We start from the raw sequence: 144,179 nt of genomic DNA, 5'->3' as shown, positions 1-144,179 counted from the left end.
TGCATTTCTGTGTAGGTGTATGTTATCATAAAGGCAGTCTCGGTGCAGGGTCGGGTGGTGGGCCAAGAACACGTTGGGTTTGAGAGCACAGTCCCTGGAGAGTCTGATATTCACTCTGTGAATAGTGTGGGGGTGGAAGTCTCTCCTGTGCAGCAGCGTGGATATGACTATCTTGCTGGTAGGGAAATTGGTGGAGGCTTGCTCATTGACTCTCCTCAGAGAGTCTGCCAGTCCAGACCTTCAGTCGTTGGTGCCTGTATGGATGATGATGTGGCTAAGCAAGCCCAGCTCAGGCACTGTTAACAGCTCCAGGGCTCTCCTGGTGTTGGGGCACCAGATCTTCTCCGTTCTGTGCCTTGGGAATAAGGTCTTTTCATCCAGGAACTTTCCATTAGAGTCCATGAGGAGGATAATGTCAGCCCTTCTGCCTGTGTGTGTTTGTTCAGACTCAGCTGTCGGGTCTGGATGTGGAGCTGTGGTGGTAGTTTCAGGTCTGGAGCTCCGACCTGGAGGCTGGACAGGTGCAGGGGTGTGACTGGCGTCTTGGCTTGGGATGTTTGTATGGAGGCAGCTGGTTGGTACGGCGGGGGGGGATTAGAGTCTGCACCAGGCTGGGTATGAGGGGGGAGTCCTCGAGGAAAGGGCTGTGTTGTCCTTCAGCAGGTGTAGTGAGAGTTTGGTTGGATGTGCCCGCCTCTCAGACCCAGACTACATCCAACCAAACTCTCACTATACCTGCTGTGGAGTTCAGTCTGGTTTGTAGACTGAGCCTGTCCCTGTCCTGTAGCTCTCTCTCAGAGTAGCCAACTCAGTTCTGCAGTTATCTCTGTCCTTCCCATGTTCCTTCACCTCCTCACTGAGATGATCCAGCTCTCTTCTCTGACGAGTTAGTTCTTGTTGAAACTCTCTCAGCTGTGAGTTGACACTGTCCTGTTCTTTCTTGGCATGGAAGTCACTGACAGTAGGAGAGGTAGGCTGCTGTTGGTCCAGCTGCTCTCTGATCTGTACCAGTTTTCATCTGGGAGAAGTGTTCTCTCATGATGTCCAGGGCCTCAGAGTGCAGCATCAGCAGGCTGTCTGTCTGGAGCAGTGACAGAACAGAACGGTTTGATTCCCACGGTAGGAGCGATGCTTGCGAGGACCTCCTTCTCCTTGTCAGCTCTCAGTCTCATAGCAGGAAAGTCAAGCTCGAACTGTCTCAGGTCGCCTTGTATCATGGCAGTTCCATATTCTGCTGGCGTCAGAGTCATTTTCTTCCAGTACACTTATTTTCCATCCATTACAAATGCCTGCTCTCTTTATTGCTGGGTAATGAGAGCTGAACACATTCAGCCAGGCACATGGTTCATCCGTCCAGAAGATTAAATTGCAGGATCTTCCATCTTTGTAGTGGTCCAGGAACAGGATTTCTGGTCTTTCTCAAAGTAATGTTTGTTTATATTTTCCCCTTGCAGTTTTGCTTTTGATAGCGGTAGTCAATGGTTTCAGAGTGTGTAGACATCATGAAACAGTTGTTGATCTTAAAGCTTCTGTGTTCTGTGTTTAAAACAGCACTACTGCTGTTTGATGCCGTTGCTAGGTAACCACAGTCCAGTGTTAGCTTGTTAGCTATTAGCTTGAGTGTTTCAGTTGGGACTTGTTTTATGATAATAAATGCAAAAACTTGCTGTAACTTGCTTGAGTCCCTCTATCCTCTTCTTTGTTTGTTTTTGTTCTCTCCTTGTGTTTATCTTCAGTTTGATGCTCTGTTTTCTGAGCTCCTTATTCAAACGGTATCTCTTTTCCTTCTTTCTCTTTCTTTCTCCTTCTTTTTCCTCTTTTTCTCTCCTCTGGCGTATTGTGGTCACTTCTTTTGCATTTTCCTCATAAAAAGTCGGTGTTTATCCAATTTTTGGACCGAAAACAAGCAACGGAATTCGGAACCTCTCTCTCTCTCGCTCGCCTGCCATTCAGTCTTATGCAGTTTTGCATGCATGCCATGCTGCCCACAACTGCACGCACGTCACGGTTCCTTGCGGGTCTATTTTAAGTAGCCGGCTATTTAAAAACGATATAATATTCTTTGTGTGGTTCATCAACGGTGATAAAATATCCAAAAGTATTGCGAGGTGCGGACAACACCAGTGAAGCTGGGGCTCGGTTTCTTTAAGTGTTCCTCCACTGCCATGACACGTAGGACTACACCTACATATGCGCACTGACGACCCAGGGTTAGGGTTAATATTTCGGATTTATTCACGCACTTTAAAAACATTTACTGAAAGTTTTTTTTTCTTTTTACATGTTTATTTATAGCATTAAACGTTGAACGTTAATGTATTGTGACGACTTCCCCCAGTCTTCCTGCCTGTGTGTGTCATGTGTGTTTTGCAGATGCTGGGTGTGACTTGTAGGTGGAGCTGGGAGGGTCCAATGCATGTACCTGCCCCTCTGTGTTGGGCTTCCTAGAGGGCATAAAAGGGCTGCCTTTCTGGGGATCAGTCTCTCTGCTGGCCTATTGCTTCAACCACCGCCTTTGTTCCTTTGTTTAATTTGCCGCACCCTCCAACATGCATTACACTTCATTCTCACTCATCCACACACTTCTGACATGACTGATGTTTCTCATATCTACCCACTCCATCGACTTATTTAAGTTGTTTGTTGGTTTGAGTTAAATAAACCACTTTTGTTCCTATTATCTGTGTGAGGCCTCCCTTTTTGTTGCCAGCCTTGAGCCAGGCGGTAACAGTATATTTAATAGGCTGTATATTAACTTATTGGGGGAAGACTGGTAGTTCTATGTAAAATCAGATCTTGAGCACCCCCGTATCGCCAAAATGGCATGATCCTTGTTTCACTGCGAAGCTTCGACTGTGAGATTGACAGTTGAATTAGGCTCCGCCCATCAAAGCATCAAATCTTCGATTATTCAGGGTCAGCCCTACCCTGTACACAACCTGTTTCAACTTCTCCCCTCTGGTAGGCGCTACAGAGCACTGTACGCCAAAACAGAATCAGGAACAGTTTCTTCCCACAAGCCATGACTCTGATGAACAGCTGACTCTGACTCACAGTGGCAGGAACAATTCCTGTGCAATAACCCAATAACTCTGCCTCTATTCAGCCACCTGTTTACTGGCTACCACTCATCATTTATTTATTCATCATTCTCTATTTCAAAGCTGTTCATACTGTTCATAGTGTCATACTGTATATACTGTATACCAAATCCACCTACCTCATGTGCATAACACCGCACATAATATTTATTTATTCCAGCATTCTTTGCACTCATCACACTGCTTGCATGTATGCTTATATGTGTATGTGCACCTTTATATCACATCCACCTCCGACATGTACATAATAATACAATAATGAAAATTATTTACTCCTGCATCTTTTGCACTCTGGTCATTGCACTATTGCACTATTGTCTCAATCTGTCTGTTTTGTTTATAGTGTGTATATATGTGTTCTCTACACTGTAGCCTGTGTTTGATTTTATTCCGGTATCATTGTGTTATTGTATAAGTAAGCACATCGTGAGCATTGTACAATCCAGAGTCAAATTCCTTATATGTATACACATACCTGGTTTCACATTCTGCCTGTCGGCTTTGCTTAGTTTAGCACTTTGTGAGTTTTTTGTTATTTGATCAGTTCAGTATCTGTTTTATAGTGCTTTGGGTTTCAGTCCTGTCTGTTGTCCTGTGTACAGTCTGCTAGTGTTAATTGTGAGCTCTGCCTGATTTGTTGTCCGTTTGGTTATCATTCTATGTTAATCTGTTTTGTTCAGTTATCTTAGTCTGTTGTTGAGTTTGTCTGTGTTGTTCTTTTATCTTGTCTCCCTTAGCCACTCTGTGTTATTAGTTCGGCCCCTGTCTGTTTTGTTGCTAACGCCTTTCGACTCCCTGATGCTGTTCTGTCTGTTTAGGCTTAGTTTATAGTTTGCTGGCTACCTTAGTGTGTTTCATCTACGTGATGTTATTGTTTATCTGGCTATTGTTGAGAATATTTCTTAAGGGGCTTTGTTACATCAACAGTCAGTTGTGATCTGTCAGGTGGTGTTCAGTAGTGTTTGGTATTTTCCTTGTTTCTGATCTGTTCCATGTTTAGTGTTGTCTTGTTTTCTTGTTGATCCTGTCCCTGTGTAACAGTTGGTCCATGTTTTCTGTTTCCTTGTCTGGGTTCTCTGTTTAGCCAATTCCATTGTTCATTTGGAATTTCTGTTTATTTGCAGTTTCTGTTAAATCCTAGCTTCAGTCTGTTTTTGTAGTTTATTTGTGATCTGTCTGCTTGTGTCTGGATAAGTTTATTTATAGTTTTCTGATCTGTTACATCTTATTTTGATATGGCCTGTGTGTTATGTCTGTTCCCCCAGTAATCCCTCTGCTTGCCCGTCTCTCTGTTTCCCCTGCTGTCTCTCTGCCTGCCTGTCTCGTTAGTCCTGATCCCTCTCACCTGTGTTGCTCCCACCTGCTCGTTATTCCCTGGTGTATATATGTTGGGTTTTTCTGTTCAGTCCCCGTCCGGTTATTGTAGTGTGTGTATGCGCAGTCGTGTCATATGATGAGTGTTCTGCCTGTTGCTGCGCTACCAGTTCTGCACTTCGGATTTTGCCTGTTTCCACTGCCCATTTTGTTCATGCCTGGTGTCCATCCATCCATTGTCAACTGCTTATCCTGCGTACACGGTGGCGGGGGGCTGGAGCCCTGGACAGGTCGCTCACAAACAACCACTCACCTGACTCTACGCTTCCCCTCAGCTCTACAGAGCTTTAAATATCTTTCAGCTCATTGTTTTGGTTTTATGGCCCACAGTTTTCTGGTTCAGATAACTTTCACTGCTCTAACTACAGTTTCCAGCAGCAACAGGCAGCGAAAATAAGCTCCAAGTAGCTCGGAGGTGACATGAGGACTTTGGTTTGCTGTAACTCGTGCAATTTAGATAAGTTGCACTGCAGTATTGTCTTTTTAATGTCTTGTTTCATTTTTGTTATCATAGCATTAACCTCACATATGTTCTTTCATTTACAGTATTACAAGCTTTCCAAATAAATGACCAAATTTGACAGTATGTCCAATGTGGCCTATGCCCTATAGTTGTCATTTGAATAAAATGTGAGATCAAGATGATATACCATCCTGGCCTCCAGAAGCAATAAAGATGCTGGAGATGGGATCCAGAAGCCAGTGGGATGATGGTATCTTGGGCTAAGTACACCTGGGATACACATTTGTTGTTAGTGTGTTTCCTTTGTGTGTAGGTTTGTTGGGTTTCCAAACAGGGAGCAAGGTGCAGAAAAAGAGTGTATTAAAACCATTACTTAACCTATGCTATTCATACAGGAGTAATGATTTACTTAAATGAGCTTCTAATTAGCTTAATGGTTGGTTACTTTGTATGACATGCTACTATAGGGAGCTTAGATTTATTTGATTAATATAGCTTCATTTGCTTTAATGGCCTATGCATTAATAAGTTTGCTATGGGTCAGTAGCTGTTCTTTACAGAGCAGCATTCTGTTTATGACCTATAAAGGACAACTCCACTGATTTTACACAAAAAAAGTCTGTTTACATGTCTTGTGGAGTACTACTGCATGTGAATAAAGTTCACATATGCCCCAGAGGGAGCTGCACAAAGTCTGATAAATTGCCCAAAGACCTTGTGGTTCTATTAGCCACTATTAGCATCACACATCCAAATCTCCACTACTCTCTACTGTACTACTGGAGTTTGAGTTGCATCATGGGTAATAGGCTATAGGAGGCAGGTTTTTTCAAGGTAGAAAAACAGGTGCAATAAAACGGACAATTTCTCTGCTTTATCCTTTTTTAACTGTCCATCATTAGACTAACAATGTAATAGAAGTGCAATGCTAAATAAGGGGAGTACTATTTTAAACATTAAAACAAATTGTTAACGAAACTGTTTACATTACAAATACAGATCAAACTTCAGCTTTGCATGAGTTATGTGATTGCGAGTGATACTAGGTATTCTAAAATCTTTTGAGATTCCTATAGTAGTTTTGATATTCCGATAGTGTCTGTGATAGGGCTACATTCAATAATGGCTTTCTGACAACAATATAATTTTATAAGCCTGTACAGTACTCATCTACCAGTGAGCTATAGATAAGTTATTAGTTTTTAAAAAGAACTGCTTTTTTAGGTTGAGTTGGTTGATATTTTGATGTTTATCCTCTTTGCCTTTACAGTTCTTAAGTTTCAACGTCTCTAAGTTTATGATGACATGTTTGACACTGTGCATCTGCACTTAAATGTATTTATTAACAAATACAACTGCAGGCTTGAGGGCTTATTAGAAAGTGAAAAAACCCTGAGGATTTATTGCTGCATGACAACATATTTATAATTGTGGTATTACCAAATAGAAAGGCTAAACACCATCATCATAACCCAAACATTATTCTTATTAATAGCTAAAAATGGGTATATGACACTTTAATAAACTGTTTTGTTTCTCTATCATATAGTCTATTTTGCTTTACCCCTCCAGCACACCACGACCAGCGTGTCTACTGCTCCCTTGGGGTAATCTCTGGCTGGCTGCTATTTATAGGGCTCTGATATAATTGACAAGGTCAACAGCAAAGTCTTTTATCACTTGTAGTATCTTTCCTCAGTGAACTCTCTACGAATGGTGCACCTAAAAGGACTGCGACCGGGATTTTGCTTTGCTGTTTTCTGTTACCAGCCAAAATGGAATCCACAAATGGCTTTGAATGACATTTACAGTTTCTTTATAAGCTACAGTATATATATATTTTTTAAATAATGGGATTTTAAATTGAAAGTCTTTTGGTATTCCTGTAATAAAATGACCTTGAAAAGTCAATTAATACTTATTCAATGACCCTGAGTAAGTATCATTTGTGTAGGAGGAATGAAATGCTTTTCGGTGATAAATGAAATTACTACTGGAGATGTGCATGCCCTTTCAGAGGGGACATGTAATAGATAAATCACATCTTACAACAGTACATTGTACAGTATGCATCTTAAACTTACACCTTCAGTGCCACCATGTGGGAAAAACATGGAAGATACTATTATATGTAGACTAATACGCTTTTCAGATAGATAGATAGATAGATAGATAGATACTTTATTTATCCGGAGGGAAAATCAAAAAAGTACAGTTAAAACATAGTAAAATGATAGATAAAATTTTCATAGAGGATTTTAGATCATTAATCATCATGTATGTGCTAAATTCGGATGTCTGATTTTTTACACCAGGTGGAGACATTGCTCAACTGTTGTACTTTGTACAGGGCAGAGTGGTGTTCAGTTGCCACAAATGGCTTCAGGAAAACTGCTTTTATGCGGAAATTCACTATAAAGTAAGACAATAAGATATCTGAATTGTGTTCCTTTTAAACTCTAAAATATAATTTCTACATGTGTTACCTAATAAATCCCTGTGATTCCTCTTCTTGTTTGTAGTCAGTTTTAGATTGACTTGACATTGAAAATCATCCAAACAAAACAGAATATTAACTTTTAACCAGGAATTGAACTTCATGTACCTACATTTCAATCAGGACAACTTTATCAAATACTTTATTTGCTTGCGGTAGTTATGTGTTATGTTTGGCGGTGTGGCTCTGTTCTGGGACCCCCCTGCCTCTCCATTTAAGTAAGTAAGTAAGTAAGTAAAATTTATTTATATAGCACTTTTCACAGATAAAATCACAAGGTGCTTCACAATATAACAACAAAATACAGTTCTAGCTAGACACCAGAAACACATTGACATATGATAGACAACTTCAAAACCAGGCTTAATGTTTAGTAAACGCCTGTTTGAATAACAGAGTCTTCAGCTGCTTTTTAAAAGAAACAACACAGTTTAAGGTGCGTGACGAAGTGGGGAGTGCATTCCACAACCTGGGTGCAGCGAGTTGGAAAGACCAGTCTCCTCGTCTTAAAGTGGGTACGGGGAACTACCCACAGCCTCTGATCTAATGACCTTAGGTTACGGGGGGGGGGGAGTATGTTGCTGTAACAGGTCGGAGATGTAAGACGGAGTTTGACCATGTAACGCTCTAAAAGTAAGGACCAAGATTTTAAAATGGATTCTAAAATGAACTGGCAGCCAGTGAAGGGATGATAGGACTGGAGTAATGTGCGCTCTTCTGCTTGTATGTGTTAAGAGTCTAGCAGATTTCCATGTATGCAATGCAAATGCAAATAATTCATGGGTCTCAAGGAAGGTAGTCATTTGGACTGCTACTATTTTTTCAAGAATTTTTGACACAAACGAGAGTTTTGAAATGGGCCTATAGTTCTTCCAGGTCCAGGTTAGACTTTTTAAGTACTGGTTCAATGATTGCATGCTTAAAGGAGATAGGGACAATGCCAGTTTGAAGCCAATTGAATCAAAAGCTTGTATAAAGAGCACAGAATACACAAAATACAGCAGCTTCAGGAATAGATGGGGAAACAATAGCGTGAATGGTGTCAAACAATATTTTGGGGGTTTTCTTATTTGTCGCTATTAGGTCGGAGAAGTACTGGGTTCTTGTGTTCTTCAGCAACTCATTTAGTGAAGCGAATTTTTTCCATAGACGCTCCACCTTGCGACAGTTTCTCTTCATAGATTGTATGGCTTTGTTCATCCAGGGGCAATGCTTTTTGTGAACAGTCTTAGTAGGATTGACAGGTGCCACTTTATCTAAAATTTCTGTGTGTCTACGCGAAGAGCTGTGAGGCGGGGAGAGCACATTTCCTGCCCTTCCACATGTCTGCAGGGAAAGCATATCTCCCTTCCCCGGGCTTTCCATGTATGCATGTGGAAGGGCAGAGAGAACAGCAGTAAAGACCCTCCCAGGTTACACAACAGAAAAGCTTCAATACATAAAGAAATATATTGATTGATCAGGAATAGCCTTAAAGGAGGAGCTGGGGTGGCGGTGAGTTTGACTTGACATGGGCTGCCATTAGCTAATGCACTGGGATTGTGAGCTGAGCCTGACTTGTTGCCTGCCTGAACTAACGCTATGCTTGACTTTTTGATGACAAATCAATATTTTTATATTAACAATGGATCAAAAGACTATGTGTAATGTGTAAGTGGTCGCTCATAGTGATGAACCCACCCAACAATTTTCCCTCAAGTGTGCAGTTCCCCACAGCATCTTTCAGCTCATCATTTTGGTTCACTCTCACCGCTGAAACCCCCTGTAAGCTACCTCAGTTTAGCACCAAATGACAGACATACCAAGTTATGACTAGCTAGTGAAATGAGCATTTAGATATTTCCCTCAGGTGTTGGTGGAGACTAAAACAGAGTTGAAAGAAGAGTGAATACTAGACTTCAATATTTTAGGACACAACAGTTTGCCAACAAGTTCCCCACATCTACTTTTAAAAGTAATAATATGACAAATGCTTACAGCTGGTATCTGTTACCCCAGGTGGCCAAAAAATATGTTACTGCGGGTTTAAAGTACAGTTCTGGCACATGTGTTGTAGATTTTTTTTGTTCTTACTCCACTCATCTGTTTTGTTCTTGCACAAAGGGATTAGAGGCATTGAAAAGAATGATTTATTACAGTTAACATAAAAATTGGAAATAAAACCCCAGCTACCCATTCTAAATGAAACCTAGAACACTTTCTCTCTGCCTCACTTTCTCACAAGACAGTTCAGTCCCTACACAGGGATGGGACATATTATTTACAAACTATTTATTGAACATTTGGGACCATATATTAGTTAAATACATAACTTCCAATCCATCCCCTAACAGCAGGGAATGGCTCCACTTCATTACACTCTGAGAGGAGGGAATGTTTCACATTTCATGTTGCACACACTGTGCAGGGAGTCATTTGGCTTTATTTCTTCTGATGTTAGAGAGAAACAAAATCTGGGTCTGCCTCTCAAATGTTCAGCTCTGCTTCCTCTCCTCAGTTACTTTACCTTTAGCTACTCTCACATCAGACCTGCATTTTTGCACCAGTTGTGGTTGTGGACTAAAAAGTCCTAATTTAAAAATCAAATGGCACTCGAACTGGAATCTAGAATCTCTACTGAACCCCAATCCTAAAATCACCTCTTCTTCTAATTTACATATATGGGTTAGCTGCTTCCATCATTGGGAGGATGGGATGTGTTGTGGTCTCTGAGGGCTAGGCCAGGCTTTTGAAGATCTGCAGTATGAGGTTGGTTTGGTGGATGAGCAAGGGCCTGTGTGTAAAAGCTGTTTTGATTTGTGTTTCCAAAAGTGCTGAATCTTTTAGAAGTGTAACGATACCAGTGAAATCAACATGGATTCTATAGCATTCAATCCCAAAAAAGTCTATTAGTTCTTCGTAGCCATTGTTAATGAAAAATAATGTCAGCATGTTCAGGCATAGAAAATTTATTACCAAAACTAGTGTTGTTTTGTCCAAGGTTGTATTATCAAATCACCAAATACACTTATGGGCCCGAAAAGTCACAGGTTCACCCAGTCAGTCAGTCAGTCCATCCACCACTTTGGTCCACTGGACATGTTGCCATGCAATTTGGTATGTCCATTCGTAGTTTCCAGAGGATGAATACTAAAACTTTGGTGACCTGACTTTTTCTCAAACACCACCATGAGGTTGACATTTGTGGTTTGTCTCAACAACTATTAGATGGGGCCCGAAATAACTATAATAACTTTGGGGTTCCACTGACTTTCATTTAGTTCTTGCACCATCAACAGGTCAAATTGTTTATTTGTCCAATACTTTGGTCTAAGGCCAAATGCCATTCCCATCAGACTCCGCTGTAATTTGTGTTTTGTGTGTTGCATTACATCTGCTAAACTTTGGCTTGTTAGTATTATCATTTTGAGACATTTTAGCATGCTGATTGTAGCATTCGTCTCATGGCAAAGTACAGTCTCTCAAAACTGCTAGCATGTCTGTCAACTCTTTTTTGTGAAAATTTCATGAATTGCGAATTGAAGTCAGCCAGCATTATCTTAATAATGTTGCCCTGTCTTGTAGCAGCACCATGTTTCAAAATCTAAGACCTTAAGGTGCGGTGTCTGTCAAATTCATACTTTGCTCAGATAACCATGCAGCTAACTTACCTCCCCTATTAATCTGGAATGGGCACCAGAACCGGAGGTGGGCGAGCAGGTAACAGAACAGGCCTCTGAGAACGACAGAGGCCAGTTTGACGACAGGGGATACAGCGCAGGTGATTGATAGCAGCTCTGACCAGAACTTGGACTCTGTGGCTGACGATGACTACAAGGCGGGTTCAGGTGGGGACAGGAGAGGAGGGAAAGGGAGGTCGGGTATCAGAGAGACAGCAACAGCGCGTAGAGCCAGAATATTTTCACACCAAACCGGAGTTGGTGATAGTTGGAACAATTGAAAGACTACAGTTTTGCAGATTTGGTGAGTTTTGTTTCTCTCAAGTTTGAGTTAACAAAGCACTTAGGTCCTTGAAAATCCATCCATCCATTGTCAACCGCTTATCCTGCGTACAGGGTCTGACATCGGGCGAAAGGCGGGGTACACCCTGGACAGGTCGCCATTCCATCGCAGGGGTCCATGAAAATGACAAACTTAAATTCAGAAAGTGTACTGATGCTAACTTCAGTTGATATCTCTGCAACACAATACGTAGATGTCTTTGACATAACTGCTGAACTGTTACTTCTTAACATTCTGTTGATAGTGTTAGACCATAAATCTCTTAAATTCTTATACATTGCACCTTTAATATTTATAATTCATATTGTGTGCACAGTGGACACGTTCATAAATAAAATTGTGTTTAATCAAAATACCAAAACCTAAGACAAAGAAAACTGGGGGCCAGGAAGTATTCCAGCACAGGAGTACTGGACAAATAATGAAGCTCAATTTATAGTCTGTTGTGTACTAGATGGGAACTTGGAGCTCCTCAATAGCTTAATCGAGCCGTGATTTTTTTATCTTTAATATCGAAGATGTTTTTAAGTGCCATCTGTTACAATGAGAGCACAACAAATATATCGCTGCCAGGTCCAGACTGACTCAGCAACAGAGAATCATGGTTATTTTTGCTCTTTGCTGACATCTGTTGGTGGAAAACAATATTTACTCTTAAAAAATAAGTTTGACTTGTATGATGACTGCTGCTGCTGCTGCTGCTACTGAACTATCAGAAAACTACTATTACTGCTATTACCACAACCACCAATACTGACTGTCGCCTCCTACATAAGATGGATCACACAGAAAAGAGAAAGTTGTTTAAATAAATCTACTGCTCATATTAGCCTACTGTAATATGTTAGAAAAAAACTTTTTATTTTAGTAATGCATAAATCATAACTTAGTAATAGTTTACAGTATAATAAGGCTAGGTTTGAAATTAGAGCTGGTGCAACAGGCTGCAAGAGAGTACTGAGTACAGAGAGCTGCTGAAGCTCAGCAGGAACAGTTGTCGGCCGGGCCGCCGACAGGTCCAGACTGACTCAGCAACAGAGAATCATGGTTATTTTTGCTCTTTGCTGACATCTGTTGGTGGAAAACAATATTTACTCTTAAAAAATAAGTTGACCTTGTTTGACTTGTATGATGACTGCTGCTGCTGCTGCTACTGAACTATCAGAAAACGTCTCGGGTTACGTATGTAACCCTGGTTCCCCGAGAAGGGGAACGAGACACTGCGTCAGTTACGACACTATGGGAACGCCTCTAGGCGTAGCAGGTCTGAACGTGAATGAAATCACTCCAATCCTATTGGTTTGTTGCTAGAACGGTAAGGTGTGACGGAGTAACCGGAGTAGTATAAAGCACACCTGTACACACTCATCATTAGCTTAAACTTCAGGCGGGGAGAGAGGTGCCGACGCAATGTCTCGTTCCCCTTTGAGGGGAACCAGGGTTACATACGTAACCCGAGACGTTCCCCTTCGAGGGAACTCGAACTGCGTCGGTTACGACCTATGGGAACGAGATACCCACTAAACCGTGCCGAAAACCCCGTCTGCCCCAGTGTGCAATAAAGTGGCACGACTAAGAGGAGAGCGCACGAGTGCCAGGTGCCGAAGGAAGGTCAAGACTGTAAAACTGAATGAATGTGTGCGGAGTGGCCCAGCCACAAACATCCTGCAAAGAGGCCCCGGAAAGGAGGGCTCGAGAGGCCTCTGGTAGAATGAGCCCTCACAGCCACAGGTGAAGGCAAACCGCGCACCTGATAGGCCAGGGAAATAGTCTGAACAATCCAGTTGCTAATAGTATGTTTGGATGCAGGGAGCCCAGCCCTGGGGGACCCAAAACACACTAGCAGCTGGTCCTCAGAGTGTAAATACTCAGTGCTCTGACAGGGCAGAGCAGATGAAGTCTCCCGTCCTCCACCGTCACATGAGGTGGAGGATGAAATGCCTGCAGCACTGTGGACCCTGCCACACAAGAAGGCACTTTAGGGATGTATCCTGGACGAGGGTGCAGGATAGCCCTAATATTCCCCGGGGCAAACTCCAGGCTTTGCGGGGAAACCGAAAGCGCTTGGAGATCCCCCACCCTCCTCAGAGAGGTGATAGCAAGGAGAAAGGCCATCTTGAGGGTCAAGTGCTTAGCCTTAGCTGACTCCAGGGGTTCGAAGGGGGCCTCAGCCAATGCCCCAAGAACCACCGCCAGATCCCAAGTGGGAACCTTGGACCGAGTCGCAGGTCTCATCCTCCGGGCACCACGGAGGAAACGTACAACCAAGGGAAGTTTCCCCAAAGACCCCTCCGTCAGAGGGGCGTGGAAAGATGAAATAGCTGCCACGTACACCTTGAGGGTCGAAGGGGAAAGACCAGCAGAGAACCGGTCCTGGAGGAACTCAAGTACCTGAACCACCGGGCAGGTAACAGGGTCCACCAACCGCTCCCTACACCAAGTGGAGAAAACACTCCACTTCAGGCCGTACATCCTCCGTGTGGACGGGGCCCTAGAGCTGAGGAGGGTCTCGACTGCTCCGGCTGTTAGACCCGCCTCTAGGTACTGTGCCCCCTCAGGGGCCAGACCCATGGTCGCCATATGGCGGGGCAAGGGTGAAGAACCCGGCCCTGCGCCTGGGACAGCAGGTTTCTCCTCAGAGAGACCTGCCACGGCGGGCCGTCCAGGAGCGACATGATGTCCGAGAACCACACCCGGGTGGGCCAGAACGGGGCTACGAGCAGTAGGCCGACATTGTCCTGGCGGACCCGCTCCAGAACCCCCGGGAGCAGAGTGACTGGGGGAAAAGCGTACAGACGTAGCCCATGGCGTCCAAACCCAAAGGGGCTGGAGGAACGAGAGAAAACCATAGCGGGCAGTGCGTAGTCTCTTGAGACGCAAACAGATCCACGTCTATGAGGCCGAACTCTCCGCACAAGAGCTCCACCACTTCGGGGTGAAGTCTCCATTCCCCGGGCCTCAGCCCCTGCCTCGACAGCAGGTCTGCTCCCTGATTCTGCGTCCCCGGGAGATACATCGCCCTGAGCAATAGTAAACTCTGCTGGGACCACAGGAGGATCTGACGCGCCAATCTGTACAGAGGGCGCGAGCGCAGACCGCCCTGGTGATTCAGATAGGCCACCACCGCTGTGTTGTCAGAACGAACCAGGACATGGTGGCCTTGGAGATCGGGCAGGAAACTCCTTAGAGCCTGGAACACCAACATCTTGAGACAGTTGATATGCCACTCGGACTGATGCACCTGCCAGGATCCCCTTGCAAAGCGGCCGCCCATGACCGCACCCCAGCCCGTGAGGGAGGCGTCTGTCGAAATGACCAGCCGGCGACAAGACCCTCCCAGCATGGGCCCCTGGGACAGGAACCAAGTTTCCTTCCAAACTGATAGGGAACGAAGACACTTGTGCGTAACCCAAATCAGACGGAAAGGATTTCCCCTCGGGGAAAAACCCTTGGTCCTTAGCCACCACTGCAGGGGTCTCATGTGCAGCAGTCCAGATGGTATTACGCTGCACGCAGCTGCCAGGAGACCCAACACTCGTGGCCTAACTTCACCCCTTTCACGGCAGCCAATATGGTGTTGACACGTGCCGGAGACAATTGTGCCCGCATCGTTGTCGAATCCCATACTACCCCATGGAACGTAGTCCGTTGGGTGGGCGCCAGCACACTCTTCTTTACGTTGAGCCTCAGCCCTAAATGCAGCAGATGAGCCAGAACGACATCTCGATGCCGAACCGCCAACTCTCGAGACTGGGCTAGGATGAGCCAGTCGTCGATGTAGTTGAAAATCCGGATGCCCTGGAGCCTCAGCGGGGCCAGTGCTGCATCCATACACTTGGTGAATGTGCGAGGGGAAAGTGCCAGGCCGAATGGAAGAACCCGATACTGGTAAGCCACACCCCCGAAGGCGAACCACAGGAACTTCCTGTGAGAAGGACGGATGGAGACGTGGAAATATGCGTCCTTTAGATCTATCGTAACGAACCAATCCTCGGATTGGATGTGCGTCACAATGGCGGGGAAGGATGAGCATCTTGAACCTGAATCTCCTCAGAGACCGGTTTAGAACCCGCAGATCCAAAATAGGGCGCAGCCCTCCGTCCTTCTTGGGGACTATGAAGTACCGGCTGTAGAACCCGGCGTCTCTGTCTGGGTGGAAGACACGTTCCACAGCCCCTTTCCTCAGCAGAGTAAGAACTTCCTGTCCCAACACTGGACCTTCCTCCGGGCGGACCACAGTCCAAACCACCCCGTTGAATTTTGGAGGGCGGGTTTTGAACTGTAGTCGATACCCATCTATGGCAGCGCGCAGGACCCACGGAGGTTCGTCAGGCTCCGCCAAGCCTCTGCAAAGTCTGCCATCGGAACCAGCCCCTCGGGGCTGGTGGTCGGTGTCTCGTGTGATCTTCTGGTGGACCCCTGAAGCCCCAGAACGGCAGGGGAGAGCTGCCGAAGATCCACGGTGAGTGAGTCTGGACGCCACCTGACTGCACACCCTCGGGGCAGGCAGTACGGCGTGGACTCGATGGTGGCAGGTGCGTCCCGAACGTGTAAACGGCGGGATAACATCACCCGTTGCCACGGCGGAGGGGACCTCGGTCGGCCTCCGGGGGGGTGCGGGAGGGGAGAAAAGACTCCCCTACCCCGGTCTTCAGGACCTCTTCCCTGAGCTCCGTCGGGACTGGATGACGGTCCTCAGATCGCGTCTCTCAGAAGGCTGAGGTTGAGAGCGCCACCTCGCTGCCCCAGCTCCTCGGGGTGGCCCCTGAGAAGCGACACTCTGCTTCCTCTCCTCTCGGTAGGAGCTTGTAGAGGGAAGGGACCTACGCCTGGCAGCCTCAGCTGCCTTGGGTCCAGACCGGCGAGGGAGGTACTGGCGGAACGCTTCGCCCTGCGTCTTAACGTGCTGGAACCGATGCACCACCGAGTCCACCGCGTCACCAAAGAGGCCCGCCGTGCTCACCGGTGCATCAAGGAGGAAGCTCTTATCCTTCTCAGATATGCCCGCGAGGTTGAGCCATAGGTGACGCTCTGTGGCCACCAGAACCGACATGGACCGGCCAATGGAGCGGGCTGTTTCTTTGGTGGCCCGGAGAGACAGGTCCGTGGTTCTGCGAAGTTCCGCCAGATCTTCCTTAGAGGGACCCCCCCCTCTGAACCATCTCCTCTAGCAGGTCGGCTTGGTAGGGTTGAAGCACCGCCATGGTGTGCATGCTCGCACCTGCCTGGCCCGCTGCCATGTACGCCTTCCCCACAAGCGTAGATGTGGTGCAACATGGCTTGGAGGGTAACGCCGCCTGATGACGCCGCCCCGACACCCGGAAGTCATCGTCCACTATGCTGAGCACGTCCACCTCCTCGGAGTCGGATTGCTGCAGTGGGGAGAACACATCCGGCCATCCTCGGATAAAGAGAGCCATGCGGGACCTCAGTACCCGTACGGAAAGGGCTTCGCAACGTCCGCAGGCAGCCCCCTCGAGAGCTGCCCGGGCGTGCTCCATCCCCAAACATGAGACACACATCTCATGAGAATCTCCATCCGTGATGTACCGAGGGCAAGGAAAAACACACCTTCTGTACTTCTGGTTGCCGGACATGCTGGTAGACTTCTTCTTCAGGTAAGACACACTGCTTGTAGGACTGGAGCTTTCTTCAAACAACATACAGAGCGCCTGCTGAATAGAAAAAAGCTAATGATGAGTGTGTACAGGTGTGCTTTATACTCCAACGGTTATTCCGTCACACCGTACCGTTCTAGCAACAAACCAATAGGATTGGAGTGATTTCATTCACGTTCAGACCTGCTACGCCTAGAGGCGTTCCCATAGTGTCGTAACCGACGCAGTTCGAGTTCCCTCGAAGGGGAACTACTATTACTGCTATTACCACAACCACCAATACTGACTGTCGCCTCCTACATAAGATGGATCACACAGAAAAGAGAAAGTTGTTTAAATAAATCTACTGCTCATATTAGCCTACTGTAATATGTTAGAAAAAAACTTTATTTTAGTAATGCATAAATCATAACTTAGTAATAGTTTACAGTATAATAAGCCTAGGTTTGAAATTACAGCTGGTGAAACAGGCTGCAAGAGAGTACTGCAGTTTAGTACAGTGAGCTGCTGAATCTCAGCAGGAACAGTTGTGGGCCGGGCTGCCGACGGGGAGCTTCGACACATTTCTAAAGGAGAATCTGTCTTTCACTAAAATCTATTACTGAATAACCAGATTGTTTGGGATATGAACTGAGGAGCTTTAATTAAGAACTGATTATATATATATATATATATATATATATACACACACACACACACATATATACACTCACCTAAAGGATTATTAGGAACACCATACTAATACTGTGTTTGACCCCCTTTCGCTTTCAGAACTGCCTTAATTCTACGTGGCATTGATTCAACAAGGTGCTGAAAGCATTCTTTAGAAATGTTGGCCCATATTGATAGGATAGCATCTTGCAGTTGATGGAGATTTGTGGGATGCACATCCAGGGCACGAAGCTCCCATTCCACCACATCCCAAAGATGCTCTAATGGGTTGAGATCTGGTGACTGTGGGGGCCATTTTAGTACAGTGAACTCATTGTCATGTTCAAGAAACCAATATGAAATGATTTGAGCTTTGTGACATGGTGCATTATCCTGCTGGAAGTAGCCATCAGAGGATGGGTACATGGTGGCCATAAAGGGATGGACATGGTCAGAAACAATGCTCAGGTAGGCCGTGGCATTTAATAGATGCCCAATTGGCACTAAGGGGCCTAAAGTGGGCCAAGAAAACATCCCCCACACCATTACACCAACACCACCAGCCTGCACAGTGGTAACAAGGCATGATGGATCCATGTTCTCATTCTGTTTACGCCAAATTCTGACTCTACCATCTGAATGTCTCAACAGAAATCGAGACTCATCAGACCAGGCAACATTTCTCCAGTCTTCAACTGTCCAATTTTGGTGAGCTCTTGCAAATTGTAGCCTCTTTTTCCTATTTGTAGTGGAGATGAGTGGTACCCAGTGGGGTCATCTGCTGTTGTAGCCCATCCGCCTCAAGGTTGTGCGTGTTGTGGCTTCACAAATGCTTTGCTGCATGCCTCAGTTGTAATGAGTGGTTTTTTCAGTCAAAGTTGCTCTTCTATCATCTTGAATCAGTCGGCCCATTCTCCTCTGACCTCTAGCATCAACAAGGCATTTTCGCCCACAGTACTGCCGCATACTGGATATTTTTCCCTTTTCACACCATTCTTTGTAAACCCTAGAAATGGTTGCGCGTGAAAATCCCAGTAACTGAGCAGATTGTGAAATACTCAGACCGGCCCGTCTGGCACCAACAACCATGCCACGCTCAAAATTGCTTAAATCTCCTTTCTTTCCCATTCTGACATTCAGTCATGTGATTGGTTGATTAGATAATTGCATTAATGAGAAACTGAGCAGGTGTTCCTAATAATCCTTTAGGTGAGTGTATAGGCCTTCTTTCTATGTGGGAGCTCAACCAGCAGAGGTCACTCTGCCCCCTTCTGTGGCGCCAACAGGCAATGAGGGTTTGACTTTTTGACTTGTGTTTATATCAAAGAGAAAGCTGGCACTGCTACCAAAGGAAGTTAATCACTGAGTTTGAAGGGTGTGCAGAACTTCACCTGCCTTCCAGCTTCTCTTTCTGTGGTGCTATAGCTGCTAAAAACTCCACCATCTACTGTTATGTGTCAAAACAAAACTCTTCCAAAACAAATCTGTGGAGTTGTAACCTTTTTATTTTCCTTTGCATTTTTCTCCAGTGTAAAATACTTATGTTAGTTAAATATTTTTAATGCAGCCTGTAGTTCTCATAAGTTATGTAGGCCTACTAATGTGTGAAACCTGGTGAGCATTAATGAGAAAATGTGTGTCAAAAATGATCTCTAGCTCTCAGGCTTTCAGATCTTTTAATGCTTTAATTCTGTTTGATGAACCACCAGGGAAAGGCCGTGCTCTGTACGGTTTGTACTTGTGTAAAGTAGAATAAAAGTGAAGTTGAGTCATTTAGTTTTTCTCCCTGGTACTCATCTCAGGACTTCCCAGATTTCCCCCCCCCAATACCTGGAGGATGGGAGTCTGTGCAGGTTTAAGGACTGATGATAGGATCAAGGCTGGTCCCATCACCTACCGTCACTCTGTTTAAATAAATGCTGGACTGGCAGGACAAAGCAGAACACCACTCCTTCCTCCAGCACCACAAAAGGGCCTTTTGTCACTTTCAGATATTTACATCATGATTTATGGTAACCACACCTTCTAATTGTGGCACTGTCTTGTGTCTTAATACACGTGTCATATACAGCAGGCTTTTATGTACAACAGTACAGTGAAGCAGGGCTCTGCAGTGCAACTCTTTCACTCACATATGCCCTTAAAAGATTTACAAGCACAGTGGGTTAGTGAAGACTAAAACCTACTGTGAATATTGTTATAATGTTGTGGTTATATTATACCAATAGTCATTTATACTAGTTCCTCCTCCAGGCTGTGGTCAGAGCCTCTGCAGTGGACAGATGGAGATTTAGTTAAAAGGCCCATGTCGAACGTTCAGATCAAACAAACAGTCTTCACATCATAACGGTCATTGCACATGAGGAGAAGGAGCTCAGGCAGATTATAGTCATGTATATAATAAATGAGTTCTGTGCTACTTCAACATTTTTGGAGTACTGTCCTCCTTAGCAGAAAGGTTAGCATAGCGCTACAAACAAATAAGCAAGCTTGGGAACAGATCCATGATATAATCTCATTTCAACCCATGGGATTTATTTATACAGAGCATCTCTTTACCAGAGAGACATGCTTTTTGACTGGAAAGATGATTTATGAAACATCAAGATTTAAAGATCAGGTTTTGGGCAGTTTTATTAACACAAGCTCAAACAACAAACCAACAAGATGTTAAGGCCAATGCTGCAGAGATGCTAAAAAGCAAACAGTTACAAAAGCACAACTGCCACCAGGATGCCCCGACACCACCACCCACAGGTGTGCACCACCACCTAAAGACAGCAAGTCACATACATAAAACACCACACAACAAAGCTCAGTTAAAGGTCCGCACACAGCTGTCACACACACACACACACACACACACACACACTGAAGGGAAGAGGGGCTCCCACAGTCCACCCTGTCAGAACACTCGAAAAAGAGGGAGAAGGGCTGAGGGAAGTCACACAGCCCAAACACAAGCAAACTGCCCCACCCTTAGCAGAACCTAGCAGTTGGCAAACACATTCATAAGGCTCATCCACCTGTAACAGAGTCTCATAAAAAGAATCCCCATTTAAAATCAGGACACAGAAATCAGCAGTGGCTATACAACCCTCAACTAATACAGTAAATCATCCACCCAGCTCTGACTCCACCTCATTCAAGGAGCAGATGTTTAAGGCAACTCAGGGTATCAACCTCCACGGCCATCTCTGTGGTGAAGTCTAGCAGAACAGGCCATGCAGTCTACAGGGTCTTAAAAGGGCTGTAATTAAAAAAAATTAAAAAGTGTTCACAAAAGTTGGATGGCATACCATCCAAAATCCTAACCTGCTCCCTGATCACACTTCAATACAATGCATCAAGAGAGCTCCTGAGTGCTCCCTGAACATCCACTCTTAATGAGGTAATTGTCTCCAGGTGTGTGCCGCTACTGGAGAGGCAGGGTGGAGCTTACCTGAGAGGGTGAAACTAGACGGTGGCATTACCAGGCCATCACATCATCATCACAACAAGAAAATGAATAACCACACAGGCTAACTAATTCACTGATATACAAGCTTACATTTAAACAGCTAGCCTCGTTATCAAACTGGAACCATCGTTAATATTTAGTTTTATCAGTGTTATTAAGCAGCTAGCTATCAATATACAAACACTTTTTACTAAAGGGGACCGGAGCCACATTCCCCTAAACACATGAGAAAGTCTGAGCACATTGTTCAGTCTTCTTCAGAGCAGCCTTTACTGCCAGTTAACAATCTGAGGAGTCATCAGTCAGATGGACACCAAGCTTTATTTGGACATTAAGCCTTTCATTCAGAAGAAGAACCTTCTGATATTCCCTCACATCACAGAATACCAACAGCAACTTCTAACGACATTTTCTCACATCTGATACAAACAGGACTGAGTTCTCTTCCTCTTAACATATCAAACATGTCCCACAAATCAATGTGTCCACACATGTCCCTCACACTGTCGCAACATGTCTGCAGGGATAAAGATAGAGCCACACTGACAGTGCTGTACATACTTTTGAAAACAAACACATAACCCACCAAATGATCAGGAACATTAACCCGATCCAGTTACCATCACACATTTTTTTGTGCAACACAAAATGAGACTTTAGACTTTGCTTTAGAAGCAATTCTTTTCTTTTAACGTTGAAAGCCTCAAGTACTAGGCTACACATGTGAGATGTTGTCTGTAAAGAGGGTGCAGGTGATTGGTACTAAAGGTGGGTGACCCGGGTAGGGTGGACATGTTGGAGCTGTGTCTAGTACAGGTCACCATGTATTTCAAATTCCTTATGCACAAAAGCAGAGCCACATTTACAAGCTGTGGTTACTATAAATCATGATGTAAATATCTGAAAGTGACAACAGGGCCCTTTTCTGGTGCTGGAGGCAGGAGTGGTGTTCTGCTTTGTCCTGCCAGCCCAGCATTTATTTAAACAGAGAGTGATGGTAGGTGATGGGACCAGCCTTGATACTATCATCAGTCCTCAAACACTGCACAGGCTCACATCACCAGTCTTAGGACTCAGTTTCACTTTTTTTTTACTTTACACGGGTTCAAACAGTGCATATCTTTCCCTGGTGGCTCATCAAACAGAATTAAACCCAAGAAAGGCAGTAAAAGACTTGAAAGCTCCAGAGCCAGAAGAGATACTTTCTGACTCTCAGTAATGCTCACCAGGTTTCACACATAACTGAGAACTACAGGCTGCATTAAAATATTTAATCTACTTAACTAACATAATAAGTATATTACACTGGAGAAAAATGCAAAGGAAAATAAAAATTATTCAACTCCACAGATTTGTTTTGGATGAGTTTTGTTTTAACACATAACAGTAGATGGTGGAAGCTGAGAGTTTTTAGCAGACATAGCACCACAGAAAGGGAAGCTGGAAGGCAGGTGAAGTTCTGCACACCCTTCAAACTCAGTGATGAGCTTCCTCTGGTAGCAGTGCAGCCTTCTCTTTGATATAAACACAAGTCAAAAGGTCAAAACCTTGTTGCCTGTTGGCACCACAGAAGGGGGCAGAGTGACCTCTGCTGGTTGAGCTCCCACATAGCAAGAAGGCCTATAAAATATGTTAGGAAACTAAAATATGAATTAAATAATATAAACTTAAATAAATAGGCTAATTGCTGTCCTAAAGCCAGTTAAAAACGGCCTGTTTTCGTTTTTGAACAAAGAATGAAGAGAGTCTGTGAACGGGTCCATGTACGTTTTGATAGTTTGTTTTTTTTGTTTGAACCAATAAACGAACAAACGAGAAAACCACCTTTTTTTTCGTTTGTTGTTTAAAACCGGAAATGGAAAAAAGAACCGTTCTCCCGTTTTTGGTTTCTAAATCCAAAAACGAAAAACGACTAAACCACATTCAAATAATGGTCCGATTTTGGTTTTATGAAATTCCTATTTTCATTTTCCGTTTGAAGATAGATGTTAAGAAAAGAAAGACAGGTGGGCCAGGTGACCTGGAAGTAATGGTAAACCTATTAAAATAAAAGCCAAGCTTGTAGAACGGCCAGATCTGTAACATTATGCAGCACTAACGTTATACCAGGGTAATGTACAGTTGTACAACTGTACTGTACTGCACCAAACAATGTATTTAAAAAAAAAAAATGACTCTTGCTGTTTACATGAATAAATGCACAGTATTATAGTGCACGTAATCATACTGTTGCTAACGTATTTCTCATGGTCCAGGTTTATTTATTTTCATCTAACATCACCCTGGCGAAGCGGCCATCCATGACCGCGCCCCATCCCGTGAGTGAGGCGTCTGTTGAAATAATTATTCGGCGACAGATCGCTCCAACACGGGACCTTGGGACAGGAACCAAGATTTCCTCCATACAGACAGGGAACGAAGTCACCCGCTTGTAACCCGTATCAGACAGAGCGGATTTCCCCTCGGGGAGAATCCCTTGGATTTTAGCCACCACTGCAGGGCTCTCTTGTGCAGTAGTCTGGAAGGTATTACACTGGACGCTGCTGCCAGGAGACCCAACACCCTCTGAAAGGGGACCAGCCTCGGGGCTGGTGGCCGGTGTCCCGCGGGAGTCCCCGGTGGCGCCCTGAAGCGGAGGACTGCCAGGGAAAACTCGCCGGTGAACCACGGTTTGTGAGCCCAGTCGTGTTCCCGCGTGTCCCGAGCGCTGAAGCGGTGGGAGAAACAACGCCTGTTGCTGGAGCCACCACAAGAGAGGGGACCTCTCTTGACCGAGACTGAATGACGGTCCTCAGATCCGTCTTCTCGGGGGGCTGTGGTGCGAGAGTGCCGTCTTGCGTCCCAGATTGGTTGAGGGGGATCCCGTGAAGTGACGCTCTGCTTCTGGCTGCGGCGGTATGTGCTGGACGAAGGCTGCGTCCGCCTTTCCTGAGCCGTCACGGTCCTGGAGCCTGACCGGCGGGGGAGATATCGCTCAAACGCCTCTCCCTGAGTTTTGGCGTGCTGGAACCTGTTGACGACAGCATCCACTGCTTCGCCAAACAGGCCAGTAGGCGAGAGGGGCGCATCCAGGAGAAAAGCCTTCTCCTTCCCCTGGATGCCCGAGAAATTGAGCCATAGATGGCACTCCGTAGCCACCAAAGCCGCCATGGATCAGCTAAGTCCGTCACTCTACGGAGCTCAGTCAGGTCCTCCTCAGAGGGACCTCCCCCTAAGTCACAGTCCCGAAGGAGATCGGCCTGGTATGCCTGCAAGACAGCCATCGTGTGCAGGCTAGCACCAGCTCGACCCGCTGCCATGTAGGCCTTGCCCACCAAATCGGACGTCATTCGACACGGCTTGGTGAGGAGCGCCGGCGTCCGGAGGGATGAGGCGAGGTTGGTCTGTCACGTTGCCCTAGTCCAGCCGGGGGGACGTAGACAGCCGTGCAGAGAAGGGTTTGTTCCGGAAAAAATGGTAAGGGCCGACGCGGGGGTGGCGCTCGGTGTTGCAGAAACTGCTCGTCTAGTTTGCTGCCAGCCGGAGGCTGCTGGCCAATCAATATGCAGCTTGGCCACAGCCCGCGTCACCACTTCCAAAAACTCCTCGTATCCTGGCGAGGGCTGATGACGTTCCGTCTCCCCGAAGTCATTCTCCATGCTAAGCACATCTAGCTCCTCAGAGCCAGATCGTGCAAGCCTCTCCGGATACCTCGAGTGGGAGATGCCGAGAAACGGGCTCCTGATCGGGGACGAGGGGAGGAGGATTCCGCGGACGAGGACTGGAAAAAGGCCTCAGCCGTCCCGGCACCCTCTGCGATCTCGCGTTGTGATTACCAGGATCGGAGCCGCCACGATGCCTCAGCGACCGCGGGGCCTGAGCCACGGGGGGAGCGCATCCGACCATTCTCTAGGAAGAGAGCCGCTCGAGACCTCAGCACCCTCAGGGGCAGGGCCTCGCAATGGTCGCAGGCAGCCCCCTCTAGAGCTGCCTGGGCGTGCGACATCCCCAGGCATGAGAAGCATCATTCCATGGGTATCACCTTCCGTGATGAAGCGTTAACAGGGAAAGACACACTGTCGGAATTGCTTCAACATGATCTGCTGCTTCGTCTCGACTTCAGGTAAGATGATGGAGCTTCCAAACATAGCCAGAGTGCCTGCTGAATAGAAAGAAGCTAATGTGTCCTATGTGCCGGCGTGCTTATATACCCCTCCGGTTACGCTGTCACACACTACCGTTCTAGCAACACCAATAGGATTGGAGTAGTTTCATTCATAGTTCAGCCCTGCCACGCCCAGAGGCGTTCCCATAGTGTCATCACCGACGCAGTGTCTCTTTCCCCTTCTCGGAGAACAAGGGTTACATACGTAACCCGAGACGTTTTTCGTTTTTCGATTTAGAAACCAAAAGCGGGAGAAAATAAATAAATAACCTGGACCAAGAGAAATACGTTAGCAACAGCAGTTGATTGCATGCACTAGGCTATAATATTGTGCTTTTATTCATGTAAACAGCAAGAGTCACGTTTTTTTAAGCGCATTGTTTGGTGCAGTACAGTTGGTAGGCTAATATAGGTTAACCTAAGAAATTAGTTGTTACTGTCAGCGCTATATTTTTAATATTAAATAAATATTTTATGTGGTTTCCACCGTAATGAACCAAGCTGTTTCCCCTTTCTACCAGCAGGTGGCAGTATTTAACTAAACTACTACTTTGTCTTTATTAAATGTTTTGAATCCAGTTTACTGATATAGATGGATTTATTGTTGTTCATTTCATTTGGTTTGTAATATTTATGTTTTATTTGCAGCCTAGTTATCATCTTCATCATTCACCCTCAGCCCAGAGTTAAACCTGCATGCCCTTCTGTTATAACCTGGTTCCAACACTGCTGTCAGCTTCTGAGCAGCTCTGACAACAAACTCACATCAGAAATGTCCTAATGTGGGCAATCTGGCCAAAAGAAGGATTTACCAGTGTTCTATATACTGTGTGAATCTTTCTTCTCCATACACATTCCAGTGTGTAACATACAACACTCACATTGTGTCATGCAAGTGAAGAGAATCCATACAAGTCTTTCCATACAACATTTATCCAACATATATAGTACATACATGCATTCAAAGGCATTGAATGTACAATCTCACCTTCACCATGGATGCACTAATGGGTAAGGAGGGACATCTTGCACTTAATACTGAGTGAGACAGGAAGCCAGTAAATTCAGAAAATTCAAAAAGGTTCAGAAACTTTGAGCACCACTGTATAGCATACATCCATGGCAATAATTAACGTCATGTAATATTATGTAATAATATAAATATACGAGCTATGGCTGCAGAACTGATTGTGAAGCCATAAGGTAACACTTATGGGGTTCTCAAGAACAGCAGGCCCGTAGAAAGTCCAAAAACATAAGGCTGCCAATGCTGAGAATGTCTTCTCAGGACGTCAGTCAGGTATGTGAGGCCATATTTAAAATGTTGTGGCTGATATTGTACAACAGTATGCTTAAATCTTTTCATTTCAAGCAAAAAACTATTAAAAAGCAACAAAAACTACCTTGGCATGTGGCCTTCTTAATTTCTAATAGTGTCCCTCAAAGTGTTGACCTCAGACTCCACACCTGTTATTGAAAGAAATGCTGACCACCCAGTGTTCACCTGATCAACAATCAGGGCCACAGTGCTGACTTTATAGGTGTGGGCATCCTGTACTTGCTGAGGCCCAGCAGGTCTTCTGGCTGGCAGCTTTTCTGCACATAAAACATAGGAGGGAAGAACTGCTTGGTCAGGTCAAAGTTCAAATAAATAGCCAAAGTAGTCTTTTTCTTGATTTTTTTTTTGTATTTGTTAGCATACAGTTGTACAATATCAGCCAGAACATTTTAAATATGACCTCAGAGGCCTGACTGACGTCCTGAGAAGACATTATCAGCGTTGACAGCCTGTTTTAATAATGTAATAAAATTTTTGGACTTTCTTTTGAGGACCTCGTAAAATGTTCTTACCTCATGGCTTCACAGTCAATGTTCTGCAGCCATAGATTGTACATTCAATGCCTTTGAACGCATGTATGTGCTATATATGTTGGATAAATGTTGTATGGAAAGACTGCATAATGCTACAGATCCGACCGTTCTAAAAGCTTGGCTTTTATTTTAATATCTATACTCTTACTTCCGGGTCACCTGGCCCACCGGTCTTTCTTTTCTCGTTTATTCGTTTATTGGTTCAAACGAAAAAACAAACTATCAAAACGTACATGAACCCTGGTGACATCTGCTGGTGGAAAACAAGGTTTACTCTTAAAAGTGTTGACTCCCAAAGAGATTACTTTTCCTTAATGTCACTACTACTTGAACTACAGAAACGAATCCTCATCCTCAACATAAATCAAGTTTATATTGTACTTACAGAGTTGTAAAAAAAAATTGCAATCCATTTTTTTTTTAAAAATCTAATTAAAACGTAAACATACCACAAAGTTAAAATCCTCACACATAAAGCTTTGAAAGTGTTGAGTGAATGAGGCAACTTATCCCTAATCTTTATTTAAACAGTGCCTAGGTTTTCTTGTGTCTTGAAGGTGGTGCTAGAGCTTTTTGCTCAAAGGGCGAAGACTACAGTATCATTTAAATTTGCAATGGAGCCTGGAGTGATACTTGTGTAGCTTAGTAACTTGAGATCAAGAAGGATGAAACTTGTCAAACTGAGTTCATTTTCTCAAGTTTTCACCACACAGCAGTTTGGTTCAGAAAGGGAGAATGGACTGCTTGTGAAAAACAGCATATGGGTTAAATAATTTGTACATAGTAACTCTCCCAAGCGAAATGGAGTGTCTGTAATACAGAGCAAAGGCCAAAAAGGTAGGCTAATTTAAGAGGGATTTTCAAATGTATGTGGAGCATTTTACTGTTACTGTTTTATTGTTAGTATTCCTACATTAATGCTTTATCTTTTAGTCTATATTTTAAACGGTTATTTTCATCTTTCAGTAACAATGTGAGTAGGCCTATGCCAAGAAATCAATTGTACTGTAGCCTATTTTAAGCTAACCTTCTGTGGCTCATGTAGTCCTATGCAAGGGTGTCACTTTGTGCTGAAAAGTGGTGGGGACAGAAAGGCTCAGATTAGGGCCACGATGATACAAATGTGTCATGAGAGGTGATGGTGGTCAAAAACAAGATAAGAAGATTTTTAACACTATTTTGAAGAAAATGAAATGCTGAAATATATGAGTAGGGGACCTGGTGTTCCTCCCTCAGAAGAAGAACACTTAATTCCCTGCGTTCTAGAGACATTTCTGCTCCAGTTTATAAGTTCATAGATATCACAGTTCATAAATATGAAATAAAAATAGAATATAATGCAGTCATCAGTTGCTTATTTGTTTTTTTTAGCTTTAGTTACTTTTTTGGACAATGTACATTTGTTTCGCCTATATTTAAATTGCATTTAATATTTGTGCAAATAAAACCTTTCTCAAAGCATTGTCATTTGTTAGTTAACATTTCTTGGTGAAGCTATTTTTCAGAACATTTTTACAAATGCTTTCAAACAGTGATGGGGACAAAATCAGCCATTTCAAAATGTAGTGGGGAAATGTCCCCAGCATCCCCAGTGTAAATGACACCTATGGGCCTATGGCATGTTTTGACATGAACTAATGTACTGTATGGAAAGTTCTCTGAATATAACCTATTTAAACGGATTCACCTCCTTGTTGCTGTTAAGTAAACTACAAATGTGTGTAGCCATTGCGGGTTGACTGTTGGCCAAGCACAGAGCACCATGCAGTGAAGGCGATCACGTCATAGCCTATTTCATATGATATGACCTCTTCTGATAGCTTAAAATAACCTACTCTAAATCACGCTTTGCTTAGTGTGACATGCAGTTTTAATCTTGATTAATAAGGCCATTTGCTAAGAAGGGCTATTTATGTGTGTCAGTGGTACAAAACCCACCACCTATCCTACGTGATGACACGCCCACATCCAAACGTGAATAAACCTTTAAACATCGTGGGTGACTGAGGAATACCGGAAGGGAGGGTGTGACACCAAAATCTGTGACCTATCAGATTCTGTGACTATAGCCTACCCAAGTAGCCTACTTTTAGTGCCTAAAATTTACCAAGTAGGCTACGTTTTGTGCCTAAACCTAACCAAGTACTTTTGGTGCCTAAACCTAACCAAACTGCAAAGGCTTCACAGCGTCAACTCTGGCGCTTAACTTCCCATTTGGGGCACAGAATCTGATAGATCACAGATTTTGGTGTCACAGGTGTTAACAGCAAAATGTGTGACCTATCAGATTCTGTGACTAAACCCAAACGATAGGGTGACCAGCCGTCCCCCAAAAATCCGGGATATTCCCGACGAGCAGTTGTCCCGACCCCTTTCATGACATGAGTTTTGATTAGGCCTAGGCCTATAGTCTATTAAATAGTAGGCCTACTGATCGTTGTAGTGCTCTTGCTCCAGCAGGGGTTGCAGCTTATCTATAGGCTACATTGTGTCAACAGCGTTGTTATAGCCACAAAGTAACACTCGTCGTGCTCTTTTCCCCTTTTTGTTTTCTTGTGGTTAGTGGAAGTTACAGTCGCGAGGACAGGGAACGTGTCTCTTCAGGCAGCCACGGCACAGCGGAGAGATCTGTCACGCGTGTTGCGCTGACAGATGTGACACTGCACTGATGACATGAATAAAAATATAAATAGCCTATAAGAATTAGGTAAAAGATCATGACTAACCTAAAAACCAACAGTTGTGTTTTTACTAATAACAGACAAGTGACTTCTTGAACAAAAATAATTAATTTTAGCGTTGTGTTTTGATTTTCACGTGGGTTAATGTTCATTGACACTCACTGTACCGGTAGCTACGCCCCCCCGTCCCGAATTTCACCCATTCTCATCTGGTCACCCTACGACGATGTTTTCCTAACCATAACCGATTACTTTTGGTGCCTAAATCTAACCAAGTGCTTTTGGTACCTACACCTAACCAAACTGCAACCGCTTCACAGCGTGAACAAAGCCTCTGGCGCTCAACTTCACAGAATATGATAGGTCACACATTAATCTCGCAGAAGTGACACCTGCCGAAACAAGGACACGGGAACGGGCTGGGGTCTTCACTCGGCAGCTGCGCGACAACAGGACTTAGTCTACACCACTTTCTGAGTGAGTTACTGTCTGTTAAATATCAGTAGTGGCCTAATGTTAAATATAATTGGCCTCCATCGCGTGTTTCTCCAATGAGCTTTAGAGACGTGTAGCCATGAAATAGCTATTACGTATTACCTAATATATTCATTCAATATTCCATCTCGCGTAGGAGACACTCAATAATAACGTCATAACATTAGTAGTGTTTATGCAGTCCTAAAATATCATTAGGAAAACATACACGTAGTGCATTTTTGCCACCATCACTTGCTGTGTATTTAAACGACTTTTAAGTTTCATTTTGTGATTGCTGCTATGTCCCAACCGCATTCATAGTGAGTTTATATTAATGTTAGAAGCTTTTGTGTTTGAGTTACTCGCACATATAGGCTTCTCTTTAAATGCTATTGTGGGAAATGACCGGTGTATCAGTTGAAAGTGGACTCCTGTTTGTATCATTTTTGAGCATTAAAATTTGTATCATTAAAAATGCATCTAATATACTGCTGTACTACTAAGCCTACTATGGCTGATAAAACAGTTCCAATGACAGTATATTTGCTGAAAGATACATAATAACTTCTTTTAGACACATGCAAGACTGTAAATCTGTTGGCATCTGTTAACTTCATTTGCCAGAACTGTATGAAGCTAAGAAGATGTTAGTCTGGTCACAGTCTATTTGAATACTGAAACCAGTGTAACGCCAGATCATTTCATTTCTCATAATGCTACGCTTCTAACTTGTGTGACTTGTGTGACTTGTGTGACAAGTCTGGTGAGGTTCTCTCATTAAAAGAGAAAGTATGAGCAATGGGCAAGATGATCAGCATTGTGATTGTACCTTTGATTGCTGATTTGTGTCACCGGGCATCTGTGTATATAGAGATGGTCACATAATAAAGTGAACGAGAGAGAGACAGGTCTGTTTGGAAATGATTACACATTTACTTTTGGTGACACATACAGTAGCGTGCTGTGCAAGAGTTTAAGGCAGGTGTGGGAAAAATGCTGTAAAATAAGAATACTTTAAAAATTGGCCACGTTAGTAGATTATATTCATCAATTATCAAAATGCAAAGTGAGTGAACTGAGAGAATATTTTGTGTGGACACCTTTTAGAACAGCATAACTTCTTCTAGGTACACTTGCACATAGATTTTGAAGGAACTCGGCAAGTAGGTTGACCCAAACATCTTGGGGAACTATCCACAGATGTCCTGTGGATTTATGCAGCCTCAATTGCTTCTCTCTCTTCATGTAATCCCACACATACTCGATGCTGAGATCAGGGCTCTTTGGTGGCCACACCATTCAAGGACTACTTGTTCTTCTTTACGCTGAAGATGGTTCTTAATGAATTTCACTGTATGTTTGGGGTCATTCCCTGCAGACACTCATTTTTGTATCGCTCTCAAGCCCTTCAGGGAACAGACTGCCTTCTGCCCTTGACTTTAACCTTCGTTGGATTCTGCTGCAGCCAAATATATCAAACTTTGACTCATCAGTCCAGGCCTGGTTGTTTTTAAATTCACTATTCTAGAATAAAATGTTTTAAATATTTAAATAGCAGTATTGAGTTAAGTATTTTCTTTACGCTCGAGAAATTGTATTGCATGGACTTACAGTAACGAGCATTGCTACTCGAGTAATTTAGAGTTACCTTCCCTTCACTGTCTGTTGTCTGCAACTGGTCCAAAATGTTTCTATATTTGACTGCACCTATAATATGTATGTCCCTGTGTTTATTTCTTTTAAGTGGACCTAAATAAATTGTTAAAGTGTGTGTGTGTGTGTGTGGGTGGGTGGAGGAGCAGACAAAAGACAGGGCAAAGGATGGCTGATAATAAAAACTACAGTCTTTAACCACATGCCCACTTGTTACCTTGTTTTGTTTATCCCGCATGTTCATATTGCGATGACAATGTAAATAAGATTCACCAGTCAGCACTAGAAGTAAGCATGATGTGTCTTTCATCTGCTGCAGTAAGTTTCCTTGACTGACCACTGTCTCAACTTTACCCATTCGTCTGTGCTTCTTCAAAAGAGCTTGGATAGCACATCTGGAAACCCCAGTCTGCCTGGGAGAAACCTTGCGGATGGAGTATAACTAGCTTGTGCTGTGCTCAGTCTTGCCACGGTGTATGACTTTTGACTGTAAACGGTCTTCAGCAACTTCTCCCTGTCACCAGGTTGTATTCATCCTACACAGTTGTTTCTGTTTAGGTTGATGATTGTGTTTCAACCTACATTGAATTGGGGATTATTAGCACCTGTTTGGTATAATTGTTTAATCATACAGCTGACAATGTGCATACAAAATCCCTTGACTTGAAGTGTACCTAGAAGAGTTGATGCTGTTTTGGAGGCAAATGGTGATCACACCAAATACTGATTTGATTAAGGTTTTTCTTCTGCTCATTCACTTTGCATTTTATTAATTTTTTTAAATACAATCTATTAATATGTCTATTTTTGAAATAATTTTTACTTTACAGCATTTTTCCACACCTGTGGTTAGGGTTAAAACTTTTGCACAGTAGCCTACTGTATTTTGCCTAATTTCCTCATGAGAAGATTTCCTCATGAGAAATGAATTGTGGGTGAATTCTGCAGCCATGTCTTTGTATTTTGCTCTCAACTGTGACAATTAAGTGTTTTAAATTTGCTACCCTTCTGAACAACTTCTCCATGGCAACGGCAGCTGAGGCTCATGGGTGTCATGAGTAATTAGACACGTTCAAAAAATTAAAACTAGTGGCCTTAACATAAACTTGTCATTTTGTTATCATCCCGGAGAGTCCCATGTTTCACACTTACAGAAACAACAACCCCTCGCATTATGCAACTCTACTGTGTTGCCCTTGTCGTTGTTATTTTGCATGTGTGCTAAACAATGGGGCAAGGTGATTAGTGGTCATTTAATTTACGTTTTTCAAGTAATGGTCTAGCTGCATGTGTGTGTGCATGCATCATGTTACAGCTGTTATGCCTTATAAATTGCCCGTTTAAAGTACACTCCTATCACAATGTCATTTTCTGATTTATTTTATTTGCTGGGTACGACAGATATCTGCAGCAAGGTGCATCAGTGAGTAGCACTGTCATCCCAAAGCAATAAAATCTTGTTATGAACCTGCCATGCAGCCTGTTGAGCCTTTCTGAAGGGGTTTTCCCATTTGGTTTACTTTCAAGTCTTAGGTGAATTGGAAACTGTAAATTTCCAGTAGATGACACGCCCACATCCAAAGGTGAATAAACCTTTAAACAGCGTGGGTGACTGAGGAATACCAGAAGGGAGGGTGTGACACCAAAATTCTGTGTCCCAAATGGGAAGTTAAGCGCCAGAGGGTTTGTTGACGCTGTGAAGCCTTTGCAGATGGTTAGGTTTAGGCACAAAAGGTACTTGGTAGGTTTTAGGCACTAAAAATACTTGGTTATGGTTAGGAAAACGTTGTCGTTTGGGTGTAGTCACAGAATCTGATAGGTCACAGATTTTGGTGTTACACCGGTATCACAGGTGTAACAGTAAACATGACTAAACCCAAACGATAGGGTGACCAGACGTCCCGAAAAATCCGGGACAGTCCCGAATTACGAGCAGTTGTCCCGATCCCTTTCATGACATGAGTTTTGATTATAGCCTATTAAATAGCCTTCTGATCGTTGTAGTTCTCTTGCTCCAGCAGGGGTTGCAGGTTATCGATTATGTCAACAGCGTTGTTATAGCCACAAAGTAACACTCGTCGTGCTCTTTTCCCCTTTTTGTTTTCTTGTGGTTAGTGGAAGTTACAGTCGCGAGGACAGGGAACGTGTCTCTTCAGGCAGCCACGGCACAGCGGAGAGATCTGACACGCGTGTTGCGCTGACAGATGTGACACTGCACTGATGACATGAATAAAAATATAAATAGCCTATAAGAATTAGGTAAAAGATCATGAATAACCTAAAAACCAACAGTTGTGTTTTTACTAATAACAGACAAGTGACTTCTTGAACAAAAATTATTAATTTTAGCATTGTGTTTTGATGTTCACGTGGGTTAATGTTCATTGTACCGGTAGCCACGCCCCCCCGTCCCGATTTTCACCCATTCTCATCTAGTCACCTACGACATTTTCCTAACCATAACCAATTACTATTACAAACTGCAACCGCTTCACAGCGTGAACAAAGCCTCTGGCGCTCAACTTCACAGAATATGATAGGTCACACATTAATCTCGCAGAAGTGACACCTGCCGAAACAAGGACACGGGAACGGGCTGGGGTCTTCACTCGGCAGCTGCGCGACAACAGGACTTAGTCTACACCACTTTCTGAGTGAGTTACTGTCTGTTAAATATCAGTAGTGGCCTAATGTTAAATATAATTGGCCTCCATCGCGTGTTTCTCCAATGAGCTTTAGAGACGTGTAGCCATAAAATAGCTATTACGTATTACCTAATATATTCATTCAATATTCCATCTCGCGTAGGAGACACTCAATAATAACGTCATAACATTAGTAGTGTTTATGCAGTCCTAAAATATCATTAGGAAAACATACACGTAGTGCATTTTTGCCACCATCACTTGCTGTGTATTTAAACGACTTTTAAGTTTCATTTTGTGATTGCTGCTATGTCCCAACCGCATTCATAGTGAGTTTATATTAATGTTAGAAGCTTTTGTGTTTGAGTTACTCGCACATGTAGGCTTCTCTTTAAATGCTATTGTGGGAAATGACCGGTGTATCAGTTGAAAGTGGACTCCTGTTTGTATCATTTTTGAGCATTAAAATTTGTATCATTAAAAATGCATCTAATATACTGCTGTACTACTAAGCCTACTATGGCTGATAAAACAGTTCCAATGACAGTATATTTGCTGAAAGATACATAATAACTTCTTTTAGACACATGCAAGACTGTAAATCTGTTGGCATCTGTTAACTTCATTTGCCAGAACTGTATGAAGCTAAGAAGATGTTAGTCTGGTCACAGTCTATTTGAATACTGAAACCAGTGTAACGCCAGATCATTTCATTTCTCATAATGCTACGCTTCTAACTTGTGTGACTTGTGTGACCTGTGTGACAAGTCCGGTGAGGTTCTCTCATTAAAAGAGAAAGTATGAGCAATGGGCAAGATAATCAGCATTGTGATTGTACCTTTGATTGCTGATTCGTGTCACCAGGTAATCTGTGTATATAGAGTAATGTTGTGTAAAAATTCAAGATTTGGGCCAGATAAGAAAGCTTGAACTTTTACCAACATTTTTATTGTCAACAAAAACAGACACCAATTAGAATACAAAAGTTCCACCGGAGTGTGTCAGAGATCGGTGCAAAATAGAGCCCCATTCTGTTACCAGAACAGAGACCCGAGTTGACATGAAAACCATGTAACAACTGACTTTCACCTCCTTTTGGACCTTTTCTGCTTCTACATTTTCCTTTGCAGGTGTTTTTGTTGCTGTTTTGCTATCCCACTGTGCTTGCTCCCTCACACACATGTGCTACTGCTGAGCCTGGGCAGTTAGATACAGAAAGGAGCACACACACTCAGAGCTATAGAGTTTTAACACTGTGATCCTAACTTTACACTATAAAATAACACTTTAACCACCATTGCTCTAGTAATTAATAGTAGCAATTTAGGCTATAATGCTCTAAAATAATTCACAACATTCCCTCCTCTGAGGCTGTAAAGCCCCACACTTTATACACCAACACTGTGACCACTGAAAGTGGGCGACCTATTGTATTTGGCATATGAAACCTATTTCTCAGACTTGCAGACCTTCAAGAAAATTCGCAAATTAGTGTTTACACGTAGTGAAATAATCAATAATCATGCGGTGGGCTGTTTCTGTTGCTAACACATTTGAGCAAGTTATAATGACAGGGATTTCCATTACTCCTCCTTATTACCCTTTAAATGAGTTTCCCTTTAAATGAGCTTAACATATTAAACTACCTATACGTGCTATAATATAGTGAGATTTACATTGTAAATGGTTTACAATCAAATAATATCTTATGCAGTGAGCTGTTCTTTTCTTATATACTTTAGCAAGCTAACAACTGTAACAACACCTAATGTGTTGAAAGGCACACATCATCAAAACAATCACAGGGTGCATAGTGAACTTTCTGTGTTACAGTACAGTAACCAGACATAACAGTGTTTCAACAATCATTCATGTGACACTTCAGAATGGTGCAAAAAAATGTCCAATAAACATGTATGATGTCCATTTTGAAAGTTTAGTCCGTGGTACTGTGGGACTTATTTTGGTACTCAGGTCTCTTGGGGAACAGACTGGGTACCAATTTGAGGGCGTTGAGTCGTTTGTAGTTTCAGTCTTGTTCTTCCCTTTGCTGGTTCACTTGGACTCATAGCTGGTGATTGTCAAAGTTGTTTCTGTGGTGGTGCGGGTCGCACTTGATCTTGCCTGCTGCTGTGTCTGCCTCACGAGGCCTCATAGGAGAGTGGTCTCCTCTGGTCTTTGACTGGCTGTGAAGGATTATTTAACTTGCTTGCAACTGTACTATGTACTATACAGCTGTTACTATTACCAATAAGTGAGCTTTATACTGTTTGTTGTAGTTTGGAAACTTTAACTATTGTCTCTATCTGTGAGGAAAATATCTATCTTTTTCAACATGAGTTTGCTTCCTAGATATTATATTTGCTTGCAATTTAACCCTTCTAACCTCCTGTATATCTGTATATTGAATTAGATTGCTATTGGATGTTCAAATAGCAAATCTTGAAATAACACTCCATTATTCATTACACTAAAATTCTTCCATACTTCAAACTAGTTTACTAATACTACCTACAAAAACAGAAAGAAAACATAAATTAACACAGGTGTTCAACAAAAACAGAAAGAAAACATAAATTACCTCAGGTGTTCAGCATCACACGTGTCTCAGGTTGCTTGGTTGTTCCTGTGGAATACATGACAAAGGTCAATCATGATTTAATACTCACAATCATCAAATTTAAGCATGCAATAGCAATGTGCTGCTGAAATTGCTTTATAAAGGCTTCAATGGGACTTCTCCTTTCGGCCTCTTTAAAATCAAGCCTGAAAGGCTGCCTGTCATTGTATTTGCTACACTGTGGAGCTCTGCGCTGGCTGTTCTTCGGCACAAATCCAGAGCAGATAGTAATCTCTAACACTTATACTATAAAATAATCCCACTAGATCCCCTTTTCCTAAAACTCTGTTTAAAAACACAAGGAATGCTTGATATTCTGATCCCTTTTTGCTGAAATTCAGTAACAGGTGGATGCTGGAGGAGAGTAGGACACCAAAGTTATTAACTCAGTATATTTGTGTTAATTAATCAATTATTAATGACATATCTTGCTATTTTTTTGGGTTTAACATCAGTCCCTATTTTCTTTTTTCTTCCCCTGTCTTTCTATTTTTTTCTTCTCCTACAAATGATCAACACTCCTACTCCCAAACTCTTTCGAGGGCAGTCTTCAAACAGTTCTTTTTCAGCAAATGTTGCAGTTTTCAAGGCCTCTGACAGTCTCACCATTTGTAATGTTGATCATGGTGAGACAGAGAGCTCTTCCTTGGTGGTGTTTCCTGTCGGCACTCGGTCACATGTGAGAGCATTTTGGTTGAAGTTGATTTTCACTGTGAAGCCTTCTTGAACTTTTAAACTTTGTGCTGTTAGGTTCACAGTCTTTAAGGTGGTGTTGTCCTTTTTGTGATTCAACTGTAGATGGTAGGGGTGGTCTGACTGGCCGTGTCCTCAGCATTGGGAAGATGCTGACATCAGTGGAGGTGGGCTTGGGCCTGTGATGCATCAGGTTGGCACGCCTCTCTGTGGAACGCCTCCTGTATCACTGCTCGTTTGTGGCCCTCCCTCTCTTCCTCACATTCTGCTGTGTCCATATTGAATCTGCTCTCTCGCCTTCTTCCAGCATGAAACTTCAGAGCTGCCATCTTGTCCATTGTAGCTCTGTCTCGCAGTTGTCATGTCTCATAGTTTGTTGTGCTCTGCAGGTGCCTTGGTCTGTAGGCAGATCTTTTGTCTTTCTGCCATCTGTTTTTACTTTTCACTTCGTTCGGGAGTTGTTATTCTTTCTATTCATATCTAGCTCTCTTCTCCTCCCTATCTAATATAGCCTCTCTTTTTCCATCTCTCCTTTTTATCTTAACTCAACCCTTTAAAGACCCTAATTCTTTTTTCTCATCTTCTGCCTGTACTGGCCCTTAAATGCACTTACTTATATCTTTCTTCCACTTGCTGTGTACGTTTCTTCATCTGGGGGCATATCTCTTTAGACCTTATCTAACAGGATGGGGTCTTTCATTATTCCGTCTCTGTGACTACTTTTCCTTCACTAAAGGCTATATCGTATGTCAGTATTATCTACCTGTTGGTCAAACCGTTTCTCCCTATTTTCCCTTTATTCTAAGCTTTCTCCATTTCTTATCTGATGTCTTTTATTTTATCTTTAACTACTTAGTTGTGCTGTTACCACATATGTTGCTGCCACAGCTCCCTCCTTTGACCACCTTTGCAGTTAATTTTAATCTTTTAATCTTTTTTGTGCTCTTTACCATTTAATTGTAACTGCTCTGTGCCTCCCAGGACAGCCATCGCACACTCACTGCGAGCAAATACTCTCTGGAAACTTTGGAATTTGGAAGGCCTTCATGTCTTGAAAAAGAAATGACAGTTAATTTTCAAGCTACACAACCAAGAAACTAGAATGAGACAGCTTACTTTATCTCAAGTCTTAAGGAACTATGTTGCAAAAAATTATCAAAGGAATGTAAATGCAAACAAATTACTAACTAAGGAGACAGTAATCCAACAGTTAAGAAATTACAATTGATATTATATTTTCGTCCATGTTCCACATTTAACAACAACATTTAACACATCTTCATGTTCTGAAACCAATGTTTTTTTTGTAGATATCTTTTTGATTTGTTAAAATCTCTTCTGCTATTCCCTCATTTCTTGCTCTAAATAATATACTGTCTTTTGTGATGCATATGTTTATGTATTGTTCTATCTGATGTAGCCTAATGTATATCTAATGCGGCATGCATGTGTTTCAATCCTCCATAGACTTCTACTCATCGCTATTTTTTTCTTCCAGCCATATCTCATTTTTATCACAAGCAATGTGCCGGGGGGTGGAGTCAGTGTCTTGGACTACAGATGAGATCTGCTGTTGTTCCAGGTGGAATTGTAGCATCCTGGTTAATCACACAGTTCCTTTTTTTCCTATTAATCAGTCCATTTCAGCAATTTCCATAGTCCTTATGTTTTGTAGTGTTGTGGTGGCAGCCCGGCTGACGGTGAGTGTCCTGGTTTTTCCTCCTTTTTATCAGTTTTCTGCTTTTTCCCTTGGTTTCCTGTTCTCTGCCCGCCTCTCTGTGTTTTCTCCCCCGTGTGCTCTCTCTCCCTCTGCTCCTGAGCCCAGCCAACTACCTGCACCTGCAACCCATCATCCACCTCGTCAGCCTGCCACACCTGCCAGTAATCAACCTCATCCCAGCCTGTATTTCAACCCCGGTTCTCCACACCATCCTTGCTTGATCGTCGTTGCTCCATACCCGGTGCCATCCCCACGTTCAGGCTTTCATGTTCCTGTTTTTTCACGTTTACCCTGTACCTTGTTGCTGTCTTCCCTAACCTTGTCCCTTGTCTGTTTTCCTCCCAGGTACACTCACCCTCGTCCTCCGTTCGGCTGGGCTCACCCACTGGCCCACTCCTCTTTGGACTTCCCTCACGGCGTCCTCCCTGTTCCCCCGCCTCTCCACGCTTCCTCGGCCCCTGTGTTCCCCTGCTCTCTGGCCCCCTGTCTCCTTGGTTCCCCGTGCCTGTTCTTCCCCGACGTCCTCCTCTCCCTCCAGTCCCTCTCACCCCTTTTTCCTCCAATAAACCTCCTTCCTTCTGAGTGCTGCATTTGGGTCCTCTCTGTCCACACACCACACCCCGTAACATGTAGCTTGTCACACAAATGTCGCTATCGATGTATTGTCCAATCACAGCAGTGATTAAAGTTCTTCACAGCTGTAGCAGGCTCATTGGTGAACATGCATTGCATGTTGTTCTTTACCTTCTTAGTCTTGGTTAGTTTTTCCAGCTGAAGCTGAGTCAGCTTATTGGTCAAGTTTTTATTTGCTTCTTCTTCTCTTTGTTTTTCTTTTCTCCATTTCTCCACCTGATGCACAATGTGCTCAGAGAATAGCGGCCAGTCCATCTTCATGAGCCCTACAACATTGTCCAGTCATCTTTGCACTTCTGGAGGCATGGTATTTTTTACCATCACCTTGAACAGGCTCTTTGTGGTGTCGGTGGTGTTCCAGGCACTTCCTGTCTCGTCCTTCCATTTCCTTTGAAAGGCATATAGGAACTTGGTTGGATATTCACCTTCTTTCAGTGTTTCTCCATCCAGTTTCGATGGATCCATTTTCTCTGGTTACTTTTTTCTTAACTCTGCCCACACTTGATTGCGGTGTCTGCTGAAAGCCACACTGTCAACCCTGTTTCCTTGTGCTACCTCTGGCAGATTTGCTGCTATGAAGATCTCTTCAGTTGTATGTTTCCCAGCAATGTGCATCAGCAGAGCCTTAATGTCTCCTAGTGCCATTGCCACTCCTGCTGTACTTTCTTCTAATGTGGTTATCCATTTATTTGCACCATCACTTAGGTCTGGTAGTCTGTTGGCTAAACCAACCATATCGGAGAAGCTCCAAGGCACAAACTGTTGCTGTCCCTGGGCTTTTGTTGTAATGGGACACAGGACAATTTCTGTTTTTGCCTGCAAGTTTCACCTGTGCTCTATATCTATATTAGTATGTTCGTTCCAGCCAAAAAATGTTTTCTGTAGTTTCCTTTACTATCATAATGCTTTATTACGCTGCTCCAGCTTCACTACCTTTTTCGTATCCAGCAGTCATCACCATTCTTTTACTAATCTGCTTACTGTCAGGCTGTTATTGGTTCAAAAAACTTTTATAAATTCTGTTACTATTAACTCACGAGTAACTTGCTATAACGTGCTGTTGTTATATATATACTATAAAGGTGCAACAGAGCACAAAACTCTCATAACTTTTGGTTTAGGGCTGAACTGCTCTCTTTTTCTCTCTCTCACTGCCTGCTGTCCTCCCACACACAGACACACACACTCACACTCACTCACACAGACACAGCTGCACCTCAGCTCCTGCTCTGTGCCCCTCCTATGCTGCACTCTCTGTTAGCGTGAGCAAATTCCTTTTTTCTTTATCTCATCCAGTCTCCATTATTTGGGTGTGGACTGCCACTTCAGAACTTAATTTTGCACAAAGCTAAATCACAATTTAATCAAAGACTACATCAAAGTCGTCTTTCACACTATACTAGTCCACATTAACTATTTCATCAATATATATTCATATATTCATTACTTTATTATGTCTTCTATCAACTACTCATCAGTACTTTTGTAATTTATTTATATTTTCACTATATGTTAAGACTGCTTATCCTCACTTTAACTCTGCGCTGGGTCTCCTCACCAGCTCTTTAACTCTGCACTGGGTCTTCTCTAACTATACACTGGACTACTCAACAGCTCTTTAACTATACGCTGGACTGCTCAACAGCGTTTTTACTATATGCAGGACTGCTCAACAGCGTTTTCACTATATTAAATTATTAAATAATTTTTACTTTACAGCATTTTTTCACACCTGTGGTTAGGGTTAAAACCTTTGCCCAGTACTGTATTTTGCCTAATTTCCTCATGAGAAGATTTCCTCATGAGAAATGAATTGTGGGTGAATTCTGCAACTATGTCTTTGTGTTTTGCTCTTAACTGTGACAACAAAGTGTTTTAAATTTGCTACCCTTCTGACCAGCTTCTCCATGGCAACGGCAGCTGAGGCTCATGGGTGTCATGAGTAATTAACCAAGTGAAAAAGAAATATACTTGAGTAGCACTTTTTTTGGATGCACATCATATTTTAATTGTACTATACTAAGTGTATATTAAATGTGTTATTTTGGAACAACTTAAAGTATATTAAGTGTAATTTTAGAAATACTTAAAGTCAACTTTAAGATAATTGTAACATATTTTAATATACTTAGTTGTGTTAAATTTGACCTATTTTAAGTACCTTTACTGTAATTTAAATATACTTTTTAAATTTTAACTTAAAATACCCTTTTGTGCTATACTTGAAGAACAGTTTACATATATTTTAAATGTGTTCCCTGAACATTTTTATTAGCATTTCAGCATTTTAGTAATTTATTACTAGTATACTATAGTAAGAGCCACTATTAAGATCTTGGGATGCTGCTTTATGAAACCATTCAGTATGGGAATGATACATTAAAAATATCTTGCAAAATGCCCTTTTAGCATAATAATAAAATCCAGTAAAAAAAAAAAAAAGTATTTTACAACACACACACACATACAGACAACTAAAAAACTTTAATTTTGTGTATATTGCAAAAATAAATTCCTGTACATTAAAGAGGTGGAATTCTGCTTTTTGGCTTTTTCCCTCTCCTTTATTGAGTTATATATCTTTTTTGTGGATGTAACAGGTTTGCAAAATGAAAAAGCCCAAAGTCCCGCCCAAAGGGAGTTCCCATCTCCCACAGAAAACTCTGCTCTGAACTGAAAACAGCTCGTTTGTAGTCCAGCCCTTCACTTCCTTTACTTGTGACGTTACAATGAAAACGCGTCATAAAGCTTGCCAAGTGTACTAAAATGTAACGTGAAAACACGACAGACTGCTGACTGGTCAGAGAGAATATACACTATTCACTGCATCATCATTGCGTGCACCAGACAGAGGCCAGCAACAGAAAGTTTTATATTTTACAATTTCCGTATGTAATTTCATCACTAAATCCACTTCTGAGAAGTTTTGAGGTGAGAAATCAGCTGTGTTGAGTTTGAATAATGACAGTTTTACGAGAAGTGATGGCGGAACAAAAATGCTTGAATATTTTCGGAGTTGAGGAGCTCCGCAAGTGGCTGCGGGGGAAGCCTGCGCCAACCCCGCGGGAGGAGCGTGTGAGCAGACTGCTGCAGCAACAACGGCAGAGGAAAACACAACTGGAAGGTTTCTCATACCGCTTATCTGTCTTTACATTCTGAGGAATGTTGAAACGCTTTAACTTAAAAAAGAGAAAACTGTGTGGATCGCTGGTGTGTGTCGTATTGAACATTACGTTGCGGCAGTTGTGTGTGGCGTCGCTATGACGACAAGCTACGTACTATCTCTGGGTACTATCTGCAATGGAAAACGGAGCAGGGCCGAGTCGAGTCTATCGATTTGTGATATGGTAGCATTTTTCGGCTAGGCAGCATAGATCGTCAGAACACCAGCAACAGTTCAACGTTGGTCGCAGTCTGAAGTGGCTTTGATTTGGATCACACTACCTTGTTTCTTACAACCCGCCCTTCTCTGCTTCTGATTGGTTAGTAGTCCTTATCTGGGAACTGCTGATGTGCAACTTTCCAACAAAGATTCTGTACAAGGAAGATGCATCACTCTGTAGCTCAAGAGCGGAGCATACAACACACAGGGAGAAAAGAGGAGCTGCAGTAATGTGCAGTATGAGAAAATATGGTGTTTTTCTAAAATTAAACCATGTAAACCTGTTCTGGTACAACCCCTAATTAACATTTTGAACCTGAAAATGAGCATAATACCACCTCTTTAAAAGGTACAGCAGCATGTATCACATCTTGACCAAAATACCTTATAATAATAAATAATATAAACAATAAACAATAAAAATTAAATCAGTAAAATGATGACATATGATCAGTATTACTGAAAAGTACACATGCCATCATTAATGTTACCCGTGGAGGTCCCTCATACGGTTCGGACTCTGGGCCCGGCTCAGATGACTTCACGGCAAGCCATCCCACTTCTGACACCATATGCGTCCAATTGCGAGAGCAGTCACCCTACCCAGATTCAAACACAGGTCTATAGGGTACCAAACATGCAACTTTGACAGCAACGCCAAAGAGCCAGGCTCATTGGTATGGCAGTCCAAGCGCTTACTCAACTGTATAGAAGGTAATCCATCACAAGCATACAGTACAAATGTCTGGCGCACGCAGTTGTTTTTCTTTGACTAGCCTATAAATCGGCAAAAGTCAGCCGCAGTCACCTCGAACGCACCTTTTGACTACCAGTTATGAATAGCATGCTATCATCGACAGCTGTAGGCCCATTCTAAAGTTAACATAGCTATCCTTATTGGCTAGGCTCCTTACATGCTCGCTAATAACTTTGTGCAGTGGTGTTCATGATACCAACCATTCAATTCACAGACAGGTTGTTTGCATGCAGGAGAGAGAGAGGGAGCGACCGAGTGAGGTGAGCGAATATGTATATATCCAAATTTGCTTGGGCGGCTGTCAATCTACCTGGGCGGCCTGCCCAATAAATGTGTGGGAAACACTGAGGTGAAATGGTTTTCCACAAGGGACCCGTCCCAGTAAATGCACAGTTCTTCCATTACAACATAATCAAAAACATTACATAAACACTACTGTGCATTCAGCCAAGGAGCTGTATATGATAAAATGTTATTAAACAGGTACAACAAATAACACAAACATTCAGACTTGCTTCACAACTATTCTGTCTACATGTCATTTCACATTAACACAGCAGTCAATTTGTGAAGTACAAAAGTAGCCAATTACTTAATATATAACAATACTTTAAATAAAATTATTTTTTCACAAGAATATTTGTTTATTTAGTCTGACCCCGTTGACATGTATTGAGAGCAAGAACAGTGATCGTGTGCAGGAGCCAGACATACCTATGAGCACATTGAGCTTGTGAGGGTCCAGCTGGTCCTTTGAGATTTTTGTGGCTTCTGAGCCATCTGAGTGAGGCGACGATCCCAGGAAGCTCTAAAAGAAAAGAAATGCAGTTGCAAATGATATATAATAAATATTCAGTTAGGTCAGTACTCCCACCTAGTTTAGTTCTTCATTTGCGTATCATTATAAACACTGTAATTCTATTCTTGTAGCAAATCTTTATTATTATTCTTTATTTTATTTATTTATTATTTATTTATTTTTTAAATTTGATCTAAGGCAGGAAATTCCAACTCTGGGTTTTGCATTAAGTTGGTTAAAGTTGGCAAAGGGTAGGTTCAACTTTTAAAAGTTGAATACAGGATCTATGACCATACAAATGGAAAGTTGAGCAATATTTTACATAACATCACAAGCTATTATATCGTGTGGTCAGGCATTGTCTACGGTGGCCCTGAGAGGCCAACGCACTGCAATTTAAGAAAAAACATTCAAATTCATCACAACACAACACATTTTGACAACACAACACTTTTCAACAACACAACGGAAGTGTTTCCAGGGGACCCTTTTAAGTGATGCACACAGCATAGTGTTTTGGTTGAACCTGTAACCTGAAGTACATAATGCCTTGAAATGATACACTCCGGGACAGTAGGGGTGGTGTGAACCTAAACAAGATGGTTGGATCCGGCATAAAACCCAGAGAAGGATAATAATTTTGTTTTGGTTGTGCTCCCATGGTTTTGCAGCGGCAGTTCAGGGCCCTATTTCAGAAAGCGGGTTTAACAAACTCTGAGTGTAAACCTGAACTCTGGGTTGACGAACTCAGAGCTGTCAAACTCAGAGTTTTCGGTTTCAGAAAGGCCGATCAGAATAAGTTCAGTCAACTCTGAGTATGTAGAGCCTGATTGAAGCACACGTGTGGGGATGAAAAAAAGCCATCATCAATGGAGCTCCGACACTACGATTCACCATGGCAACGGGTAAATAAAGGCAGAGCCTCCATTTTAATCGGGTAGAGCTATAAATATGAACGCTGCCAAACGCGGACCATGATAGGCTCTAAAACGCAGGAGTGGAGGATCGATACGTTAACATTATTACATTTTATACAGCGTTGCTCATTCATCATTTACCGTTATTCATTTTAAATAGTATAGTAAATGTACATTCAATGCCTTTGAAAGCATGTATGTGCCATATATGTTGAATAAATGTTGTATGGAAATACTTGTATGGATTCTCTTCACTTGCATGACACAATGGTAGTGTTGTTCCATTGGCTTCTCTCAGAGTGTTCATGAACCGACTCACTGTTTCAACCACACCCTCGACCTTGTTTTGGTATATGGTATTGAAATTGAACATTTAATAGTGTTCCCACAGAATCCCTCTTTATCCGACATAACTTTTGAGTTTGTATTGCTGAACTACACGCCATTGGGCAAAAATTTCTATACAAGATGTCTGTCTGATAGTGCTATAGCTAAATTTAAGGATGCGATTCCATCAGCTCTAAATTCATTATCAAGTCACAAAGTAACGGAGGACTCCTATGCTAATTTCAGTCCCTCCCAAATCGATCATCTTGTTGATAGTGCTGCAGGCTCGCTGCGAATGACACTCGACTCTGTAGCCCCTGTAAAAAAGAAAATACTAAAACAAAGACGGTTAGCTCCATGGTATAATACTGAAACTCGCAAATTAAAGCAAATATCGCGGAAACTTGAGAGGAATTGCCGTTCCACCAAACTGGAAAATTCTCGTTTAATTTGGCAAGATAGTCTTAAAACTTATAGGAAGGCCCTCCGTAATGCCAGGGCAGCGTACTACTCGTCATTAATAGAGGAAAATTGGAACAACCCCAGGTTTTTTTTCCAGCACTGTAGCCAGGCTGACAGAGAGTCACAGCTCTATTGAGCCAAGTATTCCCATAGCTCTCAGTAGTTACGACTTCTTGAGCTTCTTTAATGATAAAATTCTAACTATTAGAAACATAATTCACCAAAACCTGCCATCAACTGGCACCAACTTATCTCTAAACTCAGGAACCTTAGAAACTGTTATGAGGTGTGGTGTGTGGACAGAGAGGACCCAAATGCAGCACTCTGAGGGAAGGAGGTTTATTGAAGGAAAAAGGGTGAGAGGGACAGGAGTGGAGGGAGAGGAGGACGTCGGGGAAGCACAGGCACGGGGAACCAAGGAGACAGGGGGCCAGGGAGCCGGGGAACACAGGGGCCGAGGAAGTGAGGAGAGGCGGGGGAACAGGGAGGACGCCGTGAGGGAAGTCCAAGGAGGAGTGGGCCAGTGGATGAGCCCAGCCGAACGGAGGACGAGGGTGAGTGTACCTGGGAGGGAAACAGACAGAGAGACAAGGTTAGGGAAGACAGTGACAAGGCACAGGGTAAATGTGAAAAAACAAGAAACATGGAAGCCTGAACACGGACGTGGCACCGGGTATGGAGCAACGACGATCAAGCGAGGATGGTGTGGAGAACCGGGGTTGAAATACAGGCAGTCATGAGGTGATTATTGGCAGGTGTGGCAGGCTGACGAGGTGGCTGATGGGATACAGGTGCAGGTAGTTGGCTAGGCTCAGGAGCAGAGGGAGAGGGAGCACACAGGGGAGAAAACACAGGGAGGCAGGCAGAGAACAGAAAACCAAGGAAAAAAGCAGAAAAACTGATAAAAAGGAGAAAAAACCAGGACACTCGCCGTCAGCCGGGCTGCCACCACAACAGAAACAGCTATAAAACCAGATATATGTTTAGACTGCTTTGCTTCCCTCAATCTTTACCAACTAACTTCAATAATTTCTTCATCTAAACCATCAACCTGCCCATCCCGACTAGGTTGCTTAAAGATGTTTTACCCTTAGTCAGCACTTCTATACTAGATATGATCAATCCATCTCTATCAACAGGCTATGTACCACAGTACTTTAAAGTAGCTGTAATTAAACCTCTTCTGAAAAAGCCCACACTTGATCCGGATGTTTTAGCCAACTATACACCTATATCTAACCTTCCATTTCTCTCTAAGGCTTTCTACAGAGCAATAGTTTATTTGAGGATTTTCAGTTAGGATTTAGAGCTCATCATAGCACAGAGACAGCACTGGTGAAAATTACTAATGACCTCTTCATTGCATCAGACAAAGGACTTGTCTCTGTACTGGTTTTATTAGATCTTAGTGCTGCATTTGATACCATTGACCATCAGATCCTATTGCAGAGACTGGAACATTTCATTGGCATTAAAGGAACCGCTCTAAGCTGGTTTAGGTCCTATTTATCAGATCGATTTCACATCCTGTCTAAAAATGATGCAGAAAAACTAGTCCATGCATTTGTTACTTCTAGGCTGGATTACTGCAATTCCTTATTATCAGGCTGCTCAAAAAAGTCCATTAAGACTCTTCAGCTGATCCAGAATGCTGCAGCACGTGTTCTGACAGGAACCAAGAAAAGAGATCATATTTCTCCTGTCTTAGCTTCTTGGCTTCCAGTAATATAATTTCTATCCAGAATAGAATTTAAAATCATTCTTCTTACCTACATAGCTCTTAATGGTCAGGCACCATCTTATCTTAAAGAGCTCATAGTACCTTACTACCCCACCAGAGCACTGCACTCCCAGAATGCAGGGTTACTTGTGGTTCCTAGAGTCTCCAAAAGTAGAATGGGGGCCAGAGCGTTCAGCTATCAAGCTCCTCTCCTGTGGAACCAGGTTCCAGTTTGGGATCAGGAGGCAGACACCATCTCCACATTTAAGAGTAGGCTTAAGACTTTCTTCTTTGATAAAGCTTATAGTTAGGGCTGGCTCAGGTTAGTCCTGAACCATCCCTTAGTTATGCTGCTATAGGCCTAGACTGCCGGGGGATTTCCTATGATGCACTGAGCTCCTCTCTCCTCTACTTTCTCTCCCTCTGAATGCAACCTCATCCCATTATTGCATGTTACTACCACAACTTCTCTCCTTTCCGGTAGTCTTGTGCTTTCTCGTCCCTCTCCTCTCTCCTCCTATCACTTCCTGCAGGTTTTCTGGCTCTGGAGCTGTGGATCTGTGGTTGCGAGTCACCTGCTGCCCCTATGTTCCTGCTTGACACCCTGTGCTACAACTATTGTTACTAGTCCTATTATTATTATTATTGCTGTTGTTATTATAATCCTTAACATTACGATTGTTATCATTAACACTACTATAAATATCTGTACCATTTTTCATTTAGTCTATAGCAACATCACCTTTACTGTCTGTACCTCTGTGTGTGTATATTGTGTAGGCTGCCTCCCTCCCCTCTCTCTCCTTCCATCCCTCTCTTTTTCTCTCTGTTCCTCTCTTGCCCTCTCTCTCTCTCGCTCTCTCCCACACATGGCCCACATTAAGACATTTCTGATGTGAGTTTGTTGTCAGAGCTGCTAGAAGCTGACAGCAGTATTAGAACCAGGTTAGAACAGAAGGGCATGCAGGTTTAACCCTGGGCCAAGGATGAATGATGAAGATGATAACTAGGCTGCAAATAAAACATAAATATTACAAACCAAATGAAATGAACAATAATAAATACATCTATATCAGTAATCTGGATTGAAAACATTTAATAAAGACACAGTAGGTCTACAGGCCTTCATTTAAATCCTGCCACCTGCTGGTAGAAAGGGGGAACAGCTTAGTTCATTACAGTGGAAACCACATTAAATATTTATTTAATATTAAAAATATAGTGCTGACGGTAACAACTCTGCACACACAATAATTTCTTAGGTTAACTTATATTAGCCAACCAAAGTGTACTGCACCAAACAATGCGCTTAAAAAAACGTGACTCTTGCTGTTTACATGAATATATGCACAATATTATGGTGCATGTAATCAACTGCTGTTGCTAACGTATTTCTCTCGGTCCAGGTGTATTTATTTATTTTCATCTAACATCACCCTGGTATAACGTTAGTGCTGCATAATTTTACAGATCTTACCATTGTAAAAGCTTGGCTTTTATTTTAATATCTGTACTCTTACTTCCGGGTCACTTGGCTCACCGGTCTTTCTTTTCTTAACGTCAAACGGAAAATGAAAATAGGAATTTCATAAAACCAAAATCGGACCATTGTTTGAATTTGGTTTAGTCGTTTTTCGTTTTTGGATTCAGAAAGCAAAAACGGGAGAATGTCTTTTTTCCCCCCCGTTTCCTCGTTTCTGGTTTAAAACGACAAACGAAAAAAAGGTGGTCTTCTCGTTTGTTCGTTTATTGGTTCAAACGAAAAAACAAACTATCAAAACGTACACGGACCCTGTAACCTGATGGGACTAAATTCCGGTGGCAATAACTGAAGATGAAAATATTAATCGAACAGATTAGACATAGTTTAGGCAGCTCATGGACCTGTGATTGTAAAGTGACAGTCCGCCTCAATAGGCCTATGGATGATTTTTTGCAATTTAAAATGCGTCTAGGTTCAAACTGACTGTGAAGTTTTAGACGTCTGTTACATTAATAAAATCTTGGTCATTTCGTATTTTATTAAATGCAGTCAAAACACATTCAGACTATCAGCAGATAATGAAAAACTCACGTTTAAACTACATTTAGGCTATTTGTTTCAGCTGCATCACAGTCATCCTCACTCAGAAATATTCACATCATATCCAGTTGATAACTAGGCCTACGATAGGAATGTTCAATCAGTGCGACTACAGTATGAAAAGTTACTGTTCAGTGATCAGTTTTATACAGATCAGTTTAAACAGCATACCGCAGCACTGTAGCACATGCTAAGTGTTTATGTTCAACTTATGCCAACCTGATAGCTGCCTTAATGTCCACAGAGTCACTGTGTCATAAAGGACAGTAGCTTAGGCTATAGATTTTATTCTGTGCCGAGGATAAATTTACGATGTCCAAAAATAACTAATAGCCTATTTAACCGTAATTTTGATGTTTCTAAAGACGTAACTGTGTTTCAATATGTGCTTTGATATCGACAGTCTGATTGAGGAAATGTCAGACGGCCGCTTCAGGCTCCGCAGGAGGGGATCGGAGAGAAAACTCAGCTTTAGTTGAAGTAAACCTCCTCCCGAGCAGGTTAGGTTCACAGCGTAAATTGCCGGGGTTACAGACCTAGAGTTTATCTAACCTCGCTCTCTGAAACCGAAAACCCAGAGTTTCCCTCATCTCAGGCTCAACTTAGAGTTTTCCATAAACCCGCTTTCTGAAACAGGGCTCTGAACTGCCGCTGCAAAACCATGGAAGCAAAACCAAAACAAGATTATTTTTCTTCTATGGGTTGGATCCAACTACCTTGTTTAGGTTCACACCGGCCCCTACTGTCCCAGAGTGTGTCATTTCAAGGCATTATGTACATCCGGTTACAGGTACAACCAAAACACCATGCTGTGTGCATCACTTAAAAGGGTCCCCTGGAAACACTTCCGTTGTGTTGTCGAAATGTCTTGTGTTGTCGAAATGTGTTGTGTTGTCGAAATGTGCTGTGGTGTTGTCGAAATGTGCTGTGGTGTTGTCGAAATGTGCTGTGTTGTCGAAATGTGCTGTGTTGTCGAAATGTGTTGTGTTGTCTTAATGTGTTGTGTTGTGATGAATTTGAATGTTTTTTCTTAAATTGCAGTGCGTTGGCCTCTCAGGGCCACCGAACATTGCAGTACATAAAACCTTATTTCAAGCGTGTCTTAAAACAATTCTCACATACGCATACCCTTTAACACTGCTCTTATAACTGAGTTATTGATAAGTTTAATAATTCCCCCTCCATGGCAGCAGTGAAGTGAAATCTCTAAAAAAAAACTTTAGTACCTTTAGAAAATATCCACTTTTGAATAGTCTAACACAGATGCTTAGCTGATGATTCATAGTAGCTTCAGCTAAACTTTAGAATGAATTTATACAAAAATGACAACTGTGGTGATGTCTTTACAGACTACATGGGCAGGAATAATTATGATTACAGTGACCAATAACTTAATGTAAACATGGACATGTGAGTATTAAGGTAGACTAAAAAATGTGAACCTTTAGCACACAGACAACAACATATTAACGTTAGTTGCATTTATTACTCTGAATAAAGACCTCACTGGTCATTTTAACAGTGCAAAAGCAGAATTGAGGGCTCATAACAGTTACACACAAATGCACAGGCCTGCCTTGTTAAAATGTCATGCATCAAATTCCAGCAACAGGTTACTGAGAATGTTGATTGTTCCCGAAATTTTAGTAACATTAAAAACTGCCGTACAGCAAAAAGCAATACATTACTGTAACATTAATTGCGTTTCTTTTGTAACGCGTTACTCCCAACACTGTTTAAGGCAGACGCAAGTTGCTGCCTCGGTTATGAATCTATTCAAATGCTAACGTTAACAAATATATTAATCCACGTGCTAGCATTAGCTAATGCACACCAGAGCTATCCACTAAGGAAAATATTTCCAAACCCAGAGTGAGCTCAACTTTATTTAACTTACACAATTGTTTTGTCTCGCTAACAATAATAAACTTACCAAGAAAGACGCTTTTTGCTGGCAGTCTCTGCGTCTGTCCTCTCCAGCTTGTAACTTGCCAGGCACGCCTCTTTAGCTCTTTTCACATTTAACTTCTGCAGGGAGCTGACCGGATATTCTTCTCGTCTGTGTCTGTGGTGTCCACTTTCCAAGTCTGACTCGGTAAAGTAAAACAAAGGATACCTGAGAGACAAAATGATTTCTTGCCAGAAATAGCTTCCCTCTCTCAACGACAGTTCACACATTAACTTTTGTGAAGCGGACTTTCACGTTGTGTGATTGGATCGTCGATTTGAAAACCTTAATTCTGATTGGTCCAACTGAATGCACTGCGCTAGTGGGCTGGGCAGGAGGGCACACTTTTCCCCTGTGTACACGTGTTTACTGTTTACAAACAGAAATAAGTATAACTGCATTATGATTTAAGACGCCTATATGACCAAAGTAAGACATTAGCTGCAGGCACATAATAGGCTAGGGATAGGATAGTTCTCTACAAGGCTACCCGTCTGTCATTGTGCATGTTACTTAAGTCTATAGTTTGAATATTATAGATCCAAGCTAAAATTTACAGTAGTGCGGGACTCAAAGAAAAAGTCGCAATTACAATTCCGTCCGCTACTTCAGCACCAGGGACAGCGGCATGGGTTTATCAATACACAGTACAGTTAGGTTAACGTTACTGTGCTGTGTATATTTAAGAGGCATGGTCGGGGCCATAGATTCTAACTTGAATAAAATAGAATTGGAAAGGCTTACCTCTTTGCAAACAGGCCCATCGGTTCTTCAGAACACCTATGCATTTCTGGTCTTAGTGTGTGCTGAATTGTGGCGCTGCTCACTGACACTTGCTGAGTTTAGGTATGGGGTCATGAGCCATTTTCTCAGTGGATACCCTGAGTCTCCAAACAATCTCCCGGGGTAACTTGCTGCCTCAAAGTCTCTCCAAAGGCTAGACTGCTTGAGGATGAAGCTGTCATGCTTTGCCCCAGGCCATTTGATTACAGCATTGGTAATTACAAGGTCGGCATCACATACGATCTGAGCGTTGATTGAGTGGTATCCCTTCCTGTTTACAAAGTCATTCTCATTGATTTTGGGTCCCTTGATTCTGATGTGCGTGCCATCTATGCAGCAAAGTATGTCAGGGAAACCGGCTATCTGGTAGAGCTTCTGATGGGTCATAATCACCAACCAAGTTTTGAAATGATCCTGTAGCAAAATATCTTTGTGCCAGACACACTTGTAGGGAAGGACTGAGGGCATCGTTTCTGTCCAAGTCAACTGCCAGCAGGTCGGTAATCCTCAGTATCTCCGTGCATGGAAAACGAATGCGTGAGTACAAATCAATATCATCATAAATGTCCAAGGGGTGTAATCTATCACTGAATCTAAACAATGCTAAAAAATGTTTGTACAATGTAGGGAATAATTGCTTTGTTGAAAGCCTAGCACACCTGCACTGGCTGATAAGACCTCTGCTCCAGTTAAAGGTGGGCAGAGCTATTCTGCTGGGTATTACAAGGTCAGTGGACTCTGTGTGCCAGTAAAAATTAAAAAGTTGTGCCCTGTTAGGTGCCACAAAGCTAACAGGAAAATCAGGAAGTAAATCAAACACGGACTTTCATCAAGTGACAGATATTAGTAAACACTCTCCTGTTGTAGAAGGCATCACTCAAATCGACTGTCACAGAACAGATCTTCTAATCCGTTTGGCACATAACAATCCAACAGCCACAGTCCTGCATCCCTGACTAAGTCAACACCCCCAGCTTTTCATGGTAGTAAGATTTGCAGTTTGTTTGTTCCTCTAGGTCACAAGTCCTAAAGGGGCTGTTAGGAGAAACAAATCCAATCCAGATTTCCTACACTGGAAAGCAAATTTGCATCATATGTGCTGAATGCTCTTCATCTACAAGGCTTCTCTCATATACAGCATCATTCCTCACTAAGAAACCTGTGTATAGAGGACACATGTAAGTGAGCAGCAACCTTCAAGACTGAAAAATTAAACCAAGTGCCAAAACTGTACTTTATGAAATGACAACTTGAGGCTGGCTCCAAAAGTGGGTCAATCCCTATAGACCCCCATGTTTGAATGTCCAACTTCAGGTTTATGTTATGGCCACCAGTTTTAATTATTTGAACGTGTCTACCCAGGTCAAAAAGAAGTGCTCTTAAAGGCGCTGAAAATATACTTGAAATTCACATAGTATGCTTATAGTACATTCATACTATAACATGCTTACTACAAGTATATTAAAGATATATTCTCCTGAGCTTTAACATATTTCTCAAAAGTATACTTTGAATAAATTGGTAATAAATATATAGTTAATTAAAATTTTAATAAATATGCTTAAATAAAAGTATATTTTTTACAACATTTTAGTCTATTTATTAAAAATATATTTATTTAACTCTTAGTAAATACTATTTAGGTGTACTTTGTGGAAGTACATTGTTAAACAATTACACTTTTAGTGGGTTAAAAATATATTTATGCAAAACATGCTTCATTGTGTAGGCTACTGCAAGATATTGTAATTATTTATGTAATTGACACGTTTCAGCCTGATTTCCAGAAGTATGATTTTTAAAACGTATTTTTTTAACATTAAAATATATTTTTCTAAAGCATTATTTCTTTTTTTCATTTCTTTTCTTTCTTTTAATTAAGTTATTAATTAAATTAAATAAGGTAAATAGCTAGTTGAGATCAGAGACCTCTTTCATAAGGGTAACCTGGCCTAGAAGGAAGCAGCACATGTTGTTAACTTAAACAATAATATATAGAAATAAGCATACTTTAATGGAGCCTGACAGAGCTGCAGCTGTAGCTGGTGTCTGCGTTGTCCTTCACAACCTGGCAATGATGTGGAAAGTACCGCTGATGGAGGAAGGAAATGCAAATGATGGGGGTGACATTCCTTTCGGCAGCGAGGACCCAATACCGCCTGAGGCTGCCACTGTCCGGGCCTATCTTACTGCTTCCTATTTTGGATGAGCTGCAAATCAAACGTCTCACAAAACATAAACAAAATTTGCTACTCCAATAAGTTTATTTAGTAGGCTTTCTTTATATACAACACAACAACAACAACAACAATAATAATAATAACGATAACAACAACAATCATCCAAAAACGTCTGAAATATTAAACTGTACAAATAAAATAACAAATACACAACGCATTTCAAAAATCTAATATGAATAATAATAATAAATATATTTGTGAATTTGGAGTTGACTGTTTGCTATGGCTCATGTGAAAGTGCTGGACTGAGATGACTGTGTAGGTTGATTGTTGGTCACATCTGGTCCAGTAAAGGTGGGCTCTGGGATGCTGGTTCAAGCAGACATGCTTCTGCAGATGGGGGGAGAGGTTGTTCAGCTGTATGAGAGGGGGCTGGTGCTGCTGTTGGGAGAGATGTAGCTGAAACCAGCGCTGGCGCTTCATTTGCTGTTCCACTCTCAACCCCACCGGAAATGCCAATCACTGAAGGGGAGTCCTCTCCCACAATGTCTAACACTAGTGCTGAGTATGTCCCCATGTCTGGCTTTGGTCCACCTCCTGTTGGGACATTTCGTGGAAACGGCTTGCATTTTTAGGTCGCTCCACTTCCTCACATCTTTTACATCCCTGTGCTCCACACCTTTTGCATTTATGGTGTCTGTTATATCCTACCATATTTGTTGTTTCCGTTTGTTACAAAGTTGTTAAATTTCAATTCCAATGATTCTTTGTTTTGTTTATATTTTGATAGCAGGATCATGATTTCTTCATGTGTCAAGTTTTTTTTTCTTCAGACATGGCCAAATCCCTGAAACAGTACACAAACGTTAATTTAACGTCAGCATATCATTACAGTAGCCTATGTTACAGGGTAAGCAGGTATAGGCTAACTAAACTTGACATTAGACACTAACATTATAGTGTTGGCAAGCAAATATATTGGGTTACATAACTCTATAACTAACAACTAGGCCTACTAATTTATTTAGGCCTAATAAACAGTTTGCTTGTGTAGGTTATCGTGATGTGTTCGTTATAATGTTACAATTTCATCTGTCCGTTGTAGGCTACGGTACCATTCGTTACGGGTACCGTTATATTACGCCTATGTTGTAGTAAACGGTTTTACCACTGTTGGACTAGCTGTATATTAAGGTTTCATAGTTATCATCTAATCATAATGTTTTGTCCTTGTCTACGTACCTTTTTGTTGGTGTTTGGTGATTAACAGCTATTTTAACCGTTAGCCTCTTCAGTATTGGAAAAAGATGAAAGAGAGAGAGCGAAAACAACGTAATAAACGCTCTAGAATAGTGCTGTTCACTGATTGGCCATGGGATGCGTAAACGTCATTATCTGCGACACTGTTTTGATTAGTATGGACTTTACGCCAGAGTAGCTAAGATGGACCGTACGTCTCAGTGGTGCAACCAAACATCATATTTTGTATACTATCAGATGCTTTTGTAGACTTTAGCTACATCACCTGAGCGCTAAGCAAACATTACATCATCTTGTCCCGTCTTAAAATCATATTACCTCTTCTTATCTTCTTTTTAGATGACAGTACCTGTCATCCGCTATCTAGGTTTTGATTTACTTCCTGATTTTCCTGTTAGCTTTGTTGCAACTAACAGGGCACACCTTTTTAATGTTTAATTTAGCTAGGTTTTGATTTACTTCCTGATTTTCCTGTTAGCTTTGTTGCAACTAACAGGGCACACCTTTTTAATGTTTAATTTAGCTAGGTTTTGCATATTCTGCCTGAACAGTTTCTCTGCTCATGTAGACACATTGAAAGGGCACAAGTTCATGAGTAACACAAAGGAATAACATAAACCTTAAGTCTTAAGAATAAAATACTAGTAATCAAACCTGAACTCAGTAGTCAAACCTTACATTAAAAGAATGACATCAGTAGTCAATACCTTTACCCAGTGAGACCACAGTAAGTGCACTTCTAAGTAATTCAGCACCTCTAGGATAACATAATAAAGTTATTAGATAAAAACACAGCCAACCAACAAAGTGAACAAAAGAATTATTCAACAGTACTTGCATTTGATTACACGTTTGCTCGTTATCTAGTCTACGTATCTTAGTGACCTAAGATATATAATGCTTAACAACCATGATTCTACACTCCAAGGACTAGATAAGTCAACACAGCAAGCTATGATGTAGTTGTCACACCTTTTATTAATATTTCAGCAAAGGAACTTAAAGTCAGACTGCACCCGTGTATTTTTATCCGTGGCAGTGGCATAGTGGTTGTTCCACCATTTAGAGAGAAATATCTCAACAACTGCATGACTTATTAGTTTTTTAGTGAATAGTCTCTACAAGCAATGGATGGATTGCCATGAAATTTGGAACAAACATTAATGTTCTCCTCAGGATGAATTGTAGTTAACTTTTGGTCATCCCCTAACTGTTCATCTAGAATATTATGTTGCTTTTAATGTGGCGTTTACCTTTTTTGCCTACATTTTATGCTATTTAGTCTAAACATGAGAATCAGCCAATCAACTCATCTTGATTCACATGAAGTGTCTCAATGGTTGCTACGGCGCTGTCACTTAACCCTCTGTAAATCTCAACAGCTTTTCCTTAAATTGATTGTGATTGATCTTGAGTTCAGACTTGCTGAGTCTTTTCTCTAAAATGTGATGTCTCTTTCATTCAAGTGAATTGAATAAACTGGTAATTCTGTAGATGACAGAAAATTAGTGTGTACATGACGGAACAAAATGAGACCAAATCAACATCTGAATAAAGAATACAGGTGGTGGTGAAACATCACTCACAAAGAAAAGGTTAAGAAAGGTTGCCTTTGAAGTTGCACATCTCAAGCCAGGACTAAACTAATATTTGAAGTAGTTTTTTCTCATTCACACCTACTCAAGTTTCAGTAATGACACTGCCCAGCTTTAGCTATCAATGTGTTTGATTTGCTCCCCAAATGTTTAACCTCTCTAACTCTGATTTCTAATTTTGTCTCAGGTTGGGAATATATCTTGTAAGTGGCTGGATGGACAAAGCAAAAGCATTCAGAGGGAAGGTCCTTTTCCTCTTCATTGCTACCATCGTCTTTTTCATCACTGTGAGAACACCCAGGACGTACAGGTCCATCCCAAGGCCACGTGGGCCTCTGAACACTTGCCCCTCCCGGGTCTCTGAGCAGACCATCACCCCCCTCAACAATACCAAGCACTTACTGGTGTCAGCCTACATGGACCAGAGAGTGAATGGCTTCGATATACGCATCATTGGCATATTTAGGAGAGACTCCATCCAGCCCCTTTACTGTTTTTTCTGCTGTGCTGGCCAGTTGTCAACTCCAACTCCAACAACAATTTTACAACATACAGACAACTTTGGCTTCCCCTTCGTGACTACAGATATCATGTGTCAGATTCCTCAAAACTGCAGTGCTACACATGTCACTCTTCTGACTCAGCCAGATAAAGTGGGGGTGTTTAACCAGATTTGGCTTCCTATTAGAAACCAGAAGACCAATGAGAAGCAGGAGAAAAACTTGCAGTTCAACTTCACAGTCTGCATTTTCCAACCTGTTTGGAGACTACAACAATGTGCTTCAGTTTGCACAGACACTGGAGATGTACAGGTCAGCACAGCAACAACACCACAAACCACAAAGTCAATGAGCTGAGTCAATTAGCATCCATCCATTGCATCAAATAATAGATTTTTCTGTTACTGTTGTTGCTGAGTGAGGCTTTCATACTTAAAAAAAAAAAGTCAAATGTGAAGCGTAACACAAAATTTATTTGAATTAATTTCAAACAATCCATATAGCATGCGAAGTATTACAGTTTGTATATTTATTATGTTTTTAAAGGGACTTCCCTGCTGCTGAGCAATGAATGATGTGATTCATTACGATGTAGATGACAGTATTATGATGTTTTGTTGTTTGTGGCTTAACATTTTCTTAACTTACAGTGGTATCTACTGTAACCTGATTCATTTTATTTGTTATGAGATATCCATCTATCTGCCTCCACCCAATTCAAACAAACAAAAATGAACCACATGACTACCTGTGTATGTGAAAAATGAAGTGCTTTGCCCACAAAAAGGCTGTAAAAAACTGTCAACATAGAGCTCTCTTTTAAAGGTTCAGTGTGTAGGTTTTAGTGGCATCTAGTGGTGAGGGTTGCAAATTGCAACCAGTAGCTTATGGCACTTTTCCATTACCAGTATCAGCTCAACTCGACTCAACTCTACTCGACTCGGTTTGGCCATGCTCCGTTTTCACACTTGAATGCCACTTGCGGAGCTCCTCAACTACGAAAACTTTCAAGCAGTTTTGTTACGCCATCACTTTTTTTAAAACTGTCAATATTCGAAATCTACACAGTTTATTTATCATCTCAAAACTTCTCAGAAGTGGATTTAATGATGAAATTACATACGAAAACTGTAAAATATAAAAATTTCTATTGCTGGCCTCTGTCCGGCACACGCAATGATGTTGAAGATTCTCTCTGACCAATCAGTAGTCTGCCGTGTTTTCATGTCACATTTTAGTATCGCCTCAGCTCGCTTGGAACCTCGATGGAGGTGATACAAAAAAAGTACCTGGAAGCAGGTACAGGTACAACTTTTACAAAACCAAACAAAGGCGAGCCGAGTCGAGCTAGTACTATGCAGTGAAAAAGGGGCTTTACTGTGCACTCACATGCTCCTCGGATGGTACCCTTTTACCGAGTTGTCAAGTTGTTCTTACGACTTTGGTGTGTTCATGTGCTCTTAAGTCGGAATGTGGAATCAACATGGACGCTACTACAAAGATGTGTTGGATTAGCATTATCAGAGCATATTAACAACACGCAGACAACTACAATATCTTTATATCATTTCATTAATTTCTAAATCCAACAACGAAAAGGTTGTGAAAACTTTCAACATATGGTCCTTTTATTATTTGTGTCTTCATTAGGGCTGTCCCCGACAAAGGATTTACATAGTCGAATCAGAATTGTCAAGTCTTGCCTACAGTCAACTGATAGTCGAATCACATGGGGGGTGGGGCGTTACACACAGTAACTCCGCTTTAATCTTCAGAAGCTGCAGAGCTGCAGTCTCTATTTATTATTCGGTGTAACTTACACTGCATTTCCAGCTAAACTAAGGCTTTGTTGACCATTTTCTCTCTGCTCCCCTGCCAGTCATCGGTCTTGTGCCGAGTTTTGCGTGCATGCCGTGCTGTGCGACCAACAACTGCATGCAAGTCGTGGTTGCTCTTGGGTGTATTTCAAGTAGGCTGGTTTTTAAAAACAATGTAATATTCTTTGTGTGGTTCATCAACGGTGATAAATGATCAGAATGTCCCGCAAGGTGCGGACAAGTGGGCACAACACCAGCAAAGCTGGCCGTCCACCTCTTCAGGACATACCGAGACATACACACACATACATGCTACGCCCACACATGCGCATTAACCCCCCTTCCTTAAGGGTTAGGGTTACAATTTTGAATTTATTCACACACTTTAAAAACCTTTATTAAAAGCTTCTTTCTTTACACATTTTTATTTACAGCATTATATAATGATATTTATTTTGTAATAGGTTGTATGTTAACTTATTGGGAGAAAACTGGTAGTGCTATTTTGTTTTGGCTTCGCCCTCTAAGGCTATCGCTATTGGGTTTACCCCTACGCGCACTGAGAAATTTTGTCTACGACCACCCACAGCGTGGGCCTCTCCTATGTCTGCACCTTGTGTATACATACAACCGTGAGACCTAGCCACGGCTCCCATTTTTCTTCAGCACTGAGCTGTCTATAGAGCAAGACGGATAACGGATAACAACCAGCTAAGAAGAAATCCGTAGATGTCTTCCTCCTTGCTGGTGAGAACGGGACGATGCCATGTCCGTCCAGCTGTGTCGCATCTGCGAGACGGGCTTTATTTATAAGTTATCAATCTACTTGTTAAAGACAGTGGTAAAAAGAAAAATCTTAAATATTTAATTAAAATCTATGGACTCTGGGGACCAGATGACCTGAGAGGTCTGGATGGTTCATAATGAAGCAGAAGATCAGAAATGTATTTTGGCCCTAAACCATTTAGTGCTTTATAAACTAACAGCAGGATTTTGAAATCAATTCTTAGACATACAGGAAGCCAATGTAAAGACCTTAGAACTGGAGTGATGTGATCCACCTTTTTGGTCTTAGTGAGGACTTGAGCAGCGGTGTTCTGAATCAGCTGCAGCTGTCTGATGGATTTCTTAGGGAGCCCTGTAAAGACACCGTTACAGTAGTCGAGTCGACTGAAGATAAATGCATGGATAAGTTTTTCCAGGTCTTGCTGGGACATAAGTCCTTTAATCCTTGATATATTCTTCAGGTGATAATAGGCTGACTGTAATTGTCTTAATGTGGCTCCTCAAATTCAGGTCTGAGTCCATGACTACACCAAGATTTCTGGCTTGATTTGTGGTTTTTAACATTACAGACTGAAGTTGAGCACTGACTTTCAATCATTCCTCCCTGGCTCCAAAAAGAATAACTTCAGTTCTATCTTTGTTTAATTGGAGAAAATTCTGGCACATCCAACCGTTGACCTGCTCAATACAGTTACTCAGCACTCGTATAGGATCATAGTCCCCTGGTGAAATGGTTATGTAAATCTGTGTGTCATCTGCATAATTATGGTAACTAATGTTGTTTTTCATAATCTGTGCCAGTGGAAGCATGTAAATGTTAAACAAAAGAGGCCCCAGAATGGAGCCTTGGGGAACTCCACGTGTCATTTTTGTCAGCTCAGATGTGTGATTACCTATAGACACAAAGTAGTCCCTGTCCTTTAAGTAGGATTCAAACCATTTTAGTACTGTGCCAGAAAGTCCAACCCAGTTTTCAAGTCTGTCTAGTAATATGTTGTGGTCGACCGGGTTGAATGCAGCACCGAGATCTAAGACTGAAATTCTTCCAATGTCAGTGTTTAAATGGATGTCATTGAAGACCTTAACAAGAGCCGTCTCAGTGCTGTGGTGTGGTCAAAAACCTGACTGGAAGACATCAAAACAGTTATTTTGTCACGCTCTGCCGGTTGGCCATCCTTTGTGTTTACTTTTGAGTTTGGTATCTGCCTTGGTATGTTGAGTTTTGGGTTCTGTCCTGTCTAGTGTCCAGTATCTCTTATATAGTCTGCTTGTCATGTCTAGTCTCTCTGTTTTCCTCTGCTCTCTCTCTGCCTCGTTAGTCTCATGTCTGTCACCTGTGTTGCTCCCGCCCTGCTCGTTAGTCCCTGTGTATATATATACCTGGTGTTTCTGTCTTGTCCTTGTCCGGTCATTGTTCATGTTACCCCCCAGTCTGTCGTGTGTGTACTCTCTGCCTGGATTTTGGATTTCTGTTATTCAGCCACTCACCTGTAAGTGTGCTCGCTTTTGTTTGTTTATTAAAACCCCTTGTTGAACTATACCTGCTCCACTCTGTGTCCTGCGTTTGGGTCCTCCAACCTGCCTCCACACCACGATCGTGACAGAATGACCGGACCAATTAAGAGCCCAGCAGACACACTAACTGAGGAACAGACTGACGTGGTGAGGGAGCTTCTGACGCTGAGGAATATGTGGTATGGGGCTAGTCATGTTAGCCATAAGGCAGCTATCGTGTCCCTTGCCTGGAAGAGCCTGGCTGCTCAGCCAGGAGCAGCAGACTCTCTCCCTGGGTGGGTTTGTGACTTCCTCCACACCTCAGCCAATCCCCCAGCCAAGTCCTCATCAGATCCTCAGTCTGTTAGCCTGGAAATGGCTAACACCCGGACCGCTAGCCTCCGGCCGTCATCTCTCTGGCCTGCTAGCCCTCCGCCTGTCCTGCCTGTTACCTGTTCGGCTGGCGCTGCTAGCCCTCCGCCTGTCCTGCCTGTTACCTGTTCGGCTGGCGCTGCTAGCCCTCCGCCTGTCCTGCCTGTTACCTGTTCGGCTGGCGCTGCTAGCCCTCCGCCTGTCCTGCCTGTTACCTGTTCGGCTAGCGCCGCTAGCCCTCCGCCTGTCCTGCCTGTTACCTGTTCGGCTAGCGCCGCTAGCCCTCCGCCTGTCCTGCCTGTTACCTGTTCGGCTGGCGCTGCTAGCCCTCCGCCTGTCCTGTCTGTTACCTGTTTGGCTGGCGCTGCCAGCCCTCTGCCTGTCCTGCCTGTATCCTGCTTGGCTAGCGCCGCTAGTCCTCCGCCTAGCCTGTCCGTCCGCCTGCCTGCCCTACCTACCAAGGACTCAGGGACTATGACTCTCCTGGCCTACCTGACCATGAAGGCCAGGGAGTCAGAGGCAGCACGGGCAGCTACACTATGGCCTGATAGCCTGGAGGCTAGGCTTTCCCCGGAGTCGTCCTTTGAAGGGAGTCGCCTAGCCATCTTTTCGGGTTCCCGTGGTGGTCATCGGAGGCGACGAGGTCACCATCAGTGACCCGTCGGCAACAAACCTGTCCCCTGGCTTGCTAGAACGGCTAGCCGCCTGCCTGATTCCCGGCCCGCTAGCAGCCTGCCTGCCCACCTGCCTGATCCCCAGCCTGCTAGCGCTGCTAGCCGTCTGCCTGATCCCTGGCCTACTCCTGCTCCCAGGTCTCACTCGGTTGTCCTACCGACACCTGTTACTGGTCCCTCATCGAAGGCCCGACTGACACCAGTTCCAAGGTCTCCGTCGGTGGCCAGACCGGTTCCCGCTCCCCGTGCCCCGTCGGTGGTCCGACCAACACCAGCTTCGTTGGTGGCCCAGCCGACTCCTGTTCTCCCGTCGGTGGTCCGACCAACACCAGCTTCGTTGGTGGCCCAGCCGACTCCCATTCCTCGTGCTCCGTCGGTGGTCCGACCGGCACCTGCTTCGCCGGTTGCCCAGCTGACTCCTGTTCCCTCGTCGGTGGTCCGACCAACACCAGCTTCGTTGGTGGCCCAGCCGACTCCTGTTCCTCATGCTCCGTCGGTGGTCCGACCGGCACGTGCTTCGCCGGTGGCCCAGCCGACTCCTGTTCCCTCGTCGGTGGTCCGACCAACACCTGCTTCGCCGGTGGCCCAGCTGACTCCTGTTCTCCCGTCGGTGGTCCGACCAACACCAGCTTCGTTGGTGGCCCAGCTGACTCCCTTTCCTCGTGCTCCGTCGGTGGTCCGACCGGCACCTGCTTCGCCGGTGGCCCAGCTGACTCCTGTTCCCTCGTCGGTGGTCCGACCAACACCAGCTTCGTTGGTGGCCCAGCCGACTCCTGTTCCTCATGCTCCGTCGGTGGTCCGACCGGCACCTGCTTCGCCGGTGGCCCAGCCGACTCCTGTTCTCCCGTCGGTGGTCCGACCAACACCAGCTCCGTTGGTGGCCCAGCCTGTTCCTCGTGTTCTGTCGGCGGACGGACCGGCTTCAGCCCCGCCGGTGGTCCGGCCAACCCCTGTTCCTCGTGTTCTGTCGGCGAATGGACCGGCTTCAGCCCCGCCGGTGGTCCGGCCGACCCCTGCTCCTCGTGTCCTGTCGGCGGATGGACCGGCTTCAGCCCCGCCGGTGGTCAGGCCGACCCCTGCTCCTCGTGTCCGGTCCATGGTCCCCAGCCCTGCTGTCCAGTCGGTGGTCAGGCCGACTCCAGCTCCTCGTGTTCGGTCCATGGCCTCCAGCCCTGCTGTCCAGTCGGTGGTCAGGCCGACTCCAGCTCCTCGTGTCCGGTCCATGGTTCCCAGCCCAGCTGTCCAGTCGGTGGCCAGGCCGACTCCAGCTCCTCGTGTCCAGTCCATGGCCTCCAGCCCAGCTGCTCAGTCGGTGTTCAGACCGACTCCAGCTCCTCGTGTCCGGTCCATGGTCCCCAGCCCAGCTGCTCAGTCGGTGTTCAGACCGACTCCAGCTCCTCGTGTCCGGTCCATGGTCCCCAGCCCAGCTGCTCAGTCGGTGTTCAGACCGACTCCAGCTCCTCGTGTCCGGTCCATGGTCCTCAGCCCAGCTGTCTCGCCGGTGGTCCTCAGCCCAGCTGTGCCTCCAGAGCACCCAAGCTTTGGGTGCCGACCTCCGGAGAGGTCTTGCCGTCAGCCTCCTGCTCGGCCCCCAGTGGGGTTGCTGCCTCACTGTTGGCCGTCCTGCCAACCCTTGAACTCTGTGGCCCCCCTGTTCTGCCCGGCCTGTTGAGTCGACCTCCGGCGCGGCCTCCCGAACTCTGTGGCCCCCCGGTTCTGCCCGGCCTCATGGGTCGTCCCATGGGACGCCCACCTGAACTGTTTTGCTCTCCTGGTCTACTCGGTCGACCTCCGGGACGGCCTCCTGAACTGTGTTTACCCCCTGATTTGCCCGGCCTGTCGGGTCATCCCCCGGGACGACCTCCTGTACTCCGTGATCTCTTTGGTCTGCACGGCCTCCTGGGTCGCCCTCCAGGACGGCCTCCTGAACATTGTTTTCCCCCTGATTTGCTCGGCCTGTCGGGTCGTCCTCCAGGACGGCCTCCTGAACTGTGTTTTCCCCCTGATTTGCTCGGCCTTTCGGGTCATCCCCCGGGACAGCCTCCTGAACTCCGTGATCCCTTTGGTCTGCACGGCCTCCTGAGTCGCCCTCTGGGACGGCCTCCTGAACTGTTCTGTCTCTCTGCCCTGCCCTGCATGTTAGGCCAAGTGCCTTACCTGCCCTGTTTCCTGGGCATGATCTGCCTGTTGGGTGGTTCCCCCGGACTGTTTTGTCCCCTTGGCCTGCTTGTGCGACCTCCTGAACTCTGTCGCTCCCTTGCCTTGCCCTCTGGCCACCCTCCTGAGAGTTCCTGGTCTGGCCCTCCTCCTGTCCTCCCTCCGCCCACCCTGGCTCGACTTTCCCTCCTCCTGTCCTCCCTCCGCCCACCCTGGGCCGGCTTGTGCCTTGTTTTGGGGCTGTTTTGGGTTTTGTTGACCGTCTGGAGACGCTCGTCGGTGGGGGGGTACTGTCACGCTCTGCCGGTTGGCCATCCTTTGTGTTTACTTTTGAGTTTGGTATCTGCCTTGGTATGTTGAGTTTGGGTTCTGTCCTGTCTAGTGTCCAGTATCTCTTATATAGTCTGCTTGTCATGTCTAGTCTCTCTGTTTTCCTCTGCTCTCTCTCTGCCTCGTTAGTCTCATGTCTGTCACCTGTGTTGCTCCCGCCCTGCTCGTTAGTCCCTGTGTATATACCTGGTGTTTCTGTCTTGTCCTTGTCCGGTCATTGTTCATGTTACCCCCCAGTCTGTCGTGTGTGTACTCTCTGCCTGTAACCAGCCTTGCTTGTCTCGTCTCGTCTCGTCTCCCTGTACTTTTGGATTTTGGATTTCTGTTATTCAGCCACTCACCTGTAAGTGTGCTCGCTTTTGTTTGTTTATTAAAACCCCTTGTTGAACTATACCTGCTCCACTCTGTGTCCTGCGTTTGGGTCCTCCAACCTGCCTCCACACCACGATCGTGACATATTTAGTGCAAAGAAAGCACTAAGCTGTTGAAAAACAGCTTTTTCATTGATTTTACTTAAAAATGGGACATTTGATATAATTGCTCATTAGTGAACTGTCCAGATTGCTCTTTTTTAAGAGGGGAAAAAAACTGAGTGGAGACATGTTGACAATTTATAGTAGATCTGAGGCCATGCATTTAGACACATTTAAAAAATAAAAAAAAATAAAAAACCTGTTGTGGCAGAATATCAAGGCAGCATGAGGAGGATTTCAGATGTTGTATTATGTCCTCCAGGTTTTTATGGTTAATAGAATCAAATTGTCTCATGCTATATGAATTGTTTTTAAGTGGACACAGGGACAAGACATATCCTGTTACTGACATGGAGGCGCTGATTGCTTGTCTATTTGTTTGAATTTTTGTCTGTGAAGAAGGAGGCAAATTCATTGCAGGCCCTGGTGGATAGAAGGTCAGAGGCTACAGACACAGGAGAGTTGGTTAGCCTGTCGACAGTAGAAAACAGGGCACGTGCATTATTAGTGTTTTTGGTGATGACGTCAGAGAAGAAGGACCGCTTGGATTTCTCAGTTCTAAATTATAAATGCGAAGTCTCTCTTTATAGATGTCATAATGAACCTGGAGATTTGTTTTCCGTCACCTGCGTTCAGCCTTTCGACACTCTCTTTTTTGAGTTCTAACCAGTGTTGTGTACCAACTGTGTGGATTGGTGCATTTCATATTAAATAATTTAGAGACTCAAAATTTCCCCTCTATCTCTCTGAGAAAAAGGAGGGGGTTAGGAACGTTTTCCTCCCCTGGAGGTTGGCCTTTTGACATGCAAAAACTAGAGACATCGCCTGGGGTTTTGTAAAGGGTCTGCAGAGACTCAATCAGACATGCATTGCTTAAGGACGCCTTAAAGGTGTCAATAGACACATAGGACAGCAAAAAGAAGTGTCCAATCCCTCTCCCTATAGGGTGCCTCAGGACATCACATCCTCAGTACCGGACTTCTGATCCCTTTTTCTCTTAGGATGGCTGGGCCATAAAACACCACTCCCGTCTCTTCTTTTCGCTGTTGTACAAATGTGATAATCTAAATAAGTTACTTTGGCAGTGTTTTAATTTTCAGCAAGGTTAATGACATTCCTTCATTTTATGTGTAACCAAGGTTTCAGGCCTAATACAAAAGCCACAACAAGAACACAAAAGCCACAACACAAATACAAACGCCACAACACAATAACAAAAGCCACAACATGAACACAAAAGCCACAACACAAATACAAACGCCACAACACAATAACAAAAGCCACAACATGAACACAAAAGCCACAACACAAATACAAACGCCATAACATGAACACAAAAGCTACAAAACAAATTCAAAAACCACAACGGAAATACAAACGCCACAACACGATTACAAAAAGCCACAACACGAATACAAAAACCACAACGGAAAAACAAACGCCACAACACAAATACAAAAGGCCACAACACAAATACAAAAGGCCACAACGGAAGTGAAGTGGCTTGTCTCATCCTCGATTTGTGTATCAGAATGTACAACTACCATCCAGCATTTTGGCAATGCAAAAGTAAAAAACTCGTAGTAACAGTGTATCACTTGCTTCCTGGCAGTGGAAAATAACGTCTTTTTTGCCCTCCAAGGGAGCGTTTTCATGGAATGTGACGTCACGTGAAAACTATGAATAGGGGGTGCTGCAGCACCCTCCGCACCCCTTTGTATAAGTATAAAGTCATCTCCGTGGCAACCTGAGACTCCTTGCTTTTTGTTTAGCACATTTTGAGTCTATTTTGATGCTAATCTGCACAGACAGCTGTTTAATTCACACAAATATCCCACTGTATATTATCTGACCAGAACAGTAGTAATAATAAGTATTACTTATTTATCAAACAGGTAAGAAGTTCTTCTTCCATGTAGGCCTACATTTACTACAGTTTTTTCCAATTGCTAACACACAATTTTGGTTTTATCAAAATACTTAACACAATTCACAAAACCACACACCCAAACTGCAAAATACCTCATATATATAAAATGAAGCACTGCAACCGAAATTACACATAGCATTATCAAAATCAAACTTTTGCATGAAATGGCGCACACGTCATTCATATTACCAGATTTTTGCCTAACCAACTACACACTGTTGGGCATAATGAAAAGCACCCCCATCTTTAGTATGCTTTGCCATAATACTAAAATATGTATCAGATTGTTCACATGCACAGAAATATTTGCAGATACACACACATGCTGTTGAAACTTTTTTATTTTATTTTTCACTACAGTAAAAGGGCCAGTGCAACATATGCACAGCAGATACATTTACATGAGACTGAACAAAAATATTCTTACAAAAAATAGTAAACTGAAAAAGAAAATTTCAGAAAAAATATATTACAGTTAAAAAAAAAGAGGCAAGAAAAATAATCCAGGCAGCATCTTGCTGCACAGCCGGGTCTGGCCACAACGCCTCGTCAACATCACAGGCAATATCTTCCCTTGCCAGACATTGAGTGAAGAAGTGCCTTGAGTGCCTTATCCATCCCTGAATTGCACCCACATCAATCTCATCACATGCCTCTTCCATGGCCTGCACAAGAGGCATGCGCACAAAGGGCTGCCGGTCGTATACCTTCCACCGCCATGCCGAAAAGAACTCTTCTACGGGGTTCAGAAATGGTGAGTATGGTGGGAGGTATTGCACGAGAAATGTTGGGTGGTCAGAAAACCAGTTTTGGACTGGGGCTGCATGATGAAAGCTCACGTTGTCCCATACTACAACGTACCGGTTTCCTTGATGGTCTGCATCATTCATACGCTCTGGTGATATGAGAATGTTGTGAAGTCTGTCCAGAAATGTGAGAATATGGGCTGTGTTGTATGGTCCAAGGTTGGCATGACGGTGGAGGACACCATGCATACTGGAGATGGCAGCGCACAGTGTGATGTTCCCACCACGTTGACCAGGAACATCTATAATGGCTGTGTGGCCAATGACGTTTCTCCCCCTTCTTCTGGTCTTTGCTAGGTTGAATCCAGCCTCATCTATAAAGATGAACTCATGTGGGATTGCATGAGCATTCATTTCCAGTACTCCCTGAAAACAAAGAACAAAAATCATACAATATGGTGTTATCCAGTACACTGGGAAACAATGTTGCGTGTAGTGTACTGCAGTCAATATAGTACTTACATCCACATATGCTCGTCTGACCTCTTTGTTACGGCACCATATAAAGTTGTTTCATTCTGATTTGGTTTCGCTTGAGAATGCGAGCCAATGTGGACAGACTGACTCATTGAATGTTGTTGAATAAGGTGTTGTCTTGTATGATGTGGCTTTGAATTTCTCGTGATCTGATTTCATTATGTTCCAAAACCAAGTTTACAATGCCAGCTTCCTGTACCCCGGTGAACATTTGACCCCTTCCTCCACCGTGGTGTCATCTCTCAGTCCTTTAGAAAAAAAAAAAAAATATATATATAGGGCTTGGACAATCCAGCCTAAATATTTTTCCCCCACAGTAGAGTACATTGCACAGGAAACTTGTACAGTTCATGAATGGCTGATGTCATACACTAAGTAAACAGGTGTCACCCAACTGATACACTATGACATGGGGTGTACTACATGAAATTTTGGTTACATACCTGTTCTCCAGTCTAAAGGTCCGGATGACAGAGGTGACAGTAAAACGGCTCAAGTTTGGCTGCACTCTCTGTCCAGCCTCACGCATTGTCAGCCCATGGTTGATGACATGATCTTGCTCTGATTTCATTTGAAAGTGTTTGTCTTCTTTGGCCATGAACTCCTCTACGTGCTCTACCCCTACCTCTCACTCTTCCTCCCCCTCTTATTCTCAGCCTCCCTCTTCCTCTTTATCTCTCTGCAATGTCTTCCATTGTTGTTATAAAAAAAAAAGGTGCTCACCTGTGGTCTTTTCATATTGTTTACATCCTGATTGAAGTGTTAACAATTAACCATTGAGGTGTTTGGCCAGGTGGCACATGTAATTGGCCAATTAGCTCATGTAGTGTCATTTTGAATGGTACTGTTTTGAAATGGCAAACATGTGACTTTATGTCAGATTGTTGTGTCTTATGCAGAGAACTGTGTTCAGTGCATTTAAAAAGTGGCATTTTGAAATGCAAAATGTGTGTAAAGCAGAAAATGTGTTTAGACTTTTGGAGACTTGAGAAGAAGTGTTGCTCTCTGTGTGTCATTTTAGTGTGTTAGCAATTGGAAAAAACTGTAATTTGGCAGACACTATTATGCGGAAAGAAGTCACCTGAAAAATAATGTTCTTTCTACAATTCGAACCCAGACCTCCTGAATGTGGAACAGCTACACTGCCACTGTACTACTGTGTAGCTGTGTTCTGTGGAGAGTAATCCACTGTTACTAAGCGTCTCTTTTCGTTGTCAACTTCCGTTGTGGTTCACTTCCTTTTGTATTTGAGTTGTGGCGTTTGTATTTCCGTTGTGGTTTTTGAATTTGTTTTGTGGCTTTTGTGTTCGTGTTGTGGCTTTTGTAATTGTGTTGTGGCGTTTGTATTTGTGTTGTGGCTTTTTTTGTTCATGTTGTGGCTTTTGTATTTGTGTTGTGGCTTTTGTATTTGTGTTGTGGCTTTTGTGTTTGTGTTGTGGCATTTGTATTCGTGTTGTGGGATTTGTGTTCGTGTTGTGGCTTTTGTATTAGGCCTGAAACCTACGGGCCACCATATGAGCTCCCCCAATTGGACAAAATAAGTATTGCATGCCATCGTCTGAAATGCCGTTAATGTATAAATGTCACTCCGTATTTATCTTGTCAATAATCTAATGCCACTCGTGTATCTTGCTTATATTCTCTAAGAACGTGTAACAGCCAATAGCCTATATTTAGAAAGCAAGTTAAGTTCCTCTCATCTGTGATTCCTATGAAGTCTTAACCTTGTAAGGTCTAACTACTGACAAATGTGCTTCCTGTTTCAAATGCTTAAACTTAGAACGGTACAACCGTTTGACAATTGAGGTTTGATTGTGGGAAGATATTTGATTATAATACGCGCAAATAGATTTTCTTTTCCTTTATTATAGACATATTAAAAGTTTAGAAAGACAGTCCCTCGGGAAACCGGAAACAGCCCGTCCTCCGGGAAACAAAGGACTGCCCTCTGGGAACCACGCCCCAACAGACAAAACAGCGACACACGATGTCGTTCCCCCTCTTGCACTCTTCTCTTCGCTCTGGTCCCCTGCTTGTTCCAGGCTCTTCAATGGCGTTTCGGCACGCGCCTGGCGTGTCCCCCTCTCCCGGCAACGCCCTAAGAGTTCAGCCCGGCTCAATAAAAGCTTTGTTCGCTTCAAGCTACACACGCGAAGTGCCGCAACATCAGCTTTCCCTTGTTTAACAGCAACTTTACTTGTGTAGTGAACAACGGTGTGGATTTGTGCATTTTATATTGAATAAATTTGGAGCTACTCTAAATTCCTTTCTCCTCCCCCAAAGAAGAAGGGGAGGGGTCAAAGTTGCTTTCTGTAAGTGCCAACCCGACCATAAAACTGGAACCTTTTTGATTCCGAAGCTGATAACACGGGGCCTGACTGTTAAACTGACAAAGGGACACAAGCCATCCATTAGCATTTCCCTGAACAGCCTATCAAAACTGCCCCCCCCCACACACATGTTTCCGTGGCAACTGTCCTTGCTCTTTGTTTATTATCCCATCAAAGGGATACTCCTTGTCTCACCTAAGTGTGACATAATCCAGGACAGCCGAACTTTGAATGGCCAAAGACTGCAGTCTCCAAAGACTCAAAGCATTTCATTAAGTTTAATTAAATCTTTAGTTACCTGATTACGTTTGCCTCTACTTGAGTAGTTATGTTAACATGTTGTTGCTATCTGTTGTTGATATTAGTGCTGAAAAGAAAGTTACTTGCAGTGTTTTTATTTTCAGCAAGACACTCCTTCATCTAATGTAATCAATGCTTCTTCATAATACTTTCCTACAAAATTCCTTTAGAAATGATGACAAAGGAATGTTTTACTATACTCTTAACCGCCAGCTTGCATTTAAGGATGAATCAACAATATTCCCAGTTCCTAAGGAGAGATGATCTTGGATTAATCTAAACTTTCCTCATGTAACCTGAGCTCCCCCAAGTGGATGAAATAAGTATTACATGCTCTTGTTGGAAATGCCGTTAAATGTATAAATATCCTGACCAATAATGTGACAATATTTTCCTGTTAGCAAATGCTTAGAACAGTACAACCTTGGACTATTGAGGTTCGATTGTGGAAAATATTTGATTATAATACGCGCAAAAAGATTTCTTTTTAGACATTAAGTTTAGAGAGGCAGTCCCTTGGGAAACCTGAGACGCCCCCTGGGGAATCATGCCCCAGGCAACAAAAGAGCGACACGCGACCTCTTGTGCTCTCTCTTGTGCTCTCTCTTGTCTTCGGTCCTTGCTTTCTCCGCGGCTCTGCTCGGCTCTCTGGACGCTTCGGCACGCGTTGGCGTGCCGCGCCAGGCAACGCCCTCAGAGTTGGCCAGCGAAAAAGGCGTTTTGTTTCGCTTGAAGCTACACACGTGAAGTGCCTTGACATCGATCTGCGCTCAGTTTGTTTTAGTTTCTTTCTTTGTTTTGTTAAAGTTATCAGTCCGTTAAGTTACAGTGGACTAATTCAGGAATGACCAAGTTCCATTTTTAAGCCTTTGTCGTTGAGCCAACTTCACCGAGGTCAGACCAAGCCACGTGGTCTCGCCAGCTACAACAAAGGAAATCTGAAAACAGCCGAATTGCCAGACGGAGGAGGCGTTTTCAATCAGACATGGAGAACCCCTGGAGAATCCCTAGCAAAAAGCCAGGATCGGCAGCTAGTGGGACCAGCAACAGGCCAAGCAGGCCGCCGGCAAGCAGTAAGACCTAACACATCTTCTGTGATCAGATATTTACCTTTTTAACTCCTAAACCCATAGCGTTAGTTTACTTTCATTAGCTCTTCCATGCTGTATGAGTCAAATGCTTCCCACAATCGAACCTCCACTTCTCATTGTTCAACAATTGTTTATTTTCCCTGTATCCAACCATCTTTTTATCACTCTAGGATACTCTAGACTCTAGGATTATAACAACTCCGGTGGTGCCCTGGAACGAGGAATAAAATTAGATTTTATGAATATTAAAATTCATAATTGGGTATCAATTCTCAAAAAAATTTAACATGCATAACTAAAATTTAGGTTTGCTACACTTGTGTTTTATTTTCTTTGGTTTTGTTTTGTTAAAAGTTATCAGTCCGCTAAGTTACACTAGTTAAATTCAAGAACAACCAAGTTTTAAGCTTTATTCCGTCAAGCTAACTTCCACTGATCCCTCCTCGGACCCAGGCACTTGTCCTGCGAGCAGTAACAAAGGACGACTTACACCTCTGACCCGAGACAGGGTTGGGAAGGCCCCACTGCGAGTTTCTCAAAAAGCCGACAAGAGACGAATCTCCGGAGCATTTCCTTGGCAGAGAAAGCGACTGGCCGACAGCTTTAAGCTGTCCTAACCGAGAACGCACAGATCTCAGCCAGTGAGGCCGTTGACCAACACCTGGCTGGGAGAAGCCACATGCAGTAAGACCAAAACCCTGCACTCTGTGATCAGTGATGTCCAATAGTTGGTTAGTCTAGCATATTTAATCCTTGAAACTCCTAGACAAATTTAACCTAGTTATCATCTAGGTCATCAAAATCGTTTGTACAGTATTTAGGGGGTCTGTAGATATTTAGAAAAATAGCTCGAGAAGAGAAATTCAGCTGAAGAGCCACATATTCAAAAGAAGCAAAATTCCCATAAGACATCTTTTTGCATTGGAGGGAGTCATTAAACAAAATGGCAACTCCACCTCCTCTCTTATGCACTTCACTCATAAAACTGAAGCTGGGAGGGGTAGACTCGATAAAGACAGCTGCACTGTTATCTTGGTCCAACCAGTTTCAGTTAAAAAATGAAATTAAGATTGTGAGTGATTATAAAATCATTGATTTAATTAAATTTTACCGCCAAAGACCTAACATTTAACAAAGCTAATTTTGTGTTAAAAACATTATCTGGCCCACTTTTTTCGACAGGCTGTGGCTAACGAGGAATTAATACTAAATTTGCAGGATATGTTGAGTGTTTCCCGTTTCTTAACACATTCACCATGCTTTTTCTGTTACCTATCAAGACAGGGATGGAGAAGACTACCAGCACATTGGGCCCTGGCTTGTCCTGTGAAGAGTCATGAGTGATGTTTTCCTTGTAGCCTGGACCCAGCACATATCAGATAGAGCTTACTGGGCGCTGTATTTGTGACACGTGTCAAACCTGGAGGAGGTGGACGGTGAGGGGGGTTTAGGGTGGAGAGAATGGGAGTGGAGCGAGGGAAGGTGCGGGGAGTAAATTTGGTCCCAGCTCTAACCAGGTCTTCCATGTGATCAGTGAAGTCCAACATGGGGGAGAGAGGAGAAAGGGTGTCTGGAGATAAGGGTGACCTAGATGGGAATTGGAGGGATAGAGATGGAGAACCCTCACTGTTGGTTTTCAGTGAGAGAGGTTGAGGCTTTTCCTCTTGGCTCAGATGTCTCCCGTGATCAGAGTTCTCTTCCGGCGGGTGCTGTGGTGGCTCTCCTTCAAGGTTTCTGGAGTGTTGTGTTATGTCTTTTTCTTGTTTGGATTCCTCTTGTCTCTTGTTATGGAGTTATGTAAACTGAGGATCAGGAATAGGACCACGCCACCCTCTTATCCTTCACTGATTAAACCACCCGTGTCCCATCACACACACCAGCGAATCCAATCACCACCACATACTTAAGATCGCCCAAACTTGACGATGTGCTCCCGGCCGCCCCTCAGCCAGCCCGCAGCGTTCGGTTCCTGCGCCCCCACACCCGGCTGCTCTATCCAACTGGACCGTGGCCCGCCTCCAGCAGGCGCTGGGGGCCAGGAACATTCCCTTTCATCGAACCGCCAATAAGGCCCAGCTCTTTTGGCTGGCCACAATCCTCCCACCATATGGCCACCCGCTCCTGGCTTCACTCGGAGCCAGATCGTATTACCCTCTGTGCCTGCTCCCCCGTTGTCTGATGTTTCTAATTTGTTTTCCCTCTTCCTCTCATCCATGTCTCAGCAGGCTGCACTCCCTACCCATGCACGCACATCCCCTCATCCCTACATCCTTTCCTCTTCACTTCCTTCGGCTGCTACCAACACAGCCATCACTTCCGAACAGGCGGCTCATTTCCGTTCTCATGCAAGTTCCTCTACCGCGGCTACAGCTAGCCAAGGTGCTGCACCACACGGACCAACACAATTTCCTCCTTTTCTTTCTCTGCCATCCAACCCCTCCCTTCCCCTTCCCCTTCCCCCTTCCCCTTCCCTTCCCCCATACCCCAATGTGTTTTCTGTTTCCACAGATAACCCGGGCTTCCACATACCACCCGGCTTACCTACGTCCACCAGCCCCTTCACGCTGGCTTCTGCTAACCCCCCATTTCACCAGGCCAGGCGCCCCTCACTTGTCTCACCTTCACTCAGGCAATCAATCCTATCAGGTGCTTACACTGACCTCTCCTATTCCTGCCATCCACAGGTCCGGCCGCTGGGCCGAGGGAGCTCTGTTCACCGCAAGGTTTAGCCCAGCTCGTACAACCAGTCCCTTCTCGCTCCATAGAACTTACAGCTGTCAAGTTCGAATTCGCCTTTTCCCTCTATTGTGACACAGTTTGTTCAGTTTTCCCCCATCGCAGGGCAGAGCTGGACGATTATCTTTCCATCATCCTGGACTTGGCGTTGCGGTGCGGCGGCACCGGTTTTTCACTTATCACGTCCATTTTGCTTCCCAAGCAGCCGGCCGCCTTCACCAATTTAACCTAAGCATGTACTGGGGAGCCATCGACACCGAACTCTACTGCAGGTTTTTGCTGCTCGCTCCTCTCTTGTTTGTACCTTGTGCGATGCCCAATCACACCCAGCGTCCAGCTGCGTTATTGCCGTTATGCCCCTCATTCCTAAACATTTCGACAACCAGCAGACCAGTAGGCCTGCAGCTCTCGGTCCTCCCCCCGCAGTTTGGACAAACTAGGCAGGCCCGTGCTCTTCTAGGGTGGCAGCATGGTGTGCAATAACTTCAACGACTTGGGTTGCATCATGTCAGGCTGTCAGGCGTTATTCCACACTTGCTCCTTCTGCGGTGGCGCACATTCTCGACATGGCTGCCCTCACAACCCCACCAAGCCCATTCTATGACTAAGGCAATTTCTGAAAACACCCACAAATATCCCCGCCCTCGACCTCGCATTGGCGAACCACCCTGACCGCCAGTTCGTGAACTTCCTCATCAACGGTTTCACTTGCAGTTTCCACCCAGGCATCAAGGTTTTTGCCGACCATTCCCTCTCTTGCCACAACCTCCAGTCCCCCTAGCCGAAGGACAAGCTCCTAGCCAAGGAGGTGTCAGATGGGTTCATGTACTCCGGCAAACAGACTCATCCTAGATCTATCTTCCCCCCCACGGCGCCTCCACACCTAGCATCAACAGCTTAATACCCAGCCCAGATTTTTCCATCCACTACGCCACCATCGCTCAGGCGAACCAGGCCCCGGTGCATGGTTAGCCAAAGCAGACATAACCAGCGCCTTCAAGATCTTGCCCATACACCCTGATTTCTGGCATTTGTTTGGCGTCTCCTGGAAAGGCTCCTTATACTTCTCAGTCCGTCTCACTTTTGGGTGCAAGAGCAGCCCCAAGATCTTCGACTCACTTTACAAAGCTTTGTGTTGGATCTTGCTCAATAACCACAGACTCCCGTACGTCATCCATCTCGTGGACGACTTCCTCATAGTCTCGCTCTCCTCTCATCCTCCAGCGCATGGCCTTACCACACTGAAATCTGCCTTCTTCCAGCTCGGAGTCCCCCTTTCCCCGGAGAAAACTGCGGGACCCAACACGTATTTCGAGTTCCTCTGCATCACCCTGGACTCCATATCCCTGCAAGCCTCCCTTCCCACCAATAAACTCCTACGCATATCTCTCTTAATCTCCAACTACCTCCTCGCCACCAGATGCACAAAGCGCCAGCTCCTTTCACTTCTTGGTCATCTCAACTTCGCTATTCGCATCATTCCACAGGGTCGTTCCTTCCTCTCCCACCTGCTTTCGGTATCTGCAGCAGTTCCATCCCTTCACGGCTGCGTCACCATTGGCGAAGCTTGTGGAGGGACTTCCTGTCGTCATAGAATGGCATCTCTTTCTTTTACAATGCCCACATCAACCACCCTGAGGACAGGACCGTTACGGCTCCCGGTGGTTTGCCTCAGAGTGGCCACCGGAGGTATTCTCCCTCTTCAAACTGTACCCGATGGTGGTCGCGGCCATTCTTTGGGGGCACGAGCGGTCCCAAAAAGTCATCCTCATACACTCCAACAACCTATCCACAGTCAACATGAAGTTCATCCGCAGACTAACCTTGCAGCCTATCCAACATTGGAGTTTACTCCACAGACTCACTCAGGTTCAATCCCAAAAAGAGCAAAACGGACCAGTTCAGCCTTTCTCATCCCATATTCATTTTCTGCTTAAACTCCTACCTAAGCCCTTTCAAACCGATCCTAAACCACAACAACCACAGACTACACTTCCACGCCTCCCCGCAAGACCCACTGTTCACCACCGAATCAGGCGCAGTTGCCACACGATTCTGGTTCCATCACCATCTCCGTCTAGTCCACTCCAAGTCTGGCATTTCTCCGGAGCTATACTCTGGACACTCCTTCCGCATTTTAGCTGCTTCCTCCGCTGCCAGCCAAGGCATTCCGGACCACACCATAAAAATCCTTGGTGGATCTCCCACGCATCCCTCAGTTACATCTGCAACGATCTCCGCGTCATCCAACGAGCCCATCACAGCCTAGCACAATAACTTGGGGGGGACGATCCATCAGCTGCTCCACGGCGAGCCTCTACAGAGACGAGTCCCCACCCTGAGTCTCGACCCCCGGGTTCTCAGAACCACATACGACCCTCTCATCTTCCCTCGACCCCTTTCATCCCTTCCCTCTCAACCCCTCCTCATAAACATGATCACATAAACCACCTCTAACTTGGCGCAGTCCTGTTAGTGAACTTGGCAGAGGGAACAGATGAGTGACGCAGAAAGTAAAACAGGTTGGAGCTGAACAATTTTACTCCTGACTTGTTAAGGCAAAGTCCATTTGCCTTAAAAAGATGTCTGCGGTCCCACAGAAAGTAAAAGTTCTCGATGAAATGCACTAAATGGACAGTACATGCCGTTGAGAGCCACATGTTCAATGCCATCAAACTGCTGAATCTCTCAGCTCCTCTTCGGATTGGCGGTATAGGGCCACTGATAAATACCTCAGCATTCAAAGAGCTGACTGACTGATTATTAAAGTCCTCTTTCAACACTTCAGACTGTTGCTTCACAACATCATTGGCCCCGATGTGCAGTATGATGTTTTTCACATTCGCAGCAGAGCGCGGAGGGCCCCGGTTGAGCGAGGATCGGCTCACCTCCCTTGGCGGCCGCACCTTGCCGTCAGATTGACTCACGCATGCCCATCACGGTGCTCCCTCCTGCATGGCGGCGCATGCTGGTGCTCATGACCCTCCCTCACCAGCCCTGCCCTTTCGAGGCGGGCCCCCCATGGGTCACGGGCAAGAGTGGCTTCTCTTCATGGCCACCAGAGTGCCTCATGAGCAGGTCCGACCACTTTCAGAGCGCTTTACTTGTGGCTCTGACATAGGCCAAGAGGGTCAGCGATCTGGCTGCGCTCTCTGTGGCTCCGTTGTGTCTCAGGATTCAGGGTGACGGCAATTTTATTTATATAGTGCCAAATCACAACAACAGTTATCTCACAGCGCTTTTCATAAAAGAGCAGGTCTAGACCATACTCTGTGATGTTATTTACAGAAGCCCAACAATTCCCACCAAGAGCAAGCATTAGGTGACAGAGGCAAGGAAAAGGCAAGGACTTCCTTTTAAGAGGCAGAAACCTCGAGCAGAACCATGGCTCAGGGTGTGCGGCCATCTGCCTCGACCAGTGGGGAGGAAGGGAGAGGAGAGGGACGAGAAAGCACAAGACTAACGGAAAGGGGAGAAGTTGTCCTGTAATGCCAATGAAATGTTCCAGTCTCTGCATTAGGATCTGATGGTCAATGGTTTCAAATGCAGCACTAAGATCTAATAAAACCAGTACAGAGACAAGTCCTTTGTCTGATGCAATGAGAAGGTCATTAGTAATTTTCACCAGTGCTGTCTCTGTGCTATGAGCTCTAAATCCTGACTGAAAATCCTCAAATAAACTACTGCTCTGTAGAAAGTCACACAGCTGTTTAGCAACTGCTTTCTCCAGGACCTTAGAGAGAAATGGAAGGTTAGATATAGGTCTATAGTTGGCTATAACATCTGGATCAAGTTTGATCTTTTTCAGAAGAGGTTTAATTACATCTACTTTAAAGTACTGTGGTACATAGCCTGTTGATAAAGATAGATTGATCATATCTAGTACAGAAGTGCTGACTAAAGGTAAAACATCTTTAAGCAGCCTAGTCGGGATGGGGTCTAAGAGGCAGGTTGATGGTTTAGATGAAGAAATTATTGAAGTTAGTTGGTAAAGATTGAGGGAAGCAAAGCAGTCTAAACATATTACAGCTGTTTCTAAGGTTCCTGAGTTTGGAGATAAGTCGGTGCCAGTTGAGGGCAGGTCATAGTAAATTTTGTTTCTGATAGTTAGAATTTTATCATTAAAGAAGCTCATGAAGTTGTAACTACTGAGAGCTATGGGAATACTTGGCTCAATAGAGCTGTGACTCTCTGTCAGCCTGGCTACAGTGCGGAAAAAAACCTGGGGTTGTTCCTATTAGCATAGGAGTCCTCTGTTACTTTGTGATCTGATAATGAATTTAGAGCTGATGGAATCGCATCCTTAAATTTAGCTACAGCACTATCAGACAGACATCTTGTTGTGACAGCCCCAAGAGGTCTCGGTGTTGGGCCTCCTGTATTGTGTGCTGTCTGTTTCTTCCTGTAGGCAATTAAGGAGATTGGGAGCACCTGGCCAGTGAACCCAACCTATTTAAGACTGCCTGCCCAGACGCCAGTGTTGGTGCTTGCGCCTGCCACACCTCTCCGCCACACTCGTCTTTTGGTTTTAATAAACTTGTGGTAATCTTTGTTAACCTGAGTTGCATCCTCCTTCTTTGTTGCGGTCTGAGAGCCGGGGTCGTAACATTGTATAGAAGTTTTTGCCCACAGGCGTGTAGTTCAGCAATACAAACTCAAAAGTTATCAAACAGTGGTCAGATAAAGAGGGATTCTGTGGGAACACTATTAAATGTTCAATTTCAATACCGTATATGTCACGCTCTGCCGGTTGGCCATCCTTTGTGTTTACTTTTGAGTTTGGTATCTGCCTTGGTATGTTGAGTTTTGGGTTCTGTCCTGTCTTGTGTCCAGTATCTGTTATATAGTCTGCTTGTCATGTCTAGTCTCTCTGTTTTCCTCTGCTCTCTCTCTGCCTCGTTAGTCTCATGTCTGTCACCTGTGTTGCTCCCGCCCTGCTCGTTAGTCCCTGTGTATATATACCTGGTGTTTCTGTCTTGTCCTTGTCCGGTCATTGTTCATGTTACCCCCCAGTCTGTCGTGTGTGTACTCTGTGCCTGTAACCAGCCTTGCTTGTCTCGTCTCGTCTCGTCTCGTCTCGTCTCCCTGTACTTTTGGATTTCTGTTATTCAGCCACTCACCTGTAAGTGTGCTCGCTTTTGTTTGTTAAGTAAAACCCTTCGTTATACCATACCTGCTCCGCTCTGTGTCCTGCGTTTGGGTTCTCCAACCTGCCTCCACACCCCGATCGTGACAGAATGACCGGACCACAAAGGGACCCAGCGGACACCATGTCCGATGAACTGCTTGATCTGTGCCGGGAGCTTATGGTGCTGAGGAATATGTGGTATGGGGCTAGTCATGTTAGCCATAAGGCAGCTATCGTGTCCCTTGCCTGGAAGAGCCTGGCTGCTCAGCCAGGAGCAGCAGACTCTCTCCCTGGGTGGGTTTGTGACTTCCTCCACACCTCAGCCAATCCCCCAGCCAAGTCCTCATCAGATCCTCAGTCTGTTAGCCTGGAAATGGCTAACACCCGGACCGCTAGCCTCCGGCCGTCATCTCTCCGGCCTGCTAGCCCTCCGCCTGTCCTGCCTGTTACCTGTTCGGCTGGCGCTGCTAGCCCTCCGCCTGTCCTGCCTGTTACCTGTTCGGCTGGCGCTGCTAGCCCTCCGCCTGTCCTGCCTGTTACCTGTTCGGCTGGCGCTGCTAGCCCTCCGCCTGTCCTGTCTGTTACCTGTTTGGCTGGCGCTGCCAGCCCTCTGCCTGTCCTGCCTGTATCCTGCTCGGTTAGCGCCGCTAGTCCTCCGCCTAGCCTGTCCGTCCGCCTGCCTGCCCTACCTACCAAGGACTCAGGGACTATGACTCTCCTGGCCTACCTGACCATGAAGGCCAGGGAGTCAGAGGCAGCACGGGCAGCTAGGCTATGGCCTGATAGCCTGGAGGCTAGGCTTTCCCTGGAGTCGTCTTTTGAAGGGAGTCGCCTAGCCATCTTTTCGGGTTCCCGTGGTGGTCATCGGAGGCGACGAGGTCACCATCAGCGACCCGTCGGCAACAAACCTGTACCCTGGCTTGCTAAAACGGCTAGCCGCCTGCCTGATCCCCGGCCCGCTAGCGCTGCTAGCTCCACATCAGACCTGCCTGATCCCCGGCCTGCTAGCGCTGCTAGCCGCCTGCCTGATCCCTGGCCTACTCCTGCTCCCAGGTCTCACTCGGTCGTCCTACCGACACCTGTTACTGGTCCCTCATCGAAGGTCCGACTGACACCAGTTCCAAGGTCTCCGTCGGTGGCCAGACCGGTTCCCATTCCTCGTGCTCCGTCGGTGGTCCGACCGGCACCTGCTTCGCCGGTGGCCCAGCTTACTCCTGTTCCCTCGTCGTCGTCCGACCAACACCAGCTTCGTCGGTGGTCAGGCCGACTCCAGCTCCTCGTGTCCGGTCCATGGTCCCCAGCCCAGCTGTCCAGTCGGTGGTCAGGCCGACTCCAGCTCCTCGTGTCCGATCCATGGTTCCCAGCCCAGCTGTCCAGTCGGTGGTCAGGCCGACTCCAGCTCCTCGTGTCCGGTCCATGGTTCCCAGCCCAGCTGTCCAGTCGGTGGTCAGGCCGACTCCAGCTCCTCGTGTCCGATCCATGGTTCCCAGCCCAGCTGTCCAGTCGGTGGTCAGGCCGACTCCAGCTCCTCGTGTCCGATCCATGGTTCCCAGCCCAGCTGTCCAGTCGGTGGTCAGGCCGACTCCAGCTCCTCGTGTCCGGTCCATGGTCCTCAGCCCAGCTGTCTCGCCGGTGGTCCTCAGCCCAGCTGTCTCGCCGGTGGTCCTCAGCCCAGCTGTCTCGCCGGTGGTCCTCAGCCCAGCTGTGCCTCTAGAGCACCCAAGTTTTGGGTGCCGACCTCCGAAGAGGTCTTGCCATCGGCCTCCTGCTCGGCCCCCAGTGGGTTTGCTGCCTCACTGTTGGCCGTCCTGCCAACCCCTTGAACTCTGTGGCCCCGTTGTTCTGCCCTGCCTCATGGGTCATCCCACGGGACGCCCACCTGAACTGTGTTTACCCCCTGATTTGCCCGGCCTGTCGGGTCATTCCCCGGGACGACCTCCTGAACTCCGTGATCTCTTTGGTCTGCACGGCCTCCTGGGTCGCCCTCCAGGACGGCCTCCCGAACTGTGTTTTCCCCCTGATTTGCTCGGCCTGTTGGGTCGTCCTCCGGGACGGCCTCCCGAACTGTGTTTTCCCCCTGATTTGCTCGGCCTGTTGGGTCGTCCTCCGGGACGGCCTCCCGAACTGTGTTTTCCCCCTGATTTGCTCGGCCTGTTGGGTCGTCCTCCGGGACGGCCTCCCGAACTGTGTTTTCCCCCTGATTTGCTCGGCCTGTCGGGTCGTCCTCCGGGACGACCTCCTGAACTCCGTGATCCCTTTGGTCTGCACGGCCTCCTGGGACGCCCTCCGGGACGACCTCCTGAACTGTTCTGTCTCTCTGCCCTGCCCTGCATGTTAGGCCAAGTGCCTTACCTGCCCTGTTTCCTGGGCATGATCTGCCTGTTGGGTGGTTCCCCCGGACTGTTTTGTCCCCTTGGCCTGCTTGTGCGACCTCCCGAACTCTGTCGCTCCCTTGCCTTGCCCTCTGGCCACCCTCCTGAGAGTTCCTGGTCTGGCCCTCCTCCTGTCCTCCCTCCGCCCACCCTGGCTCGACTTGCCCTCCTCCTGTCCTCCCTCCGCCCACCCTGGGCCGGCTTGTGCCTTGATTTTGTGCTGTTTTGGGTTTTGTTGACCGTCTGGAGACGCTCGTCGGGGGGGGGGGGTACTGTCACGCTCTGCCGGTTGGCCATCCTTTGTGTTTACTTTTGAGTTTGGTATCTGCCTTGGTATGTTGAGTTTTGGGTTCTGTCCTGTCTAGTGTCCAGTATCTGTTATATAGTCTGCTTGTCATGTCTAGTCTCTCTGTTTTCCTCTGCTCTCTCTGCCTCGTTAGTCTTATGTCTGTCACCTGTGTTGCTCCCGCCCTGCTCGTTAGTCCCTGTGTATATATACCTGGTGTTTCTGTCTTGTCCTTGTCCGGTCATTGTTCATGTTACCCCCCAGTCTGTCGTGTGTGTACTCTGTGCCTGTAACCAGCCTTGCTTGTCTCGTCTCGTCTCGTCTCGTCTCGTCTCCCTGTACTTTAGATTTCTGTTATTCAGCCACTCACCTGTAAGTGTGCTCGCTTTTGTTTGTTAAGTAAAACCCTTCGTTATACCATACCTGCTCCGCTCTGTGTCCTGCGTTTGGGTTCTCCAACCTGCCTCCACACCCCGATCGTGACAGTATACCAAAACAAGATCGAGGGTGTGGTTAAAACAGTGAGTCGGTTCATGAACACTCTAAAAGAAGCCAATGGAATCTAAAAGAGAGATAAACGCAGTACTGAAGCTGTCATTCTCATCGTCCACATGAATATTAAAATCCCCTACAATAATAACTTTGTCCATTTTAAGGACTAAAGTTGACAAAAACTCTGCAAATTCAGATGAGAATTCAGAGTACGGGCCAGGTGCTTGGTACACTATAACGAAAAGAATTGGTTGCAGTGATTTCCAACTTGGGTGTGAAAGACTAAGAACAAGGCTTTCAAATGAGTTATAATTTAGTTTAGGTTTGGAGCTGATTAGTAGGCTAGAGTTGAAGATAGCTGCAACTCCACCTCCTCGGCCTGTGCCTTGAGGAATGTGAGTATTAATATGCCTGGGAGGGGTGGATTCATTTAGGCTAACATATTCTCAATCACCCAGCCATGTTTTAGTAAGACAAAATAAATCAATATCATAATCTGATATTAGTTCATTTACTAGTACACCTTTAGAAGAGAGAGATCTGATGTCCACATTTAATTTTCCTATTTGTTTGCACTTGTGGTTTTAATTTTTATGAGGTTTTTATGCACAGCTCTTCTTCTGTTTACCTTTTACTTAAATAATTTCAATGGTCGGGGGACAGACCGTCACTATAGGGTTTTCACTAAGTAACTCCTGAAATGGAAGAGCAGAGAAGTGTTAGACTGCGACTCTGCGTAGGGTTTTGGGTGGGTAACGGCTGAAATAGAAGGGGAGAGAAGTGTGTTAGAATGCAACTCTGCCTCCTGGTCTCAACTCTGGGTTTTCATGGATTTGGTCCAAAAATAAACTTCGTCAGATTTCTAGAAATGAGAGCTGCTCCTTCCCAAGTGGGATGGATGCTGTCTCTCCGAATCAGACCAGGTCTTCCCCAGAAAGTCTGCCAATGATCTACAAAGCCCACATTGTTTGCTGGACACCACCTCAACAACCAGCGGCGGAATGACGACATGCAGCTATACATGTCATCAGAAAACTACGGTGTCTGACATTGTTTTTTGCATATGTACACACCGACTCAACATTGATCTTAGTGACCTATGATTGGCGTAACCGGGAGTCATCACCGCCGACGTGAATAACAATCTTATTAACATTATTTATGTTTATCCTTAGCCAGCAGTTTCAAATAAGACTCAATGTCGCCCACTCTGGCCCCAGGGCTGCACTTAACTATGGCCGCTGGCTTCGCTAACTTCACGTTTCTCAAAATGGAGCTGCCAATGATCAGAGTTGGTTTCTCAGCGGGTGTGTCGCTGAGTGGGGAAAATCTACTGTACCCCGTGGGCATGGAATGCTTACGACTATTCCTCCTTCGGACAGTCACCCAGCCACCCCTTTCTGGCTGCTCAGGGGATGCCGGGGGACGGCTGCCACAGGCTAACTCAGGCCATTCCGAACAGACTACCTAGGACTGGCTAGCTACAGTAGCTAAAGACTGATCTACCAAGGTGCGGAGCCGGACTAAAACTGAGTCTCGCCTCCATGTCTAAAAATAAACTAGACTGATTACACGTACCATTACCGCTAAAGGAGGCAGAGGAGTAAGTGAACATCTGACACACCGAGCAGGAGAAAGTAGGAGAAGGAGAAGCCATCGCTAGCTGCTGAGCTAATGTCACTAACAGTTAAGCTAAAGTACTGTAGCGTTAGCTACCAAAACTTTTGAACAACTATGAGATTAAACAGCAGTCACTAAAAGATGGAAATAACTGTGAGTGCTTAGGCAAAATTACTGTAAGTATAAGTGTTTAGCGGACAGTTGGCCGCTGTAATCTAACAAATTTAACTGGTATTTAGCGAGAGCAGCACAACACGGTACCAACACCTAGACAGCCCTAGACATCATATATATATTTGTATACTGTTCTTTATAATTCTTTATGCCCCCATGTACATGTTATTCCTCTTTTTGCAATAAAGATTTAAGGAGGGGGAAAAACACATTGATTAGATCAGATTAATCCAACACCACATGAATGCATCAGTCAACGCTCATCGCTCCCTTTCAAACCTGATGTGTTTTAAGTTTATTTAAGTTTTATTTTCCACCCAGTCAGTCATCCTTGCAGTACAGCACTGTGTCCATCAAATGGTCTGAGGGATTACTTCTAGCGGAGCAGTAACATAATGCACAGCAGCGTAAATCTAGGGCAGGAAGATGTTTAAAAAATATTATGAATTTACATTAAATGATGACGTTAGTCTCGTAATATTACGACTTTTTTCTTGACATGTCAGAGAACACAGATATGTATGAGCGATTTTGAATGTGCTAAAAGTTTTGAACATGAGCAGAAACAGAGGAACGTAATTATGCACGTAATACGTGCGTAATTTATAACGCACAATAGAATGAAAATAATTTATCAGAGGTACCACGCAGTCGACAAGTGAACACAGTGGAGCATAGTTGCTAAAGAGATAAATATTATCCTCTGAGACCAAAAGAAGAGCTAAAAGGAGAGTAAACTTTGGACTCACAGACACACAACTCCAGTTATGTTACTCGTCATTAGCTAGAGTGTGTGTGTGTGTGTGTGTGTGTGTGTGTGTGTGTGTATGAGCACCAGACATAACAACAAACATTTGCTCTATTTATCTTCATTTTATTGGGATGTACTAGTGGCAGAATCTCAGAGATATATATCTCAAATCCTGAGCATATAAACACAAAATTGACTACATGGCTAGATACTATTAGAGCTAAATGAGAAAATGTGTTGTGGGTAAATCAATCATTTGACCTTTGCCTCACTTTTTACCAGGCTGTTGGGTGTGAACAGGGTGGTGATCTATAATACAAGCTGCGGCCCAGAACTTGACCGCCTGTTGCAGAGCTACAGCCAAGAGGGCTTCGTGGAGATGGTTCCTTGGCCCATTGACCAGCATCTGAATCCATCTTCTGGCTGGCTCTTCCCAAAGAGTGGTGGGGATATGCACTACTTTGGCCAGCTGACCACGCTTAATGAATGCATTTACAGATCCATGGACCGGTCCCGCTACGTCATGCTGAACGACATAGATGAGATTATAATGCCATACCAACATAATGACCTGATGTCTTTGATGAACTCGCTCCAACAGCAGCAGCCAAATGTAGGGTATTTTTGGTGTGCATTTGAGAAAGACAGATATTACATCAATATTCAAACTTTAGGACCATAATTGATATTCATATTTATATTCACTTTCCATTTTTCATTCTGTAGACAGGGGTGTTCAAGATTGAGAACCATATCTTCCCCAAGATTCATTTTGAGCCAAGTGGGAGGTTTCACCTGCCTCAGTGGAACGGGGTGCCAGGAATTAATATTCTGGAGCACGTCTACAGGGAGGACCCCAACAAAAGTATACACCACCCATACAAGATGATAGTTCAGCCAAGGTAGGCTGAATTTGTCTGACTAAAAGTTAATCACTCCGGAACCACACTGGGCAATGATAAAAATTTTTTAGCGCGATTAATCGCAAGAAAATCATGCGATTAATTGCGATGTTACGCGCAAAATTGAATAATGAATTCTAAAGTATGGCACTGTGATGGACTGGCGACCTGTCCAGGGTGTACCCCGCCTTTCGCCCAATGTCAGCTGGGTTTGGCTCCAGCCCCTCTGCAGGATAAGTGATTGACGATGGATGGATGGATGGAATTCTAAAGTAGTGTATTGCACACTTTTGAATTAAATGTACTGCTATATACACAAAAGTGCAATAACATGTGGTTTGCAAACACTTTAAACAAATAAGGTGCTTTTTACTAGCAGTATTCCCTTTACACAGTAGCAATAAAATATTTCTTGTAAATCTCAACTTAAACATAAATGTAATCATATCAAATATTAAACCAAAGCTATTTGCCACAGCCAGGGAATTACCTTTTATCTAGCTTGTTAAAACAAGTTACCACCAACAGTCTATGTTCAGTAGCAAGTGTCCCTGTTACAGCGAGGTGAAGTGGTCGAGCACAAGGTGTAGCGTCAAGCGGGTGCGTTCACGTGAAATTGCCGTGGTCGTGCTCGTCTCACGCACATGCCCACCTGCTGCCGAAGTTGAATTGTCGTGAACTTTTTGTAAGCGACACGCACCACAAGTCATTGGAAGAGAGACTGATCCTCGCTGTTTGTAAGTTTCCAGAATCTAAACAGTTATCAGGACATCAACAGGAGGGAATTCACATGGCAGAGCATCCGCGCACAACTAAATGCAGGCCTATCAGGTAAAGTTAGCCTATGTATAATTTCAATTTAAGTTAAAGGCTACGGCTGTGTAGAGCACAGAAGCCGTTGCCATGGTTACTATTGTTGTGTCCGAACAATAATGCTGCGATGATGTGTTGAAAAGAAACCCCGCTTGACACTGTTCTTGATCATAAAAGTTTATTAAATCAAAGAGTTAAGCATCAATTACAAGCTCTGCAGCAGCTTGGAGAGTGACCGGCCCGATGGCCACTCTGTCTCTCTGTACATCAAACATAGCTTATATAGGATATGTTTAGGTACCTGTTAGGTACCATAGAAGGGTTTGGGTCTGCAAAGTAAAAGGTCAAACCCATAGAAGGGTACAGTACTATCTTGAGGTAACAAAACAAGGGGTTAGAGGTCAAATTCAAAAAGGGTTCAGTCCCTACATAACCACCAATCTCTGCTCTCCCCGTAGAAGGTCACTGACCCTCTGTCCTGCTGCTACAGTGCTATTTTGAACTGTTATGAGTCAAATGCATAAGTATTGGATACTACACTATCCATAGAGTGCCTGCCGTTCACTCGCGGAGCGCTGTCTCCCTTTCTGTTCACCTGAGAGAACCTGCTAAAGCCTCTCTCTGCTGCTTGTTTGGGAGGGTTATTTGCAGGCTGATCAATATCCCACCTGTCCTGTGATCCATTGTTTGACTGTATGCCTATGTGTATTCAGAGCCAGTGAGCAACTGGCTAATTTAAAAAAACTGTGTCAACGTGCGATAAAATAAATGTCGGCGTCAATTAATTAATGCGTTAACGCGCCCAGCCTTTATTATATCTACTATATAACATTTGGCTGTCTTTGTAAAATATCCATCCATCCATCCATTCATCCATGTCAACTGCCTATCCTGTGTACAGGGTTGCGGGGTGGGCCTGGAGCCAATCCCAGCTGGGCGCAAGGCAGGGTACACCCTGGACAAGTCGCCAGCCCATTGTAGAACACTGTATTATATAACAATATATATATTATATATTAAAATATATTATTTAATGTGAACAAAACACGCCTGCTGCCCCCAAAGGCCAGAATGAAAATCACAAGCAGCTTTGCCACTATTTGCCTAACCAAACACTGAACTAAGCTAACCTCTAGTCCTAATAAGGTTTAGGTGGAAGGTGCGCCTTATTTACGCAACAAAATCCAATGAACTAAAGAAGCAACCAGCTTATTGGCAACCCCCACAGAAACCATGGACGTGCCCTGAGACAACCGCTACTCACCAGTTTCACCAGTTTCACTCTACACTACAAAAACAACAAAATCAACAAACCTCAAAGGAGTAATGCTGCTATTAGTTAAAACTTGTAAACCAGGGTTATAATACTTGGACATAATAAGACTTACACACAAAAAGAAAGCTACAAAAACCTCTGATGCCTCTCCACCGCCAGGTGCGCTGATTAAGTGGCCTTATTGTTACTAAAAGGAAATCCAATAAATAATTATTCCTCTAGGGCATCTTTTTTTTTAAAACTGACGACAAACACAATAGATTGACAAATCACTACTTGTTTGGACAAGCCTCTATTTTGTGTTGACTGTCTTGGCAAATGAAGGTAGAGAAATTTTCACTGAATTCATTTATGTCTCTGTGCATCACAGGATGGTGGAGCAGACTTCAGTGCATGAAGTGCTCAAGGCTTTCGGACAACAGTACAAGGTTCCACTAGACGTTTGTCGGATCATTCACGTCCGCGTGGCTATGCAGGGGGGGTTAACACTGGAGCAGCTCAATGTGGACAAACGACTGTGGGACTTCAGCAATCAACTGATTCCCAATGTGGACAGAGAACTGAAGAGGGCGGGGCTGCTAAGCTCAGAGGGGCAGAGCTGATGGACAAACAGTCCGACTATGGATGTACACCCTCGCCAGTGGGGACATTTAATAACATCCTGGTTAAATCTGGGTATGGGATCTGTATGGTGGCACGTAGGTTTCAGGCCTAATACAAAAGCCACAACACGAACACAAATCCCACAACACGAACACAAAAGCCACAACAAAAAAATACAAATGCCACAACACAGTTACAAAAGCAGCCACAACACCAACAAAAAAGCCACAACACAAATACAAAAGGCCACAACGGAAGTTGACAACGAAAGAGACGCTTAGTAACAGTGGATTACTCTCTGCAGAACACAGCTACACAGTAGTACAGCGGCAGTGTAGCTGTTCCACATTCAGGAGGTTTGGGTTCGAATTGTGGAAAGAACATTCTTCTTCAGTTGACTTTTTCCCGCATAATAGTGTCTGCCAAATTAGTAAATGTAGGCTTACGTGGAAGAAGAACTTCTTAACCGTTACTAATAAGTAATACTTTGTTCTGGTCAAATAATATACAGCGGGATATTTGTGTGAATTAAACAGCTGTCTGTGCAGATTAGCATCAAAACTAGACTCAAAATGTGCTAAACAAAAAGCAAGGAGTCTCAGGTTACCACGGAGATGACTTTATACTTAGGGGTGCGGAGGGTGCTGCAGCACCCCCTATTCATAGTTTTCACGTGACGTCACATTCCATGAAAAACGCTCCCTTGGAGGGCAAAAAAGACGTTATTTTCCACTGCCAGGAAGCAAGTGATACACTGTTACTATGTGTTTTTTACTTTTGCATTGCCAAAATGCTGGATGGTAGTTGTAATTTCTGATGCACAAAGAGACAAGCCTGAGCTGTGTTAGATGAGGGATTCCCCACAAAATAAACGTAAACATTACCGCAGTCGAGCGGCGGCAGGGACCTGGCGCTTTTTAACGACAGAAAAATGGCAGCGGGTGCTGTAATATGGATCGGAAGTGCCCAACACTTGCAGTTTGTGTTCATATCTTTCTTTTTCTTAAGTTGAGAGGTGATCCACATAAATGTAACTGCTTTTGCGACGTCTCTAAGGAGGAGTCGCGGCATGAGCCGTTGTGTTGGTCTGTTGTTTTTGCCCTCCAGGTAGCCTACCGCAAATGTCATGTGACTGAAAACTATGAATTGACAGGGAGGAACACTTCTAACTATTGTTACAATATGACAACATAAAATACACCAAGTTAGTGCTAAATGCAAAAGATGCTCTTTATGTTATACAGCCTAATAATTTGACGTCAGCAGCTGTTTGCACTGTTTTGTCACGATTAAATGGGCTACATTGGTGTGATGCACGAATTGGCTCTGACAATATCTGAATAATCATGTACGCACAAATCATCCACCCACACTTAACCCAACTAATTATTTTCTCAGATTTATCCCACCTCTACCGGTCCTTTTAACTTTCCAGGTGATTTCTTTGTGTTGATGTTTGAGTGTTTTTGTTTAACGGTTTACTTTCATGATTAGAAAGGCGTCTGTCAGTCATTTTACACGTTTCTATCTGCGCTGTAATGTCACAGCAAATAGGCTATCCTGGGACATGAAGCTAATCTGCACAGACAGCTGTTTAATTCACACAAATATCCCGCAGTATATTATTTGACCAGAACAGAAGTATTACTTATTTATCAAACTGGTAAGAAGTTATTCTTCCATGTAGGCCTACATTTACATTTACTAATTTGGCAGACACTATGATGCGGAAAAAGTCACCTGATAAAGAATGTTCTTTCTACAATTTGAACCCGGACCTCCTGAATGTGGAACAGCTACACTGCTGCTGTCCTACTGTATAGCTGTGTTCTGTGGAGAGTAATTCACTGTAACTAAGCGTCTCTTTCATTGTCAACTTCCGTTGTGGGTCACTTCCGTTGTGGCCTTTTGTATTTGTGTTGTGGCGTTTGTAATCGTGTTGTGGCATTTGTATTTCCATTGTGGTTTTTGAATTTGTGTTGTGGCTTTTTTGTCCGTGTTGTGGCTTTTGTATTTGTGTTGTGGTTTTTGTGTTCGTGTTGTGGCTTTTGTATTAGGCCTGAAACCTACGGGCCACCGTAGATCTGAGTGGTGGTTTTGGTTGTAATTTGTTTTCTGCTGTCTTCTACACTGATTTTAAATGCTGCTCAATATATGAAGAATGTTAAACTTTTGAAGAACTTTAGATTCACTGCGTGCTATGAGCGTGACTAACTGGTCGTAACCAATTGCACCACCCCTCCAACTGAATCTTTAAAAAGCTGTTGTTTTGAATATTGTCAATATTATATTATGAATGTTAAAATAATTTAATAATGATGTTGAAATAATTTGGAGTCTGGACCAAAATGGTGGACCGACAGACTGACACTGTCATCCCTGTCATCCCCTGAGCCATGCCGCATGCTCGGGTTAAAAAACCCTAATCAATACTTAATATACTGGAAAACATTGTGAAAACCTTTTACAGTAGCTTGCCGCTGACCTTTGGCAGGTCAGGGGCAAGCTATTCTTCTTCATTTGAAGGGCCTGAAAGTTGTTGTGCAATTATGTGCCACTATGTGTAGAATTTTTGTGTAATTGAAGTATCCTTAATTATTCTGATAGCATGATGGGTTTTTGTTTTTGAAAATTAGTGGGGTTTATGTGTTGTTTCACCTCCATTCAACTGAACTGGGTTTTTAATGGTGTTGGGACTGCTGATGAGGTGCTCCATATACTAGTGGGAATTTTATTTTTTATTACATAGTTTTTTGTGTTTTGTTTTTTTTTAAATGTAAGGTTTTACAACAAATCTTTTCTTTGTAACCTGCACATCACTCGTGGCCTCCGCCCAGGGACTACAGCTTTTAGCTATGTCTGGTACAATACATGTCTTGTGCATTGTCCTTGCTAAATAAACAATAAACAAACATACTTGGTAAGCACAAATGTTCAACAGGTTTACAGGAAAATATGCTATATTCTGAATTTTAAAGGTACCATGTGGAGCTTTGGACCAGTGGTAAAGCTATGGAGCAATGTTTTTACTAGTGGGCCCATATTTTGTTTGTATGGTGACAGTGCGTAATTTGTAAATTATTAGGTGGCGGAGCATGTGAAATGTGCCACCTGCCAAAAATAAGGAATTAATTATTTATGATTAATTAATTATTATATACACATGGTGTTCCTGCACATTGTTTTGAAGAGCGGTCAGAAACCATTATTAGCTACCAAATATAATAGTATATAAGGAATCTTATTAGGCTGGAGAAAATCTAGGATTTTATTTGTGTAGAAGGACAGTGCTGTGACACAGCGCACTTTAGAGGTGCCGGTGCACAAAAGGCTTACACTCAGAAGCAGCGCTCCAGCTAGCTCCGGCACAAATTAAGCACTGATGGCACAAATGCCATGCAAACATGTGAGCAACAAACAGTCCTGCCTCTGGTTTCATGCTGTTCTGGTGACTGACAGGTGGTGGCGGTTTGCACAAAAATGTGTTGCAATGCACCTGCAAAGCCAAAAGTGAAGAACTGCAAGCTAAAAAATCATTGCTGTAATCATTTTTGAGGAAGTAAATACACTCAACCAACTGAGTTAGATCTGAACACTGAATGTAAATAAAAACTAAACTCCTTTATTTTGTTTAACCCAGTCTTCTTCTCAAGTCACTTACACATACAGCATCTCACAATAGTAAGAACGCCCCTCACATTTCAAAAAATATTTGATTATATTTATTCATGTGACAACGCAGAAGAAATGACACTTTGCTTCATTGTAAAGCAGTTAGTGCCCATCTTGTATAACAGTGTAAATTTGCTGTCCCCTCAAAATAACACATCACACAGCCATTCATGTCTAAACCAAATTTGTCCCAATTAGCCCTTTTTCCTCCCCGGTGTCATGTGACTTGTTACAATGACACCAGGTTACAAGGTCTCAGGTGTGAATGGAGAACAGGTGTGTTAAATTTGGTGCCTACACTCCCTCATACTGGAAGTTCAACATGGCACCTCATGGCAAAGAACTCTCTGAGGATCTGAAAAAAACGAATGGTTGCTCTACATAAAGATACATTAAAGATTATCAGTGCCAACCTGCCATCCATTCAGGACTTATCCATTTCCAGAGTCAGGAAACAGGCAAGAAACATCACTGCAGATCCATCTCACCCTGGTCTAGGGCTGTTCCCGACTAAGGATTTACATAGTCGAATCAGAATAGTCCTGCCTATAGTTGATATCATGTGTATTCATTTTTTTGCACAGCGATTGTGAGCCGAAGCTAAACTGAGGCTTATTGTTGACCATTTTTTCTCTCTCTCGCCTGCCATTCACCGGTCTTATGCAGAGTTTTGCATGCATGCCGTGCCGCCCACAACTGCACGGACGTCACGGTTCCTTGCAGGTCTATTTCAAGTAGCCGGCTATTTAAAAACGATATAATAATCTTTGTGTGGTTCATCAACGGTGATAAATTATCCAAAAGTCTTGCGAGGTGCGGACAACTCTACACAACACCAGTGAAGCTGGGGCTCGGTTTCTTCAAGTGTTCCTCCACTGCCATGACACACATACATGCTACACCTACATATGCGTGTCGTGGAAATTGTATTCCTGGTGGAGGTTGAGCAAATAATTGACTTACAACAAACCGTTGTCTTTGAAGAATTTATTTAACAAAAGAGAATAAACAGAGAAGTACTACAACAAAATCAGCTGGACCAGAGGTTCTGTCTCCTAAGACAGTCACTAACATCTGACCCTGAGCAAACATGTGGACAGACTGGAATAACAAGAGCAATAATAAAGATGGAACAGGTTAAAGATTTAAAACAATATCTAAGACATAATAAAAGGAGAAAAATACCACTCTTATAAGTACTTGCATAAACAATTAAGTGTAAGAAGAAAACAATTTTCTGCCCTTACAATGCGTACTGACGACCCAGGGTTAAGGTTACAATTTTGGATTTATTCACGCACTTTAAAAACAGTTATTGAACGTTTTTTTTTCTTTTTACATATTTATTTACAGCATTAAACGTTGAAATGTATTGTGATGTCTTCCCCCAGTCTTCCCCTGTGTCTTCTCTGTTTTGCAGATGCTGGGTGTGGCAAGGGCTGGTGTGCCCAGTGAGAGCGAAGGTGTTGGCAGTTGACCAGTTCCATGTTCTGACCACCATGAAGAAACTGTCCTGATTCTTGGGCATGGTGGGTTACTATCGTGGGTTCTGCAACTTCTCCACAGTTGCAGATCTACTCACTACTCTTCTTTGCCCAAAGGTTAAGTTTGACTGGTCTCTCTCCTGTCAAGAGGCCTTTGAGTCTGTCAAGTCTTTATGTTCTTCCCCTGTTCTGGCAGCCCCACAGTTGGACCACCCGTTCTCCCTGTATGTGGATGCTAGTAAGGTGGGAGCTGGTGCTGTACTCATGCAGGCTAATGAAAATGGTGTGGACTGTTTCTTTTCTAAAAAGTTCAACTTGCATCAGTTGAATTATTCTATCATTGAAAAGGAAGCACTGGCACTCATTTGGGTATTGCAACATTTTGAGGTTTATGTGGGTGGTGGGGTAAGTCTTTTAGTAGTTTACACTGTTCATAATCCTCTAACTTTTCTCCACTCACTCCAAAACCCAAATCAACAGCTTATGCGATGGTGTCTTTTCCTTCAGCCATTTCATTTAGACATACAACATGTAAAGGGCGCCAAGAACACAGTGGCTGATGCCATGTCTCGAGCAGTGTCTGTGTAACATAACTTGTGTTTTTCCTCCCTGCAGTGTCTCGTTAGTTCTGGTGCTCTCTTCCCTCTTAAATACTTCTTAGGTACCAAGTTTGCTGAGGGGGGTGGCTTCATGGCTCAAGACATGGCACTGTCTGCAGGTTGTAAGGACATTCACATGTTAACCATAATGTATCAGAGTGTATTTGATTAAGATTATTCATTCTAATCTTCCCCCAGTCTTCCTGCCCGTGTGTGTCGTCTCTGTTTTGCAGATGCTGGGTGTGGCTTGTAGGTGGAGCTGGGAGGGTCCAATGCATGTACCTGCCCCTCTGTGTTGGGCTTCCTAGAGGGCATAAAAGGGCTGCCTTTCTGGGAAACAGTCTCTCTGTTGGCCTGGTGCTTCAACCCCAGCCTTTGTTTAATTTGCTGCTCCAACATGCATTACACTTCATTCTCACTCATCCACACACTTCTGACATATCAGAAGTATATCTACTCACTCCATCGACTTAGTTGAGTTGTTTGTTGGTTTGAGTTAAATAAACCGCTTTTGTTCCTATTATCTGTGTGAGGCCTCCCTTTTTGTTGCCAGCCTTGAGCCAGGCGGTAACAGTATATTTTAATAGGCTGTATGTTAACTTAGTGGGAGAAGACTGGTAGTTCTGTGTAAAATCAGATGTTGAGCACCCCCATATCGCTAAAATGGCATGATCCTTGTTTCGCTGTGAAGCTTCGACTGTGAGATTGACAGTTGAATTAGGCTCTTGCCCATCGAAGCATAAATTTTGACTTTTCAGGATCAGCCCTACCCTGGACACAACCTGTTCCAACTTCGCCCCTCTGGTAGGTGCTACAGAGCACTGTACGCCAAAACAGACTCAGAAACAGTTTCTTCCCACAAGCCATCACTCTGATGAACAGCTGACTCTGACTCACAGTGGCAGGAACAATTCCTGTGCAATAACCCAATAACTCTGCCTCTATTCAGCCACCTGTTTACTGGCTACCACTCATCATTTATTTATTCATCATTCATATTTCAGAGCTGTTCATACTGTTCATAGTGTCATACTGTATATACTGTATACCAAATCCACCTACCTCATGTGCATAACACCGCACATAATACTTATTTATTCCAGCATTCTTTGCACACATCACACTGCGTACATGTATGTGTATGTGCACCTTTATATCACATCCACCTTTGACATGTACATAATAATACAATAATGGTAAAAATTATTTACTCCTGCATCCTTTGCACTCTGCTCATTGCACTATTGTACTATTGTCTCAATCTGTCTGTTTTGTTTATAGTGTGTATATATGTGTTCTCTACACTGTAGCCTGTGTTTGATTTTATTCCTGTATCATTGTGTTATTGTATAAGTAAGCACATTGTGAGCATTGTACAATCCAGAGTCAAATTCCTTATATGTATACACATACCTGGTTTCACATTCTGCCTGTCGGCTTTGCTTAGTTTAGCACTTTGTGAGTTTTTTATTTGATCAGTTCAGTATCTGTTTTATAGTGTTTTGGGTTTCAGTCATGTCTGTTGTCCTGTGTACAGTCTGCTAGTGTTAATTGTGAGCTCTGCCTGATTTGCTGTCCGTTTGGTTATCATTCTTCATATGTTAATATGTGTTGTTGAGTTTGTCTGTGTTCTGTTATCTTGTCTCCCCTAGCCACTCTGTGTTATTAGTTCGGCCCCTATCTGTTTTGTTGCTAACGCCTTTCGACTCCCTGATACTGTTCTGTTTGTTTAGGCTTAGTTTATAGTTTGCTGGCTACCTTAGTGTGTTTCATCTACGTGATGTTATTGTTTATCTGGTTAGTGTTGAGAATATTTCTTATGGGGCTTTGTTACATCAATAGTCACATCTGTCAGGTGGTGTTCAGTAGTGTTTGGTATTTTCCTTGTTTCTGATCTGTTCCATGTTTATTTACCGTGACACCTGGTAAATAAAGCTGATTCTGATAAAGATGGCCTAAGCTATAAGAAGATTGCCAAGACCCTGAAACTGAGCTGCAGCGCGGTGGCCAAGATCATACAGCGGTTCAACAGGACAGGTTCCACTCAGAACAGGCCTCACCATGGTCGACCAATGAAGTTGAGTGCAAATGTTCAGCGTCATATCCAGTGGTTGTCTCTGGGAAATAGACATATGAGTGCTACTAACCGATTGCGTTAACGTCTGTGATTATGAAATGTTTTGAAAAGTGTATTGTGTCAATGTTAAAAGCAGAGGTTGCTAACAACCTAGATCCTTTACAGTTTGCCTATAGGCAGGGGAGGGGAACTGAGGATGCTGTTATTAGCATTATGCACCTAATTCTGAAGCATTTAGAGAATCACAAAGCCTATGCTCGTTTACTTTTTATCGATTTTAGTTCGGCCTTTAACACCATTCAAACACCCTTGTTAATCTCAAAGATGGAGCAGTTGAGTGTAAACCAAGCTATCATAAAGTGGTACTCATCGCTTTTAACTGACAGAATTCAGTGCGTTAAAGTAAACAATTGTCTTTCACAACAAAGAAAGACTAGCACAGGTGTCCCACAAGGCTGTGTCAGTTCTCCAATTCTTTTTACTTTATTTACAAATGATTGTTCAAGTAAGCATTCAAAAAACTATATTTTTAAATATTCTGACGACACAGCCATCTTAAGTCTTCTCGATGAAGACGATAATATTAGAGATGTATACCTGCCAGAAATAAGTCAGTTTGTTGAGTGGTGTGATAAAAATGATCTAATAATAAATATAAAGAAAACAGCGGAGATCATATTCGATCCAAAAGGTATTGGGGACCATCATCAAGTGGTCATACATGACCAAAACATCACCCAAACGCAGACTTACAAGTATTTGGGTGTTTATATAGACAGCTCACTTACTTGGAAAACTCACACGGAATGGGTTTGTACACGGCTGCACCAGAGGCTATATTTTTACGTAGATTACGTTTTTATGGGGTGAATAAGAAAATTATGATGCTGTTCTACAAGGCTGTTTTAGAAAGTATTGTTAAGTATGGTGTTACAGTATGGTTTGGGAACCTATCTATACAGCTAAAATCCAAATTGTCACATCTGGTGTTGACAGCACTTAAAACAGTTGGAAATGAGGAATCTTTGAATCTCCAACAGTTATTTGAGAATAGCACTTTAAATCAGGTGCAGAAAATTGTGGGGGACCAAACTCACTTTCTGCACTCTCAGTATGAATTGCTCCCCTCCGGCAGAAGATATAGAGTTCCACTGTGCAAACTAAACCGGTATAAAAATTATTTTGTTCCTGTGTCTACACGTATGTTGAATAACAGTCTATCTTATTAATTTTAAATTTGTAAATTAATTGTCTTTCCTCTTTTTATACTTTTTATACTTGTATATTGTATATTTCTATGTACATGCAGCAACCATGCAGTCCAAAACAAATTTCCTTTCGAGGACAATAAAGTATACTACTAAAAGTATACTACTACTACCAAATTGCTGAAGAGGTTGAAGGGGTGGGGGTCGGTCTGTCAGTGCTCAGACCATGGACATGTATTACTGGAACCATGTACCATGTAGTAAGATAAACTTATTTGGTTCAGATGGTGTCAAGCGTGTGTGGCGGCAACCAGGTGAAGAGTACAAAGACAGAATGCTGGTGTCTTGGCTACAGTCAAACATGGTGTTGGGAGTGTCATGGTCTGGAGCTGCATAAGTGCTGCCGGCATTGGGGAGCAACAGTTCATTGAGGGAATCATGAATACCAACATGTACTGTGACATATTGAAGCAGAGCGTGATTCCCTCCCTTCGGAGACTGGGGCGCAGGGCAGTATTCCAACATGATAACGACCCCAAACCCACCTACAAGACGACCACTGCCTTGCTAAAGAAGGTGAGGGTAAAGGTGATGGACTGGACAAGCATGTGTCCAGGCCTCAACCCTATTGATCATCTGTGGGTCATCCTCAAACGAAAGGTGGCGGAGCAGAAGGTCTCTAACATCCACCAGCTCCATGATGTCATCATGGAGTATTGAAAGAGGACTCCAGTAGCAACCTGTGAAGCTCTGGAGAACTGCATGTGAAGAGGGTTAAGACAGTGCTAGAAAATAATTGTGACTACACAAAATATTGACACTTGCCCAATTTGGAAATTTTCACTTAGGGGTGTTTTCACTTTAGTTGCCAGTGGTTAAAACACAGAAAGAAATTAAATGGATGTATTTTTTTTTATTCTGTTAAAGCTGCAGTACTTGATATTCCTACTCGTAATGTCAGCAGAGTGACGAAGCAGCAGAGAATTAATACCCAGTTACCTCAGCTCTACAGAGCTTTAAATATCTTTCAGCTCATTGTTTTGGTTTTATGGCCCACAATTTTCTGGTTCAGATAACTTTCACTGCTCTAACTACAGTTTCCAGCAGCAACAGGCGGCGAAAAAAAGCTCCAGGTAGCTCGGAGGTGACATGAGGACTTTGGTTTGCTGTAACTTGTGCTATTTAGATAAGTTGTACTGCAGTATTCTCTTTTTAATGTCTTGTTTCCTTTTTGTTATCATGGTATTAACCTCACATACGTTCTTTCATGTACAGTATTACAAACTTTCCAAATAAATTACAGTCAAATTTGACAGTATGTCCAATGTGGTTTCCTCGGTAGTTTCAAACTGTGCACACAACAATAGGCCTATGCCTTATAGTTGTATTTTGAATAAAATGTGAGATCAAGAATTAAAAATGGACTGTCCTTGATGATATACCATCCTGGCCTCCAGAAGCAATAAAGATACTGGAGATGGGATCCAGAAGGCAGTGGGATGATGGTCTCTTGGGCTAAGTACAGCTGGGATACACATTTGTTGTTAGTATGTTTCTTTTGTGTGTAGCTGAGGTTTGTTGGGTTTCCAAACAGGGAGCAAGATGCAGTAAAAGATCATATTAAAACCATTACTTAACCTATGCTATTCATACAGGAGCGATTATTTACTTAAATGAGCTTTTAATTAGCTAAATGGGCCCTGTGATGGACTGGCGGCCTGTCCAGGGTGTACCCCGCCTATCACCCGATGTCAGCTCGGATTGGCTCCAGACTCCGCGACCCTGTATGCAGGATAAGCGGTTGACGATGGATGATCCCATCGGATGGATGGATTAGCTAAATGGTTGGTTACTTTGTATGACATGCTACTATAGGGAGCTCTTAGATTTACTTGATTAATATAGCTTCATTTGCCTTAATGACCTATGCATTAATAAGTTTGCTATGGGTCAGTAGCTGTGCTTTACAGAGCAGCATTCTGGTTATGACCTATAAAGGACAACTCCACTGATTTTACACATAAAATTCTGTTTACATGTCTTGTGGAGTACTACTGCATGTGAATAAACATATGCCCCAGAGGGAGCTGCACGAAGTCTGATAAATTGCCTAAAGACCTTGTGGTTCTATTAGCCACTATTAGCATCACACATCCAAATCTCCACTACTCTCTACTGTACTACTGGAGTTTGAGTTGCATCATGGGTAATAGGCTATAGGAGGCAGGTTTTTTCAAGGTAGAAAAACGGGTGCAATAAAACAGACAATATCTCTGCTTTATCCTTTTTTAACTGTCCATCATTAGACTAACAATGTAATAGAAGTGCAATGCTAAATAAGGGGAGTACTATTTTAAACATTAAAACCAAATTGTTAACAAAACTGTTTACATCACAAATACAGATCAAACTTCCGCTTTGCATGAGTTATGTGGAATATGACTGTAATAATACTAACACAAGTGATACTAGGTATTCCACAATCTTTTGAGATTCCTATGGTAGTTTTGATATTCCTTGTGTCTGTGAAAGGGCTACATTCAATAATGACTTTCTGACAACAATATAATTTTATAAGCCTGTACAGTACTCATCTACCAGTGCGCTATAGATAAGTTATTAGTTTTTAAAAACAACTGCTTTTTTAGGTTGAGTTGGTTGATATTTTGGTGTTTATGATGACATGTTTGACACTGTGCATGCAATGTATTTATTAACAAATACAACTGCAGGCTTGAGGGCTTATTAGACAGTGAAAACACCCTGAGGATTTATTGCTGCATGACAAACATTTATAATTGCGGTATTACCAAATAGAAAGGCTAAACACCATCATCATAACCCAAACATTATTCTTATTATTAGCTAAAAATGTATATATGACACTTTAATAAACTGTTTTGTTTCTCTGCTATCATATAGTCTATTTTGCTTCACCCCTCCAGCACACCACGACCAGCGTCAAGGCCCTGTCTACTGCTCCCTTGGGGTAATCTCTGGCTGGCTGTTATTTATAGGGCTCTATCCCTATGGTCAACAGCAAGTCTTTTATCACTTGTAGCATCTTTCCTGATTGAACTCTCTATGAATGGTGCACCTAAAAGGACTGCGACGGGGATTATGCTTTGCTATTTTCTGTTACCAGCCAAAATGGAATCCACATATGGCTTTGAATGACATTTACAGTTTTATACACCACAGTATATATTTTTAAAAAATAATGGGATTTTTAATTGAAAGTTTTTTGGTATTCCTGTAATAAAATTACCTTAAAAAGTCAATTAATACTTATTCAATGACCCTGAGTAAGTATCATTTGTGTAGGAGGAATGAAATACTTTTCAGTGATAAATGAAATTACTACTGGAGATGTGCATGCCCTTTCAGAGGGGACATGTAATAGATAAATCATATCTTACAACAGTACATTGTACAGAATGCATCTTAAACTTACTTCTTCAGTGCCACCATGTGGGAAAAACATGGAAGGTACTATTATATGTAGACTAATACGCTTTTCAGATAGAGATGATAGATAGAGATACAATAATAAGATATCTAATTGTGTTCCTTTTAAACTCTAAAATATAATTTCTGCATGTGTTACCTAATAAATCCCTGTGATTCCTCTTCTTGTTTGTAGTCAGTTTTAGATTGACTTGACATTGAAAATCATCTAAACAAAACTGAATATTAACTTCTAACCAGAAATTGAACTTCATGTACCTACATTTCAATCAGGACAACTTTATCAAATACTTTATTTGCTTGCGGTAGTTATGCGCTGTGAGATAACTGTTGTTGTGATTTGGCGCTATATAAATAAAATTGAATTGAATTGAATTGAATTATGTGTTATGTTTGGCGGTGTGGCTCTGTTCTGGGACCCCCTGCCTCTCCATGTGCCTATGTGAAGAGCTGTGAGGCGGGGAGAGCACATTTCCTGACCTTCCACATGTCTGCAGGGAAAGCATATCTCCCTTCCCCGGGCTTTCCATGTATGCATGTGGAAGGGCAGAGAGAACAGCAGTAAAGACCCCCCCCAGGTTACACAACAGAAAAGCTTCAATAAATAAAGAAATATATTCATTGGTCAGGAATAGCCTTAAAGGAGGAGCTGGTGTGGCGGTGACTTTGACTTGACATGGGCTGCCATTAGCTAATGCACTGGGATTATGAGCTGAGCCCGACTTGTTGCCTGCCTGAACTAACGCTATGCTTGACTTTTTGATGACAAATCAATATTTTTATATTAACAATGGATCAAAAGACTATGTGTAGTGTGTGGTCACTCATAGTGATGAACCCACCCAATAATTTTCCTTCAAGTGTGCAGTTCCCCACAGCTCTACGGACTTTTTTAGCATCTTTCCACTCATCGTTTTGGTTCACTCTCACTGCTCAAACCCCCTGTAAGCTACCTCAGCACCAAATGACAGACAGACAGCTAGTTATGACTAGCTAGTGAAAGGAGCATTTAGATATTTCCCTCAGGAGTTGGTGGAGACCAAAACATCTCAAATGTTCAGCTCTGCTTCCTCTCCTCAGTTAATTTACCTGCAGTCAAGTAATGAAAGACAGGTGAAAAAAGACAATATTTCAATAAGAAGAGAAAACCAGATAACTGAGACACAGCCTAGGATGTGTGACAGGATGAGTGTTTAAAGTAAAACCATAAACACAGATGACAGAAAAATTGTCTTTAATGAAGACTACGCCTCAGCTACTCTCACATCAGACCTGCTTACATAAAACCAACCAACCACATTTTTGCACCAGTTTGGTTGTGGATTAAGACTAAAAAGTCCTAATTTAAAAATCAAATGGCACTCGAACTGGAATCTAGAATCTCTACTGAACCCCAATCCTAAAATCACCTCTTCTTCTAATTTACATATATGGGTTAGCCGCTTCCATCATTGGGAGGATGGGATGTGTGTTTCCAAAAGTGCTGAATCGTTTAGAAGTGTAACGATACCAGTGAAATCAACAGGGATTCTATAGCAATCAATCCCATAAAAGTCTTAAGTTCTTTGTAGTCATTGTCACTGAAAAATAATGTCAGCATGTTCAGGCATAGAAAATTCATTACCAAAACTAGTGTTGTTTTGTCCAAGATTGTATTCTCAACCCACCATATACACTTATGGGCCCGAAAAGTCACAGGTTGATATCTCTGCAACACAACACGTAGATGTCTTTGACATAACTGCTGAACTGTTACTTCTTAACATTCTGTTGATAGTGTTAGACCATAAATCTCTTAAATTCTTATACATTGCACCTTTAATATTTGTAATTCATATTGTGTGCACAGTGGACACGTTCATAAATAAAACTGTGTTTAATCAAAATACCGAAACCTAAGACACAGTAAACTGGGGGCCAGGAAGTATTCCAGCACAGAAGTACTGGACAAATAATTAAGCTCCATTTATAGTCTGGTGTGTACTAGATTGGAACTTGGAGCTCCTCAATAGCTTAATCAAGCCGTGATTTTTTTATCTTTAATATCAAAGATGGCTAGTTTTTAAGTGCCATCTGTTACGATGAGAGCACAACAAAAATATCGCTGCCAGGTCCTGACTGACTCAGCAACAGAGAATCATGGTTATTTTTGCTCTTTGCTGACATCTGTTGGTGGAAAACAATATTTACTCTTAAAAAATAAGTTTGACTTGTATGATGACTGCTGCTGCTGCTGCTGCTGCTACTGAACTATCAGAAAACTACTATTACTGCTATTACCACAACCACCAATACTGACTGTTGCCCCCTACATAAGATGGATCACACAGAAAAGAGAAAGTGGTTTAAATAAATATACTTCTCATATAGCCTGCTGTAATATGTTTGCAACCATTTTATTTTAGTAATGCATAAATCATAACTTAGTTTTTAATAGTTTACAGTATAATAAGGCTAGGTTTGAAATTACAGGTCGTGCAACAGGCTGCAGGAGAATACTGCAGTTTAGCACAGAGAGCTGCTGAAGCTCAGCAGGAACAGTTGTCGGCCGGGTCACCGACGACGGACTGAGAGCAGGGTGTCAGGCAGACGACGGGGAGCTTCGACACGTTTCTAAAGGAGAATCTGTCTTTCACAAAAATCTATTACTGAATAACCAGATTTTTTTGGGATCTGAACTGAGGAGCTTTAATTAAGAACTGACCACATACATATTTTCATCTCAATGCACCAGATTTATTTACATGTAGGCCTACACATATATATATATATATATATATATATATATATATATATATATATCTCTGATGACACAACAAGTGTTTGTATTCAAAACTGTGACCTTTTTCATCACTTCCCACTTGAGTTTGCAGGCCTTAAACATGTGTTAAGGTTAAGTAAGTACCTAGTGAAACGATGTTACTACCATTAAATATTTGATCAATCGGATGGATAGTTTTTCAGCCCATCAATCAAGATTTCTGCTTTGTTCTTTTCAGATGGAGGAAATACAGCCAACATTGAATAGTAGTTAAGCAAGGTTCAAGTTTACAAACAGAATATGGATCACTGGGCAAGATATGAATATAAATCTGAGTGTTGTAATCATATTCAAGGAAATGTACATTAGGTTCACAGTAGTTGTGTCACCTTTCATGTTAGTGGACCCAAGAGCAGATACCATACTGAAAAAATCTAATTTGAAGCAGTAACAAACCACCTTGATTCCCGAAAACATAAAATATGGAACTGAAAACCAACGTGAATTGAAGCCGTTTCTGGATAGATGGGGAATTACCACAAGACCTCATAGTGGAAGAAAGTAAGTCTATGGTTGCTTTGCAACACGATTTCAACGAAGTTCAGCTAAGTAAGCTAACTCAAGGAAAGCTACTGTGCTTGAGTGGTCAGTCTACTTTAATTACCTTGTTAAGTGCCTGCTTGTCTTAACATGCAACAGTCGCAGCGCAGATGTGGATGCATTTCATTAGGACGGGTTTGGGATATTAGCTGTTTGGAAAACATGACGTGCATATGAAGACTGTTGGACATTGTTTTTTCTTAGGAGGACGCACTGTTTTGAGCTAAATCTGAATCTAGAGGTTTGTGCTGTGATCATGGAAGAGTTTGACCAGAAGAGGGCAACAAAGCCCACACAATAAGCAACTGATGAGAAAATAAGCAGGCTTATTGGATTCAGAAGAAGTCAATTATCTCAGCTTACAGGCATGATGAAACATATTGAAAATATGAAGCTTGATGATTCAAATGTGGATGTAGTGGAAGAGATGCTTCACGATAGTTTTCACAAAGCATATGTTGAGTTTGAAGATATCAATGCTGCCTGTTGCTTTAATGGATGAAGATGAAGGACAAGCTGATCAGCATAACTGGTATGAACCAAGAACGTGCGAAAGACTTTGTTGAAAACACTGAAAACTGGTGTGAGGAAAAACAGAACAGATAGAAGTAATGCAAGTAAAGTTAAAGCTGCAAGCGAGAGTCAGGATGACATCCAAGCAGACCTCAAGTTGCTAAAAGCAGTCGTCATAGTAAAAAGAAATCTTCGGTTGCTTCATCATCAACAACTGGGTCCTCTGCATGGAGGAAAGAAGAAGCAGAGCATGCAGCCCTGTTGGCGCGTTCAGCAGCTTAAAAAAAAAAAAGGCAAGCGCTGGACATTGAAAAGCTGCAGCTGAAAGCTAAGATGGAACAGCTTGAACTCGATACAGCTATCGCAGAGTCTAATGCAAAGCTCAGGGTGTTTAAGGAATACGACAGTATTAAAGGAAGTGGTCATAGCTATATACCACTAAAGCGCTCAAAAAGTAGACCTAAAGAAGAGAGTGCTGCCGCTTTGCTGACCTCAAATGCTGCTGCAGGAGGACAAGAATCAGATGTTCCTGGCTTGTTGGCACAGTCTTCACCAGACACACAACTGAATGAACCTAATGGCAATAGACACACACAGGTAACAAGCACTGAAATAGATTTAGTTTGAAGTCATGCAGAAGCAAAATGCTATTACTGATATGCTTTTAAAGCAACAGACAAGGTCCTATCTCCCTTCTAAAGACATTCCAGTTTTTAAAGGAGACCCCCTTACTTACAGATTCTTCATCAGGGCCTTTGAGCATGCTGTGGATAGCAAAACCGACAGTTATCAGGACAAGTTGTACTACTTGGAGCAGTATACCAGCGGGGAGCCACAGGAGCTTGTTCGTAGCTGTGAGCATATGTCACCTGATAGAAGTAAAGCATTGAGCACCTATGCTCTTTTCCTGATTGGTTGTAGGAATATGATGGATGATACTGAATTCATGGAAGAAATGGATAACCCTACTAATATGCGAGTTGTTATTTCAAAGCTTCCTTATAGGATAAGAGAGAGGTGGAGAACAACTGCATTTGAGATCCAGGAGGCAAGAAGAGGACAAGCAAGTTTTCTCACCTAGTCGACTTCATTGATTGGCAAGCCAAGGTAGCTCTAGATCCTCTTTTTGGAGATGTTACAGAAGGTTCACAAACCATCAAAGGTATGAAATGGAAATAAAAGAGAAATCTCAGGAAGACTGGACAAAGAGAACGCACATTTGCTACAGGTGTACTGGACACAACCATGGAGGCAACAGCAAGGAAAAACAGCCCTGTAAACGGTGCTGCTGACAAACACAGAACGGATAGACTTCCTGAAATCTAGACGTCTGTGTTTTTTGGATGCCTTACCTTTGGGCACCTTAGTAAAACTTGGAAAAAGAGACTCAAGTGTCAGATTTGTTCCAAGTCTCATCCAGACATACTTCATGCAAAACAGAGGATAACAGTGCAGAAAAGACAGAAGAAAACAACACTGAGAATGACATAGTTTCTAGTGCCTATGAATTGTTGGGTCAAGAGTCATGTGGAAACACTGGGGCTGGAGAAGAGGAATGTGTGCTTGCTGTTGTACCAGTTAAGCTGAAGTCTAGGAAGAGTGAGATGTGTGGAAACATATGCTTTTATAGATCCTGGTAGTATAGCAACATTTTGCACTGAAGACATTCAGAGGAAACTAAATCTCAAAGGAAAGAGCACCCAGTTCCTTCTTGACACCATGGCTCAAGACAACTCTGATAGTTGTTTTAATGAAGAGTGTTGTCCTTTCGGATCTTGAGGTGTGTGGTCTTGAAGAAGACACATACATTGAACTCCCAAAGGTGTTTACACACGGCCACATCCCAGTGAAGAAAGATAATAATCTGCAACAGCAAGATATTGCACAATGGCAGTATTTGAAAGAACTACGCCTGCCACGCATTAAAGCAGAAGTGGGAATGCTTATTGGTGCTAACGTCCCTAAAGCCATTGAGCCATGGCTGGTCATTAATAGTGATGGAAAGGGACCATATATACCATTCAAGTGAGTGAAATAGAAGAACTCTTAGTGAAACAGTACAACACAGATTTTCCAGAACGAAGCTGTGTCACGATCGTGGTGTGGAGGCAGGTTGGAGAACCCAAACGCAGGACACAGAGCGGAGCAGGTATGGTATAACGAAGGGTTTTAATAAACAAACAAAAGCGAGCACACTTACAGGTGAGTGGCTGAATAACAGAAATCCAAAAGTACAGGGAGAGGAGACGAGACAAGACAAGCAAGGCTGGTTACAGGCAGAGAGTACACACACGACAGACTGGGGGGTAACATGAACAATGACCGGACAAGGACAAGACAGAAACACCAGGTATATATACACAGGGACTAACGAGCAGGGCGGGAGCAACACAGGTGACAGACATGAGACTAACAAGGCAGAGAGAGAGAGAGCAGAGGAAAACAGAGAGACTAGCATGACAAGCAGATTATATAACAGATACTGGACACTAGACAGGACAGAACCCAAAACTCAACATACCAAGGCAGATACCAAACTCAAAAGCAAACACAAAGGATGGCCAACCGGCAGAGCGTGACAAGCTGTGAAGAAAAGGAAAAAATGTCCCTGGATGATCACAAGTTTATGCACCTGGTTTCAAGTTCAACAAAGTTGGTTGATGGACATTATAGTCTGAGGTTACCGCTGAGAAATGAGTACACCAAGATGCCAAATAATCGCTGCATGTCTCAGCAACGGGCTGACAATCTCAAGAAGAAGTTAAACAGAAACCCAGACTTCCACAAGGACTACATAAAATTCGAGAGACATCACTGAGCAACTCAGCTGCAATGATGGAAGTGTGTGGTATATCCCCCTCCACGGAGTGTATCACCCCAAGGAGAAGAAAATGAGAGTGGTCTTTGATTGCAGTTACTCCAAGGACCAGACCTCACTAACCCCCTCATTGGTGTCCTATTGAGGTTCAGAGAGCACCAGTGGCGCTGATGGCGGATGTGGAGTCTGTTTTATCAGGTGAGGATCCCGAAGGAAGATGCAGATCTACTGCGGTTTCTGTGGTGCGCTAATGGTGATCTTAACTGTGACGTAGAAGTGTTCAGGATGAATGTACATCTTTTCGGTGCTAGTTAAAGTTAAAGATCTGGACATGAGCCACAATATGCTACCAATGGAGCGTGCACAGAAACTGACAAGTTCAGCTTCCAGATAAACATGTAAAACAAGCCTGTCACCAGACGTGGCATCCTGTCCACAGTAAGTTTGTTTTTGACCCCCTTGGCTTTTTAGCTCATATTGCCAGCAAAACTCATCTTTCGCGTCCCTTGAAACACGTCACAATACCAAGACTGGAACTGGCGGCAGCAGTCATGGCAGTAAAAATGGACCGAATGTTGAGACAGGAGCTTACGATCCTATTACAAGAATCCATCTTCTGGACTGAAAAAACTACAGTGTTCAGATACCTTTCAAACGAAAGTGCTCGCTTCAAAACCTTTGTAGCAAACAGAGTAACTACAGTAAGTGATCATTCCCATCCTACCCACTGGCACTACATGAACTCTGAGCTAAATCCATCAGATCAGGGCTCTCGAGGAGTCAAAGTGAGGAAGTTCCTGCAGAACAAAGTCTGGATACATGGTCCAGATTTCTTGCAGGACCCTGAAAGTGAGTGGCCAAAACAACTGTATAAAACATGTTTGACCACAGAGGAAGACCCAGAAATCAAAACATGTGCTCGAGTTATCATGACACAATCAACAAGGTTACAGCTTACTACTCGACATGGCAATGGCTAAAAAGGGCTGTTGCCTGGTTTCTCAGACTAAAAACCATACTAATGCTACTGAAAAACAAGAGAAAGGAGCTTGAAGTCAGTCAGTCTGAGAACAATCGTGAAACCCAGAACAAGCTCGTTGGACAGAATATGAAGAAGTTCAAATCGCGCTAGTTAAAGCAGAAACAGAGCTAGTACAGTATAGTCAGCAGCAAGACTACACGGAAGAAATCAGTAAACATGCTCCAATCAAGAAAAAGAGCCAGATCTACAAACTTGACCCCATGTTTCAAGATGGGATACTGAGAGTCGGAGGCTGCCTTAATAAAGCTGCTATGCCACAAGAGGCTAAACATCCAGCCATCCTCTCTAAAGTTTCGCCCATAGCCAACCTCATACTGCAACACATACACCAAGAAGTTGGACATTGTGGTTGCAACTATATGTTAGCAGTACTGCGAGAAATATATTGGGTCCCTCAAGCTAATTCAGCTGTAAGGAGGATTATGTGCATTGTGTGCAGAAGGCTCATACTGCATTCCATTTGACATAGGAAGCCGGAATTTCCGAGTTCCAACCGCACTTCCTCGCCTTCGTGATCCAAGATGGCTGTCGGGGTATCAACAGTTAGTGAAAGCTGTAGTTTATACTGTTTATTAGCACTTTTGTGTACTGTAATGTTCGTACACAAAGTGCTGTCCAGCTGCTGTCTGTGGACGTGTTGCTACAGTGTTTAGTGTGAGTAAATACCGCACAATGCGTTTTTTTAATCAACCAGCGTATCAATAGCGAACATGGCTAGTTGTAAACAAACAGCTGTCAACTCGGGATTGACGTCATTCCCAGCTCTGACCTCCGAGGTAAATGGAACGCAGCATCAATGCTAAGGCTGGAAGACTGGAAGATGCCTGAAGACAGGCTACCACCTGATCAGCCACCCTTTATCAACATGGGGGTTGACTTCTTTGTGGAAATGTGGAAGGAGCCTTGTTAAACTAGATGGTGGGATTTTCACTTATCTTACAGTAAGAGCTGTAAGATTGCTTACAGCCTGGATACAGATTCCCGTATCAACGCCATATGCAGGTTTATATACAGAAGAGGACAAGTAAAAATTATATACACAGACAATGGAACTGCGTAAAACACACTGGACAGACCTGTGAACAAACTGTGCCTGCTGAAACACGAAATGTGAACAGTTAGAAAATGAAAATTGTTAAAAAAAATGTTATTTTATCCAATCTGATAGATTGGTTCTCGTCACCTGTCATTCAACTTTACGCTCTTGGCCACTACTGTACTGCGAGTGCGCGGGCGACACAGCAGCAGGCCAGTGACAGAGGACGAAGCTACACCCGAAGCTTCACCCACGCTTGTTATGAGAAACGGAGGTGGCTAGTTGGATGTGATGTTAGCAATGCCCTTTTTTGCTTTCCCTGTGGGCACTGAAGTTTTGTGGACAACAACGGGGGTAAGAGACCTCAAACATTTATATGAAAAATGCAAACGTCATGCCAGTAGCCGCAGCCATCTTGATAATAGCTTGAAACTAACGTTTTTGGGCAGAGTTAGCATTGCTGAACAAGTAGATGAAGGCTACAGGATTGCCATTAGAAGGCACAACAAAGAGGTGACAAAAAATCGTCACATACTGTCCAGGATAATAGACTGTGTGAAATTTTGTGGAGCCTTTGAGTTGGCTTTACGTGGCCATGATGAGAGTGAGAGCTCAGATAACCCCAGTATATTTCGCAGGTTGGTGGATTTTGTTGCTTCTCTTGATGGAGCATTGAAAGAGCACCTTGACAGTGCTACTGTATTTAAGGGAACGTCAAAAACTGTACAGAATGAGCTACTGGACTGTATGTTGTCTGTTACAAGACAAAAAATAATCAAAGATGTCCAGACAAGTGATTTTATCAATCCAGGCAGATGAAACAACAGATATTGCCACACAGTCCCAATTTGTGCTTGTGCTGCGCTACATCAATGACAAAAATAACGTGCAGGAAAGATTTTTTGAGTTCATCCCTCTGCAGTCAGCTACAGCTGAGTCCATTGCCACTGCACTAAAGGAGTGTCTTGCTTCTATCCTTCCTGAGGATCAAAAAAGTAAGCTCATCTGCTAGGCATATGATGGGACCAGCGTGATGAGGGGTGCCACTGCAGGTGTTTAGAGGAAAATTCAAGATGTGTACCCAAATGCCCACTACAGAATTTGTTTTTCCTAACATTGGTGGATTTGTTAGCTTTTTTCCAAATCACCCAAGCGGAGATGTTTTCTGGATAAAGTGATTGCCCATAGACTGCCAAGATCCAGCAACGTCAGGTGGAACTTTCATAGCTGTGCCATCAATACTGTTTTGGAGCACAGAGAGGATCTCATTCACTGTTTTGAGAGCATACAAGACTCCATTGAGTTTGACCCCAATACTGTCAGAGAAGCGGGAGCCCTGGCCATGCTACTGGATGATCAGGATTTTAAGTTCTTTCTGGAACTTTATTACCATTATAAATCCTTACAAAAATCATAATTTTAATATTATACATAACAGCATCCCAAATAATAAATTTGCAACATAAAAATAAATGTGAAGATATATTATTATTATATATATAATATTTTACAAATTAAATATGAAGCAACCAAAAACTAAACAAAAACTACTGTCTCAAACTCAAATGGCTTTGTTTTTCTTTTTGAAAGTCATTGCAACAGTGACAACTAGTGGCCTAATACAGGCTACTACCTGAGAGAGAGAGAGAGAGAGAGAGAGAGAGAGAGCAGCCTACACAATATACACACAGATGTATAGACTAAATGACAAAATGAAAAATGGTATAGATATGTATATTAGTGTTAATGATGATAATCGTAATGTTAATGATTATAAAAACAATAACAATAGGACTAGTAACAATAGTTGTTGTAGCAGAGGGTGTCGAGCAGGAACATGGGGGCAGCAGGTGACCTGCAGCCACAGATCCAGACTCCACAGCTCCAGAGCCAGAAACACCTGCAGTAAGTGATAGGAGGAGAGAGGAGAGGGATGAGAAAGCACAAGACTACTGGAAAGGGGAGAAGTTGTGTTAGTAACATGCAATAATGGGATGAGGTTGCATACAGAGGGAGAGAGAAGCTCAGTGCATCATAGGAAATCCCCCGGCAGTCTAGGCCTATAGCAGCATAACTAAGGGATGGTTCAGGACTCACTTGAGCCAGCCCTAACTATAAGCTTTATCAAAGAGAAAAGTCTTAAGCCTACTCTTAAATGTGGAGATGGTGTCTGCCTCCTGAACCCAAACTGGAACCTGGTTCCACAGGAGAGGAGCTTGATAGCTGAACGCTCTGGCCCCCATTCTACTTTTGGAGACTCTAGGAACCACAAGTAACCCTGCATTCTGGGAGTGCAGTGCTCTGGTGGGGTAGTAAGGTACTATGAGCTCTTTAAGATAAGATGGTGCCTGACCATTAAGAGCTTTGTAGGTAAGAAGAATGATTTTAAATTCTATTCTGGATTTTACTGGAAGCCAATGCAGAGAAGCTAAGACAGGAGAAATGTGATCTCTTTTCCTGGTTCCTGTCAGACGTGTTGCAGCATTCTGGATCAGCTGAAGAGTCTTAATGGACTTTTTCGAGCAGCCTGATAATAAAGAATTGCAGTAATACAGCCTAGAAGTAACAAATGCATGGACTAGTTTTAGGACTAGTTTTTCTGCATCATTCTTAGACAGGATGTTCCTGATTTTCGCAATATTACATAGGTGAAAAAAGGCGGTCATTGAAGTTTGCTTAATGTGAGACTTAAACGACATGTCCTGATCAAAGAACTCCAAGATTCCTCACAGTGGTGATGGAGGCCAGGGCGATGCCATCAAGGGAAACTATATCTTTAGATAATGCGTCACGGAGGTGCTTAGGCCCCAGAACAATAACTTCAGTTTTATCTGAGTTTAACATTAGAAAATTACAGGTCATCCAGGTTTTAACATCCTGAAGGCACATTTGAAGTTTAGGTAACTGATTAGTTTCATCTGGCTTGATCGATAGATATAACTGAGTATCATCTGCATAACAATGAAAGCTTATGGAATGTTTCCTGATAATATTGCCTAAAGGAAGCATATATAAAGTGAACAGGATTAGTCTGAGGACAGATCCTTGAGGAACTCCATGACTAACATTGGTGTGCATGGAAGACTCATCGTTAACATGTACAAACTGAAATCAATCTGATAAATAGGACTTAAACCAGGTTAGAGCGGTTCCTTTAATGCCAATGAAATATTCCAGTCTCTGCAATAGGATCTGATGGTCAATGGTATCAAATGCAGCACTAAGATCTAATAAAACCAGTACAGAGACAAGTCCTTTGTCTGATGCAATAAGGAGGTCGTTAGTAATTTTCACCAGTGCTGTCTCTGTGCTATGATGAACTCTAAATCCTGACTGAAAATCCTCAAATAAACTATTGCTCTGTAGAAAGTCACACAGCTGTTTAGCAACTGCTTTCTCCAGAACCTTAGAGAGAAATGGAAGGTTAGATATAGGTCTGTAGTTGGCTAAAACATCCGGATCAAGCTTTTTCAGAAGAGGTTTAATTACAGCTACTTTAAAGTACTGTGGTACATAGCCTGTTGATAGAGATGGATTGATCATATCTAGTATAGAAGTGCTGACTAAGGGTAAAACATCTTTAAGCAACCTAGTCGAGATGGGGTCTAAGAGGCAGGTTGATGGTTTAGATGAAGAAATTATTTAAGTTAGTTGGTAAAGGTTGAGGGAAGCAAAACAGTCAAACATATCTGGTTCTACAGGTTCCTGAATTTAGAGATGGTGAATTTTGTTTCTAGCTACGGGAATACTTACGGGAATACAGCTCAATAGAGCTATGACTCTGTCAGCCTGGCTACAGTGCTGAAAAGAAACCTGGGGTTGTTCCTATTTTCCTCTATTAATGACGAGTAGTACGCTCCTCTGGCATTACGGAGGACCTTCCTATAAGTTTTAAGACTATCTTGCCAATTTAAATGAGAATTTTCCACTTTGGTGGAATGCCATTTCCGCGATATTTGCTTTAATTTGCGAGTTTCAGTATTATACCATGGAGCTAACAGTCTTTGTTTTATTATTTTATTTTAGAGGGGCTACAGAGTCGAGTGTCAATCGCAGCGAGCCTGCAGCACTATCAACAAGATGATCGATTTGGGAGGGACTGAAATTAGCATAGGAGTCCTCCGTTACTTTGTGACTGGAATCGCATCCTTAAATTTAGCTACAGCACTATCAGACAGACATCTTGTATAGAAATCTTTGCCCAATGGCATGTAGTTCAGCAATACAAACTCAAAAGTTATCAAACAGTGGTCAGATAAAGAGGGATTCTGTGGGAACACTATTAAATGTTCAATTTCAATACCATATACCAAAACAAGGTCGAGGGTGTGGTTGAAACAGTGAGTCGGTTCATGAACACTCTGAGAGAAGCCAATGGAATCTAACAGAGAGATAAACGCAGTACTGAAGCTGTCATTCTCAACGTCCACATGAATATTAAAATCCCCTACAATAATAACTTTGTCCATTTTAAGGACTAAAGTTGACAAAAACTCTGCAAATTCAGATAAGAATTCAGAGTACGGACCAGGTGCTCGGTACACTATAACGAAGAGAATTGGTTGCAGTGATTTCCAACTTGGGAGTTAAAGACTAAGAACAAGGCTTTCAAATGAGTTATTGATTAGTTTAGAGCTGATTAGTAGGCTAGAGTCGAAGATGGCTGCAACTCCACCTCCTTGGCCTGTGCCTCGAGGAATGTGAGTGTTAATATGACTGGGAGGGGTGGATTCATTTAGGCTAACATATTCTCCATCACCCAGCCAGGTTTCAGTAAGACAAAATAAATCAATATCATAATCTGATATTAGTTCATTTACTAGTACACCTTTGGAAGAGAGTCTGATGAGTCCACATTTAATCTTCCTATTGTTTTGCACTATTGCACTTGTGGGTTTTTTTTTATGAGGTTTTTATGCGCAGCTCCTCTTCTGTTTACCTTTGACTTAAATAATTTCAATGGTCGGGGGACAGACCGTCACTATAGGGTTTTCACTAAGTAACTCCTGAAATGGAGGAGCAGAGAAGTGTGTTAGACTGCGACTCTGCCTCCCGGTTTTAACTCTGGGTTGTCATGGATTTGGTCCACTAATAAACTTGGCCAGATTTCTAGAAATGAGAGCTGCTCCTTCCCAAGTGGGATGGATGCCGTCCCTCCGAATGAGACCAGGTCTTCCCCAGAAAGTCTGCCAATGATCTACAAAGCTCACATCGTTTGCTGGACACCACCTCGACAACCAGCGGTGGAATGACGACATACAGCTATAAATGTCACCACTGGTCAGATTTGGCAGGGGTCCAGAGAAAACTACAGTGTCCGACATTGATTTTGCATATGTACACACCGAATCAACATTAATCTTAGTGACCTCCGATTGGCGTAACTGGGAGTCATCACCGCAGACGTGAATAACAATCTTACTGTATTTACGTTTATCCTTAGCCAGCAGTTTCAAATAAGACTCAATGTCGCCCGCTCTGTCATTTCACATCAACACAGCAGTCAATTTGTGAAGTACAAAACTAGCCAATTACTTAATGTATAACAATATTTTAAATAAAATTATTTTTTTCACAAGAATATTTGTTCATTTAGTCTGACCCCGTTGACATGTAGTGAGAGCAAAAACAGTGATTGTGTGCAGGAGCCAGACATACCTATGAGCACATTGAGCTTGTGAGGGTCCAGCTGGTCCTTTGAGGTTTTCGTGGCCTCTAATGGTGCTTTCAGACCAACCGGGAATTTTCGCCTTGCGACGCTTTCCTTGAGTACATTCACTGTAAGTGTTCACACACAACGCGAGGAGGCGATTTTAACGCCATAACATGAATAAACAACTCGCCATTACTACAACTGTATGAACCCAAAGTAAACAGCTGTGATTAAATAGCAATAAACGGATTGAACTGATGCCGAAATAACTACAACATGATGCAGATTTGTTAAACATATGAATTCATGCTTTGTCAGGTCTGTCAGCAAGACAGCAGGACAACTCACTAGGTAGTTTGCTACAACACTGGAACCGGATGTGCACGGAAGATAGCTGCTGAGAAGCTCCAGTGAAGATAAATCCCAAAAACTAAAGTAAAAAGCTAATTTAATAAAACCAGTTAACTCCGAGCTCCTCCCGCGAGTAATCGGCGGAGAGCAGAATCCCACCGACTACAGGTGTTTATTTGTCCAAAGGTTGCAGCGCTGCTCCCTGCTCCTCTTCCCCAAGTTTAGCGGCTCTCAGCCGGCCTGCAGATTTTCATCTCCCGCTCTGCCTGGCCCTCTCCACACAACGCTCTAAAGCCTCAGTGACGTACGGACAATCTCAACACTGACAGGCTATCGTGACGTGTCAGCGTCATGAGACTACTTCGTTTGAGTTGAAAATATTCTCAACTTACGCAAATTCCTTTGCGTCACCGGCCCCGCCCCCCACAGGAAAGTGCGGCTCTACGCGTCTTTGCATTGACTTTGTATGTAAAATCACCGCCCAAATGCTCGCTTCGTTTTTGGTCTGAAAGCACCTTAAGCCATCTGAGTGAGGCAATGATCCCAGGAAACACTAAAAGAAAAGAAATGCAGTTGCAAATGAAATATAATAAATATTCAGTTAGGCAAGTACTTCCACCTAGTTTAGTTGTTAATTTGCGTATCATTATAAACACTGTAATTCTATTCTTATAGCAAATCTTTATTATTCTTTATTTCATTTTCTTGAGCTAAGGGAGGAAATTTCAACTCTGGGTATAGCATTAAGTTCGTTAAAGTTGGCAAAGGGTAGGTTCAACTTTTAAAAGTTGAATACAGGATCTATGACCATACAAATGTACATAAAGTTGAGCAGTATTTTACATAACGTGTGGTCAGGCATTGCAGTACACAAAAACATTATTTCAAGTGCGTCTTAAAACAATTCTCACATACCCGTGTACACTTCAACATTGCTGTTATAACAGAGTTATTGGTCACTGTAATGATTACCCCCTCCATGGTTGCAGTGAAGTGAAATATCTAAAAAAAACAGTGTACCTTTAGAAGAAGATATCCACTTTTGACTAGTCTAATGCAGATGCTTAGCTGATGATTCATATTAGCTTCAGCTAAACTTTAGAATGAATTTATACAAAAATGACAGCTGTGGTGATGTCTTTACAGACTACATGGGCAGGAATAATTATGATTACAGTGACCAATAACTTACTGTAAACATGGACATGTGAGTATAAAGGTAGACTATAAAAATGTGAACCTTTAGCACACAGACAGCAACATATTAGTTGCATTTATTACTCTGATAAAGACCTCACTGGTCATTTTAAAAGTGCAAAAGCATAATTGAGGGCTCATACACACACATGCACAGGCCTGCCTTCTTAAAATATCATGCATCAAATTCCAACAACAGGGTTACTGAGACTGTACATTACTGAAAGTTTAGCAACATTAAAAACTGCCATACAGCAAAAAGCAATACATTACTGTAACGTTTGGTCCGTGGCTGTGGGTTTTGGTATGCGGCGGGAGGGTGCTGTTCACAACTTTTAGTGTTGCCGGCAGTGAAGATAGCATGTAGGGGGTCTGTTCCTGTGTTAGGAGGGGAGGCACCTGTCTCCTTTAGGTAGAGAGGGATCGGGATCTAGTAAGTGCCTGTACATGTGCCTCACGGACGGAAGCTGCCCGAGGCCGCACACCCTTCCACGCCGACACGCCAATCCAAGCGGGGTGTCTGCAGCCGGGGCCTGAAGCTGAATGGAGTGTGCCCGTGGTGCTTCCTGATCTACGGGAGATTCCATGTCCGTTCCACGGGGGAGGCCTTGTTGTCAGGCCCGGGGCAGATAAGTTTTAAGCTTATACATGTCTGATGTTGTCTTGTCAAGAGTTTTGTGTCTTAGTCTTAGTTATCTTAAAGAGGTTTTAGTAAATTGACTCCCGTTAGGTGTCCCCTTTGCAAAACAGGCAACCCCCTGCTGGTGGAAAAGGGGGCCCCCTGCCTCCCCCTATTGGTATAAGTGGTTCTAACCAGCTTGTGGCTGGGGTGGTCCTTATTGAATGTGGTGCATTTTGAGATAGTGTCTCAGTAGTTTGCAGTGTACAGGTTGCGGTGTATTTTGTAGTGATTTGTGTGTGCAAGGTTCCCTTGCAGTGCTGTGTCATAGGGTGGTAGGGTGGCTCTGGGGAACATTTGGGGTTGACCTTTGTGAGGGCTCTCTGCGTGCGGCGTCCTTTTTTTTTTTTTTTTTTCTTTTTTTGATGAATTTGTATTTTAAATGAAGATTGTATTTTGTATTACATTCCTGTCTCTGTGGTTCTGTTCTCTCTGCTCGTGCCATGTATAATGGTGTTTCTTTTGAAGCTAAAGGTAACTATGCCCTGTTGAAGGTAGCTATGACTAGATGTTTGGAGCCATGTCATAGTGATGAGTGGAGCAGTGTTGCTTTCACAGAAAGGAGAAGATTACCTAATGAGACCGCTCAGGAGTTTGGCAATGCTTTGCGCAGGCTGGTAGCTAAAGCTTATTCCTCTGTAGACGATAGCATTCGCAATATATTGGCCAGCGATCAGTTTGTTGCCCATTTTACTGTAGGAGAATTTCGCATTAGCCTCCGGGCCACAAAACCCAAAACTTTAGAGTCTGCAATCCACTTGGCTGCTGAAACGGAGCTCCTTAGAAACTTGGAGCAAATGTATACAGCCCCTGATACAAGAGTACGGGGGGTTATAGAAGACACCAGTAAAACTGATGAATGTTTTGAGGCTTTACTTGGAGTAGTTGAAGGTTTGCGTCAGGAGGTCAAGACGATGCAATCTGCAGTACAGGTTCTACAAAGGTCCCCTGGCATAGCAGGTCCCCCCAGAGTTTTGTTTAACCCTCCCAGGAACCCCAGGGCTGCTCCTAGGGATTCTTCCAGGCACAGAGCTCACAGTAGAACTGGTGTGTGTGTTGGGAGTGTGGGTGTGACCGACACCTGTGCCGTGATTGCCCATATGTGCAGGGAAACTAACGGGGGCGGGCACAAGGATGTGCCGGACACATCAAACAGATGCAGGCAAGTGGTATCATTCAGCCGTCATGTAGCCCTTGGGCTGCCCCTGTAGTCCTTGTGAGAAAGCGAGATGGAGGGCTTCGCTTCTGTGTCAACTACCGTAGGCTTAATGATCTCACCAGAAAGGATGCCTACCCTCCCCCCAGGATTGATGATGCTTTGGACAGTTTACATAAAGCTTGCTGGTTTTCAACCCTTGACCCTGCCAGTGGGTATTGGCAGGTAGAAATCGACCCCAAAGATAGGCATAAGACAGCGTTTATAACCCGTCAGGGGTTGTTTGAGTTCAATGTGCTGAGCTTTGGCCTGTGCAATGCACCAAGCACATTTCAGAGGCTCATGGATGTGATTTTAGCCGATCTGCAATGGACTACTTATTTAGTCTACCTTGATGACATCATTGTGTTTTGCTGCACATTCTCAAAGCATTGGTCACGGCTAGATGAAGGTTGCTTACGTTGTGCCAGGCTAACCTTAAGGTTAAACCCTCTAAATGCAACTTGTTTTCTACTCAGGTGCAGTATTTGGGTCATTATCTCTGCAGAAAGGGTAAAAGTAGATCCAGCTAAAGTGCAGGTAGTGAGAGAGTGGCCAGTACCTAAGAATCAAACGGAGGTCCGACGTTTTGTAGGGCTGGCATCTTACTATCGACTGTTTATAAAAGGGTTTGCAGAGATAACACGCCCTTTAAATCAACTGACTGAGGACGGTAGGCGTTTTAAGTGGTCTGATGCTTGTCAGAATGCTTTTGAGCAGCTAAAGACTGGGTTAATATCTGCTCCAGTGCTGGCCTACCCAGACCTTTCAAGGCCATTTATTTTGGATACCGACGCTGGCGATGGAGGCATTGGTGCAGTCCTGTCACAGGAGGTTGGGGGTGCCGAATATGTTGTAGCGTATGCGAGCAGAGCTTTAACAAAGCAGGAAAGGAAGTATGCTACCACTAAGAAGGAATTGTTAAGTATGGTGACATTTACAAAATACTTCTAGCATTATTTGCTGGGAAAGGAGTTTGTACTGCGTACTGACCATAACTCTCTCAGGTGGCTGCACAACTTTCAGGGTTTAGAGGGACAGCTGGCTAGGTGGGTGGAGCAGTTGGCTAGTTTTCAATATAAGATCATCCATAGGCCAGGAAAAGCACATACTAATGCAGATGCCCTTTCAAGACTGCCTGCTTTTATTGGTAACGCTCCAGAGACCAGTCAGATAGAAGCTGCTACTGTGGGGCAATGCTTCAGAGAGACAAGTGTATGTGCTGTGCAAGAGGGGAGGCCTAGAATGCAGAAAAGGCGGGAAGGCTTTGATGATGAATTAGCAAAGGATCGAGTGAGGATGTGGAATTACAGCAGTTAATTTGCCATAAAAAGAGGGGTCTGGACCTCCCTGAAGATTCAGCTTTACGGAAATATGCCCCTGTGTGGTCACAATGGCAGATGAGAGATTCACGGTTGGTGAGGGTACCGCCTTCAAATTCAGATGCTGCATCGCAGGTGCAGGTGGTCCTTTCCCAGGCTCTGGTTCCTAAAGTTTTGGCTCAGTTGCATGATTTCCCTGCTGGTGGCCATTTAGGGATGCAGAAGTTGCAGGGAAAGGTGAAGGATTGCTTTTACTGGCTGGGGTGGTTTGGAGATGTGAAGCAGTGGTGTAGACAATGTACAGAGTGTGCCTCCCGGAAAAGTCATGGCCGTCTCCCTTGTGCCCCACTTCAAACGTTGAAGGTGTCAAGACCATATGAAAGGGTGGCACTTGACATTCTGGGCCCTTTACCAGAGACAGCTGGCAAGAATAAATATATTCTGGTCATAGGAGACTATTTTTCAAAATGGACAGAATCATTTCCCCTGCCTAACCAGGAGGCCTACACTATTGCCAAGGTGTTGGCAGAGAAGTGGGTTTGCAGGTTTGGGGCCCCACGCAGCCTTCATTCTGATCAGGGGTGGTCTTTTGAGTCTACCTTGTTTAAAGAATTATGTAAACTTCTAAATATTCATAAGACAAGAACCACCCCTTACCATCCCCAGTCAGATGGTCTTATTGAACAGTTTAATCGTAGCTTGTTGTCCATGCTGTCCTTGTTTGTGAAAGAAAATCAGTCCAATTAGGACACCTTGTTACCCTATGTAATGATGGCATATCACAGTAGCGTGCATGCTAGTACAGGTTTTACCCCTTACAAGGTGTTGTTTGGACGAGAGATGGTCCTACCAATGGACATAATGCTGGATGTGGGCACTGGGGAGGCATTTCCTTCCATTAGTACATACGTCAGTCAGTTAAGGAGACTTTATCTACTGTAGTGAGGCAGTGAAGGAGCACCAGGCTAAAGCTTCCAGCCAACAAAAGACCAATTTTGATTTTAGGGCGACTGATTTGATTTAGTGTAGAGATGGTTATACATTTCAATCACCTTAAACCCTATTTGTCACCCTGTCCAGGGCCATCATCAATCCAGGATGATTGTGGGTGTAGTGAACAACGGTGTGGATTTGTGCATTTTATATTGAATAAATTTGGAGCTACTCTAAATTCCTTTCTCCTCCCCAGAGAAGAAGGGGAGGGGTCAAAGTTGCTTTCTCTAAGTGCTAGCCCGACCATAAAACTGGCACCCTTTTGATCCCGAAGCTGATAACGCCGGGCCTGACTGGTAAACTGACAAAGGGACACGAACCAGCCATTAGCATTTCCCTGAACAGCCTTTCAAAACTGTCCCCCCACACATGTTTCCGTGGCAACTGACCTTATTCTTTGTTTTATTACCACATCAAAAAGAAAACCCTTGTCTCACCTAAGTGTGACATAATCCAGGACAGCCGAACTTTCAATGTAAAAGGGACTGCAGTCTCCAAAGACTCAAAGCATTTAATTAAGTTTAAGGTTCGATTGTGGAAAATATTTGATTATAATACGCGCAAATAGATTTTTTTAGACATTAAGTTTAGAAAGGCAGTCCCTTGGGAAACCTGAGACGCCCCCTGGGGAACCACGCCCCAGGCAACAAAAGAGCGACACGCGACCCCTCATGCTCTCTCTTCTCTTCGCTGTTGGCTCTCTTCCACTCTGCTCTGCTCGCTGGACGCTTCGGCACGCGTGCAGCGTGCCTCGCCAGGCAGTGCCCTCAGACTCGGCCAGCGAGACCGGCCTTTTGTTCGCCTGAAGCTACACACCTGAGGTGCCACGACATCGATCTGCCTTCAGTTTGTTTTATTTTCTTTATTTCTTTTGTTTGTTAAAGTTATCAGTCCGTTAAGTTACACTGGACTAATTCAGGAACGACCAAGTTCCATTTTAAGCCTTTTTCGTCGAGCCAACTTCACTGAGGTCAGACCAAGCCACATGGTCTCGCCAGCGACAATGAAGGAAACCTGAAAACAGCCGAATTGCCAAACGGAGGACGACGTTTTCTTCTTCAGACACAGAGAACCCCGGAGAATCCCTAGCAAAAGCCAGGATCGGCAGCTAGTGGGACCAGCAACAGGCCAAGCAGACCGCCGGCAAGCACTAAGACCTAGAAGAACATTGTTTGATTTTATGAATATTAAAATTCTTAATTGGGTATTGTTGAGTTTTAAAAAGTTACAACAAAACGTAATGTATTCCAGTGTTTCAGTGTTTTTCTTCAAATGTAAAACTGCAGGATTTTAGGCCAGGCAATTGCATTAGAATGTTGATTAAACCATTGTTTGTATCCTCTTTGTAATGTGAAGAAAACTGACACCTCTTTGTTTAGTGCCAGAAGGACTGTTTTGTTTTGACTGTTTCATTGACACTTAAGATAGGGTGTCAACCATTTTGGAGACAAGCCCAGTTGTTCTCTATGATTAGTTTAGAGCAAAAGACTGTTTATTCCTGTAGATTGAAGGGGGGGTTTCACGTCTGGGATCGGTGCTCTTTTGTTCGACCAAACGGTAGAACAGTAAGGTACACCCTTCCCAATTGGGTGACAAAGAAGTTAACCAAACGACCAATGGCTATGGACCTAAGCCGTTTGGAGGAAAATGGACCCGCCCACATACCTGGAGGATATTAACAATTTATTTTGTGAGAATCAGGACTGTAAGCTGTGGATCTGGGAGGAGAAGCAGCTTTTCAGTCCACAGCTAGAGGCGGCTTTAGCTCAGTCTGTTCGGACTTGACTGAAAGCTGTAAATCTGAACGGAGGACCAACTTTTCAGTCCACTGCAGTGTTATTTGTTTGTAATGCCATCTCTTTATTCACTAAATTTTGTAATTAAATCTTTTTGTTAATTTTCATTGGACTGAGCCTCTCCTTTCTCAAAATCTGAAAAAACGCAACAATTGTTGACCCCGACGTGATTTTGAGAAAAGGACAGGACAAAACGTCAGACCAAGAGCAGATGATTGCCTGATTTTCACACGGGCCCAAATATCGGAAGGTAGGAACAGAGACCTGTTTTATCAAAACTCTGTATAGGCTATATAGGATATTTTAGGTGTGAGAATCAAGCACCGTCTACTCCGTAAGTCTGTTAAAATTTTAAAGTGATTTAAAGTGAAGATACCGACTGTTAAACAGCATTTGAGATGGTAATACAGAACAATGGTATTTTATTGTTTGTCTAAGTGTTGAGGGGTTGGAGTCCCCCCTTAGGGTTAGAGTCCCTAAGTATTGTTTGTGTATGTGTTGAGGGGTTAAAGTCCCCCCTTAGGGTTAGAGTCCCTAAGTATTGTTTGTCTAAGTCTTGAGGGGTTAGAGTCCCCCTTAGGGTTAGAGTCCCTAAGTATTGTTGGTTTTAGTGTTGAGGGGTTAGAGTCCCCCCTTAGGGTTAGAGTTTGTTCTGTTGTTCTGTTATATTATTTCATTTTTAGTACACACACCCAAAACCCAAAGAATAAGACACAAACTGATGTGTAGAAGTCAGGGATAGACAAATTAGCAAAATTGCAGACAAACAACCCCTGCAGCCATCCTCAAGCATTACAACAGAAGACTGGAAGAATAAGATTTTCCAGAAAATTGAGGCAGCCACAGAAAAGAAAAACAGACGAAAAACAAAAAAGAAGCTGGAAAAAATTTGGATGGATTGGCAGGACAGAAAATTGATCCCAGGAGATACAGACCCATGTCCCATTGGAACATACAGAACACGGATAATAGGATATGAAAGAGGAGAAGCGTCCAAAGCTCAAACAAAATGGGAGAGGAAAGGAGAACCAAGATTTGGATCAACAAAAAGAGCCCTTGACAAGGCTGCAAAACGTATGGCACGTGTCTCTCAGTTGTTGATGTACGTGAAGCATGTCATCCCAGAAGAGCCCAGTGGAGCTTGCTCAGAGAAAGAGGCCAACTCGGACACCACCAAGGAAGAGCCGAATGGGTTTAAGGATCTTAGACTACATTCAGTGATTCCCACTGCTCCCCCACCATACATGCTGTCTCAACCCAGGCTCCCTACCCCCTCTCGTCCACCTGTACAAGCCCCCTTAATGCAGGTAACAGGAGGAGTCCTGGAAGTTGATGGAGTTCCTGATGCAACACAAGAAAGAAATCACCTGGAAAGCTACAGGGACCGGTGGAGGTGGAGGATGGTCTCTAAATCTGATAAAATAATTAGTTGGTGGGGGGCGGGTGGATGATTTATGCGTATAGGCCTATAAAAGTTCCGTTAAAGAGGTGGTATTGTGTTTTTTGGCTTTTCCCCTCTCCTTTATTGAGTTATATATAATTTCTGTGCATGTAATGGGTTTGCAAAGTGAAAAAGTCGAGCCCAAAGGGCGTTCCCATCTTCCACAGAAAGCACTGCTCTGAACCACTTGAAAACAGCTCGTTTGTAGTCCAGCCTTCACTTCCTTTACTTGTGACGTCACAATGAAAACGCATCATAAAGCTTGCCAAGCGGCTAGCGGGGTCAGGCACGCCCTCAAACCAAGCTAGGCTGAGCAGAGGCCTTTTGGCTCGACACGCCTTTGTTTGGTTTTCCATTGTAAAAATTATGTACCTGCTTCCAGGTACTTTTTTTCGTATCACCTCACCCCCGTTGACATTCCAAGCGAGCTGAGGGATACTAAAATGTAACGTGAAAACACGACAGACTGCTGATTGGTCAGAGAGAATCGTCACTATTCACTGCATCATCATTGCTTGCACCAGACAGTTTTATATTTTACAGTTTTCGTATGTAATTTCATCACTAAATCCACTTCTGAGAAGTTTTGAGGTGAGAATTCAGCTGTGTAGATTTTGAATATTGACAGTTTTACGAGAAGTGATGGCGGAACAAAAATGTGCATGAATATTTTCGGAGTAGAGGAGCTCCGCAAATGGCTGCGGGGAATGCCTGTGCCAACCCGCAGGAGGAGCGTGTGAGGCCGGCCAGCCGCCCGCTCACAGAGCCTTCTGTTCCCGCCGTCACACAGACCGCCGCAGCAACAACAGCAGAGGAAAACACAGCTTGAAGGTTTGCATACTGCTTATCTCAGTCTGATTTATTAATTAACTATAATAACATGGTTAAGGATGCGACAACACACTTTTTCTGAACTCATTACTACACAAACACAATCCCAGGTTTCTGTTTAAGACTGTGGATCAGCTGGTAAACCCAACCCCTCCTTGTGCCTCAGCTGGAAGTAATGATGACTGAATTGTTTTTCTTATTTTACCAATAAGGTGGTGTCAATCAGAGCCTCTATTACCCCCACGGCCTCTTACTCAGAGGTCCCTCACCAGCAACAAGACAATAATTACCCTACAATAACAGCAGTGATGCTACAGAGCTTATTGTTAGGTATCAAATGCAAAATACTCTGGTCAAGGCTTTTACCTTACTGTCAATCCTGTTACTGTCATTCATTTGTTAAAAATGCAACAGTATCACAAATGTGAGTGTCCTCCAGCCCACTTGATGTAATATCTAGAACAGTTTTTACTGAAAGTAATGGATTCTGTTGGGCCCCATTTGATCTCTGTTTAACACCTCCCTATCTACTGGTTGTGTCCCTGGTTATTTTAAAACGACTTGCGTGAACCCACTTTTAAAGAAACCTGGTTTAGATCCCTCCCTCCCACAAAATTTTAGACCAATTTTAAAACTGCCTTTTATTGCAAAGATTCTAGAAAGAGTTGTGTCCAAACAACTGCTCACTGTACTGGAAAATAACAAATTATTTGAAGAGTTTCAATCTGGTTTCAGGAAGTACCATAACACAGAGACTGCCCTGCTTAGAGACACCAATGACCTTTTAATGTCTGCTGATGAATGTACACTCACCTAAAGGATTATTAGGAACACCTGTTCAATTTCTCATAAATTATCTAATCAACCAATCACATGGCAGTTGCTTCAATGCATTTAGGGGTGTGGTCCTGGTCAAGACAATCTCCTGAACTCCAAACTGTATGTCAGAATGGGAAAGAAAGATGATTTAAGTAATTTTGAGCGTGGCATGGTTGTTGGTGCCAGACGGGCCGGTCTGAGTATTTCGCAATCTGCTCAGTTACTGGGATTTTCACGCACAACCATTTCTAGGGTTTACAAAGAATGGTGTGAAAAGGGAAAAATATCCAATATGCGGCAGTCCTGTGGGTGAAAATGCCTTGTTGATGCTAGAGGTCAGAGGAGAATGGGCCGACTGATTCAAGCTGATAGAAGAGCAACTTTGACTGAAATAACCACTCGTTACAACCGAGGTATGCAGCAAAGCATTTGTGAAGCCACAACACGCACAACCTTGAGGCGGATGGGCTACAACAGCAGATGACCCCACTGGGTACCACTCATCTCCACTACAAGTAGGAAAAAGAGGCTACAATTTGCAAGAGCTCACCAAAATTGGACAGTTGAAGACTGGAGAAATGTTGCCTGGTCTGATGAGTCTCGATTTCTGTTGAGACATTCAGATGGTAGAGTCAGAATTTGGCGTAAACAGAATGAGAACATGGATCCATCATGCCTTGTTACCACTGTGCAGGCTGCTGGTGTTGGTGTAATGGTGTTGGGGATGTTTTCTTGGCACACTTTAGGCCCCTTAGTGCCAATTGGGCATCGTTTAAATGCCACGGCCTACCTGAGCATTGTTTGACCATGTCCATTCCTTTATGGCCACCATGTACCCATCCTCTGATGGCTACTTCCAGCAGGATAATGCACCATGTCACAAAGCTCGAGTCATTTCAAATTGGTTTCTTGAACATGACAATGAGTTCACTGTACTAAAATGGCCCCCACAGTCACCAGATCTCAACCCAATAGAGCATCTTTGGGATGTGGTGGAACGGGAGCTTCGTGCCCTGGATGTGCATCCCACAAATCTCCATCAACTGCAAGATGCTATCCTATCAATATGGGCCAACATTTCTAAAGAATGCTTTCAGCACCTTGTTGAATCAATGCCATGTAGAATTAAGGCAGTTATGAAGGTGAAAGGGGGTCAAACACAGTATTAGTATGGTGGTCCTAATAATCCTTTAGGTGAGTGTATGTCTATATTGTTTTGTTCATAGTGTGTATATTAGTGTTGTCTACACTGTAGTACACTGATTTTATTATTATATTATTGTGTTATGGTATTTTTGTATGAGTAAGCACATCTTGAGCAATGAACAATCCTGATTCAAATTCCTCGTATGTGTACACATACCTGGCAATAAAGCTTATTCTGATTTTCAAGTTTAGTTTTTAGGTGTGTGTAAAATCTGAAATGGTGACTAATTTCTGCCACAGGATTTTGCAATGTTTGGCAGAATGGACAAGTGGGGAAATACTGTTCCCCACTTGAAAAAGTGTTTCTTCTCTACATCGGTATCAACGCGATTGTGGTTGTGAGACATACTGGGCTATCCCAAACTCAATCCACAACCTTCCGTTGGGTTTTGGACTCTGCTCCTATGGATAGCTATCTGAGCAGCCCATCACCGCCCTCAACAATAACAAGCACTTGCTGGTGTCAGCCTGCATGGAACAGACTGTATTTTCTGCTGTGCAGGCCATTAGCCTCAGTAAAATAAAAAATACTCAGACAACTTTGGTTTTCCTTTTGCCACTGCAGATGTCAGATTGCTCAAAAGTCAGTCTTCTGATTCAGCCAAATAGTGTGAAGGTATCTGCACATATTTGGCTCCCAATAACAAACCAGGAGACCAGTGGGAAGGTAGAGAAAAAGATACAGTTTGACTTTTAAGTCTGCATCTCCAATCAGTATGCACAGACCCTGGGATGTACAGGTCAGTACTTCAACACATACAGAACAGCACATAGTACATTGCAGGGTTTCTGGACTGCATAACACTGTACAGGTGTTGCTGTTATTCTCACTCAGGATTGCGTGGGAACTGTTACCATGGTGCATGAACGTCTTTGCTATTTGGTCATAGCTGTTAAATACCAAGGGATGGTAATATCAGTCTGATCTTGGCCGGTCAGTCCACCACTTTGGTCCAGACTGAAATCTCTTAAAACCTCTTGGATGGATTGTAATTAAATTTTATACAGACATTAAAGATACCCAAACTTTTACTGTAGTGCCACCATGAGGTTGAGTTTTTATTAAAATAAAATGTCTTGATAACTTTTTTGGATGAATTGTCATATAATGTGGTAAACCATAAGTATGTTTCCCTCAGGATGAACTGTAATAACTGGTTATTCCTTGAAGGGAAAGAAAGATGTTTTCTTGCAGAGAGTTAGAAGAGAAGCATTCATTTTTGTATGGTAAATATTGAGCTACTGCTGGCAGCCAGTTAGCTTAGCTTAATTTCCTGAAGTCTCTGTTGGCTGTCAACAACCCACTTCACATAAATATTTACCCAAAAGTACCGTTGTGACTCAAAGAACCCCAAGTGTGGCTGTAGCCTTTTTTAGACTTGTTTTGACTCAACATGACTTTTGTTGAGAACTTCCTCACCTTGCTACAGACTGCTGGGACAGAGTGGCGATGAATAACACCAGCTATGGTAAAGACCTGGCCTGTTGCAGAGCTACAGCCAGGAGGGCTTGGCGGAGATGGCTCCTTGGCCTGTTGACCAGCATCTGAATACATCTTGTGGCAGGCTCTTCTCAAAGTATGGAGGGGACATGCACTACTTTGACCAGTCAACCACAGATAGACAGGTGATCACACAATGTGTGAACAGAGTGAAGGATGTAAACAAACTCTTAATCAAGGGCAGGTACTCAAATTGTATAGACCAAAGAAAGATATTCACGCTTGATGATCTGAATGTTGCTCATAGAAACTTTATCTGTTGGGTTGTTAGTGTTGTGTAGTGTTGCTGTGGTTAAGACATATATCACTAAGCCTGTAAGCTTTTCCAAGTGGAGTTTCAAATCCTTTTATGTAGTTACAAAGCTCTTAATGGTCAGGCACCAGCTTATCTTAAAGAGCTCATAGTACCTTACTACCCCACCAGAGCACTGCGCTCCCAGAATGCAGGGTTACTTGTGGTTCCTAGAGTCTCCAAAAGTAGACTAGGAGCCAGAGCGTTCAGCTATCAAGCTCCTCTCCTGTGGAACCAGGTTCCAGTTTGGGATCAGGAGGCAGACACCATCTCCACATTTAAGAGTAGGCTTAAGACTTTCCTCTTTGATAAAGCTTATAGTTAGGGCTGGCTCAGGTAGTCCTGAACCATCCCTTAGTTATGCTGCTATAGGCCTAGACTGCCGGGGGATTTCCCATGATGCACTGAGCTCCTCTCTCCTCTACTTTCTCTCCCTCTGTATGCAACCTCATCCCATTATTGCATGTTACTAACACAACTTCTCCCCTTTCTGGTAGTCTTGTGCTTTCTCGTCTCTCTCCTCTCTCCTCCTATCACTTCCTGCAGGTTTTCTGGCTCTGGAGCTGTGGAGTCTGGATCTGTGGCTGCGGGTCACCTGCTGCCCCTGTGTTCCTGCTCGACACCCTCTACTGCAACGACTATTGTTGCTAGTCTTATTGTTATTATTGTTATTATAATCATTAACATTACGATGGTTACCATTAACACTATTATAAATATCTGTACCATTTTTCATTTAGTTTATAGCAACATTACCTTCACTGTCTGTACCTCTATGTGTATATTGTGTAGGCTGCCTCCCTCCCCTCTCTCTCTCCTTACCTCTCTCTCTCTCCCTCTCTCTCTCTCTCTCACCCCAACCGGTCGAGGCAGATGGCCGCCCAACCTGAGCCATGGTTCTGCTCGAGGTTTCTGCTTCTTAAAAGGAAGTTTTTCCTTGCCTCTGTCGCCTAGTGCTTGCTCTTGGTGGGAACTGTTGGGCTTCTGTAAATATCGTCACAGAGTATGGTCTAGACCTGCTCTTTTATGAAAAGCGCTGTGAGATAACTGTTGTTGTGATTTGGCGCTATATAAATAAAATTGAATTGAATTGAATAGTTCTGGGCCATCTGACATGGTGCTTTAGCCCATGGAAAAGTGTCTCTTACAAATCACTGGCAGAATAGGAAACAATAACAGGGCAATAACACAGGGTGGGGTGGTGGCTCACTGGCTGGAAACTGAGCCATTATGTTTTTATAAATTTGTCCTAGACATTTCAAAGCTGTAGCTTGCTGACAATATAATACTCCCCACACTGTTGCCCTGCCTTGCTATTCAGAATCATATCCTTTTAATCTGCATCTGAGTTTAGCAGCTATCATTATCTGTCATTCGGTGGAATCTGCCTTGTATGTCCCCAAGAAATAATCAGTCATAGAATTGCTATAGCAAAAAATAAGTATGTAACTTTAAAATATGATTAGTATGTCTTCTTTCCTCAATATAACAATAAATTAAAGCCAATTGAAAATTATTTTAAACAATTAAAATGACTTTTTTGCTGATGAGGGTAAGGTTTTTGGCCTGTCCCTCACAATGAATGTTCTATTCCAGCAAGGCTTTAATTTGTAAAATGTAGGCAAAAGGTAAAAATTTTCACATTTACGTATTGTTTGAAATACAATGTTGTTGAACTGTGTTTTTGGTATAAATGTATTATAAAAAAGATACATCAATTTACCCTCAAAAAAATAATGGTACATTCCAGAAGTGACATAATTTACAGGAAATTGCAACATATACTAACATGTCAATACTGCGACCATCTTTTTACACAAATCTATACAATTTATTTATTTCTCATAATATAAACAAGTGATCACCTTTAGACTACACAACTTGCAGTTTTGTGATCCTGACCTTTTAGCTAGAAATGTGCATATAGCCTAACATGGTTACACGCAACTGTCAAGCCTGTTACTTCTCCAGAGTAACAGGTTTTGACATGTGAGTCACAAGCATGACTTAGATCAGTGTTAACACCAGTCTTATTTTTCTAATGTCTGTATCATTCAGTAATGGCAGTGGCCACATTTTCGTTAGTACTGATTGATTCCCATGAATCCTTAGGTAGCATATTTAACATTGTCAGGGATTTTCGTGGCTCAGAACTGGTGGGTAAGGTTCCTCCGGTGTGGCGTGGGGTAGCAGGTAAGTGTGAGGCAAGGCAGGTTACAGGGCTGACAGAGAAGTCTGTGGTGGGGAAATCTCCAGCCAGGCGTTCTCTGTGACAGGGTGACACGAAAGCAGAGCAGGCTCTCCAAAGACCAAACTAGACTTAATAATCCAGCAGGGAACTGAAGAGATGGCAGGGTATAAAAGCCAGTCCTGATGATGACAAGAGACAGGTGTGTGAGCAGCAGATTGCCTGCAGCTGAGGAGAACCGCCCAGTGGTGCAGCCCACAACTCCGCCCTGAGGAAGAGGGAGGAAAGGACAATCGAGAGGGAGAGAGAGTGACAGACCACACACAGACATACAAAACCAAAACCCACCAAGCACCTCTCACATGCTCAAAAAGGGACAAAATAAACAAAACACACAACACACCAACTGTCACCTCCCTGCTTGTGGTAGTGTGACAATAATGCAGTGACGCTACAGAGCTTATTGTTAGGTATCAAATGCAAAATACTCTGGTCAAGGCTTTTACCTTACTGTCAATCCTGTTACTGTCATTCATTTGTTAAAAATGCAACTTTTACCATTATAATCAAAACTATAGTATTTATATAACTATAGTATATTTTGGAGTGGACCACTCTTTCAAGATTTCTCTTCTAAAACCTTTTTGTTTTTTCTTAAAAGACATGTATGTGGTCATGTGCTCTTGGTCATCCCAGTAAAAATAAAATATTGAAGAAATAATCCAAAATCTGTAAATAATCTCAGTGAAAAGAGGGAGTTATGTACTGCTCATTTGTGTGCATTCTATTTCAAATTTCCAATTAGAAATATTATAATAATGCTTATGTTGGTAGCACCCGCTACCCTGGATAAGCGGATTAAGATTGATGGATATTGGTAGCAGGTTTGACGAAAGTATCAAAACATTTAAGAGGAACACCATATGAAATTACACAAACTGAGATGGCACAACACTTTCATGTCATTAAAACCTGGCTATATAAAAAGTTATTTTAATTTAAAACTTTTCAAAGTTGATAAAGCACCAACATAGCCTGGCTATTAGCTACAAATGTAACGTCTGCACACAAAACGGAATTTAAAGTTAATGTGAGGCACATAAGCTTCTTCTGTGGCAGGGTGTGTGATTTGAGAGACAGGTAATTTCAGGTGTGTTTCAAGCAAATTTCTATTTATTTATTATAGGCACCCATGATTTCAACAATCCTCGAGGAAGTCTTTCTTCCAAAAAGGGTTCTTAACCCTTAATATTGCTGAGAACCTTTGGAGCAAATGGATCTGAGTAGAACTGCTCCTGAAAGAACCCTTTTGAAACCCTTATTTCAAAGAGTGTGCAAGGAGGAGGCAGGTGGTGGAGGTATAACGTTTCAGATGTATCACTGACTCATCGACCAAACAAAGAGAGACAACTGAAGCGCACGTAAAGAGGAGCGCAGACCGAGACAGGCTGCATATGTTTTTTTACCTCTTGGCTATCTGTTTTTCTTCCTCTGCCAGTGGACCTACATCAGGGAGCGAATGTGCTTCAATTCTCAGTAAGTTATACTATTTAATATTAGGCGCAAGCTTAAGAGAGAGGGGCATCGACTATTTCTCACTTTCCAAAAGACAGGTTTTGTAGTTTGAAAGTGAAACTTGTTGCTAGGAGCCCGAGCACATAGGCTGTAGCCTGATACATAGTATGTAAAATTTCATGAGAATCGCAAAGCACCTCGCGGGAGGTAACACTCATATGTGCTAAGAAAAGAGGTGGATGCAGATCTCAGCAGGAGGCTCTGTTCTGACGAATAATGCATCCACCTCTTCAGGTCCTTATCAGACTTTGCTGTGCACTTTGTTCAGATAGGTGAAGGTCACCACATATCTTTGCTGAATCTCAAGGAATGCTGCTTCAAGTAAGTGTAATAAAATATTGTTGACTCTAAACTATACTTTGAATCATTTATCACCATTGATAAACCCCACAAAGAATATTACAGGAGATATATATATATATATATATATATATATGTGTGTGTGTGTGTCTGAAGGAAGGCAAATAAGGTGGATAATTAAGTAGAATTAAAACGGTGATATAAGAAATAACCTACTAGAAATAGGGTAATGTATTCTTTGAAATAATTTAAAATACAAATATACCACCTGTAGCTGTCGCTGTAAAAGGTACTCATTTACTGTGTCATTGTGTTCAGAAAGTGATTGTGTTTGTGATTATATTATTTCAGTTTTTCATGTTGTTTGCTGGTCAAAAGAAGATTATTTTTGAAAAGGAACAAATAAATACTGGTCAAACATCAGCTGGAGCGTGGCTGTAGCAGAAGAAAAGCTTGGGAGCAGTTATAGTGAAAAATGTGACCACTTATCAGAGTAATATACCAGATTTGCAGGCGTTTCTTCAAAAGACCCTGCATGGCCATGCTACAAGGAATTCATTGACGATTTCGACATGGAAGAACTACATGTGTACCCCAGCATTTGTGGACATCTACTTCTTCAGAGCACAAACGGAATTAAGGCAATATTGTGATGCCCATGGACAATGCAGTTTGCAATAAGTCATCCACCATTGGGAACAGGTCAGATGCATCTTTCATGTTTTGTAATATAGTTCTTCTGATAGCTGGTGTTATAGTGATATTTGTCCTGTAACTGGGAAAGAGAATGTTTCAAATCAAAAAGTATAAAGTTGAATGGGGGAGGGTATCTCGTTTGATACTTAATGTGCATCTTCCTGGTGGTTTTATAAGTTTACTTTCCTTGCTTATTACAATAGTGTGATTTAAGTTTGTCAATGGAGCAGACATCAGAAGTGCTTTTGGCTCTAGAGAATGAGAAGATACAGTTAGAAGAAAAATTAGAAACTGAAATCGAAGACTCAGAAAGACAACAAATTGAAGGTCGCATAGGAGAAATTCTGTCAGATCTTGAAATACACAGCATAGGGCTCCCAGAGCCATCATCTAAAGCAGAACAAGAGTTGAGGCGTTCAGAAAGGGAGAGACGCCCTACAGAAAAAAATGCTTGAGTTTAAAAGGAACCAGATAATAAGAAAGGAGAGGAAGTTTATGTTCATATATGTCAACTTCAAAAGCAGAGGTTCAACTCATCAGATCTAAACTTAAGAAAGAATGCTCTAAGACAGAGTTAGGTGACATGATCAAGGCAGTAGAGCAATGTGAGTCAGATCTTAAACTAGAATATGAGAGTTTGCGTGCAATGACTGTGCCATCTCAAGATATAAGAAGGAAAATGGATAATTGTACTTCAGTTACTACTCAGATAACTGTACTCCTGAAGGAGCGGTATACAGACGTTGATACCAAACAGTTTGATCCAGTGCTGGTGAAAGAATCACTCCTGCAGTTGCTCCAAAGAGAAGATGCCAGGTCTATTTATGGATCAACTGTCCAGAGCTGGACAAAGTAGTTGTCAAGACAGTCAAAGTCATCAAGAAAGTCATGTTTCAGAGAAAAAGACAGATGCAGCCGCACGTTTGGCCGCTAAAGTGCTGAAATAAATAGGGAAAGGGAAATCTCTCTGCAGAGGAAGGAGGTTCAACAAGTGCAGCTAAAAATGTTGGAAGACCAAAGAGACCTTGAAGCCATAGAGGCTGAATAAAATGTGTATGCTGAAGAGGAGTTTAAGTTGAATGCTGAAATAGGAAATAGTGGAGTAAATAGCACTAGTCTTCCAAGTCAGCTCCCAAAGCAGCCACAGACTCAAGTTCCCCAAGCCTCATTGGTCCCTCCTTGCACTCCAAGAGAGAGTGAAGCTGCACTGGTTCATGCATTAAAGGAATCGCTGACAATGACAAGACTTCCAGCCCCAGAGCCATTCATATTTACAGGAGATCCACTTAAATTCACTGAGTGGAGCACCTGCTTCAGGGCATTAATCGAAACGAGCTGCTCAGACCCAGCACATAGGCTCTTCTACTTGAAAAATACATAGATGGAGAAGCACTTTGTGTGTTAGAGGGAACATTTTACAGAAGTGATACAAGTATACACCCAGTCTTGGGACGCTCTGAACAAACGCTATGGCCACCCTTTCCTAGTCCAAAGAGCATTCAGGGGAAAGTTGAGTAGCTGGCCAAAAATTGGATCAAAGGAATCTCTAAAATTATGGGAGTTTAGTGATTTCCTTGTTTCTTGCAAGAATGCAATGCCGCATGTGCAAGGGCTACAGGTTTTGGATGAATGTCAGGAAAATCAAAAATTACTACTAAAGCTTCCTGACTGGGCAACAACCTGCTGGAACAGGTACGTCACTAAAGAACTGGATGAAGGGAAGCTATATCCAGGTTTCACAGAATTTTCAGACTTTGTAGCAGAAGAGGCGCACATCACATGTAACCCAGTATCCCCTCTTTATGCATTAAAGCATACTGATGAAAACACTGGAAGGGAACAAAAGTGTCTCGAGGCTAGTGTCTTGGTTGCATCAACAAAGGCCACAAGTGCATCAAAAAGTGGCAAAGGTTCTAAAACCATCCCTTCAGCTACTCAAAACAAAAGACCAATGGAGTGTATCTGCTGTCAACAGCATCACTTCATATATAAGTGTGGCAAATTTGCAGCAATGGACAACAATATGTGCTTTGGTTGCCTCAGAGTTGGTCATGTTTACAAAAACTGCAGACAGAGGGACTCATGCAATATCTGTAGGCGGGGTCACCCTTCACCACTTCATGAAGAACGTCCTCAAGGAAAGAAGCCTGAAATGCCATGACAAGAGGAAAATGCTGCCACTCTCTCATGCAGTGTGAGACTGGACAACAGTGACCGCACTCCAGTGTGGCTTTCTTGTGCTCCAGAAAACAGTCCAGAAATCCTGGTGACACTCTGCTGGACACACAGAGCAGTAACACATATTGACCAAGATGTTTGTGAAGAAATACAAGCAGAAAGAGAACCTGTTAAATTGAAGTTGTCAACAATGACTGATAGGGGCTCAATAGTGGATTGTCAAAGGGTGGTTGGACTGAGAGTGAGAGGGTATTTGTCACAACAGTACATTGAGTTACCAACCACATACACTCAAGAATATATTCCACTGGAGCAGAGTAGCATTCCAACTTGTGAAACAGCAAAAAGGTGGACCCACCTTCACAGCATAGCTGAAGAGATTCCAGACCTATTGAACTGTCCAGCAGGACTTCTAATAGGCTATGACTGTGTACGGGCCCTAAAACCAAAACAAGTGATATCCGGGGAGGACTGTGATCCATATGCAGTCAAGACTGATCTAGGCTGGAGCATAGTGGGATCCATAACACCTTGGACTAGCTCAAGGGAGGTGACAGGGTCTGCCATCGGGTCTTTGCAACAGAGCTTCCACGCCTGCCTCTGTGATTAAGCATTGGAAACAGATTTTGTGGACACAAACCAGAAAGAAAGGAACATATCCCAGGAGGACATTCAGTTCCTACATCTCTTGAATGAGAAAATCTGACATAATGAGGAAGGACATCTGGAAATTCTTTACCCTTCAGAGAACGTCCTAGGCTTCCGAACAACAAGCAGCTCGCTATAGTTCGACTGAAGCATTAAAAAAGAAAACTGGAGAGGAGTCCGAAGTACAAAGAGGATTATGTGAAATTTATGGACCGTGTCTTTGAGGATGGTGATGCAGAAGAAGCAAAGGCCACACCAAAGGAGTGCAAAACATGGTCATTCCACACCATGGGGTGTATCATTCCCGGAAGCCAGGGAAAATGAGTTGTATTCGACTGCTCAGCCAGATTTGAAGGCACTTCTTTAAATGATCACCTACTCACATGCCCTGATTTAACTAATGCTCTGACTGGGGTGTGGTGAAAATGTTCCACCGCTTCCATGTCAGCCAAGAAGATGGAATTTCTTGAGGTTCCTGTGGTGGGAAAATGGGAACACAGAGACAGAGCCCAAGGAGTATGTGTGTACACATTTTCAGAGCAGCATCATCCCTGGGATGTGCTAATTATGGCATGAAATACCTTGCGACTCAACATAAAGTGGACTACCATTGGCAGCTGGCTTCATTCAAAAAAATTCTACGTCGATGATGAGCTCATCAGTGTTGATTCAATAGAAAGGGCCAAACAGCTGGTCAATGAAGCACAAGAAATCTGTTCAAAGGAAACTACATCTACACAAATTTGTGTCTTTGATGCAATGCCAGAGACTGAACGTGCCAGTGTTGTGAAGGATGTAAATCTGAACTACAATGAGGCTCCACTGCAAAGTGTACTGGGAGTAAAGTGGAACGTGGAGACTGATGCATTTTCATTCAATGTCAGCCTGAGTGAAAAAGCAGCCACACGGCGAGGAATCCTATCTACAGTTGCAAGCGTGTACGACCCACTGGGATTTTTCTCTCCCTACATTTTGAGTGGGAAACAAGTACTTCAAGAAATGTGCAAACAGGGTATTGGATGGGATGAACTTCTTCCCCCTGAGCTGAAGCCAAAGTGGGAAGCATGGCTCCATGACTTGAAGAATCTTCAAAACATTCAAATACCAAGATGCTTCATACCTGAAAACCTTGGCACAAAAATTGAGCTGCATCCAGCAATAATGGCTATGGGCAATGCTCATATATTAGGATCGTTGCTGAGGAAAGGGTGCATTGTGCACTGGTAAAGGCCAAGCAGCACAAGGAGGAGCCTTTGAAGAAAAGCTGAGATTATTCAGTCAAAGGTCTGCTAAACTGCCAAAGACTCACAGGATGTTCCAACTTGATCCCATCCTTGTAGATGGACTGCTCAGGGTTGGAGGGCGGTTGAGAAGGTCTTGCACATCATTTGAGTTGAGACATCCAGTAATCCTTCCTAAGGAAGGCATTGTCACACAACTAATACTTGACTACTGTCACAAGAAAACTCCACCAAGGACGAGGACAGACACTCAGGATATTGGATAATAGGTGCTAGCAAGGTAGTAGCCAAACATATCAAATGTTGTGTCACTTGCAGGAAGGTGCGAGGACCGTTCGAAGAAGTTGACCGAGTAGATCCTTCACCCCCATTCTCTTACACTGGAGTTGACTGTTTCGGCCCTTCTACACAAAAACAAGGTCGAAAGGAATTCAAGAGATATGGTCTATTGTTCACATGCTTAAGCTCCAGAGCCATCCACATAGAAATGGTGGAAGACCTTACTACTGATGCCTTTCTAAATGCTTTAAGAAGTTTCATAGCAATTAGAGGAGCAGTAAGACAGATCCGATGTGACCAGAGTACAAATTTTGTCGGTGCTACAAATGAGCTGGAGAAATGTCTGATGGAACTAGACCAAGAGAAGATCTCTACCTATTTGGCAAGGAAACAATGCGACTTCCTCATGAATGTTCCCGTGCCAAGCCACATGGGAGGCGTTTGGGAGCACCAAATAAGGACAGTCAGGAGTGTCATGAGCTCTGTTCTAGCTCAAGTTAGAGGCCGATTGGATGACACTTCACTGAGAACATTCTTCTATGAGGCCATGTCAATTGTGAACAATCGTACACTCACTACAGATGACCTCACTGACCCCAAGAGTGTTGAACCTTTAACACCTAACACTTACTCACTATGAAGTTCTCTGTGCCACTTCCACCTCCTGGAGAGTTTGTCAGAGAAGATTTGTACGCCAGAAAAAGGTGGCGAAGAGTGCAATACCGGACAATTCTGGAGCAGATGGCGCAAGGAATACTTGGCCAACAGTGGCATGCACCCAGAAGAAATGTGCAAGTGGGGGATGTGGTCATTGTAAAGGACAATATTGCCAGAAATGAATGGAGATTGGCCAGAGTAGTGGACACAAGTGAAGATGATGATGGTCTTGTGCGAAAGGTTAAGGTTCAAATAGGGCAAAGACATTTAGGAAAGAAAGGTGAATGCTTGACGCAACCATCCTTTCTAGAGAATCCTGTTCAAAAATTAGTAGTACTAGTTGAGAATGGTTCCAAAACTACTATTGAAAGAGTACCAAGTCTGAGGTCTTAAATAAATAAACCAAGGTGTTGTTTATTAGTGTTGTCATTAAGTTAAATACAATTAAAGTGTGAATAATATGTGGCTATGTAGCTAAAAAGGGAAGAAAAGAGAGTTCCAGAAGACTGTGTTGCGACACTGGAAGATTGGGAGCAGTTATACCCCCCCGCCACCACCAGCACTGTATTTACATATTCAGTGGGAAACCTGTTCTCCTGCAGTTTATTGTTAGTTAGATATTATTTGTACAGAAAAGCTCCATCCACATAACCTGGAGCACTTTTTTATTTTGAGATGGGTTTGAGTGAGAGTGAGTGAAGGCCCTGTAACCTGCTGCAGTTTTTGAGAAAATGTAAAAGTTATTTAATAGTCAGTGTTTTATTAAGAACATGCAGTTCAATGGACCCCACTCAGAAAAGCTAATGCTAATGGGGATCCTAATAAAAAAAGACTTTTCCATCAAAATTAAGTGACAAAAATGTTTGTCTATGCTGTGAATAATTGTTCTTTGAAAGAAAGAAAATCGGAGTTGGCCGGTCAGACCTTTAAAAAAAATCGGAATCGGAAAAATGCAATCCGTGCATCTATAATTATTGATTTAACATTGGCAATTTAGTTAACCAGAAACATTATCTGTTGTGGTATCCTCCATATCTGATCCATGATTTGTAATAGATACATCTCCAACTGCTGTGTGGGAAAAGAAGAATGTGATTTAGTTAAGTATATTACTTTATTTGAAATGGACAGTGCAAATTAACATTTCCGGAAGGATTACAAGTAGCTATCAGTGTACAGGTTGCACAAAAACTATTCAAAATAAAGGCAGTAGGAAACTTTCACTGACTAGCACTTTCATTATCTCTTCCCCACCAAATACTACATTATTGCTCCTGAGAAATTACAGTTATTGTGAATAGAAAGTGTAAAATAGTGTAAATCCAGGGGTAAGTTCCCCAACAGGTCGCCAGTCCATCGCGGGGCCACACATAGACAAACAACCACTCACACCTAAAATTGTCCTTAGGTTAAACAACCACTCACACTAAAATTGTCCTTAGGTGTGAGTGGTTGTTTAACCTAGCCTGCATATCTTTGGATGGTGGGAGGAAGCTGGAGCACCCGGAGAGAACCCACGCAGACACGGGGAGAACATGCAAACTCCACACAGAAAGGCCAGGGCAACCAGGGTTTGAACCCACGACCTTCTTGCTGTGAGGTAACAGTGCTAACCACTGCACCACCACACCACCTCAATAGTTTATAATTGATATAGTGCTCGCATAGGCTACTTTAATGCTCAATCTCTAATGTCTGTAGATGAACAAAGTGGCAAAGACTATACCTGGTTTGGTACATGTTATAACAACAAATAGTTAGTCCACAAAATTAGTGGTCTGGTGGTTTGCGAGAACAGGGTGGTCTGGGTTGGAGTCAAATTCCTAGCCTGAATAATTGTGCCAGTCCGTTTCTAGTCTGAACAACTAGTTCTTGTGGCACTAACCACGGTTCTGATATACTGCTTTGAGAAACTGGTTCTCCAGCACGTAAAGAACTTTCAGGAGGAACTTTCAGGAGCAATATAAAGCATTGTAATTGGAAACATCACCAACTGGCATGGGAGGTGCTCAGCCCAGGACAGGTTAGCACTGCAGTTGAATTACAACTTTATCTCATTATACGACCCTGTGTTGTAAAATGTAAGTACATCTACCTTGTACCCTGTACCTTGTACCTTGAGTAGGAAGTACAATAGTGGAGTGTAGTGGAGTAGAAGAATAAAGTTGGATAAAATGGAAATTAGTACTTCACTAAAACTAATTTGCAAAAGTACATAGCCTACATTCCACCGCTGGAAAAGACTAACATCCAATATTGAACTGACCCAATTAACATCCATTTCCTGTGCAGCCAAAGTCTGATGTGGATTATTCTTCCATTGTTGTCAAGTACCTAACATAACTAAGGCTTTGTTCAGAATGCAGGCAAATCAGATTTATTTCTCAAATCAGATCTTCAGGTCAGACTGTCTACACTGTTTGTTGAAAGTGATCAGGTCGGATTTGTGTGTCATCACCGGACTGTATTTAAGAAGTGGATATTGCCACCATGACAACACCCATTGGTTTGTGGACTACCATTGTGGAAGCCTCAAGTTTGGGATTTTGGCTCCATCTTGGTTTATTGGAACCAGATGTGACCGCAAATGACCATATTTGGACAAGAAGGTGGCACTAGCTAGCTTGGTTAGCAGGAACTTGAGAAAGAAGTTTGG

General features: G+C 43.3%; 1 pseudogene; it reads left to right on the top strand.

The window, feature by feature from the left end:
* Positions 1–34,434: 34,434 nt before the first annotated feature.
* On the top strand, positions 34,435–91,467 carry LOC119910134 (annotated as a pseudogene).
* The last annotated feature ends 52,712 nt before the right edge of the window (positions 91,468–144,179 follow it).

The sequence above is a fragment of the Micropterus salmoides genome, unplaced genomic scaffold, assembly GCF_014851395.1.
Source record: "Micropterus salmoides isolate LMB-PRFRI ecotype aquatic unplaced genomic scaffold, ASM1485139v1 Ms_hic_scaffold_19, whole genome shotgun sequence".
NCBI classification, from domain to species: Eukaryota; Metazoa; Chordata; class Actinopteri; order Centrarchiformes; family Centrarchidae; genus Micropterus; species Micropterus salmoides.
This window is presented reverse-complemented; position numbering and strand designations above follow the sequence as displayed.